The following is a 144,179-nucleotide window of genomic DNA, read 5'->3' as shown; positions in this document are numbered from 1 at the left end:
TGCTCACAGAACCAATATCTGCGCATACAAACCCTTATTTTACAGGTTCAGAGAAATGAAATAAGGGATTGTCTTGGTCAAAAGTATGCCCTATTAAAATGTATTAAATTTTAGTAATTTATATTCATACATAGGATGGAAGTTGTAGCACAAAGCAATTCTGTCAGTGTTTGCTTGAACACAAATGAGAGACTTTTTAGTATTCACTTCTTTCGAGCATTTTGTGACTGAATTTAATGAACATGAATAATCATAGAAAGCCAGTTTTATGCTTTTGTGATCATAGGGATAATATGACTAATGTGACTTAGAGAAAAAGAGTGTACTTATTAAATCCAGTGTTTCCCAAAACCAAAGAATAAATGTGTTTTTCATAGAACAAGAGAACACAGATAATTACAGCCAGACAATGAAGTGGAGTTTCATAGCATCAGGTATAAGGTACAAAATAAACCATCTGAAGTAATGAATACACTAGAGAAACTGGAGATCTTTGTGGAAAAGCTATGTGCAAAGAGACATAAATTGTCAGGTATGATTCACTGTGGACTTTCCTGAGCTGCAGTGCTGAGTTTTTAAATTGTTTACCATTACAGAATTTAAAGTAAGTAATGATACCCTATGAAGAGATCTTTCTTAATGCATATTTATTTAAGTGTACTTTTATATATTTACTTGTATTCCTTGAGCATTCGCTAAAAATTCTGTACGCTCCTAGAGGTGCATTTCTGGAGATAAGTAATGATTTGGTGTGCGCTTCAGGACAGTGCAAAAGGACATTTTTTTTAGATGGTTAAAGCAGCTCTCATATTTTCAGGTTTGAGAATGAGGGTTGTGCAGCTTTTTGTTTAAGACGTTGGACATGTATATACTGAGGACTGTGGCAGAGACCTGTTCAGAAGTAATGTACTGGAAACCATGGAAATGGTAGCCAGGACTACATCTGACTCTTGGGGTATCAGGCTTGTGATGTCTCACCAACTAAAGACATCACAAAGCCAATTCTTAAATCTTATGCTGCTGAGTAGGCTGAGTTGGTTTTACCGTGAACAAGATACTACCCTCTCTATTTACAAAACTGTTTTCAAAATTATCTATTTCATCCTGAAAGAAACATCTCCAATAGGATGAGCTGCTGGATAGTCTTTCTCCTAAGCCCTTTAATTAACTAAGCTATTCTGATTGTTGTCACCCTGCTGCTAGTTAGTTTTTCTAACCTTAGTGCCTAATGGGATATGAGACCTTGAAGACATATGACTTTTCCCAAGACAGAGGCTGGCTGCCTGCCATGGAGAACTGCTACACATTATTTATTCCCAGTGGAAAGCTGAGCTGTCTTGACATGGATGTCATGTGAGGAGAGGCTACAGATCTGTATTGTTTGGGGCTTTAGTACTTCCTCAGCCCTGCTGAAATGGCTCTGAAGGACCAGCCATTATCATGGCTGTTGGGTACTGTCATCACCTGACACAGATGAGGTTCTGAGTTTCTCCAAGATGTAATGGGGCAAACCAGAGGTCTTGTTAGCTCCAGGGCTGAAGGGCTTCTTTTCCCTCCCCTTTTTCTCCACACTGTTTTATGCCTTGTGGGGAAGTGTGAGGCAGGTACTGGGCCAGCTAGACTGGCTCCTCAGGCCTTAGTCATTGTTAGAAAGAAACGGTAGGCGTTCCATTGCCCTCAGAAGCTTTCTGCCATGCCTGAACTTGGCCCAGGCTCTGGGGGAGAAATTCCTCTCCTCGCAGGACTGAATCAACTCTCTTTCTGGTTCAGTTTTAACAAATTCATATCTTTGTAGTGAAATCTACACTCGTGATTCAACTGCAGTGATAATCCCCTAATCATCATTTCTTTTGGCATGCCAGCAAGCATTTACTATATGTGATTTTCAAGGTACTTGGATCTGTAGCTTACTTATGGGAATTAAGAAAAAAGAAACAAAAATCCTCCATCAGTCATACTCAATTCCTGCTATGCAGAAATATTTGACCTTAGTAAAACTTTGTATAATATGCTAAAATACTCCTTACAAGGGAACAAAGCAGAATCCACCATCAAAATTCTTTCCCCAGACTTCTGATTCTGTCTAGATTGGAAAGAGACACAATGGCAGCACATGTAAGGAAAACTTCTCCAGGTTTATGTTTTCACTGAGTGATTCCCAGCATTCATTCATAGTTTGAGAACAGATGGGATATATTGGCTTATTTCAGTGTCTGCAAAGCAATGGCCAAAGCCCTTACCACTTCAGAGAACTGATCCTATGGAGAGATGTTCAGTTCACTGAAGTATTTGTTTTAAAGGCAGCTAGACTGTGGAGACAAACTGGATAGTTTTATTAATGGAAGCATTTTAAATCATAGTGTACACATTTGTGAACATGATTTCCTATCATGCATCACAACAGTTATGAGTGTATTTTAACCAGAGATATGGTCTGTCTGTGAAATATATATATATTATCAATTATGGAAGCAGTTTGTATTCAATTTTAGAGTTGTTTTTTTTTTTTTTTCTTTTTTCCTTTTAACTGATTTTAGAATGGTATTGCAGGCATAAATAAGGTAGATGTGGATTTTTCTGAAATAGTTTCTAGAACCAAATATACAGTATTTGCTGTGTGATGCCTAGTAAAAAATAAACAACTTCTAATAGTATTTGTTACTTTGCATTCCATTCAATTGCAAGCACAAAAATTATCTGGAATATATCAGAGTGAATGTAATCAAAGTAAAGTACACATACAGAGAGGAGGCAGCAAAAAGAGCTTTGTATTTTTGATCTAAATTCAAACTAGCTATCTGCACATCAGTTTTTTTCCTGTAGCTGTGGATTGTAGAGTATGTGGTTGCCTATTTTATTAGTAATGGTCACAACATGATATCTTACATATAAGTAGACCAGCCATTTTGCAGTATCTCTGCTAAAAGTGAATGTGTAAACAAAAAACAGATGTTTCCATTTTGTATAAGCTGATATTTAGTGGGCATAGGTTAACTAACTACTGCCCATCTTTGATCTCACTGTTTGCAGCTGTGATCATAAAATATGTTCCTGCCATTCAGTGAGTAGAAATCTCAAATGCTAACTCAGCTAATTAAAAAGCTTTCTTAAATAAAACTGTAGCGTGTACTTGGATGGATGTGATTTCTCCTGAGTCTGGGTTTTTTGGAGGAGAGCTGAAGACAGTTAGAGGTAAGTTGTCTTCTTATTGTCTAGTTTTGCCTGCTGATAGAGAATTCATTGCAGCTGGATATAGCTCCTGTTTCAGAGTGGATATGCTTGAAGATTCCGAGGAGATCCTGTTACTTTTTCTTACTCAGTTTCTGTGTCCTAGTAACTCAAGGGTATAGTACAGAATGAAAGGTCTCTTTTCAGCTGAAAACAGAACTGGAACAATATGGTCTTTTCAGAAGAAGAGTGGGAACCTCCGTGTTTTTGTTGACATTTTGGTTTACAATTTTTTATTTGCTTTCACAATGAAAACAAATATGATGGTGAGAATTTGGGAGAAGAACAAAGAGTGAATGTGTATGTTCTGCATCTTTTATTCCTTTCTGTTTTCAGTAGTGGGACAGTAGACTGCAAGGCAAACTAACATTTGTAGCCAAATTTCCTCAAACCATTTTGTCAGTGAGTTTCAGTTTGAACAATGAGCGTGATGAAATCTGTGGTCAACAGAAGATCCTGCTCCTTGCCAGTGTGCATTTCCTGAGCCTCATTGGTGTAATTTCTGTGAAGCTTGAGAGAGTTGCTCTGTGAGTTTCTCCACTCTATTTGTAAGAAAGGAATTTATAGTGCAAAAATATGTCAGCTTAATATAACATCAAACAACATTGGTGGTGTTAAACATTGTTCAGTCACATGGAAGAAGTGCAACATCTACCATAAAGAGGTGATTTGGAACAGAGGAGTAACATATACAAGTGAATAGAAAGATTTGTTTATTTATTTGTGACTGTGAAGAAATGAACAGCCCTTGGAGGTGGGAACATGAGGACTATTGCCCCATTGCCTGCCCTTAGTAAATCTGAGCAGAGAGGTGGGGATGGCTCTCTTAGCAACCTCAAATATCTTTTCCTTTATTAAAAAGGTGTGGATTATTATCTAGTCTGAGACACCACAGAATGAAGGAGTTGATTTCTTGTAATGTCTGAGATAGTTTTAGAAAATTTACTTCCTTTTGCCAACAATAATACCCTCATTTCAAAAACCTTTTTTCACTACTAAAACCAAACAAAAGAAAAAACAGACTAGCAAAAAAACCCGGGAGAGTGGGAGAAAAAAACAGGTATTTTCACTTCACTTTATCTTGCATTGTAATCTATTTAAGCTATTTTCTCTATTTTCTTTCTTTGTCCTGCACGCACTCCCCTCCCCCCCCCACCTCGCCACCCTGCCACTCTGTATGTGAAACTCAGGGAAAAGACAAGATGTATTATTCAGCACACCTGCAATAGTTTTTAAGTGGGCATTTTTCACTTCACATTTTTTCTTTAACTATTGAAAAAATCTGCTAAAATGTGAAATCAATGTCTGTTTTGACTTGAAGGAATAAAAAAGATTCAATAGGAAAAGAAGTATTTTACCTACAAGAATATTATTGTGCACAGAGTTATGTCAGAAAGCACCTACCTATAAGAAATGTATGGAGACAAATTAAGAGATTGAAGTGAGCAGCATAATGGAAGAGACAGCTGACTGATGGAAGAATGAGTAGGCAGAAAAAGTTATTTCTTTGTTAGGTATTGAAAGTAACCAACGGTGGTAAACTCAATATTATTAAATGACTGGAAAGATGGAAGAAGTTTGCAGGAGGATTTGAACACTGTGCTTGATATGAAATGTAGGACCTGAAGAAAATATCTGAGTACAAAGGCAAGGGAAATTACAGCTGAGGTTTGGATGTCAGGCAGAACGGAGGGAGTTTTAGTGTCCCAAAGTTGGCTGATTATAGAAAAATGCTTGGCATTTCAGATAGCCCTTATACTGACCTAGCTTGGTAGAGGAAAAAAGGCATTGGTTGACCTCAAATCCAACATGCTGTGCAAAACCCTTGGCTTCAAATCTTGTTCGTTGTTGATCTTTCAGACCTTTTTGTCTGCTGAGTCACAGGTCCTGTCTTGTTAGTTCACTTGTATGAGTGAGTAAATGCAAGGTGGAAGCTCATGTCAGGGCAGAAGTGGGATCTAGGTGAGGTTTGCTTTTGTTATACATTTCAAGGTGATATCATATTGTCAGAGGAGACAAGGTGATGTGAAGCTGAGATAACGGGTTCTCTTTTTTGTGAAAGAACCTAAAGAACAGCACATAGCAATGCCAAGCTGAGTAAGAAGTAGTTATTTTGCTACCTGCATGGCTTTTTTTTTTTTTTTTTTTTTTAAATTTTTTTTTAAACACTGAATCATTACCCCATTGAAGCAGATGGCTTCCAAATGTCTCTTATCTGATGATATCTGATTAAAAATATGTTATCCCTTAGGAGATGCTCCTGAAGAAATCATCAGCAAATTACCTTGTATCAGGGCTTGATCTAGCTGCCTTTCAGTTTCCATGTGACACCCCGAATTCTGCAGTCTGTCTCATCCTAAGGCAGGCCTCTGCTTCCTCATTATCCTCACTTAGGATTCCTGACCTTCCCATCTCACACTTTATATCTGACTATTGCATCATAGTCTGGCCCTGGAAAATAAGTATCAGGTTATTATACTGGTCCTTTTACAACAAGATGGGCATAAGTATGGATAGCTGGTAATGGAAGGTGTTTTCCCTCCTGGATTTTGAAAACTGACAGTGTCTCCTATGGAAAGTGTGTGGAGCCAAGATTCATTGTTGCTTGCATAATATATGGCAGATATTTAGATATCTTATGGATAATCTGTGCCGACTGTCTACAGGCCAGTCCCTCTGGACCTACCCCTTTGTGACCTCATTAAAGTATCATTTAGCTTTCATTAGGGCAGAAAGCAAACACAGAAATGGCTGTCAATCCAAGTCTGTTTTACAATTCCAGGGCCAAATCCTTTTCACCTCATCGGAGCAAGTCATCCCACTGAAACCAGTGAAGTAATTCTCTAAGATTTGCTCCTGATCAAAGTATAGTGACCTGCTACTGCTACTAATTAAGCTTTTCTGTACCAAGCCACAGTGAAGTTTGCCAGATGTGAATCTGTCATCATGCTGAGTGGTAAATTCACCCTACTCCTTGGAGAACCATTTAAATCTCAGATGGACAGGCCTGAAATGATGGCTGAAACTACTGATTCAGTTTGCTTTAAAAGGAATAGGGCATAATTTCTGAAATCAGACTTGATGATCCCTCACTCTCCCAGCTGCCCCCACTGAAACAAAAAGCCTGTCAGCTGGGCCTTGCTAGCTGCCAGAGCTGAGGTGCTGCAGGAGATCACACTGAATTGGAGGCTATTTTACAGCAATGTTCAATATTATAGAGGAAAAAAAAATCTTTTTAGTAGGCTCCTAATGATGGCTGACAGTTACAGGTATCGCAAAAGAGGCAAGTAAAGGAACAACAAGTAAAACAAATGCAAGAGGCACAAGTGTTAGTTGATCTAGAACTGTTCCTTCCTTTTGCTTGCTTAATCTGATGATGAAAATAATTGATTTTATCATAGGACAGTGTTAATAGGAAAATTTTAGCGATGACCCATCATTGTAATACACATCACTGTAAAACACTCAGGCCATTCATAGTAGCTTCTGGCAGCAGACTGTGAAGAATCTCTTTTGTGGGGCATTTGGATGAAATGAAATGTAATGTGTTGTACTGTGTTGGTTTCTTCTGTTCAGAGTGATTATCACAAATGTTCTTCTGTGTGGTAATCAAGTCCCAAACAGGGGTAGCACCCTTCACACCAGGTGCTGTACAGGAACAATATGAAACAGTTCTTCATTCTGAATTGCAATTAGTCAATCCAAGGAGAATTCAACCTTCAGATGTGTCTGTCCTACTGCCTTCAGGGTTTGGAGAGGACTCTAAAGACACTACTGGCACACAACACATCTCTAAGCAAAAAGCTGAAACATAAGTGTAGTTAACAACTTCAATATAAAACAGATGAAAAGAGAGCCAATGATAAAAATATATATTGATGCATGAGAAATGAGAGCAATGTCATCTGTGAAATTCTAAGTCTATTGAAGTTAATGAAAACATCGACACTGACTTAATTGAGACAGAATTTCATCAGTCTCCACTTTCCTTACCAGATAATCTTGTCATTACTGACTGGTAGTTTCTGAAAAGCATAAGCATTAAAATAGTCATTGATGGGGCCAGAGCACAGTACTTTGTACTTTATCTATTGAGGACAACACTAAAAAAGAATGTAAGATAATTGTTAATGTGAGTGGACAAAGAAACAATAGAACTGAGAAAACTTCTCAACATGTTTATGTATTTGGATAGAACTCAGTGACTGATTTGGAAGAAAAACGTGCTTGAAAATATTTATTTTGAATTCCTTTGAAGAAAACACTTCCAATTTGAAACAATCCTGTTTTGAAGATTTGCTCCCATTGTTTTTAAATGTGAAGTAATATGAAAATGAAATTGTGTGTTTAGCTCTATGGTTTTCCTTCCATTTTATTTGGTGACCTATTGCAGTGAGACAGATGTTTTTTGTTTGTTTTTTTTTATACAACTCTGAACATCACTGATGCACTGGGGGAAAGATGGAACAACTGAATATTGTTTTGTATAAAAGCACATGAACAGGTGTAAAAAAACTGGAGAGTGGGAGGCACTGTTCTAATTTTAAAACCTAGTGACAATAGCTTGATTCACAATGCTGTGATTTCATTGCTCTATCAAGAACAAACCTGACAAGTGCAGAGAATTTGGCTGCAATGCAACAATGCATTTAAAATACACGTTTTCATATGTGTGTATCCACACACAATTTTTGAATTGATATACTCAGTTTTATTGCTATTGTAGTCACATGCTTATAGGCCTTAGGCACACAGATCATTTAGCTCAGTGATAAAACATAACCCAAATCATGAATGGGGGCATAGGGTGTTACAAGAACTGCTCACACTACAATGTCACTTCTAGGGAGAGAACATCTGGGTGTTTGGAGCAGACAAGTGAGAATATGGAGCATGTCTCTGCCCCAGCTTTTTCTCTCACTTCCCAAACCAGGTGGTTAGAATGGATTTTTCTGCCCTCTGAGCATTGTTTTAAGTATAAAGCATTTAGAGGTCTTGGGCTGCCTCTCAACAACTCTTTCAGTCTGTGACAAGAGTATCTTTGCTAGAGTGAGATGTTATGACTGTACCAAGAGGAGCATTTGCTTCTCTCACATGCCATTTCTGTCTGCTGTTACCTGTTGTAAGGTACCTTGTTACCTGCAAGACTCCATGTGGTCATAAGAAGCAGCTCATGGTTCGTGTTGGTTAATACTGCCCTGTCCTCTGATAGTGACACTGGTGTAAGTTGCTCCTCCTTTGGGACAGCAATAGAAATTTAGATATGTGAAGAACCCTTTCCTGCACTGCTTTAATCAGCAGTATTTCTTCAGAAGGCTTCATACCTTAGACTGGGAGCTGTTAACCGCTCGCTCCTACTTGTGTGTTGATGTAGTACAGCTTTGTAAATGAAATTTGTTCAGAAGAGATGAATCTACCTTTGAGTTGTACAGCATGAACTTTAATGCTGACAGCTGCTAATAAAATCTCCCAGAATATTTTTTCACTAATGATGCAAATGGGAAATGAACTTTGTTTCTCCTTAGCCTTCCCTCCACTGTTCTATAAAAATGGAATTACTGGTGGGTGGAAAGGGTTGAAAGTCATCACTAGTTTGCAAAAATTGCAATTTGGAAAGCTTGAGAAAAATTCTATAGTTTTTTTTTTTTTTTTTGCTTCTTCTGATACTCAGAAGGACCAATTTCTCAGCAGTATTTCCATGTGACTTCCAGAAATCCTTCAACAGTTTTCTGCCACTGTTGCTTTCAGACCTCAGAAGACCATGTCTGCCTATGTAGTTTGGCCATGTTCCATAGAGCCGGATGCTTGAAGTCTGTTTTGAGATGGACAAGCAATTTATGCAAGGTTGTACTTCTGCCATCCATGTTGCAGCCCTCTACCCAGACTGCTTATAAGCACACAGTGCTGGTTTCCAGGGCTGTCAATCAAGCAGCTTTCACTAGAACTAAATTGACTTGAAAGAATAAAGAGAAAAATACCCTTAATTTTTCCAGAGATTATTTGCAGTGTGAAAACGGATCATTTCAAATTCAGACATTAATCCAAACCTGTAACCTTTAGCAAAAGCACTATTTGCTTGCTCTTTATCGCCTAGATGAATCCACATCTCTCTCTCTCTCTCTCTCTTTTTTTTTTTTATTAGAAATCCAGATGAAGTTCAGATGTTTACTTGGAGCCAGTCATTTCGGATTTAACCATGAAAAGCAGAAATATAATCTCATAGTATACAAAGACTCTCTTTCATTTCCTTTAGTATTTGCAAAAATATTTTATAGTAAGCTGATTTTAAAGTCTGGGTATTAATTTCATAGGGTGCCCTCCTTACCCTTTAAGGACTGTTTCACTGGTCAAACATTTATGAAGTTGAGTAAATGTCTGATGAAAACTGAAGATGTTGTAAATGGATCCTGTGTAATGGGTGAGTTTCACAATAATGAAGTGTAATTGAATAGCAGGCAAGTAATTCCTCCTTTAACTTCCTCAGTTCAGGGTGAGAGCTGTACACACATACCTCCCCAAGACCCTTCCTTACAAGGCGTGGAGCACGGTAAGCCTATCTCACAAAGCACAGTAGATGTCATGAGAAAGTACTCTGGAAAATCTCATTAAGAATCTATTTGCATGGGCATTAAAAGTTGCCCATACATGTAGTTTTAAGTCTGCATGCACAAATGCTTTGGCAGTGGTGGTAGAGAGAAAAGAGACAGCAGCTAGTCCAACAGTCACATACTGCACAGTACAAACTTTATGAGAACCACTGTTCAGTGCAGAGAGCAATTACAGGTGTCCCCTCAGATGCTGCAACTCACGTGAACATCTATGCTGTGTGTTGGAGCAGGTGTAGGAAGGTGAGAAGGGAAGGGAAGGAAAGGTGAGAGAAGGAAGAGAAAATAAGGAACAGGAAGGAAAAAGAGAAGAGAAAGAAAAGAGAAGAAAAGAGAAGGAAAGAAAAGGTTAGACAGACTAAATACTATTACATGTTTATAGAGATATGTTTTGAATGAGGTGGAGGGGAGTTAAACACAAAGACTTCCCAGCTGTCAGTTAATCCAGCAGGCTTGATAGTGCACTGCCTCATGTCAGTGGTGTACATCAGAGATGCAGCCATGAGGGCATATCAGCAGGTTTACTTACGTGCAGCTGCTTAAACCAGGGACATTTGGATTCCTCTCTGAGCACCCTCCCTCAACCCTGGTTAATGTTGTCTGCTCTTTCCCCTCCTTCACTGTGAGGATCAGAGGAAGGCCCCTTCCTCCAGATTTGTCGCTTCTGGCAAATGCTGTGGGAAAAGGCCAAATAAACGCTTTCCTTCAGAAAGGCCATTAACCCCTTTGTGCCCTTGTTGAGTGTTTCCTTTTAATACCACTTCACATGGGAATATATAAAATATTATATAAACACCAAGGGTGTTTATTTTCTGGATGAAGCAATAATGTTCTGCAGTCAAAGACCTACAAGTGTGAAAAAGTAAACGTTAAACAAGGAGGTATTATTAACCCTTTCTCTGCTGGAACTACTGGATTTAAATGTGACAAATTGCTGATATTTTTTTCCCGCTTCTTGCAAAACTTTATTAGTGGGTTATACACTGGGTGGGAAATCCTGTAGAGCAGAAAAAAAACCAATCATTTGCTGAGCAGTCTGAAGAGTGAAAACAAAGTGTAGCATATTCTGTACTAGATCAGCTCAGGGAAAAATAGATTGAGGAGAAGTTAGCAATAAAAATAGAAACAGATTTACCAGACATCTCTGACTTGTTTTTATCTCTCCAGTCGCTATGCAATAAAGGCAATTTTGCATTAACAGAGGCAGATATAAACTGAAAAGCAGAGACTTTGAGCCTTCTCCAAACCTGATGGCTTTGCTAGCTGTGATAGCCATAATGCTATAATTCCAAATTGTTATATGCACAAATAAAATATACCAACCGACCAAGAAACAAACAAACAAAAAACAAGCAAGCATGAATAGTGCCTGACAGTGCATATAATCTAACCCAGATAAATGTCTTCCAAGAGGGAAAATGGTAAGTGGAGCAATAATATTTACATTGTTATATTATATGTGGTATTGCTTTCTAGGACATGCGAAGTGTCCAGTAGGTCTGAGTTTTTCAGTGATCTTTGGTGAGATGTAAACAAAGCTTTATGAATATGCAAAAAAGTCACATATAATAATTTGGCAATGTTTTACAGGAAAGGACTTCCAAGCATTGTCTGCCCTCTTAATTCTCCAGTTTGCAAATCATCCAGGTATTTGGAGAAGTCTTCATCGTCCACGTGCTCCAAACAGGATCTGGTGTACTTATCTTCCTTCTAGAAGACACCTGCTTAACCTGATCTTTATGGTCTTTATAAGTCCCACAGTCCTCCAGGAGCTTTCTCCTTGCCACTCACAAGCTTTTCCTCAAGCTTTCTCACTGTAAGACAAAGCAGTGTCCTCTTTTCCTACCTGCCATCGAAATGGACATCAGGGTACTTTCTTATTCCAACATATATTTGGAGACTTTTTGTCCTATTAGCCTTCTTTTATACTTTGTAGTATAGCCAGCTCTTTCTTAGTCTTTCCTCACTTCTTGTTTACTCAAGTAGACTCTAATCATTCTTACTGTACTTTTCTCAATCTTATCCAACAGGTTCATATTTTCATTTTCTTTTTCTCCATCACAGATGTCACCAAACAGTGCTCTGTCGAGTACTGCAGATATAACCTGACTGGAGTAGAGCAGAAAGAATGACCTCATGTAAAGTATTGACTACATCTCTGTTTATGTTGTTGTGGTGTTAGTATTTTTCGTTTTGTTTTGTTTTGTTTTGTTTTGGCAATAGGAGGCCATTTTTTACTTATATTCAGTTGCTGATTAATAATGACCGAAATCTTTTTCTGCAGAGCAGTATGTATTCTGATATTACTTCCATGCACAGAAGAAAAATTTTATCTCCCAACACAGTGAAGATGCATCACAAGTTTTTGAGGAGTTATGGAGAGGATGATCAAATTATCTTCTGTATGAAAATCAGACTACAGTATTAAGCTTCTGGTAGGATAAGAGTCTTTATATTGAGCATTTAGTAGAAATCTGTCGTGCCACAACATCATAGATGATGAGGGAAAAAGGAAAAGATTTATTTTTTCTCTTTTCCAACATAAGTAGTAAGAGAAATCAAATTATACAGAAATAGTCAGATTCAGAACAACTGGACACGGTTCATTTCACAATACAAAGATAAGATGTTACTATTTCTTGCCATGGGGCGTTTTGAATGCCAGAAAAATATGCTCATTCAAAAAAGCAACCAACCAGTTCATAAAGAAAGAGTATAAAGAGATCATCCTGTGCTCAAACTGTCCCTAAGCCACAACCTGTTTGGATGCAGCAGAGTATTCTGAGGAAGCACTGCTCTTTTTTTTATTTTTTCTTCTGTTCTTCCCTAGGGATTCACCCTTGGCCACCTTTGTAGATGAGACTGAACCACTGGTCCATTGAACTGCTGGTTCCATCATGTCAGTGCCTGCCTGTAGTATTGTGTCTTGTGCACAGAAGCACTGTCAGAGCATGGCTTTCCAGCTATTTTTTCATCTTCCATTTGGAACATGTTGTGTAAAATATTCAAAATCTTAACTAATACAAAAGTCCATGACATCTATTTTTTCTCATTTTCTTGTCTGACCTGTTACTCTTATCAGACAAATAAATGAGATTGGCTTGACAGCTTGCTCCTGATTAATCCACATTGGTTGTTATCCAACTTTGTTTTCGTTTACATGATTGCAATCATTTATTAATTTAGCTGTTCCAGTGTTTTTGAAGAAAATTGGAATGAGTAGATATGTCTGTAGTCCCTTGATGTCTTTTTTCATATATATATTTTTAATTTCCTTGAATGAAGGTAGATGACATGTCTGCCCTATGCTTGGTTTTGGACATCTCACTTTTTTCCGTGACTTTTCAAGAGTAACTGATAATGACTGGAGATTTAATCAACCAGCTCCTTAAAATTCTCTATGATGACATCATGTCAAGACTGGTCAATCTGAAAACATCAGACTTTTGAAAATACTTTTAACCCATTCTTTCCCTACGAAAAATGTGATATGTTTCTTGTCTATCACTAGGGTTTACTCTTTGCATCTTACTTTCATACTTTCTCAGAGCAGTGCCTCAGTAACTTCTGATTTCAGCTGCTTAGTGGTTTATCTTTGCTTTGCTTTTCCTCTTATCTGCAAACATATTTATACATTTGAACCTCAATAGAACATTTCCCATGTTTCTACCTGCTACTCTTGTATCAATACATCCTTAATAAATGGAGGATTCCTCACTTAAACAAGTCAATTCTTTGCAACAATTTACTTCTTTCTCCCAGTGACATAATTTATGTTGAAGCATTTTTCCAGGAACCTCTGCTTTTTAACCTTTCTTCTTCTCATGCTATTTTCTTCTGGCTTTTCTCTTGGCTTTCTTCTTTGACTTTGGAGTTTATCTGTGATCATTCAATTGTGCAAAAATTGCATCTACTTGTGATCAGTTGCTGCAGCAATCAGTCTTTCCAATTATTGGGACTGGTCCTGGAATAAAGGCAGAAATCTTCAGTCACCTGAAAGATAATCTTGTGTTCAAAAAAGGATAAACACTCTTATTCAGTCAGGTACAACTAACTGTGCAGAAAGCTGCAAGAGACTATTTAGATGCCTTAAATTCATTTGGCAATGGTGTCCCTGGCTGATGATGCTTTAATCATGTGTGGGCAAGTGCTGGGCTGAATTCTGTGCCAAGATTTGACCCACAACTATCATGAATGAAATAATCTCAGGATTGGTTTTGATCTTCAATTACTTATTCTGTTTTCTCTTATTTGTTAATCTATCTGTCTGTCAGTATATCTATCTACCTATCTAATCATCTAAACTAAACTGCAACGTGGCAACGTTTCCTGCATTTCTGCCATTTTAAAGTTCTTTCTGGGGTAATTGCAGCAGAGTTGGAAAGACTCTCACTGAGTCTTACAAGACTCTGAGAAACATTTGTGGAAGAAAAACTGCAAGATGGACAAAACAGATTTTCTTTGATTTGATTTTCTACTACTCTTTGTTTTTACAACTCCTTCTTTGCCTTCATGTGCATCCCCTCACTGCTTTTTTGCTGGAGTTGTACTATTCTGCCCATAATATCTGCACAGACTCAGTTACATCTGCATGTGCCAGGGCAACATATTTCAGCAACTACAGGATGTTGGCTGGTCTTTGGTGAGCTTTTGTTAAATATTTTTCAGTCTATTAGAATTGTTTAAAGATATGTTACTTTGCTTCAAAGCCATATACTTCAGAGGATGCACCAGCCATTTCAGAGCTCCCAGCATTCCTCAGCCAGATGTTTCAGAGCAAAATATTTTCTCAGCTGGCTGGGAAATCAAGGAAACTGCAGAAAGCAGTGGTGGGAATAATCAGCCTCAGTGAGATACTTATATTCTGATTTCACATGGGAAAAAATCTGAAATATGAATCTCCATCTTGCTCCTGATTTACCTTAATGACTTCCAGTTCCAGCATTGCAAATGTAGATTGACAAACATGGAATACATGGAGTGCAAAAATATGGGACATATTCAGAAGTCATTACAGTCTATCCTGCTTCCAATCATACATTTGTTCTTCTTCAGTATAACAAATGAGTTTTCAGTGTATGTTTGCAATGACATTTCAGAATGCAAAAATTATTGTTCCTGATGCAAGGACTTCATGGAACTGAGTTACATCAGGCCTGAAATCACAGTAAAGATGTGATTTTAATCGATTTTAAAAGGTACTAAGTAAAAGGAAAAATTCTTTTGTCACATGGGGTGGTTTCTGAGCTGTACCAGTGCAAAAAGCCAGTATTATTTGTTTACATATTCACATACAGATTTTGCATACAGTGTATTTCCATTGATGAATTTCCTGCCTGAAAATGTCATCTGAATTGGTGTCGCATATCTATGGAGTTGCAGAAAGTTGTGAGTTGAAGACTGGAATCATTTAAAAATTCCATAAATTACAAGCAAAATCTTCTGTACAGTGTTCCCCTTGCTCTCTCTGTTTAGATGACAACTTGCCTGAAGCCAACCCTAGCTCAGCAGTCTCCATGCAATAGCTCAAGAGGCAAAGGTAGGCAGCTTTTATAGCTGAGAATGCCTCTAAATTCTGATGTTCTGCTGCTATGATGTGCCACGTCTCCACTGTCAGCATGGCCTCTGATAAAATTCTAAATACAAACACTGATGAGCTTGGAGATTTGTCCCAACTTTTCTCATTCAAAATATGCAGCAGAAAATCCGACTTCATTTGTCTCAGTAAGAGCTCAGGGATTAGTCTTGTCATGTATCTAGGTTACATGCTTAGAGGTAGAAATCAATGTCTTCAGTTCCTCTCCCCCTCTCATATCAAAGAAAGTGAGGCAGAATTAGTTAAAGACTCTGTTTCAACTTTGTTTTTGGAGTTTTACTTCAGATGTTTCAACTCACTGCAGGAAGCACAAGAAATGTAGGCAATCTGTCACAGAGTGCAGAAGTGTTTCATGGGAAATCACCCCACCCTTTACACTCACAGCAGTTTGCAACAGAAAGAGATCACCTGGATTATGTGATCCCTCACTTTTCTCAGGGCTGCAGCCACAGTGCATGATGCTGCACTTGTGGTTATGACCTCTTGGTAGCTGGATGATATTAAAATCCAGTCAGGGGAAGTTGCCTGTTTTACAAGTGACTCCTAGTTACTGACTGAAGACATTCACTGCCATTACACTGCAGTTCTCATCTAATGAATATCTGAGAATACATGCCCATGTCCTCTGATAAAAATTAGAAGCTGTACCAAACTATTTTTTACTGTGGCTCAACACGTTCTGACCATGTTCTTCTAGTGACACCCTCAATGGAAAAAAAGGCACCAGGAATAGGACCCTTGATAGTGTTGAGTCCCCGGGTCCATCTTACTTCCCCTGCCAGTACTTCCATGACCAGGACGTTAATATTGTAATTACCTATTGCTGAGTCATATGGTCCACTGTCTATTGCTGAGCCCTGAGCCTTGTCTATCTTTTCCATTTTCTACAGCTCATGGTGACTCTATTTGTAAGGGTGTTTCTGATCTGGTGTTTTTTATGGATCTGAATTCCAGCTGTATTCTTGCCACTGTTGAGAGCCAAATGCACTTTGTTTATGCTCATGGAGATCTTAGGTCAGTTACTGATGTTTCCAGTTTCTGTAAGTAATGTAACCAGTGTCCCCAGGAGCACTGAGCATTTAGACATGATTGACCTGCTCAGTATTCCCACTTTGGCTTCCTGGTCTTTTGGCCTCTCAGTAAATTCTTTCCTAAGCATTAGACTCAGGATGTCATTTTTTCAGCTCCTTCCTCTTTGTGCCTGTGCAAATCTCTTTCATCACTTCTTCCTTTGGCACTGATCAGTGCTGCTCTCACTCTGGGAAGTCAGAGAGCAGTTCCTGTGCATGCTGTAACCTTTTCCAATGCACTCTGCTTTCTTCTCCCTCCTTTCCCTGCTGCTCCAGCTCCCAAAGCTGCTGGTTCATGGGGGCTGGCAGCCTACTTCCTTCAGTCTTGCTTGGTTGTTTCCAGCTCTGAATTACATTAGAAGAAGTCAAAATCTATTAGCATTTTCCTAACATTACTTTTCTTCACACTTAATTGGTGCCGTTGCCAGAGGGATGTCATGCGATCCCCTTTGGGAAAGAAAGTGATCAGTGCTTTTCCAGTTGGGAGTGGAACAGGAGGGAAATGGGAGCAAATGCATGGCTGGGATTGAGAGGAAGGGAATGAAGGAAGCTGGGCCAGGAGGCAGGCTTCCTGGTGGAGAAGTGGAAGCTGAGCCAGGAGACAGGCTCCCTGGTGGAGAAGGGGAAGTGCATCCTCAGTCTTCCGGTGTCATGTCTTCTTGTGTTGCTGGTGGGGAAAGATACCTTCCACATACTGGAGCACTTGTGAAAGGGAGAAAAAATGAGGGAAAAGCTGTGTGCCTTTCAGTCCAAGCACATAGATGGTCCATCCACATGAGACCCTGGGATGTGACGGTGTGACCATGCAAGCACAGCTGCTGCTCCAGCTGTCCCACACAGCTGGGTCTGGAATTTAATAATATTTCCCCCATTTAAGAGGAAAAAGGCAGATTTCCAATGAATTCACAAAGTGAAAAACATTTGCTCTACTCATCTCTCATTTTTTTCCTATTTAGGAACTGATAAACTTTGCCCTGATTCCTCTCAGCTCTTCAGGGGCAAACACAGTTCAGCTGAAATTTCAAGCCAAGGAAGGTGCCTGTGAATATGCTTGGATCCAAGCCACAGTCACTCATTTCCTACCCTGGTGTTTTAGCTACATCCTTCCTGCAGTACGTCTGTGCCTGAGGTTCCCAGGCATTTGCCAAAGCTTTATTGTAGTTGATTATTGCATATGTAGACAATAAATGCAGGTAAGCACTTTTTACATTTTACTGACTATGGAAGTTGGGAAATAGCTTTTCAGTTCCTTTGTCTGTATTGGCTATTCTTTAACCATTTGCTACATATGATGTGCAGCTTGGCAGCTGAGCAGTAACTGCATCAGCAATGTCTATAAACTATACAGAGCAGAGAAGCGTCCAGCCTTCTCCCTGTAAGTTCTCTGAAAGTTCAGTCTGTTCTTTCTCCAGAAGTCCCCACCAGGCCTGGGCAGGGGGTTTGTGGGTCAAGGGGAAGGATTTCTCCTTTACAGGCCATGGCAGAGCAGCAGGGCTATTTCTGACACGTTTGACAGCCCTGCTATCCCTGTCCAATCCCATGCCCAAGGAGATAAGTTTTCATGGGGTCTCTGATGGGAAAATCAGTAGACAAAATTTGTTGGGAATGAATGGAAAGGGGCTAGGAAGGTGGGATATTGTCTTGTCTTGATGCCTTCTTCCTCAGTCTGTTAAACACTGGCTAAGGTATCAGAAGCGAGTTGTGTCCTGCAGGATTCAAACTCAGTCTGTATTTCCAATCCCTTCCAGCCCTCCCCACCAAAGGCCTATTTAAAAACAAAGTGATCAAGAAAACAAAAATTAATCTCATCAAAGCAGAATGTTCGAAGAATGTTTGAACAACATGTCACACTCCTGTCCCTGAGCAGATGGCAGTGCTGTGTTCAGCACATAGATGTGCATTTCATGGTGGGGATAAGTCAGCAGCATGTGGAACTGGATACCAGCATCCCTGTCACCCTTCGTGGTGGTGGCTGGAAATACAAGAAGTTGACATCTTGTTCCTTTTTTTTTTTTTTTTTTTTTTTTTTCCTGACATGTGCAGGCAGAACAGAGGTTGAAGGATGTTTTGGAGCTGTCCTTTTCTCCTGTCCTCCTGTACCATCCACCATCCAGTCTGGAGCAGAAGCACGGGCCTGCTGCTCCCAAACACTCCAGGCTCCCTCTCCTCTGCAGGCCACCAGTGTCTGGAGCTGCCCCATTGGAGAGGGGCTCCTGCTGGGGGATGCTACACTCTTTCAACCAGTAGCCAGAAAACCATCTATTTAGTGAGCTTAAGAAGGAAATGGAGAAGCAACGAATTCGTGTTTTGGTGACCTGACTAATGTATTTAATCCTTTTTGAAACTGATTCATAAAAGGTTAGAGTCTGAAATGCAAAAAGCAAGTGTTTGAATGAGAAGTACTTCGACCTCCTACACTAACTCTGTCAAAAGTTGTTGGCAGATAAAGCAAATTGGAAGTTCATATCTAACTGCAGAGCAGAAGGGGAGCAGTCTCAGAGATAAACCACCAGTAATAATGAAAGCACAGGCAGCCCAACAGCAGTATTGTGCAAAAGCAAATGCAAAACAACAACAAAGGGGAAGAAACCAACATAGTGCAGAAAATATTTCTGAGGACATCACGGAAAAATATGAGAAAGTAACTATTCATTTGCATGATCCCAAGCAAATTAAGCAAAGCACTGAAGAGAGCTCCTTGCCCAATGCTTGTTATTGCTTGACTTGCCAAAACTAGGAAATTATGCTGCTGATCTTGGTAAGTGCTACTGAATAAATACATTTTATTTCTGCGCATTTGGCATCTCTTCTACTTGTCATCTACTTGTTAAGTAGAGATGTTAGAAAGAAGTTCTGAAGATCAAACCAGTCACGGGATAATATTAAGGAAAGAAATATTCAGGTTTGCAAAGAGCTGCATCAAAATGATTTTTTTTCTGTTGAAGGGACACATGCATGACCTGAGAGATGGGCTGCAACCATATCCTTACCTGTCAGCTTAAAGACTTGGGGAAATAAATTTAAATAGAAATAAGAGAAAATTGTTACAAATTGCCATTCACCATACACCCCTTAACCTCCAATAGGCTGTCACTTGATACAGAAAATACAGCAAAGCCCAGGTAGGTGCCTTGGTAGGTACTACCTTAGGAAGGTAGTAAATCATTTTGAAAGTGTCTAGATTCGTGAACATTCCAAAGCTTTTTGGATGTGCAAAATACCTTCAGTGTGCTACAGAGTCAGAGATGTAACATGGCGAGAGTTACCAGATATGTCATGCATCAGCAATGTTGATGAATACAACTGCAGGGTAAAAGAATAAGTTGAGGCTGTGAATGTCTCTCTGGGGTAGGTCTTTCTTTGATGCTCCTGTGTTTGTGACCAAAAATGGGGGAGGAAAGAGAATTTTAAACAGTACAGGATTTCACAAGGTAATTTAAAATTGAAAAATATTCTTCCTTGTTGTTTTTTTTCTTTTCCCTCATCCTAACTCACAAAGATCCTGGAAAATTAGAGAATAGATATATGTATACAAGAATAAATAATGCAGAAAGAGATGCATGGAGAAAAACAAGCATGTCTCCGTGTCTTCTATAATCAAGATACATTTTGAAAAGTACCTTCTTGGGAAGATATAGATGCAGAAAGATATACCAGTGACCAGATGTGACTACATGACTCCTTTCCTCCTTCTCTCCTTCCTTTCCTCCTTCCTTCCCTTCTTCCCTCCCTCCCTCTTTCCTTACTACCTACCTACCTACCTACCTACCTACTTACCTATCTACAATTATTGCAAATTTATAATGAGATTATGTCTCTGGACTAATACAATTCACTGCTCTGATCTCTAGTGTTGTGTCACTGGTTTAGTCAGCCAGAAGCTGACCCACATCTATCTCCTTATTGAAAAAGCTTTTCTAAGTCTATGATGGATATTATGCTATATTACATCTCCTTACAGCAGGCTCTAATAAGACCTCCCATCACTCATCAGTGATGTGTGTTTTAATAAACTAGCTCTGCATATGCTAACAACCTATCATAAAGAAGATACTTCTTTGTCAAAGCTAAATGGAGAGATACCCTTAAATGTGTCACTCTGCTGATTTTTATTTTTTATTTTTTAGCTTCCAGCAGGTATGAACCATTTTGTTCAATTCAGTGCTGTCTTTGTCTTTCATCCTTTCTGCTGACTTGCAAGAAAACTGATACCAATTGAGGTCTGTTTCTTCGACATTTTTCAACCACTTCTATTTCACTTTATCTGAAGGTTTTTAATGTGCTTTAACTGAAACAGAAACATCTTAAGGAATCTCCAATTGCGGCATCAATTAGCAACTAATTTCAGCAGCAATAAAATACACAGAGATCAAGCTGTAATGAGAAGGCTATGAAGAAGCATTTTATTTCCATAGCTGTTCCAATTGTAAGTCTTATAATTTCCTCATCTGATTGCTGAAAAATGCTCGGGGAGGTGTTGTGTGTGCCCCACTCTATCAGTGCTTCACCTCAGGCTCTCATATTGCAGCAAAGTTAATTATCATGTTCTCAGCAACACAGCGTGATCTCACATGTATTTATTTGGAGGAAATATAAACATGGCTTTCAAAACAAGATCCTCACGTATATATTGTGGCATGAAAAAGCAAGAGATACAGAGGAAGGAGTAAGGAAGAAGGAAAGATTCCCTTTTTACAAGGTTTATAGTTCCTTGGATTGTGTTGTAAGCAGTCAGACAGTTTTCTTCTGTGCACTGTGTGATATTCTGCACTTAGTGAGATGGTGCTACCAGGTGTGCAACGCCAAAGCAAATCCTGTGTTATTGGAAAATGGTCTCAAAAGGATCTTTTAATGCCCTTTTAATAGCGCAATGTATTACATGAGCCTGACCAAATAAAATTTATTTTGGACAGCTGGCACTAAACTCCCTTGATTTTGCTACTGGAAACACTTACTAGCATGTGCAGAAACACTAATGCTCTCACAGTTCACGGCATCCAGAAAGCTTTAATTAATGTTCTCATTTTTATTTATTTAATTTGGGAGCAAGGAGATATCTGATCACAGTGGCAGTCAGGTTGTTTTCTCTGGTGCAGAGGTTTCCTGAGCAGGCTGAATTCAGCAGCCTCAGCTTGTCACACACTTACCCTGGTGGCTCCACCATTCACATGGAACACATGGTTTCATATATCCCACTAGAATTACATCAAACATGCTGTTCTCTAGGAGATAACACACTTACTCTAAAATATACTAGATTATAAATATCTACAGGCACACAGAGGCTTCTTTGACAATTACAGAACAATAACTGCTCAGTCTCAGCAGCTCCTCCTGCACACAAAACTGGACTCCTGGTCTCCCAGCTCTTTGGGAGGAAGCTTCTTTAACGATAAATTATGGATGACAAGATTGAAAGGATAAAGGCACTACTCGGATCCAGCCCCTTACATTGAGGAGGGGAGGACTCTGTGTAGCATAGTTCATTGTGTGCCTCTGACCTTTCCTTAAAGCTACTGAGTGACTGTGCCATATAACTGCCTCATTAGTCAAAATGTTCCACTGACTTTACCGACAAAAAAGTTTTCCTAGAATGTGAGTGAAATGTACCTATTTTTCATCTCTAGTCTGCAGTGTGCTAATCTAGTGAAATCCAGAAAGAGAAGTTATTTTTCTATCTGTACAAATTGTTCTGACTTGGATAATTTGATGAGATCAGAGCAGGATGAATGACTGATAGATGCTCAAAGGAGGTGTCATCAAAAAGGTCACAAGTGAGCTCTGCCCAGCAGTGCTGAACCCTATAAAGGGTCCTCATCTGATCCACTAAAGCCTGATGGCAAAATTTACGACTGTTTCTTTTTCTTTACTTTTCCTCACTCCCATCACAGCATCAGTTTTCCAGTTGAGGAACAGAGAGCATGTCCCATGACCAAATATACACCAACACACCCTCTGGGTTGTTGGCTGATGAACACCCATCCTAGATAGCTGGTGAATGGGTATCTTCCCAGTGTATGACTCCACACGCCATGTTTAAAAATAATCTGTGAATGATTCACAAACTGGGAAGAATCACACAATTCATTGACTTTTCATTTCCCCCAGTGCTGGCATCCTACTTCCTTTTATGAATATTTGTAAGCTTAGTAATTTTAGGCTGACATATGTATTCTATTTCCGATTTATATTTCTTAAAATAAAACTCATACACGCTCTTAGTATAGCAACAATATCTAGCACATCTATGACTTGGAATGATTCATCTAGCAGGTAGAAACACATATGACAATAATTCTGTGATAAAAAATGATTGCAATTTTTATAACCCCATTCCACTCAGTAAACTCTTTTGACTGCTCATACACATTATAAGAAATGTCTGACATTTTTAAGCAGCTCCAGGAACAGGACTTCAGTGGAATCAAAAGATGAGACAGAACTTGGAACAGTTTAATATTCGCACCCGAAAAAGTTGGTGCCACTAGACTTTTCAGTGGGATTTTTTCTTTGTTTCTGCTGCTTTACTCATAGCAAGTCTTTTGAAGGCTGAGGGGAGAGAGACACATTAGAGAATACCTTAGCTCTCTGCTAACTTCTTTCAGTGTTATATTCATTTAAGAATGTGACTATAAGTTGTGTTTGATAAATATCATTGATATATTAAGTGTTCTTTTGTTTGTTTTTGTAAATGGATTGCAGCACCTGCTCAGTTGTTAGGTAACATTTAATCTTTCCCTGTCATTTAGGACACTGAATTCCCTGTGCCACTGACACACAGGAGAGTTTATGGAGGGCTCTGATCTATGGTGTTGGTTTTTCTATCAATGGTGATAAAGAATGTTGGGGGCAGAATCTTAGACAGATACTCATTAGACTGTACAGACCAATGAGCTGTTTATCCGTGGAAAAAAATTCTTTGACAATATTCCATCCTTCATCTGTCATTGTTCCCTCTCTTGTTCTTTGATAACAGTAGCTATGACTGGCACTGGGCTTTTCTTTCACCATAGCTTCATTAAACAACAGTGGGAAGGTGCTTCAAACACAGTATGAGGTCACCAAATTTAGCTACCCCTAAATAGAATTTAAATATCTAAAAGAATCAAACCTGCCAAAATAGGCATTGGTATTTCTTTATAGCATTATAAAAATAAAATAAAAAAATGCCTGTGCCCACTCCATTTTAGTCAGCTAAACAGAAAAAGAAAAATAATCAGTCTGTACTCTCTCAAGCATAAAACATTTTATAGCCAGGAAAAACTAGAAGCCTGACACATTTGGCAATTAAATACACAGAGACATTAATCCAAAGCTCATTCAATCTTTGTCCAATTACCACTATAAAAGGGTGATTTAGGTACATTTGGACAATATATTCCAAACATAACATGAACCTGAGAAATACCACTTGGAAAAGTTTGTGCTCATTGCTTGCAAATTTATTATCCTTTTTTGATGGTGTTTCATTTCTTCTTGACTGAGCTGCCCATCAACTCCCTGTAATTTACAGTGTGATGTCAGACAAAGTAAATATGCCTAAACACTGCCATACAACTCAAAACTGTGCAGAGCTAGGGCAGTTTAAAGGGGGTTTATTTCAGCCTAGATGCTCATCATTTCCCCCCTCCCTCATACAATCCACATCTATATAATGTATGACAGTCAGAAATTCATCCCAAAGTACAGGAAGAACTGCTGCTCTCAGATCATGCAAAATACAGTCATGTTTATGTGCATATAGCTACAGCCCCTGAGTATTCCCCCATAACTCTTCTGAACTCTATCACCTTACTGCTTAGCCTAAAACACCTTTACAAATGTAATATGGAAATAACTGCTTGTCCACCTTAAGCTGAAATGCCTCCACAATCTGAGAAACAGAACTACAATACAGTTGAAAATACATGGTGGTTTTAGGTAGAAAAGCAGGTAACAGCAAGTCTATTTTCTGCAGTGCAAATGGAGGGATAATTCTACCCCAAACTGTGTAGTAATGTGTGGGAATTTGGAGTGGAAAATTTGGACCTCAAGGTAAAGGCATTCAAGAGCTAAGAGATAAATCTCCTGGTAATAGAGAGTTTAAAAGATCAAGTATAAAGGATTTTGAGTTCTGAGACAGACTTGGTAAGAAGTTTAGAAGTTGCTCAACTCTGGAAAAAGCCTGTGTTGACCTTCTATAGTTTCCCCAAAATGCCACTGTGATTCTAGCTGAGAAATTCTATTTTGCAGTGTGTTTGCTGTTTCAAAGCAGATGTGAAAGACACCTGTTTGCAGTCAAGTAAAGATATATTCCCCAAGGAAAAAATAAAGATTTATGCAGATTCAGCATGCTGCAGACTATGTAAGAACCTTTCATTACTTCTGCAGAGTTGATACACAGGAAAGGAAGAGACATTTTGCTGAATTTTATGGGTATACATACCATATATTTAGATACAGAGATAATGTATTTCTTGAATACAGGTTGTATTCTTAGTAGTAAATAACTCCTGCATCATTTCTTGTTTATAATTATAGGATGTCTGTATGCATTTCTAGACCTTTAGGAGCACAATTGAAATGCTTCTGGAATTACAGCTTTTCCAAGGGCATTTTTTTCCACTCTGATCATACAGTGAGAATAGAGGGAGATTTATATCTATCATCTTTCAAAGGTGATCAAATAGTGTGAAGGACATAGGAATGAAGTTGGAAGGGAAGCAATGTAGCTGCAAACCTGCAGTGTAAAATTGTCTTTGAAATTTCAGAATGGATAAAATTGCTGCAGCTGTGTGCAAGAATCCATTTGTATGTTTGTGAAAGTATTGCAGATTAATGATGGGGAAACTTGAAGATAATGGAGAATCTGCAGCTAAACTTAGTATGAAGAAAACAGTCACAAGGAGAATTAGTGTACTGTTCTCTAGAGATGTGGATACACATGCTTGTTCACACTGAGAGACTCTCCAGAAACAATAGTAAAATAGATCCCGAACTCAATCAGAACACACAAAGGACAGTAAAAGTTAGACACCAATACAGAAACCAAATCTGCAAAGTCATTTTGGTCTCTAATCACTGACTTCTGGGAAGTTTTGGTAGGTCTTAGATTGCCAAACACGTGAAAGACCTTATGGATCTGAATTTAGTTTTTTGGTGATCAATCAGTACTTCAGAATAGGAAAATTATTTCTTTTCCATTCCCCTTGATAATTCCAGAGAAAGACTGAAATTTTATATTCCTCATGTTCAAATCAGTAGGGCCTTTTTTCTACAGTTATATTTCACTACAAATTTGTGCAGACACTGAGAATAAACACTGAGGAGCAACTCTTCTTTACCCTCAGAGCACTGCTGAGCTGTGCTTCATTTTACATTAAGATATGTATTGGACACCATAACTGCATGGGAAATCATACTCACTATATAGTGCCTGACGTCTGGAGCCAGAGCCATGCTTGACAGCCCCAGGGCTACTACAGCTCTGCTCTCACCAGGCAAGCCTCTCTCCAGCCTGCTATGTTCCTCTCCTTGTCATCTCCAGGGCTGTCCTGGCTCAGAAATGGTTCTGTAACAGCAGATGGAAAAGAAGATGAAAAGGAGAGTAGAGAGTCAAAAGCAATTGAAAATATTATAGTCCAATGCAGAGAGGTTGTGCTGCTAACGTTAAGAGACAATATAATCTGAGTAACTGAACTTGAACAGTGTTAGCACTGCCTGCAGGGGACTTAATTCTGTCCTTCTCAGATGTGCATAATGCACATGCTTGTTAATTGTTTAATTAGAATTTCTAATCTTTTCTCTCTTGTACTTTATTGAAAGAGCAAGGAATGCTTATAAGGGGTTTTGCTTGTTTGTATGTTGTTTCTCTTAATTTTTTTGTGTGCCTTGCCCCTTTGACCATCCAATAGCTTAACTTTACATCTATTATATATCTTCATGCAACAGCACCTTGTAGGATATTCTGTGTGATGAAATTTATGTTTTAAATTTCTGTGCCTCAGGGCTCAGGTAGCTCTGTAAACTTTGAATCTGCCCCGATATAATATCTTACTATTATCACTATAGTAAGTAATAATAGTCATAAGTTATACAAATTTTATGCTGTTATATGTGTGGTCACCTTCAGCTAATGGAAGCGCTATCGTGTACAGATCCTTTACTTCAGTCTGAAACTAATCAGTCTGAACCTGCTTCATTAGGCCAATATGCAGATACCATCCATGGCATAACAATGCCTCGTTCCACGAAACAGGAGATTCAGTGAAAGCAGATGAGGTCATTTAGATACCACTCTTTTGGCCTTATGATACTTTACACTTTGTAAAGTGACACTGATTTTTGTGCAAGTACTGGGAGTAGGGTGAAAAAATCAAAGGCTTTTTTTCAAATATAGTGGGCAGGATGAGAATTTTGTGAAATATGGGATCCAGAAGTCAGACAGATTTGCCCATGAGCCAAACGACTGTTTGGAGCTTTCATCTAGTATTTTGCAAATCCTCTGCTCTCATAAACTATTTGGTGAATGTTATGCAAAGGAAGAGTTAGTCTTTGCTCATCTGCAGTGGGAGGTCTGTACAGGATGTTGCTGAATTTCCTACAGCAGACAGGTACATGAAAGAAGTCTGGAATGTTAGGTGGGTTTAGATACTTAAATACCTTGAGAGATCTTGGATGAGTAATTTGAGTCAAACTACAGACATGTCACAGGCTCCAACTCCAAATGTGAAGTCTAGAAGTGCTGATTATATGAAGATTTCATCTACTAACTTGACTTTACTGTTCCTGCACTTTCTCAGTCACAGAAACATCTCCAGTGCTGCCTGGCATGAAGCTGAAATAAGAAAAAAAGGAATTCTGTAGTTGTCACTAATTATCGTCTCAGTACACAGAGTTTTCATTCTCCTTTGAGACTATATGGACCAAACAATTGCCATAGTAGTCAATAACCCCCTACCAGCTTGCCTATAGCATCAGCTTTTTTTGTATGTGCTAAACAGGTGTGCTTTTTTAGGAGCCTTGATGAGCAAGGAGCAGCCTCTCTCCTTTTTTTTCTATTCTAGAGTTTGGCAGCTAGTTAACATGACAGAGACTTTATGGTGCCTTGGCTTGCAATCATGGATTGTTTCCCTGTCCACTTCCCTGCCCTATTGTAGCAACATCAATCTGGTGTCCTTGCCATGAATTTGCATTAGTTTTGAAAATGTTTTAAAAATTAAAGAACACATTAAGCACACTTTGGGTGATTGGGCCCATAACAAGTTTGTTATGAGCTACACAAATTCTTCTGTTCCTTAAGAATTCAGATCTTTGTAATTTGATATTTTTTATATCTGTACTCTCAGTGAATAATGTATATACAGAAATGCAGGGAAACTTTAAATATGGCAATGCTTATACTAAAGTCTTAATTTGCTTTTATTTTCTCAGGAAACTTGGCTTTCAGAAGACAATTCTATACATTCTAACAAAGCAAAATGTACTCATACCAGAGCTAACACAAGCCATGTGTCTAAGACCATTCATTGCAATACAGAGAGATGTTATCTCAGCCAAAAGTATAAAATGGCTGTTTCAGTCAACCACTGTGCCTCAACTTATAAGTCATGGTATTCTGTGGGGAAAATTAATTCAGGGGCAGAGCTGCAGTGATGTGGCTAAAATGCCTCAGGAACTGATGACATCTCTTGGGATATTTTGTAGTCTTAGCCTTGGGAGTCTGTACTTTCATCTATTGTGCAGTGTTTTAGAGTGCATAAATAAATAAGTAATCCCAGTGGGAACCAGAAGGTATGTTGTCCAATAGATAATGTTCATGCAGTAATTTTTAAGCGGTCACCTGCTGCAACACCATTTCTCTGTTAGGCATATATCAGTAAACGTTAAGCAGAACAAATCAATACAACTTTACTAATGGAAATTACAAGTTTCTGCAGTTCTAGCAGGGTCATTGCTTTTTGTTTTTCGTTTTACCTGAATATCGCTTTTTATTCAATTAAAGATGAGCAGATGTGGAAGGGGGCAGTTGAGCAGGGATTAGAGGATGTATCTCACCTGATTTTAAAGGTTGGAGGTTTGATCTAAAACACTGCCTTCTGCTTCCTCCATCATCAGTATAGCAATCTTCAGAGAATGGAGTGTGCCAGCTGCAGCAGAACTCTTCTTGAGGGTGAGGTTCATCCCCTGGTGGCACCCTGTTCTCTGCCGTTTTTTTATGGAAAGTAACTTCACTCTAGATGCCTCCCTTTCAGACAATCTAAATTAGGAAAAGAGGAGAGTACTTATTCATTCTCTAGTGTTAGATGCACAGACACAGAGCCCCTATTGCTCCTGCTGGAGGCTGTGGACTGCAGACGTGCACTCAAACCCTTTACTCAGGGGACTGGCTTAAGTCACAGTCTGCTGGCTTACTGATTTTAATACAGGTGCAGCATGCTTTTCTCCTAGGATAAAGCTGCAGCAATTGTTTGTACTAATAGGGTGCTAAATTGTGTGAAGAGGTACAAAATGTGCCTGGGAAAAGGAGATACAGAAATTAAAGAATAATGCAAATATAATTCGCTAAAATGTATTGATTGCTTTTCACTTCTTGTAGTGGTCTTTGCTCCTTGGAAAGAACAACAAAGAATGGGAAATATCCTTTATATTTTACTTCAGTCTACAGTGGCTTTGTGAAATGCTCACTTTAAGATATGCTTCTAGATATATTTTTTATTTATGTTATGGAGACCCATATGGAATGCCTTTCTCTTTTTGATCACAGTGATTCAATAAGAATATCTGCTAGTCAATGGGTGCTTGTAGTTTTTGGCATGTCTGACTTAAACAAAAGTAATTCCATATGGCTCAACACTATTTCTAAAGAGTGACTGTGATGGAGGGAAAAAGATTTCTGTGTGTCCCACAGACAGAGAAGTTTGTGAAAACATCTGGAAACGTGGCTCACCATAAACCTGATACACCACACCTCAGAAAGAGATGTGACACCTCTGATTCATCATTAATTTACCCATTTAAGGGAAAACTGATTCAAATGTTTAAAGAATAGGAAATATACAGAGATTTTTAGAATGCGTTATTGAATTCATCTGTTTCTTTTTACATCAAGCAATGAAAAGCATGCCAGATACTATAGCTTGATGTAATTTGGCTGGGATGTTATCTCATCTGACATTTTAAGCTGAAGTCATTTATTTAGACACTGGGAATTAGCGTCGAGCTAATCTCATTTCCTTAATCCACTGCCCACCAATGCGACCACGATATTATATGGATTGAGGAGCTCTATAGGTAATGTACACACAGGACACATTAGTGACACTGAACAAATTGATGTGAACTATAACTCTACATATCAAATAGCACTCAAGAAATAAACATTGACAATAAATATGTCAATTCCTATAATTCTACAATCTTCTAAAGAGTCATTCAGGCATGTATCTCTGGACGGTGCTTTCATGTTTTGTCAAGTACACTTGTTTATTCTTGAAGCATAATTTTCCTTATATTTCCATATACTTCTTTTGGTCTTGATCAAACATGACAAATGTATAGTTAATAAAAATAAATGTAATTAAAGGATTGTGACCAAAAGCTCTTACAAATATTTGGGAGGTCTCTCTTTTTCTCTCTGGCCAAGTTTCTATTTTCAATGCATTAACTGATAAAAGTTTCTACAGGAAAGTATGCTGGAACAAAATTTTGGAAGACGTTTGCTTTAAGGCTTGTCAGGTTGTGAGGCTTGCTCCCATGTCATGTTCTGACAAACGTAGTATGAAAGCTTTCCAAAACTGAAGTGATGGGGACCATTTCTACACTGGATGTAGCAAGGGGAAAAGAATGGACTTGACATTAAAAAAAGAAGAATTTGTTCAACAATGAATGACAGAATGAAAAGAAGGTTTGAAAGCTAAACCTGTGTTAATGGCAAAGTCCTGGGAAGCCTGACCCAATTCAAAATAAATAATTTTCTTCTAAGATGATAATTAAGCTGATTTTTATAGACAAGATCAATCTTGAACCAAACTGTGCCTCTATTAAGTCAAAAAAGTCTAAATGTATCTTAGTTTTTTTTGAAGGATTGCTTGCCAGACTCTGATAGGATTTCTGGGAAGTCTTAAGAAAAGCACCAACACGGCAATACACCTACAGCAATATGCCCTCAAAGCCCAGAATGCCAACCATATCCTGGGCTGCATCAAAAGAAGCATGGTCAGCAAATTAAGGGAGGTGATCCTTCCCCTCTGCTCCACTTTTATGAGACCACACCTGGAGTACTGCATCCAATTCTGGGGCCCCCAATCAAGAAGGACATAGAACTGTTGGACTGGGTCCAGAGGAAGGCCACATAAATGATCCAACAGATGAAACACCTCCCCTGCAAGGTCAGGCTGAAAGATCTGGGGCTCTTCAGCTTGGAGAAGAGAAGGCTCTGAGGTGACCTAATGGTGGCCTTTCAGTGTCTAAAGGGGAGCTACAGGAAAGAAGAGAACAGACTAGCAGGGTCTGTGGTGACAGAACAAGGGGAAATGGTTTCTAGCTTAACAAGGGTAGATCTAGGCTAGATATAACAAAAATATCTTAAACAATGAGGGTGGTGAGGCACTGGAACAGATTGGCCAGAGAAGTGGTGAAAGCCCCATCCCTAGAATCTTTCTAAGTGAGGCTTAATCAGGCCCTGGATAGCCTGACCTAGGTGTGCATGTCCCTGTTCATTGCAGGCGAGTTGGACTGGTTGACCATTAATGGTCCCTTTCAGTTATAAGGATTCTATGATTCTGTGATTCTAACACTGAAACCAAGAGGTCAGACTGGATGACATGTAAAACATGGAGTAGTTTGCTTTTCTGGACTGGACATGTCCTGCATTTTCTGTGTTTTGGCCATTTCTGGAGATTTCTCTTGCAGTATTTGTACAGTCTGCCCTTGAACTCCTCTTAACTTTGAGCATCCTTGGGGAGAACAATGTGCTGTTCTGCTATTCTTCAGTTTCAGTTTTCACTGATCCTACTAATGTGGTCTGATGATCCCTAGCTCTTGAACTGGCTCTGCCTGCTTGAACTGTAGTTTGAGATGTCCAAAACAGAGCATTACACTCTTCTAGCAGCACTCCAGAGAGCTCTAGGCTGGCAGTGAGCCTTGCTTGTTTCAGTGAGGTCATGGTTATCCCCACCCTGTGCACATGTGGGGTGGGCAGATAGGGCAGGGAGAGGCTGGGAGGGCTGCAAATCTTTACACCGAGGCAGAGATCAAGTCTCTGATCATTCAGTGATGCAGCCCTCTCCTCTGTTCCCACAAAAAATTCTTAAGATGTTTGTTTGGAAGATCAACAGTCTGTTGACCATCATCTCTACTCTTAGCAGACTACCCAAGAAGAATTTAGGAGTGTTACTTCAGTGAAGAAAATACCAAGGTGCATCCCCAAGGTGAAAAAAAACATGGAGGAATGTTCAAGCTTTCTCCTGTTTCCCTTTTGTTCTGTATTTTGTTTTGTTTGTTATCTTCCTTGTGCATCTGCCTCCTTACCTTGCCTGCTGCTTTAGATTTCTGCTCCTTTTGCTTTGGCCATTATCCTCCAGGGAAACCATTCACTCACTAAATCTCCTTCTATTCCAAATTTTCCTTCAATGTTTCTTTTGTTTTCTTAATTTCCTATAAGGGATTACGGTCTACCTCTGAAATTGTGACTGCACGATATGAAAGTCAGCTTTTAAATAAGATCCAAAGGTATTTCTGTTTCTGCAGATGTTCAGTTTGAAGGATGGTCTAGGAAGAAAACAGTTTCCTTTGCACCATGTTAGCATGCAGCCATTTGAACTATTTGCTATATTGATTACTTCCTTATTCCTCGTTAGTGGTACTAAAACGTGAAGTTCCCGCAGGAGCCACCTGCAATGATCAGAGCCTACACGAGGTGGCAGTACCGGTATCCCACAGGTTCGTTTTCTTGGATTAACTGGTTTCCAAAAAATCTCCCTGTAAATTAATTGATTCATGTCAGAAGTGGGCAAGCTTGCAAACAAGTCCATCTGGTAAGCAGCTTACTATATTTCTATATAAATAAAAGAGATCATCCAACTTTTCCAGGGTCACTCCGCCCCTCAGATCACGAGAAAGTCTGTTTTTAATGCAGAAAATTTCAGATCTATACAGAGCTCCAAATGCATAGCTGAGCACATCCTGCCTGGCCAGACAATGATCTGCAACAACTGCGGTGCCTGAAGACTTGGGGCAGGGTGAATCTGGCTTTGCACAAAACAGTACAGATTGTCCAGGCAGTCTCTCTGGTAGGAGTCTTTTTTTAGCTTCATAGAGGTGTGGGCAAGACTTACTCTTGTTAGAGTGAATCTCAGAGAAGAGAGAAATTAATTAGGATGGAAATTAAATGGATTTTAAGCTGTATACCATAAGAAGAAAAAGGCATTTCCTCCTCCCTATGGCCCTACTGCAATGAATGTTTTAGCTATGTACATAAAAAAACTCTCCAGACAAAATTTTTACTATAATCTATAATAAAGTCTGTGGAGAAAAATAAGTGTCCTGGTGCATTTGCTTCTCTCTCTGTTTTTTTTGTTACATGTAGTTGCAGAGATAAGCTGTAGAAGTGGGAGATATAGGTCTCCCTATAGGACATGTACGATGAGATTCAACCGAATGAGACACTGAGACTTTTTGCTCAACTTCCTTTTCCTGAGACTCCCACCTGTGGCTCCATTTTACCTGTTCTTCCCTGGATATTTCGGGTTGGGCACTGATATGGAGAACAGATGCTTCTCGTGGACTATTCAACCCATGTCACCATAGACAGTGCTACCCTGGGAATTAGCAACAGCTGGTAACTTCCAAGATCCCTTTCCAGGGCTGTTTTTCTGCAGCTGCACACCAAGCCAGCCAGCAAGAGCGTCATTCTCAAAGGAGATGCATGGGAAAAAGATATTAGGAAGGACGTGTGGATGGGTTAGGGACAGTGTTGAGGCTCTGTGATTTGAGACATGGTGCATTCTCTGGGATGCCTGTGCTTCCCACATTCTTCACAGACTTCAGGGTTTTTTGCTGTTGTTTCTATCTCCAGAACAGCTCTAGGGTAGGAGTGCACAGATATGAAAGAGGGGCACAGAAAAAACCCTAGAGCCTTGGAGCTATTTTGTCTCTGAATTCCCACTGAAGTCAGTGAGATCTGAACATTAACATCTCATTGATGGTTTGGGCAAAAGGATTTCTACACTGAAGAATTATTATATGAGTTGAAGTAGAATTGGAAACAACAGAAGGCTTTCATAACTGTTTTGAGATATGGTGAGAAAAACAACTTTTTATAAATAATTAGGTGTGATCTTTAGCTTTTAAGGCTTCTCGGTGTGTGCACAGAAAGCACATTAACTCTTTTAACTCACCACAGGATGGGGAAAGTACAGAGCTCAGCAATGGCAAGCACCAATGCCTTTGCCTGAATAGCCGCTGTCATCACAGGAGAGGTTCTTACCAGCCCTCTCTGCACAGAAGGCAAGAAGAAAATAAATATGCCCTTTCATGCCTCTTTATCATATTTCTCTTCTAACACTCAGTCCTTTTCTTGAGCACAGCTAAGTGCTTTAAAATCTTTGCTATGAATTATGACCTAAATTCACTGGATCATAAACCCATACTTTAATTAGAAAGGAAAGACCAGATAGAGAGCCTCGCATACCAGGAGCAGACACTGCTTCCATCCATTATGTTTTTAAAGACTCTGTGACCACAGTGCATTTTGCAGTTATATACTTGACAGTCCCAACCCTTTTGCTAGCCTGAGATGCAAAAAATCCCTGTTTGCAGTACTTGGCACTGAGGCCCTGACTGTGTGGTAAAAGAAAATTATGTCACCCCTCCTCACATCTGCCGTTGTTCTTGGGGAATATCTCATTCAGTGTGATTCAATTCCAAAACTGTGGTTTGCTGAGAAAATATGTAGAAAAAAAATGCTGAAAGGAATAATTAAAAAGCTTACAATCCCTTTTCCCCTGTGCTTTAGTGATCATTTTCTTCCCTTACCAAAGCAAGGATGGGTAAAGAATTGCTTGTTTGGGTTTTCAATTCATATAACAATAATAAAATGCTGAAATGCCAGCCAAAGAAGGGGACAATGCATTTATTTAATCTTCTCTTTATTGCTCAGCCATTGCGGTGATCCAGTGATTCTGCCAAACTATCTGTTTCCAGTACTGTTTTTACAGTAGAAAAATGCTTTGAGTTTGCAGTTACTGGAACAGAAATGAATTCTGCTTGTGGCAAAAAGAGTAGCTGGGAAGCAAAAACTTCCAATCTGTTATCTTTCACTCTGGAAGAGATCTTCCCCTACTTAGAGCAGGCACTTTTGAGGCTGGTTTGGGTAGACACTCTCTGTGAACAGATAATCTCATTCCTAGTTTTCATTTCTGCCATGCCAAACTACAGAGCCGACAAATGATAAATGGAAACATCCCTCTTTGCTAAATTAGTGGCTCATGTAGGACCTCACATGTTGCTGATCCACAAGTGCCACTGAGCTTGTGACTCTTCCTGGTGGGAGATCTGGGCAGGCTTCCAGCTGTGATTCTATCACTTACATTAGCCTACCCAAGTTGTCAACAAGAACGCAACATCTCTCCTCAGCATTTTATCTTCTGAATATAGTATTGTAGTGCTCTTGTATTTATTTTTTCTATATTAATATTTAATTATGCCTATGTTCTTTGACAACATCAGCAGATGAAAATAAGTCAGAAAAAAACATCAGAACTGACCAGTAATACTCTTCCTTGGGCAAAGTAAAAGTTAACAAGAAAATCTGAGCCTGTGGCAATGTTCTGACTCAGCCATGCAAATTAACTAGCCAATATGAAGATTACATTGCTGAATCATGAAATCAAATTCAGCTTAATCACTTGGAAAGTATGTGAATTTTCAAGTTTGCTTTTTGAATAAGTAGTTAAGTGCACTGTCAGTGCCTCTTTTTGACACTAGTATCAAAATTATAGTCCACAGAAAACAAAAGTTGCATTTGCTGAACCAAGAAGACATCTTTGACACATTCCAGAGATGTACCAGTGAGATTATATCAATACAAATCTATGCATCCTTGTTGTTCTGCTTCACAGCTCTGTGGTCAGCCTGGACTGTAGTGCTTTGGGGATTGCTTCCATAGCAAAAACTCCTACAGAAAGCTCTGCATTTCCAGGTGATGCATGGACAGTGTGCCTCTGACCTCTGTTGGTGCATTAACTACTCAAAATGTTATATTGTATATTTGGTAAATGGTCAATATAAAGGTACCAACAACATTAAAGAATACTCTAAACAAAGTGTTTGGGAAACAATAAAAATAAAAACAGGCATCTTACCTGAGGGACAGTAGCAGGATGCAGATGTGAAAGAGCTAGCAATGAACAACTGGGCATGAGAGGATAAATTCAGGTATAAAAATATGATTGCCTTTTACCTACATGTTGTAATAAGGTAAACATAATTCACTCAAAGTGAACTGGTCTTTCACTGGAAAGCATATTGCTAAAAATCTGAAATTGTTTTGCTACCTATAGATATTGCAGACACAGTTTTTGTGTAAACAAGGCAAGTTCCTCTTTCATTGTGTGCTTCCTATGTCCTCGATGGGACAAACCTGACCCAACAGAATGGCACTGGATATCAGGAAAAAGTTCTTTACTAGAAGAAGAGTGGTCAGGCCCTGGCATGGGCTCCCCAGGGCAGTGGTCATGGCCCCAAGCTGTTCAAGGAATGTCTGGTCATTACTCTCAGACATAGGGTTTGAATTTTGAGCCAGGGGTTGGACTTGGTGATACTTATGGGTCCCTTCCAACTTTTGGGATATCTTGTGATTCTGTGATTCTATGATTTTACAACAATTTCAAATTAAAGTTAAGATAGATTTGATACTTCTGTGGCTAAGACTGGGATTCTGCTCAAGGCTGATACTGCAAAGTCTTTGTACAGGTGTTGACACATGCTGGCTGTCTAAGCTTCCTAAACAAACAATGGTGATTTAGTAAATACAGTCAACAGAGTTTCAAGAGCTATTCAGGTGAACAAATGGTGCTCATGCTGAGCTCTGCTGAGCAGCTTTGGAGAATCCATAGACTAGGAGCTGGATTTAGTTGTCTAAACATATGCATCTAATACAATTTGAGACCCCTGAAAATAATCCTCTGTGACCTCCAGAAGGATCAGCCCATGAGGCCATGAATCCCCAAAGATCCCACGCCACATCTGCCCCTGCAGACCTGTGTGGCTGTTTTGGATAGCAGAGGACATATTAGGTCACTATGGCCAGCTGCTTTTAGGCACCTGCCCAAACTCCACTCACTACAATAAGAGCTTCGACACACACCTCACGTTAAATATGCACCCATACATATCAATTCACACATATGCCCTCATGCACACATGTGAATGTAAGCATGTGTGGGCATAAGTGTAGATGTAAATACAGGCATAAGTGAATTTATGTATGCATAGTCTGTTCTATATATTTATATCCTGCTTGCACACCTTGCTCCTAGACAGCCCTTGAAAGCGGGAGCAGTTACAAGCAGTCTTACCTTGGCACAAGTTGGCAGCACTGATGAGCTTGGCAGTGATGTCATTTGCTCTGCTGCTCTCCCAGGACTGCGTAAGAGCACTGTGGAGCAGTATGCTTGAGGTGGACAGACTATTCAGAAGAGATTTCTGTGGAAAAATATAAAATAATTAAAAACATTACTAAGCTTCTCCATGCTGTTTGTGCCCTGGGAATAGCAAGAAGATATGCATGCATCTTGGAGACATTCAGGAGCAGCACTGACTCATACAGCACACAACAGAGCTGGGCTATATGCAGCTCAGTGTCCTCTGCCTGAACTACTCAGGGAAGAGTCTCACTGGAAAGGGAGATAAACTGATTCTCTTGTAGAGAAAGTTCCTTTCAGAGGGAAGAGGACAGGAGTTAGCCCTGAGAAGGAGTAAAGAACAGAAGAAAGGAGAACAGATTTTTGTTTCCAGCAGGAACCCAGAAGACTAATAAACTCTGGCTTCCCTGCCACTGCTAACAGTTAAAAAATCATCAGATCACAAAAATCCCCTCCCTTCTCACTGTACGTAAGGAACCAGTTCAAGGTGAATGCTGGATGGAATGGGCAGGTATCTTCACTTTCTCTCCTGCCACTAACACAAAGTTTAAGGATACCTGTCAGAGCCTTGCTGGAGCTTTGCAGGTGTGTGTTATGACTAGCGAGGGGTATTGGCTAGATAACATGCTTTGGTATGCTATCCATTTTCTGAGACAGTAAATACTTCACTAGAATTACTAGCACTAATAAATATTTCTCAGGTGAATAAGGGCAGCACGAACACAAGTTATTTTCCTGAAAACTATAAAAAGAATACAAGCATTAATATAATGACTCTTTCCAGTGCCAGTTGTCTCCTCTGATAATTTCTGAAGAGAACTGTTCGAGGGAGGGGGCGGGGGGAGGATAATTTGTGCTCATAAACAAGTTTGCATAGAAGAATTAATGAGCTGTGGAAACTGTTGCAGAACTAGTCAAAGACAGATTTTTTTTTTTTTTTTTTTTTTTTTCAGATTATTTAGCATAGCATAGGATGTAAGGCTTTTCTTTTGGTAACTGAAGCAACTCACAAAATAGAGAGGGACTCTATCAGGGAATGCAATAGTAGGACAAGGGCTTGAAAACAAAGATAGGAGGTTTAGATTAGACATTATAAGGTACTGGTACAGACTGCCCAGAGAAACTGTGGTGCTCCATCCCTGGAGGTGCTCAAGGCCAGGTTGGATAGGGCCTGGGCAGCTGAGCTGGAGGGTGGCAGCCCTGCACACAGCAGGGTTTGGGGCTGGGTGGGCTTTAAGGTCTCATCTAACCTAAACTGTTCTGTGATTTTATGATTCTACAAAAAAAAAAAAAAAAAAAAAAAAAAGTGAAAAAATCATCAGTGAAAACTGACCAGAATATGGATGATCTCCAAAAAAACCCACCCTCCTCCTACAGACAGCAACAGCAACAACAGAATCCAAACCAACAGAAATTTTTCTTTCATTTTAATTATTAAGACATGGAAAAAATATCCTGAAAGTTGATTCACAAAGCTTCTGGAAGAAGGCATGTAGCCTCCTCCACGCATCTTGGAAATCTCAGTCATGATGAGAGAGATCTAGGTCCAAATCACATCCTTCAGTCCTTTGCTTGCTGCTATGATTTGACATGACAGTGTGTTTGGTGACAATACTGCACATGTTCCCACACTTTCAATTGTTCCAGCAGTCGAGTTATGCCAGTTTGTGCAGTCACACTGTGATCTGAATCTTGACGAAAAGTGACTGTTTTCTTCCCTCATGGAGGTTGGCTTATTCTAGAGGCTGAGAGCCCACCTATGTGAAACAGAGGGCAAATTGTTGAAACAATAGTTTTTATAGATAATTAAAACTTTACAAAACTGAGACCAATTTAAAGTGCCTGAATCTATAACTCTGAGAGATATGGTATAATCATGGGAGGCATCTGCTGGATATTGATGAGTTTTTGTGAAACAAATATTTGTTGAGAAGAGACTGGCTGAAATGTAAGAGCACCCACCACCTACCTGACACATCTATCAGCCTGGATAAATATTTTTTGTTGTTAGCAGTAGATTCCTTCATGATCAGCTTACTGACACATATCCTTGTCAGATCTCCATGTTACAGTCAGAGTTAATGTGGCATCTGGTTCTTCAAGCCTGTGTGCTTACCCTTGCATATCTGACCAAACGCTTGGTCAGGGCCAATAACTGCAAGCGTACACCAATCTGGTGAGCAGCAAAGGCGTTTATTGTAGCAACACATCTATTCTTATAGTCCCCTAGTACATTCGTCAATCCCCGATTGGTCTGAAATACCGTTTCCTATATGCTGATTGGGGGGCTCAAGCAACACACCACATCAGCAATATCCTTAATGATCTTTCCCCCATTGTTCTATTTCTTGATCAACTCCCCAAAACTTGTTTACTACTTCTTCAAGGTCATACTGACCTTGTTCTAAGCATAGCTTCATATTCAAGCAAGCATATGCATATAGGGGCAATAGGGAGAACTATCCCGTAGGACTAGTAGAGTCCTAGGTACTTTAGCAGTAAGTGGAACAAGCAAAGCCGGTTTTTCCAGTGAGCTGTCTCTGTTAACTATGACAATTTCCAACTCTGCCAGGGACCTTTTAGTAGAGATTTTCCCTCCCACCCCTCTAATCACCCGAGAGGGACCCACTGGCCATTCTTCAGGCCAGTAAGCGCTGTAATCGGAATGGAGTAATGACCTGAAAAGTCAGATGGCAAGCCAAGGTAGGACATGAAAGCCCTGACTAAAGGGCAATCTTGACAGTCTGGGGTTAATGCCTTGGTGGGTGTGTTATGAATTTCAAGGGTGGAGCTGGCATAACCGGTGGGTTGAGTATAGGTGTTGTTGAAGGCCCATTCTGCGGAATGTGGGAGGGGCCTCGTGCCTGTGGCACCCTCCCCTCCATGTTTCCCTGTGGCTGGACTCTGTGGTTTCTGCACTGCCAAGCGCTATGTCCTCCCTTATCACACAGCTGACAAGTAATTTTTTTTCTCTCTCTCCCACTTGTAGCTTTACACTGAACCTTAATGTGACCATACTGGCCACATCGATAACAAGGGCCTTTGGGAGGCTCTATGGATCGCAGTGGTACTGAAGATGCAGCCATCGCATTAGTGATAGCGGCTGCAAGCCCCACATTGGTTAAGGGTGTGGACTTCTGCTTATCCAGAAGCAATATTATTAAGCTTATAATATAAGCTTAATAATTATTATTCTTCATCTCAACAGGGAACGCCTCTACAGATGTCAAAAAGCCCTTGTCTTCCACCTCTTCTCTTATTTTTAACCAATCCGTGATCGGGCCATGCCTGCATCCTCTTCCCCCCCCCCCCCCCCCCCCCCCCCCCCCCCCCCCCCCCCCCCGCACGTCCGGTTGGGGGGGGGGGGGGGGGGGGGGGGGGGGGGGGGGGCGGCAGAAGAACCACCCCTTTCTGGCCTTACTAGATCCACCCCTTTCTCTTCCCCCTCCCCCCCTCTAACAGGGGAGGTAGAGTTACACAATAAAGGATATAATGACTGATGAGGATATGGGGATGGGGATTCAAGCTCTTGCAATGGAATGTTGCCAGCAGATAAAGGTGCTGTTGGTTCAAGCTCATCATCTTGCTCTTTGTCTTCTGTTAGTTGTGTGGGTGTGATTGGGTTGGCCAGCTCCGTCTTAGCAGACTGCTCTTCCCTTGAAGTCCTGCAAGAGAGCCTATCTCCCGGCCGCTCTGACCCCTCTGGATCAGGTCCCATTCCAAGTAACGAGCGTGCCGCCTCATTAAATTTCCCCTCCTCCCTAGCGGCTCTAATTGCTCAAGCCCCAGGTTTTAAGCTCAGTAGCCTTTGGGGCACTCATCGCATGCTCACACAGCCTTGAAGTGAGTGAATCCCAGTGTTGGTGGTCAAGAATATCATGGGGGGACAGGAGTTCACCCTTCTGCTTAAGGCGGGAAAGCACTGAGGCAATCTCCTTCTTAGAAGGAACATTCTTCCTACAGTATTCCTTACAGAACTGAAGCAGTACCTTAATGACGTGTTCCATGGCCTGTGTCTACCCCAGCCGTCCGTCTGGAGAAGTGTGTGCTGCTGTCTACCCCGGCCGTCCACAGTCGTCCTGTGGCAACTTCGTGGGATATGGTACACCGTCTACCCCGGTATAGCACCCACGCAGGGGGATACAACACAATAGGCTTTCCTCACATGGGGCACCACTTGTGGCACCTATTTTTTCAAGCCTGTGTGCTAACCCTTGCGTGTCTGACCAACTGCTTGGTCAGGGCTAATAACTACAGGCGTACACCAATCTGATGAGCAGCAAAAGCCTTTGTTGTAGAAACATGTCTATTCTTATAGTTCCCTAGTACATTCGTCAATCCCTGATTGGTCTGAAATACCGTCTCCTATATGCTGATTGGGGGGCTCAAGCAACACGTCACATCAGCAATCTCCTTAATGATCTTTCCTCCACTGTTCTATTTCTTGATCAGCTCCCCAAAACTTGTTTACTACTTCTTCAAGGTCATACTGACCTTGTTCTAAGCATAGCTCCATATTCAAGCAAGCATATGCATATAGGGGCAATATGGAGAACTATTCCGTACAACCGGGTCCCTGCAATCGCCTATTGCAACAAGTTAACTCTTTTTTTTTTTTTGAGTGGCTAATATTCTGTTTGCCTAAAGAAAACATGCCTGGTTAGGATAATAAATTTGTTTAATTGATTAGTGGAGTAGATTCTGCCGCGACCAGGGAGAAGACTTTTCTCTTTGTTTAGCCTCAGAGAAACAAGAACCAGCCCAGACATGAATTTGACCTGCCTGGTCATGATCCAGCACTTGGGCCAGTGTATGTGGTCCTGACTTAAATAAATGCAAGGAAGGGAAGGGGACTGAAATTGCCCTCTGTCTTTGCAGGTTCATGTTTTGTAGACTACGCTTACACACCTTGCTCTAAAAGAGCAGGCAGTGCTTGGCCAGTGCACAAAGTAGGATTCTTCTTTCTTAAATGCTCATCCCCTTTCTTTAGGAAAATAAAGCATGTGCCTGTGTTACCTCATTATTCTGCCCTTCTCAGCAGCCTTTGTACCTACCTGTCTGGCAAGTGGGAGAGGTATGAGAGGTTCTGTGTAGTCATAAGCAAGTCATCTGACCTGAATGCAGTTATATGGAGCCTTAGTGACAAGAGTAGGAAGAATACAAAAGCTTTTTATTTATTATTTTTCACTCTAAGAGAAGTTCACATAAATGAAAATCATACACTGTCAGACAGAGAGAACCCTACATTCACAACAGGAGTAGTAATTGAAATAACGATTATTACCTACTATTTTCATGCTTACTTACAATTTCAGACCAAATCAGCAGAAACATGGTAGGCCATTATCACGTTAAAGCAGTCTCCTGAATCAGAAGACTCATTTTCTTCAATGTGAACAAATATCTTTAAAGAGAAATCCCACAGACTCCAAGCTGTTGTTGCAGTGGCTCACCTTAATAGCAAAGTGACTTTCTTCATAAGGACTGCTGAGAAGAAACCTGCTTACTTTACCAAAACACACGCTGAGCAATGCTGTCCTGCTCTAATCCCAAAAGGACTCCTATTTCAAATGAAAGATGACAAAGATGAAACTGAAGCTACTGGCTACCCATTTATTTATAACAGCTTAAGGGGGCTGAAGTTTTTGAGAGATTTATGTCAGAAGGGTAAGAAAGAATAAGAAATGCGAATTAAAGATTAAACATATCTTCAATTCTACAGCTGTCCTAAGTTTCTCTTTTGAAATGTGTATTTCTTTGTCTTCTCTAGTATTGTTCTTTTTTTGTTTTGTTTTGTTTTCCAAATGGCCACAGAAAGCTTGAAACTATCTATTTTAATCTCAGGACTAGTTTGATGAGCTTAAGATTTTCACCTTTTAAAAAAAAAACTATTTTATTGTTTTAATCAAAAGCTGGGAATCACTCTTAAGCTCATCTGATGCCCAGGACTGTCATGATTGTAATGTAAAAGGCAAAAGTACAGAATGTGAAGCAGTTAGCATGGAAATGGTATTTATTTTCTTTAGGATAGTCCAAGACATGCTTATCTTAGAGAATTTGCTGTGTCTTTATATATGGCTGTGATTCTATGTGTTTTAATTTGCAGATTTCAAATAATTTTATTTGGGGGAAGTTACAAATGCGCACCCAGGGAAATTTATGCTGCCCATTCTTCTTTTACGCTGGAAGGAAAAGAGGATTTGAACAGGAACTAGTCACAATCAGCAAATTAAATAAAATTAAATTCTATGAAATGTTTTAACACCTAAGCTTTTACGTTATGCTTAGTTGGCATTCCGTTTCATGGCTGATAGGCAAAAAGTGTATATAGAAATGAAAAATGTCCCACATGCACCCTTTGCAGTAACAGGATTAGGGTACATTTCCATGTACTATGCAAAAGACATACATGTAAGAAATCTTTTCATTTGTTTTGTTTATTTTGTTTAATGTATTCCTTGTTTTATTTCTTTCCCACTATTTTTTGTATTTTCTGCTCACATTGAGTTTACATTGTTTTATCCTCAGTGACTTCTTAAGAATTATATCTGAGCTAAATGATTATGATTTATTAGGAATGGAGCCCATTATAGATAATTAACTGTAGTGTATTGTAATAATTCTTTTTTTTATTTAAGAGGAATTTTTCACCTCCTATCCCCAGAGTGTGTTCCATCTGCTCCAGGAACAGAGGTAGAGAGGAAAGCTATTTATTTTTCATGTTTTTAATGACATGTTGAGCATGAAGAATGCTATCTGGGTCCCACTGTTGTGAAATATGTTTCTTTTCTATACATTTTTCATTGATACTGTTTGAATGGCTGGGGCATAATTATTGTGGCCAAGGAGAAAGCTATTCTGGACACCAAGTAGCCATTAAAAAGATGCTGGGGAAGTATGAGGACCGACTAGAGATTTAACTGAAACATGGACATAATTCCCCAAATCTCTATCAAGATAACTGTCTGCTTGCATGTACTGCTCATAAAACATCAGCTCAGCATCTGAATTCCATCTTCCCTTTCTGTGGCAGGAGGGGTCCTCTAAGCAAACTCCCCCTGCCAAGCAGGCGGGTTTTTCAAGGTGAATTGTTCACATGTGTGTGAGTATGTTGAAAAGCATCTTGTCAGTTCCTGTTTCTAAGCAGGGTACCATGTTTCTCAAAAGCCGGCATGGACAACTGGACACAATTCACTGCTGACTTTCTGGCACTGCAAAAATTCAGTGTGCAAGAGCAGCATTCTCAGAGGAGGATGATGCCTTCTGCCTTTGCGGGGATGCTGAGAAAAAGGCAAGGTTTGTTCCTTTGTCTCGATAACAAACAGGTATGTTTTTAAGTGCAGTGGTCAGAACAACAAAAAAAAGGGAAGGCCCTGGAAGCCCAGAGAGATAATTCTGATACATTTTTCATACATCTGGAGCAGATATAAAGCATTCCAAAATATCTCCAGCATATTCGTTTCCTGTGGTTGATTTACAGGCTGTGACAGAAAATCCATTTCTGTTCCTGTAGATGCTAAATTCATTACCTTGCCACAGAATTCAGATTCTCCACTTCTCCTTGAACTTCAGCTTGCTGCTATGGCAACCAGTGCCAGACAATATATTTTTTCCTTCCCACTATTTTCCACTGGCACAGTTGTGTATTACAGTAAAAATAGTATCCTTTTGCAATATTAAAAAAATAATCACTGTGTTTTATTACAATAGTTCCTCCTATATTTTGAATTAGGGCCATATATTATATATGCAGCATAAATCTGATTAATCACAGTACAATCAAAAGCTTCATAATCTATCAGAGCATATTTTCCTTATAGCTGTTCTCAAAAAGTATTTACTTTCTTCTTTCAGACTTCCCCACAGCTGGACATTTTAGGTTAAGGTACAGTGTTTTAGAAATGGCCACAAGGATTACATTTTTGTCAATAACTAACTGGTTATTCTTCTCTGTTTCAGATGTTGCCTCCATTTAGAGATGCCAGAGGTACTCAGGGATTAGCTTGCTGATAAAAATCCATAATGTTTTGAGCAAGCTTCTCTCTAGTCTTGCAGAAGTTCCACAATGTTTTCTGAGTTAGGTGTTTGATCTCTGCTGCAAGAAATCCAAGGTATGTCAGAAGAATAGAAAGAAATCAATCAATCGATTGGTTGCCCTTGCTCTCCTGGATGGTATGGGAGACCAAGAAAACAAGGCTTGGTCCTTATCAAATACAAGCCCTGTTAGGCTGACTGTGAACTCTGCCATGCCACAACATGGGAAGCTGGTCAGTGGATGAATTAGAAGACAATAATTTTCTGATTAGATTTGTCAGCAGTGCCCTGTCCAGAAACAGCATTCGTTAAAAATGATCAGTGGGTATTCAAGAATAATGAAGCTAGGAGTAATTGCTAATTGCTGCATAGCAATGCTTAACATACATTAACTGAAAAGATGCTTTTCCATACTTGCAATGCTTTGTTCGGCCATCCCCATATATATTGCTTATTTAGAGTGAAAGACTTTTGACACCTGAATGTGCTTTGCATGACTCTGGGAACTGCACAGATGGTTACATTGCAAAAAGCTTATAATAAGAGACATGTCAAAGTTGCAAAAGCTCTCAGTAAACAGGAGCATTAATTCCTTTCCTCATTTCACAGAGAATGGAATTCTATTACTCTGCATGTACGTAACCACATGCCTTCCATATGTGCTTAATCTTTCAACTAGCTTTACTGTGCTGTTCTTACTGCAGTGCATAAGAGAGATACAGCTGCTAATAAATTCATTTCTGTGACAGCTCTCTAAGATGAAAGCATACTGGTATCCAGGCTTGTGAGAAGACACCTAAGTGACATAACATTTAAAGCTCAAACAGGATAAGATTAGTCATCCAATCTGAGAAGCCCACGGGCCGATTTATGGTCTTTAGCTGTCATGATGCGCATCCAGGGTACAGACAATCCTTGACTGACACAAGTGCTTGGTAATTCCACAAACTCAGCCCTCTGGCAAAACAAGTGCAGTTCCGAACATTACCCAAAATGTGTTTTAGCTGCGGTAGGAATCTTGTATGAAAACTGCAAGGTGATCATGCAATTAAAATTCATACTAAAATACATTAATACAAAGATTGAATTAATGCCAGTATGTGCTATCTAGCACAAGGATTTCCTAATTTTTGAATACTTAGACATAGAGCTGTAACGTTACTTTAAGGCTTTATAAATGGTTACATCCAGTATTTTTTTAAGAAATAAATCAGTATTACCTACCAGTGCTGACAATTCTCATGTAAATAGTTATGCTATTCCAATTCTTTACTTTGTGCTTTCTGCAGAGATCTTTACCCGATTTTTTTGACATCCTCCTCCCAGGGAATTACTAGGGAAGTTTTCTGTCCCCCCATAATCCTATACCCTGTTATACAGGGTATAGGTGTCCCTGTTAGACACCCACTGGGCTTCTCCCCTGCATATTTTCTCCACACATTGTTTTTTAATATAGTCAACAGCCTTATTCCTTGGAGAGAGGTCAGAATGAGCAAGGAGAGTGTAGAAGAAACACAACGTGGTATTTCCCACCTAATGTTTGGTGGCCGAAAGTTCGACCTCTAAAACTGAAGCATGAACTAAAACATGTACTGGCAGTAAGTGAAATGCTGTCTGTCAAGGTAGCTTTTGCTGAGATCTCAGAAAGGAAGATGAAATCTGTGATTCATCTTTGTTGTTTTTTGCATTTTACTGAAGGCATCACATATTTTTTATCCATGAGGCACCAGAGACTACCTATTTCAGGACAAATTTAATGCCTCACACATTTGGACCCAAATTCTTTCATCTTGGTCCAGTATTACTCTGTACTGATGAAAATGTGATTTTGTCAATTTTGCTCACAGTTGTTGGTGTGAATGTGTACGTACAAAAAGAAAACTGCAAGCTTTCCTGAAAAGAAAGCTTCTTGGGCTTTTCCAGCACTGACATTTCACTATCAGTTCTACTCTCTCTCTTTTTTTTTTCCCCAATAAATATGCTGAAATTCAATGTCCCAGAGCTTGACACTATACAAATAAATGCCTCAGAGAGTAGTACATCTGGTTTCAATAACAACAGCAATAATTTCCAGTATTTGTTTTCATAACAAAGGACCAGAGTCCAACAGCATTATTGGTGAGAAGAGCACTGAAAGTGAGAAGGGTATATAATTTATTACACATACAAAAACTATGTTAAAAGAACATTATTAAGGTTGTAAAGTCAAACACTTGAGACTTAGGAAATGCCAGAATTAAGGTGGTCTGTGCAACTTTAATTTGACCTCATGAATGTATGCCTCAAGACAGTCTTTAGTTACATGGATGTATGCAATTTCTCTCCAAGACACCAACCTCAGACAGTGCACAGAAAGTGTAAGTGGCCCATTTAAGGACCACTATGTATTACTTATTTTCCTTCTTGCATCTGGTGTATGATGCTTCTACTTTGCACCCTACAGACCTTGCTCTGAAGAAAAGACTTTTAGCTTCCTCCCAGGTGGTTCTCTCCTGCTCATCACTGCTGCAGCCAAGCAATTAGCAGCATCAGTTTCACAGAAATCTGTGCCTGTGCTAGTGAGCAGTGAGTCTTTGCATGAAAGAGTGAGTGCTGAGGGCCTGATGCTCACATTGCAGGGCATTGCTGCACCCCAGCAGAACATTTTAAATCTCCAGCTGTGGTTGGGGGGCATTAGATGGTGTGCCTGCAGAACTATACCCATCTCAATTGCTCCCAGAGAAATTCTGGGAAAAATTGTGCCCCACTGGGTCTTGGGAATGCAAACTGGAGTGTGGTGAGTGGGGACAGTGAGGCTTCAAAACAACACCACAGATTGAATTTACAGTGCTGTAGTAGGCACAACCTGCAAGAAAACTGACTGTTTACAGATGGAGAAACAGAAACAACACATGGGGGTTAACTGAATAAGGTTCCACTAATTTTGGGTGCTGAATGTGAGGATGTAGCCATGTTATGACTTCCCACTTCAAGCAGCCCCTGCTTGTATCCCCTCTCTGACAACTCCCTGCTGCACTCATAGATGCTGCAGATCTGATGTTCTCCTGTTTGAGCATTTCATCCTTGTAATTCAAGCTGACCTCTCCCTGTACACTGGAATCAGTAAGTCACATAATCTGCTTCTATATTAGAAAACTACACGAAGCCAGGGCAAGGGTCAGAGCACAGCTTGCTTCCACGTGGCTTAATTTTCTTTCTCCCTCCTTGCCACTAACCCCAGAAAGCCTTGTCCATTCTCTTTACTGGGTACATACTTCTGACCATTTTGTTCTCTGCGTATCTACTCATGATGGAACTGTTTCTCTGTCTTTGGCCTGGTTAATTCCACAGTTTACAAAGAGCAGGGACTGTAACTCTGCTTTCTTCCCTTACCAACATCATATTTCCCATATGGGGAGTATGAGCTCATGTTTTTTTCCATGTCCACAGTGCTTGAAATAAATCCAGCTGTATATAGCCAGGAAATTCCAGCACTTGGTATTTCCATTTCCTTAAAACATTCTATTTGTTTTATCTGCATTTAATTTCAGATGGAGGTTGGGGCTGACAAGTTGCTGATCTGTAAACTTTGCTTGGTTTCATCCCCAGAGCACCACGAACTTTCTGCATGAAGGACTAGTGCACACTGATAAATACCCATGCAGCAGACGCCTTCCCCATCATATAGTGTGGGAGTATGGATTTTCTTGTCCAGCATTCTTACACATATCCCACTGGCACCAATGAAAGTAGTAAAAAATAAATTGCCTTTTAAATTTTTTTTTTAAATCTTAATTAGCATATTTGCTTCTACATTGCTCCAAAATAGTAGCATATCTGATACTGCTTTGAGTTTGGAGTTGAATTCAGCCAGTCTGCCACAAATGTCCAAGATGACATATGCTGATGTTTAACAGGTGGTCACAAACATCTATCCTAAAACAAACAACAAGTAGTACATGTTATTAAATTACATTACTTGAGCTGTACTGAGCTGCTTTTTTAATCATATCATAATGCCAAAATAATGACTAATAGGAGATAGATTGTTAGAAACACTTTCTTGTCCTGAACATGATGGAATATGTTCAAGTAAATGAAAAACTTGTTAGTGTATGAACTGCGGCCATAAACCACTACTATACACATTTTTCATAGTGGATCATAATGCCATATGGGTTTTTAATAAAATATATGACCTAGTCCAAACCTTGGCTATTGCTGCTATCTGTCATTTGTTATAAAGACGCCAGACATGCTTGATTTCCCTAGTTAGATTAAATCTGTTTCTGTCTTAAGATTATTTCTGCTTCACAATGACATCTCCCACATTCCTGAATGGTTTTAATTATCTGTCTTGCTTTCTCTTTCTCAGTACACTTTCTTTTTTCCCCAAGTGTTTTGAGTTGTTTTATGTTGATGGCAAAGTGTCTTGCTGAGGGCACGGTTATTGAAAGTTGCTATTTAAGAGCTAATTATAGGGTAGATTATATTTTTCTTTATAGCAAATGTACTTGACAATTTTCATTTTTCAGCAGAAAGAAATAATTAAAACTATCTTGTACACATACAGTGTATGTGTGTACAAGCTTGGTGAATGAATGCTGAGGTTTGTGACCTTGCATTCATATCCCCTTAGATAAGAAAAAACCTTTAGTTATTGTAGAAGAAAAAGATTGCATATAGGGCAATAGTAGCAAGGAAGTAACAGATTAGTCTGAACTCTTTTGTATGAAGGATTTGTATGGAAGAGTTGAGTTCCCAAACTGATGTGAATCTGTGTGGTGTGACTGACTTAGTCAGTATTTACTAAGATTTACTTTGGGAAATATGACCCAGATGGTATTGTTTCCTCATGTTTCTCTCTGTTATTTGCCTGCTCATTTTTCATCTGATTCTACCGAAGGGCCTTTCCAAGCAGGCAGACCTAGTAGAAAGCAGGCAGAAGGAATAGCAGCACATTAACACCCTAACTGACAGCACCTCAGGTTAAGAGGAAGACATATGGCAAATGCAGACCACTAACACAGGGATTGGAGAAGTGTTAACATCTTGTTTTCTGGCGGTTTTCTCTAAGCCTTGCTTCTTTGACTTCTTCATTATATAAAAAAGAAATCCTTCTATTCTTGCCCAGACTCCTTAGTAAAGAAGATCCAGATCTTCCCTTGCCTGCTATTTAGCACATATTCAGCAGCTGAAGGAGGTCCCAGTGCCACGTAAGCAAAGAGCAGGAAAAGCTCATGGTGAGAGCCTTCTGGAGCTTTGAATGCCAGAGAATTTTTATGCAAAACAAATGTCTGCTACCTTGTACTAAGGGCTTAATTCTATTTTCAACTTTCTCAATTTTATTAAAAGAAAAGTAACATCCCTAGCTTTTTTCTGGCCTGTCTGCTTTTAATTTTCTCATTTATAAGTGTATGGAATGGGGAGGAATTATTACAGAAGGAGTTCTGAAAAAAATACAGAAGCAAGACAGAAACTTGCTTTTTTTCCATAACACTTTTGGCCTTTTAGGACTCAGTTCCGTTGACTTACTTTAGGTACTTGATTCTGATGTCCTAATACATAAAATCATAGAATCACTGAATCACAGAACAGAATATGCTGGGTTGGAATGGTCCTCAAAGCCCAGCCAGCCCAAACCATGGTCAGGTGCCCAGGGCCTGATCCAACCTGGCCTTGAGTGCCTCCAGGGATGGGAGCTGCCAAGGAGGCATTCACCTTGACTTACGGTCAAAGGTAATCAAGATCAGTGTTGGGGCTCAGTAGAGGGAAAGGCAGAATGAGTTCAGAACTGTCCCCAGTGTACATGTTGGGGAGCAACCCATGGGAGGACTCTTAACAGCAGGATACCTGTATCTCTTTGGAGCTCTCGGCACTGAACCAGGGCTGAGTATTGCATGATTCCTGTCAAGCAGGGTGCTGAGTTTCGTGGAAGGAGAGACGTCCACCTGTTGTGCTTATGTTCCTTTTCAGTACCTATGGGTCCTTTCGTGCAATGTTATTCAGTCACCAGAGTGCTTTGGCAGGAACAAGGCATCAGATGGCTTTGACAAGGCTGCCTTTATGTACTCACAGGTGTCTAAGCTGAGGTATGCAAAGAATTTCATAGATCAGCCTGGATCTTGTTTTTAGTCACCTATCAAAATGTTTGCTCTACCTACTTAGCACATATCGCACAAAAAAACATGCCAAACATGAAAGCAATAAAAGTCTGAATAATAGTATGTCACCTTTTAAAAAACATTAATTACGTTTTTAAAAATGAAAATAAGTGGAATTCATTACCCTTAAATATAGCCTTTAATCTTTTAAAAGCTGGCATGTGCCCTAGTCGTAGATTTTAGAATACTTTCTTATGTAGGCTTTCATATAACTGAATTTTAGACCTGTTGGACATTTCAGTATGATCTAATGGCTGATGCACAGAAGCTGTTGTTAGGACTCCTGGGCTCTGTTTTCTCTTTGTGTCAAGATTTATGGCTAATAAGAAGCTATTTTCTGCATTGCTTGGCCAGAGCAAAACTGTGTTTCTTAGGGGTTGTTTTTATGATCTAAGACGTACAGTTTCTAATGATTGCATGCAAAGTAAACCTTTTATTTACTTAACCACCATGGTACACTGCGTGCAACAAAATCAACATGTAATTCTTACAGCAGAAATGTCACTGCTTTATAGCTGCTGTGATTTTTAAGGCTTATATAAAGATGCAAATGCTGTCACCTCCTTTTCTTGTGAGGAGTGAAATCTCTGCAAGCAGTAGTGTAGAGCTGAGTCTCAGTTTCACGAGTAATTTTCTGAGGCTTCAAAGTAGCAGGAGTCTGAAAATGATAAAAGTGGGATGACCTTCATTTTCAGTACTAAAGATCAAAGTGGTCTCTTGTATTCAGGTATGTGGAACTCATTCTGGCTGCTCAGAGGAAGAACAACTATGCTGGATTTGGTTATCAGAATCTGGCCGAGACTAAACAATGTTTCTCATGGCAAGGCCATAAAAAACCCAACAACATATCCAAATTCAGACAATTTACAACAACTCTGAAGTCAGTGATTATTCATAGAAAGACTTAGTGCTGTTTCTGAAATTTAATGATAATTCTGTGAATTCACTTCTTTTTCATTTACACTTGTATGTGTCAGGAAGACTGTAACTTGTAGCTTGGATTTTTAAGCAGTGATTTCAGGTCGTTTGTATGGAAGATGTGGTGCTTGTTAGCTTATTGTTTTGAGCAGGTTTGGCACAAGATAAGATAATATTTCAGTAAACTACTTAAATTGCTCAGGCTGAAATGAAACAGATTTTTTTGTTTGTTTTTAATTCATAGACTGAGCTCATTTGATTTCCACAGTCTTCAGCAGTTTTGGCTTGTGGTCTCAGCTCTAGCATAACATGTTATAGATATTTTGTATGTCTATTCAGGCAGATCAAGAAGTAAAAAAGGTCAAGAAAACCTCTGAGCCACTGTTTTTCTGACACCATATTGATATTGCAATAATATATCAATAGTCAAGATAACAACAGTGTGCACAGTACAATTATTGGAGTGATCAACTATTAACATCTGAAAGTGCTTCACCAATACAGACACTTGAGTATTTTTATTCTAAAGTTCAATCCTCACAGTCTTTTGTTTATTTAGACTGTCCTAAACTTACCTACAGTACTTATCTAAAGTACTGAAGTGTGGTTTTCACATTCTTATGGATTGTGTGTAGGAAGACATTTTCTGGACCTGAATCTTTTTCCACTCCTGCATTTTGGCTTACAGTGCTGTCACACTCTCCTTCATGCTGTAAATACTCATAGTAAGGATTCAGTGGAGCCTTTTTTCATTGTAAGTCTAAAAGATTTGATCTCAACTGTGCTATGAGTTGTTTGGAGACAACCGATATAAGTGATTCAGTTGGTTTTCTACCACAACCCCAGTCTCTTGCTGTGGTTTCTATAAAATCCACCTGGCCAGTATATTTACTTCCTGAGATCCCATATACCTATAAACAACCTTATTCTTCTGTTGAACATGATTTTCCAGAAGGTGTTGAGAATCTGAGAAGAAATATCATTTCATGTACTATACCTGCTACATGCAAATATTTCAATTTTTTTCTCAGTTGAACTCAGGAAGCAACTGCTGTCCTACATGCCTGGCTTTCAGCACATCCCACAGCTGCAGCCGCTCAAACCAGAGCGATCTCTACCAGGTACAGCATGTAGGTGGCTAGCTTTTCTTGATGCACAGAGTATAGTAGGGTGGACATGTATGAGGACATCACAGTTTTATGTTGAATTTTCTGAAGGGCTGGATAGAACATTTAAGACCCTAGCAGAACAGTAGTAGAATCTTCTGAATCTCTACAAAGGAGGAAAATAAGACAAAATTGTATGTATTACTGACAAATTGTAGCTATTGAAGAAAAACAAAGGACTGTAGTGATGCAAATACTGGAACAACTAAATATTCTGCTCATCACTCTTTAGAGAATTAAAGAAATGCATCTGGTCATTGTGCAATCTCTGGTTTTGTGTTTATGTCTTTCTACAAGCTAATACAACACCTCCTTCCAACCAAGGCCAATGTTTGCTCACTGATGTTGAGAAAACAGCTTATCTGACAAAGGTTTATACATCCAGTGAACTTCAGAGAGGTAGTTCATGATGCTAATTACAAACAAACAAACTAAACTAATAAAACTAATTTAGGGAGTGGTTACCCCACTGCAATTTATACAAGTGTTGAAATATACAATCTATTCAAAATCTTTACTCAGGATTAATTTAAGGTGTGTTTACAGTCAAACAAATTATTGCAGTGTAGTGTAATTATTTCTGAGATGACTTTAAGTTAGGTAGGCTGGGGATAAAATAATGAAACTCAACAAGACATTGATTTAAGGGCTTGTTGTGTATTTGGACTTACTACAGAATTCAGGTCTTTGATTGCCCTATAGTTCATTCTCTTAATAGGCTGGCCATCATTTATATTAAAATTATTCACATTGGTCTATCAGTATAAAAGGCATTTTGCAAAGGAAAGAACTTGTGACAGAAGAAAAAAGTCCAGGTTTGCTGGACAGCAAGGAGGGTCCAGGACATGCATTCATGAATGTAGATTAAAGTTCAGCAGCTGGGATCTAAGTTTTTGCAGACGTGGAAAAAAATGTTGGATTGATGACTGTCCATTTCCAGATGTCAAGTGAAATATACATATTTAAGATAGCATGATACCCCAGACTGGGAGCATATGGAAACAGGCCTGCTGAGGCTTCTGGAAAACACTGGAAATCATGTGAGATGGTGAGGATTACTGTTAAAAGTCGGAGCATGATACATTGCTTCCAGTTCTGAAAATAGGGGTGCTACCATCTGAGAGTAGGAGCAAAATAAGTGCATAGAGAATCTTGAGTTCAACTTCTTTGTAATGTTGACTTTTTCATACTTCTAGATTATTTGTACAATTACTGCAGCTTGATGTCTATAGAGCTTAGAACAAAAGTGATAGAGAAACCAGCAGTAGGCTTGTTTCAACCCCTCTGCTATGTGCAGCATCACAACCACTAGACCGGGCTGTCCAGAGCCACATCCAGCCTGGACATGAATGCCTTCAGGGATGGGGCATCCACAACCACCCTGGGCAACCTGTTCCAGTGCGTAACCACCCTCTGCGTGAAAATCTTCCTCCTAATATCTAACCTAAACCTCCTCTGTCTCAGTTTCGAACCATTCCCCCTTGTCCTAACACTATACACATTTGTAAACAGCCATTCCCCCTCCTGTTTATACTCCCCCTTCAAGTACTAGAAGGCTGTAGTGAGGTCTCCTTGAAGCCTTCTCTTCACCAAGCTAAATGAGGCCAGTTCCCTCAACCTTTCCTCATAGGAGAGGTTCTCCAGCCCTCTGATCATCTTAGTGGCCCTCCTCTGGACCCGTTCCAAGAGCTCCATGTCCTTCCTGTACTGGGGGCCCCAGGCCTGGACGCAGTACTGCAGATGGGGCCTCACAAGAGCTGAGTGGAGGGGGACAATCACCTCCTCTGTCTGCTGGCCACCCCTTTTTTAATGTATCCCAGAACACAGTTGGTCTTCTGGGCTGCAAGCTGGCTCATGTCCAGCTTCTTGTCCACCAGGAACCCCAAGTACTTTGATTTTCTCTTTTTTGTTTGTTTGGTTGGCTGGTTTTTGGCTGATGTAGCCAGTGGTGTGATTTCCTGAAGGAGCTATGAGGATGGGTGCATTACAGTTAAATGCATCCTTTGTCTATATCTGACTTCTCTGGGGAGGTCCCTGAGGCATGGTCCTTGCTGGCTATGTGCCTACACCACACCCTGCACGCTGCAAGTGAATAATGATAATAGCAGTTTTCTTACATAGGGAGTGAGGAAGGATGGCCATGTGTCTGGCACAAATAACCCTCATTCTGCCTGACTGGCTGTGGGCAGGCACGGAAGGGGGAGAATGAGAGAAGGGGACAAGTGGGACAGGGAAGTTTTTGTGCCGCTTTCGTCTCTGCAAGTGTCAGTCCCAGATAACGTGCTGCTTCTTTTGAATTGTAGAGGTGCAGCAGTTACTATAGATCCCGTTTGCTTTCTGTAGTCACCTCTTCTTTGCAAAAATCCTCTCTCTCCATACTGCAGAAGGTAATCCTCCAAGCTTTTGAAATTATATTGCACTGTGACGCTCTTGAAATCTATAAGAAAGATACATATTTTTCCAAACCTTTTTCTCATACCAGGCACTGTCAAGATTATTTTGCATTTGTGAGTGCACAAATCAGGCTTCTGAGTGTAACCAGGAACTCTCCCCTCCCCCTGGCTTTATGGATGTGGGATTTCACTTGCAGCAACGGCTCATGCTCTGCATGGGAGCCTCAGTCACGTTTTTTCTCTGTGCCAATCCGTCCCCCTGTGGAGAGAGTTTATAGCAACCAACAATGAATGGAGAAGATTGAGGCAGATGTGAATAAAGGGATAGTGAACATTTTTAGCTCAAAAGAATGAGCCATGATCGCTTGGTTCCTAAGCAGGCGGAACTGCAGTGTCTGGCTGGTATATACTATGTTCTTCTTGTACGACATACTCTGACTAATTCCTGTATTCTTGATCATTGATAATAACATGATGCTTGATTAAATTACCTTAACTGCCAAAAGTAAGAAACCTCACCCACAAATAATATTAGTTGCCTCTTACTTGTCCTTTTGAGTTGCTTTTTATACTGATGTTCTTATTGATAATCTGTGTCAGCTATTTCAGACTCACATTTAATGGTTTGAACATGCACAGATGTATTTAATATATGTAATGCAGTGATGTCCATGTGCGATGCTGTGTACATGATAATGCTTATATTAAGGATTCTGTTAACAGTTTCACATTCTATTTCCATTGTATGAAGATGTATAATTTATTCACACACCAATATCGACATACGTGTGCAAAAGCTAATGTGCACATCATGTACATTTAATGTAGTGGAGAGTGTGCGCAAACATGCGATTTAATTCCAAGTGGGTAGATATTCAAAGATCTTTAATCTTTGCAACATTTTGTTATTGATCACATCACCAATGTGAAACACTTATTCAGCACAAAATGTCTCTGCTTTCTGCAAAAGCTGCCATCTTTTTTTTTTTTTTTCTTTCTTTCTTCAAATCCTCTGACCTCCCTTGGGAAGGCTTTTATGCATGTTCAGTATGCTCACACAACTATTTCTACCAGCACTGTTACCATAGAAACCTAGTGATGGTTTTTTCTTTCCTTTCCTGCCCTGTCAGGGTTTGGACCTGGTGCCAGACCTCTTTGCTGTTAGCAATGATATTTTTTCAATATTTGGACAGCTCTTTTAGGAAAAAAATCTGTTGTTTACATTTTCAAGATGTCGTATTTTATTTCAGGATGCAACTTCTCAGGTATTAACATCAACCAATTGATTTACACATTTCAAGGATCCAGACAGCTTTTCTTTTGCAACATTCAGACCATGACATTTTGTAAGGAAAATGCTAGAATTGTTTATCAATTGTAGATGTCAACTCAGAACCAGATGAAGTCATTTATTTAATAGGTCAGTGGATTGTGGCTCACATTTTAATTTTTTTAATATTCACTTTCAACGTTTCTTTAGTATGCACAGAAATGGCTCAGTCACAGCCAATCATAAAAAAAGATGTGTAATTAATTACTATATAATTTGCAAGTTATTGATTGGCATCATGTGTAGCGCTTACGCTAACAGCTGCCTCATATAAATTTTTAAGTATTTTGATTCTCTGACTACATATCATATTGATTTTTTTAAAGGAATCCTCCCTCAGTTAGATACGGAACATCATTGCTTGTGTTTAGATGGAATAAATTATTTCAATTAACATGACATACAAAATGTAGCTTTTCACTGAATTGTCTGAAATATTTTAAGTATAATTTGACTTAAAGAAAACACATGTATACATTATGTAATATCTATGATACAATATGGATAGTACACGTCTGATAGATTTTAGAAGCTGAATACACTAGCTGATGCAAAATATTATACTGAAATCACATATTTTCCAGAAATTGTGTCTGCTAGTAACAAACACCTCATTTTTCTGGTGAAAATAGCATATTGCACCAAGCAAAATGTGACAGAAGGGAGAGCTAAGATGGTTTGAACTTGGATTTTTGTCTTACTGTTAGGCAAGCACTGGCCTTGTAGTTCTTGTCCAAAACAACGGAGTCTCCTGTAATGTAATTATGAGCAGCAGGGCCACCAAAGAGAGCATCTTCTGGAATATCTGTTTGATGTAAGAGGTAATTACAGTCCTTCAAAGATGAAAATGGATTATATTGCTTTATGGTGTGTTTCACGTGCATTTTTTCTTCAGGGACAGGAGAGGGAGCAGTTCTTCCTTCTCATTATCTGAATGCTATATTTGGCCCCCATCCCCCTCTACGCCCCTTTAGCCAAATGCAAACCTGCCTGGCCATAATCCGGAGGTGGATGAGTTTTACCATGGGGGCACTGGGCTCTGGGACAGGGTGGAGGGGGACTGACCACCCACTTTGTCCCCAAGGAACAAAGGTGAAATTCTTTCTGGGTTGCCACTTTCCCTAAGGATATAGTTAAATATCAGTATCTTTTGTGCTCTACTGTATATTTTTATTCGTAACAATGCTTTTTTTTTTTTTTTTTTTTTTCTTTTTCACTGCCTCATCGTGCTAAAAGAAGAAGCAGTTGTGTGTAGTCAACTGGAGTGAATATGTACATTCTCCAGGCCCGGTCTTGTGAGACTTTGTTCCACTGTTGTTCCCACTCAGAGCTGAGAAGAAACCATGCACGTCTGAATAACGGGGGCCCTTTCTGCCTGTTGTAATCCTGGATTGTTACAGTCTAGGGGCCAGCCATGCTGTCACCGTCACAAATTGATTTAACCATCAATTGCAGTGGTCATTAAAGCTGCTAGAAGTCCCAGCCAAGCTGATGAATTGCAGCTGAATGTGAAATGAGCCTCCAAGACTGTTTCCCACCATCTCATATCAAAGCCTATTGTGTCTCTCCAAAGTAAAGGGTCGGAGGTTCAGCCTGGAGTTCAACAATGGGCTCACTCAGAAGATAGAGCCCCCTTCGCCCCAGCATTCCCAATTACAGTTTTCTTTCCATGCCTTATTGTGCAGTATTTGCATCCAACTAATACGCTGAATTATTGACATACCCCAGTGTCAATGGAGCTTTTGAAAGATTTATCCCCCAAATATATGGAATCCCAAGCATCTGGTGGCTCCCCAGTAGCGACAATGAAACGATTCCCTGGTTTTCCTCCTCTGGCAGCCTATTCAACTGATCTGATCTGAATGGCTATCTTTACTCAGCAGAGATTAGCTGCTTCCAGGCCTCACACACAAAAAACACCAAGTCTGCTTCTGGAAGTCTTTTTCCTTCAGATGTATTGTTCCCTGCACTTGATTTGCTACTCATTTTTATGTAGCACTTAAATCTGCTAGACTGCTTAGTGTCTGTTAGTAGCAGGAGAAAAAGAAAAAAAAATTATCTGATGTACTCCTATTCCTTTCTCTCTCTCTTTTTTTCCCCTGTCTTTTTTTTTTTTGTGTGTGTGTGTGTGTGTCCTGCCATATCTGCATGATTGATATAGTCTTCTTGCATTTTTGGCTTGCTACTAAGCTACACATGGTTCAGGCTACCAGATGAAATTGTATCCCTTGTGCTCAGGGGGAGCATTTGCACTCTGGGCACACACAAGCTGTTTTCCTGCGCAGACTGTCTTGTCAGAGAGTCCCATCCCTGTGGGTGAGGGACTCTGGGGTGCAGAATCTGAAGTAAGACACTGCAACTGTGATTGCATATATAAAAGGTCTGGGAAGGTTCCTGCTGCACACGTGGGCAGAAAAAGAAGTTAGAAAATAAGGGTGGAGCACTCGGTAAAGAGGTCACAGGTCCAGACGATCCCGATGTATTAATAATGAGACAGCAGACAGCTTTAGGTCTGTATTTGCCTAGGCTGTGTTTACCACAGACTGAGTGTCTCCACTAAATCTGTGTGGAGATGCTGTTAGCAGAGGGCTAACTGCTACCACTGGCCTGTGTTCCTCCATGTCTCCCAGGAAGGTCACTGGGTGCCTGTTCTTGAAAGCTTTGCTATCTCAGTGACAGAATGAAACAGATGAATAAATAAATACATACACTTTTTAGTTAAAAGGCTCTTTAAATCTGGTTGCGTCACAGAAGAGCAGTGCTTTTGTCGATCTCTTCCATCTTTCTGAACTCTGGACTATTTCACTGCATGTAGCAGTAAACTTTCCCTAATGGAAAACACTATCACTGCTGCTTTAATTCTATTTTGGTCTTATGTGTTCCAAGAGAAGCATCTGAAAAGTCCATCAATCCATGCTAACGTCAGATTTTGTCTCTGCAAAAAAGCTGAACTGAATAAATAGGAGTTTGAAAAAGAAGAATGGAAGTCTGTCCAATTAATGGCCTGGGCAGTGATTTCATGTCTCATGACAAGTAAAATTATAAAAAACTCAAATAAACAAAACAAATGAACAACAACAACAACAACAACAACAAAACCAACAAAAAAACCCCAAAGCCTACTCTCCACTGTGACAAGCTAAAGAATTTTCACAGGGTTGTTGTTGTTTGTTTGTTTGTGGGGTTTTTTCTCCCAGGTATTTTTTTCAGTCTCTGTTCCTTTCACTAGGCTCGGAAACCAGGTACAAAACTGGGGCAGCACCACCCTGCCACCACCAAGCTGAGTGCCAATAATCAGGGAGAGGACAATGGAAGGTGAAGTTAAAAAATGCCATCTCCTTGTCATGCTACTTTCTGTACATACAGGAAGTATTAAAGTGTCACAGTGCAAAGCCTGAATAATAAGAGGAGTAGAGCACAGACTGTAGTCAATCCACCTATTCTATGCAAACTCCAGTAGTATGGGAAGGTACAAATGAGCCTGCTTATAAATTCAGATATTTTGAAACAAATTCTTCCTCTGAGACTGTTCTTGTTCTTGTTTTGAGCTGAGAAGGACATGTCCTTCTATGTGGTTTCTAATAGAGATGAAATCAGTAATATTGGAGCTACCATCGTGTAATTTTCTCAGTTCATTTGAACCCTGGAATGTGATGGTTGGGGATCACATAAATAATCTTAGCACACTATCACTGCCTAGCTTCAGGGAAGCAAGTCTGCCTCAAGATTTGACTTTAACAGGAATGAAGTTCCCCTCAGCTCTTCTATTGAAATTGTCGTTGCATAAACTCCTGTGCAAATCAAACCTAAGAAAAATGTTGTAATTTCCCAAGACTCAAAGCCTGCCTGCTTTCTTAAAGCCTAGAAAGCTGTCCATTGCATGGTTACTTGCTGAACTGAGTTCTGTGAGGTAGGACCTTTGTGTCTTGGTGGGCAACCGCTTGGCCCCAAGCCGGCAAGTGTGACCTTGTGGTCAAGGCCAGTGATATCCTGGGGATCATTAAAAAGGGAGTGGTTAGAAGGTCATGAAAAGTGATCCTCTCCCTCTCATCTGCCCTGCTGAGGCCACATCTGGAGTACTGTGTCCAGATCTGGGCTCCCTGGTTCAAGAAAGACAGGGAACTTCTAGATAGAGTTCAGCAAAGTGCCATAAAGATTAGCGTCCTGGAACATCTCCATTATGAGGAAAGGCAGAGAAACCTTGAATACTGTTCATCATGGAGAAAAGTGAGAGTGGATATTATCAATTCTTATAAATATCTACAGAGCAGAAATCAAGTGTATGGGGCCAGGTTCTTTTCAACAGTGCTCAGTGACAGAACAAGGGGCAGTGGGCACAAACTAGAACACAGGAAGTTCCATATGAACATGAGGAAAAACTTTACTTTGAGGATGACAGAGCACTGGAACAGGCTGCTCAGAGGTGATATGCATTCTGCTTTCTGGAGACATTCAAAACCTGCCTGGACACTTTCTTGTGTAACCTGCTATATGGAACCTGCTCTAGCAGTGAGTTGGACTAGATGATCTCCATAGATCCCTTATAATCCCTACAGTTCTGTGATTCTATTCTTTCTGTGATTCTTGGTGACTCTGTGAATTCCAAACTTGTAGCAGTTAGAGCATTTCTCGAAAAAATGATTGTTTCTTTGTGGGATGTAGAGACAAAGAGAATCAAGAAAACTTCTTCAGTGAAGAATAAAGATGTTTATGTTACGTAGCCTTATCTTGCAATGACAGAAATCAATCTTGGCCTGGCAAAATTTGTATTCATAAACATACCTATGTATCTTGTCAGTATTGGGTTCCCTGGTAGAATAAGATACGTTTTACCCTACAGAATGGGATCCTCCACATCCACTGATGACACATTTCATTTTTAATATTCAGCTATTGCAATGAACAGATTAAGGTGCCATAGAAAGTGATTTCTTCTTTGAGCTCTGGAGCAGAAGGAATTCTCTTTCCCACAGCCTTAAGTCCTTGGGACCCTAAGTCTCCTTTTCACAGTAAAGTCCAGTGCTTCCCAGTGCCACTTGCCTCTGATGGTACTGCTTCTCAGCACCGAGCCACAGAGAGTGCAGGCAGCCATCTAGACACATCCTGCTTGACTAACATGCACACACTGGCATGTGTTCTCATGGTGACAGCCCTCATTTGGGCCCTCCATTCTCCTGGCTAGGTGCTTTCACAACTCATCCCAAAACCTGAAGACTTCACATTCATATGTGTGGTGTATTAAAAGGTTCAAGTGTGATTAGAAGGCAGGCAGCACACATTTCATGTCATCAACTATATATCTTCTGTTCTAAAGTCAAGCAGGGTAAAAACTCAGGAGACTTTAGCAGAAGAGTTGTTGGGATACAAGAGACTAGTTTTAGAAGTACTGAAATGTAGAGATACTGAATTTGTATTTTGATAATGCTCGATTTTAGTCATATGACACTGAAAACAAGGTACTTTTTTCTCAAGGCAGACAATTATTTTGGAAATTAAACTCAGATTAGTACCTATGTAAGCTATTAACTTGCATATGAGTAATTTACTGACTTCTATAGTATATCTTCTCTGACCTATATTCACTTCATACTCTAGAATGCAGATTCAATTGTACAAAATAATATATTAGTCATCCATGTTTCTGTGATCAACAGATGCAAGTAAGATATTAATAATAGAAATAATGTCATGTTAAAGAATATTATGTAGAAATCTATTTGACGTGTTTTTGAAGGAATAAACATTTAAACCTTACTTTTCAGAAAAATATGATTTTTTTTTTATTTTTTATTTTTTTATTTTTTTTTGAATGCAGCACTGTAAACAAATAGTATTGCAAATCACCTGGAACTAGTAGAGTCCTGTATCAGAAGTGGCATCAGGTATCTAGATACTTGGCAAATACCTGAAGTTTAAATGTTAAAATAAAAAGTGATTTTTTTGCCATTAATTGTAGGTGAAAAAAATCTTTGAATCATTCAGAAGTCAAGTAGTATGCAATAAATGGCAACTGAAGCTACAGATTTTCCTTGTCTTCCATGCCCTGCTGAGTGTAACAATCAGTTGGTGTTATGTGAAGAATTTGCAAGACATTTTCTTTTCTTGTTTTCATTAGTATATTGTTAGGCTTACTCCTGAAACTAAGAGACGGTTCACTAGATTTCAAAAAACTACTTACAATGCAATGTAATGCAAACATAATCACTGTTGCTTAGAGGTGTTGCAAAGCTGTACAGGTTTCATTTAAAAATGCAGGTACCAACACAACTGCTTATGCAGAATATGCACATTCTCTGTGGTCTTCCGACTATCTGAAGGAACCATCTACAGATTTCTGTTGGATGGGCAGAGCAAGCTGCTGAAGCCCTTTTGGCACTTTCTTTTGAAGCACTTATGGCTGTAGAAGCACGTAATTACTTCAAATCAAGCAAAAGACCTGTCTCAGCCAGTGTGGTTCAATGCACAGACTTCTCCAATATCCTGCAGCATACATGTCCCCTGTGGCCACTGACAGCAGAAAGCAACATTTGTTTTATTTCTGCAGAATATGCTATTTCATGTTTGAGGAGACTAGATTCACCTTGCATATAACTCTGACAAAGCGTAAGCAGTTATTTTGTCTTTTTACTTCTTTTTCTTTTCCTTCTTGTGGATGCAAAAACAGAATAAGTATTGCTTCAGTGGAGAAAAAAGAATTTATTATTTCAGTTTGAAATCCAGGAATAAATGAAACTAAGTTGTTGTCAAACCAGTGGAACAATTACATAAGTAAAAGTCAAGGTGAGTGAGGATGTAGTTGTCCATTTGCTACTTATCAAAAGGCATATTTCTGGGACAACAGAAATCTGTTGCTGCTGTATTGAAAGTAGGAATCAGGTAAATAGGGGCCTTTCATGAAGATTAAGTATCCTAGGCTTTGGGGAATGTCAGAAGAAAAGGACCAGTGGGACATGTCGACATTGCTATAGTTACAATACAGCTGGGTCTATAGTTAAGACAATACAGCTGGGTATACATAAGGGAAAGGTAGCCAAAGAAACTGGTTTTGACTGATTGAGTGGAGGAGCTGGGTCAGAGCAACCTGAGGAAGACTTCTGACTTCATCCTAATGACCACCAGAGCGAGTACCCACTATGGACTGTGCACGCGACAGTAGGAGGGACAGCATGTAAATGAGTTCCCAGAAAAACAATGAATATGTTAATGATTTCTTGGAAATTTGATGAATATGTATACGCTTGCTCTATAACTTTCTAACGCTTCTGTCTATTGGTGCGCATGATAGGAGGAGTGATCCCCCATGTGCCCAGCGCTGAATAAACACGTACCTGCTTTATAACCTAATTCTGGTTATAGAGTCTGATTCCACACGTCAGTATATGCTCCAATGAATAGTCTTACTTTCTGAGGCTTCTCTCCAACTTCTAGATTCATTTTATGCTGGACAGAGATTGTAAAAGGCAATCATACCTGAGCTCATGGAAGGAAAATGATATTGACTCCTGTTACTTCCCCAAAATCATAAGAATGTTTAATTACCATTTCGGCCTCTTAGTCAGTTTATCTTCTCCAGATACACAGACAAATTCTGCATCTAGCTTTCTTTCAGAGACTTGTGCTTTCCGTTCACGTTGTGTTTCACATGACTCCTGGGCAGCCATGGAAAGATTTTTCTAAATGTATACTCTCATTATGGATGATATCCAAAGTCTATGGAAAGAAGTGCAGACACTCTCTATGATATTCATGATCCTTGAAGTGGGCCTTGTGCCATCTATTGCATCTGAGGAGACATTAGTGCTCACCACTCAGTGAGGAATGCTGGTGCATGTCCAGGGAATGCTGAAATAACATTTTGCTTATATTAAAAAGCATCAAATCTAAGTGGAATAATGTAGCTAGGCCGCAAAAAAATATAGTACACGAGTGGCTTAAAAGTAGGTGGCAAGTACAAGAAACAGGATTACTCTTTTCCAGTTTTGCTGTGTTGCATTCTTCTCCTGCCTCTTCGTGGAAACCAAAATTAACCTTCAGTATAAGATCTGTTATTAAAATATCATATCAATTGGTTCCTCAATGTATTACTAGCCTAGGAGTACGTTCAGTGATGTGGAAACAGTCATTCTGTCTATTGAATGCAGAGGCTGTATTTGACATTCTTGCTAGCTACTGAACAAGAATTCTTTATTCTTAACTTCAGAAGTTATCCATGTTAGGGGAATTTTAGCTCCTAAGTTACTTGAGTTTTTCTGAAGAAAATCACTCATCTTTCTTTTGGAAGGGAAGAGTCCCCAGGTAAGTTTAATAGAGTACATCTAATTAAATAGCATGGTAATGAAAACAAATAAATAAAAATTAATCCATAGTTATAATAAATACAAATGATGGGATTGAGTTTCTCCCTGGAATAAACCTCTGCTGGTGTCCTTAGGGCAGGAATGAGTCTATCCCATCCTTTTTATTTACCGTACAAAGCCAGGAGAGAAATGTAGAAACACACTATAGCCTACTAATGAGATAAATGTCCCTATGGTCTCCCCTGAGGAGACCAGCTCTTCTCCAGTGGTTGATTCTGAGTGGGTACAGTGGGATCTCGATCTTCCTCTGGAGAATTCTCTTTCTTCCAGTGACTATAAGAAGGGGGCATGGAATTGCCTCACTATCCTCCAAGCTGTCTTTGGAAATGCACAGTGAATGTCCCTGACAAGGATTCAAGTCCAACTGTTTCAAACATGAGCTGTGAAGAGAAATCAAACCACAGGACACCTCCTCTGAACACTGAAATACGGTTGAGAAGTCCAGAACTTTTGGCTGCTTCTCCTGTACCACTCATACTTAGTGGGCCTCTTTATGTTTCCCACTTGCTAAATCAAGTATAAATATTTCCAAAGCAGTAGATTTTCTGCTGGAGATGCTTTTTAAAACTTCCACATTTGTTGGCAGTGAAAGCAGGCAGCATACAGTCTTACAGAAGCTGCTGCTCTATTATCTTAATTCTCCATATCTTCTGAGCTATTATTTACCTTTACGAGTAACCCTTAAGCATTTGCTTTGCCTTTACCTGCTCAGAAGATTCTTCTGTACTTTTTTGGACTTCAGTAGCAGCTGACCTTTTAGTGAAAGGAATAGTATAAATTATATAACCAGGGCTTCCTGGAAACTTGCAGGAGTACAATCCCTTCCATCTGTTTTCCAGAGTTCTACCAAGCTTAGAAAATAAGCTATGAAAATATAATAGTGTGTTAACTGCTACCAAGGCCCCCTTGTGTCTTCTGTTGCATCTCAGTAAGAGGTTCAATTCTGCCATATAATGCCATATAACACAATAGCATGTTTTTCAATTTCAAGCTACGACATCAGTATTCTTACAATCATAAAACCAAATCAAAACCAAATTTGCCTCTTTTGTCATCAAGACATGCACTTCATACATAAGACTGTCTCTTGGAAAGATTTTACAGACAAATATTACAATTCATTCAGCACGTGCTTATGATCTGTAATTTCAAGTGAGGTCCAGTCTGGAAACCTAATTGAGGCACATTTGCACTGATTTTGAGGAAGCTTCACATAGGAGAAGGTTGCCAGCTTTAAACCATATTTGTTTCTGGACTCTTAAAAATTTACATTAAGTGCAGATGGACTTGAACAGAATCCAGATCTAAATTAAATCAAAGTTTGGATTACCTGTTTGCACGTTCTTAGACTTCTTATGGATATAAGAAAAAAATAGTGGATCATGAGGTGAATGTATTTCAGAGATGCTCAGCATTGTCTCAGCTTTTCGCTAGATGCTCATGGGATTCAGTGTTTCTGTACAGGTGACATTATTTTAATCTGATTTGTGCTTAAATTAGTGTGTATAGAAGATAATTCTTTATTTGCTGCCTAGAAAAGTAGATTTAAAAATTCCAAGCTTCTACTTACATATGTAGAGACAGTAGGAGAAAAAGAACAGCCAAATTTGAAACTTCAGACATGGTCAGAATTGAAATACTTCTCTGACAACTCTTTCCTCTTAGGGGGTAGGTGGTTTGAGTACAAAAGGATGTGGTTTAAATTTCTCCATCAACATAAGCGTTTTTCCATTTACTTGTACAAATTTTGAAGGCTCTTGTCTGCTCGACTGAAAACATAACAGCACATTTATCTTACAGAAATGAGGAGTTTTCTGTACAGTTCATGTTGTGCAATGATCTCAGCAACCAAGTTACATTCCAGATTGAAATGAAAAAGAAATAATGAAAACAGAATCAACTGTTTGTGCTTTTTCCAGAAGCCTTCCACTGGCAAATCCAAATCAGAGCTTTTAAAAAAATGGCTCATGAAAAAGTGATACAAGGTCAAGATTTTGATTTCTGCCATTTGATCCATTAAAAAAAAGTAAAAAAACCAACAACAACAACAAAAAAACCTTTCTGTTTTCCTCACTAGAATGTCAGTGTTGCTTCTGGAAATGTGATAACAAGAATGACCTATTTAACTATCTCACATATATTGCTTTTTCTTGGCTGTATTTTTCAACTGTTGGCACCAAATGTTTATTTTAATGACTGGAATTGCAGAAGACTGCGTATCTATGGAGGTCTCTTTTCTTGTTTATGTGGTAGTCATGAATGGCCTACCTCCAACTACACTGTGGTTCATGGGTGCCCTTATAATCAGTGAGTCTTGGATAAATCCTGGAATAAGAAGATAGAAATTCCATGGTTTGGCACAGTTTGCAGTATGTAGTATATGTACTATATGCTCTGTTTTTGCTAATCAGGTTATTTTAGAGCTCTGTTGATAAAAAACTCCAAAACAACCAACAAAGCAACGACAACAAATCACAAGCCAAAACCAGTGCTTCTCTTTCTAAGTATTTCCTGGTAAATATGTTATTGGCATGAAAATAGCTGTGCTGAGTCAGAACTAAAGTTTTTCAAATTCATTGTCCCATGCTAATAATTATCAATAAAATCATTACAGAAAAAGTATCAGAAATTAGGAAAACATAAGCCAAATAGGCTGTTATCCATGGCACCAAACTAATGGAGGAAAAAGCTTCTTATGAAGCATAGTATGATGAGGGGAAGAATTAGGGTTGTGATTGTACAATTCAGGAAGGGACACTTATAAGTGAGGTTGGCAGAAGGGATTTCCTATTACCTTGTGAATCCAGGGCATAATCAAAGGGAGAGAAATAGAAGGAAAGGGCTCCCGTAACTCTGCACAGAGTCCCATGAAATCTCTAATCCTCAAAAATATCCTGAGCTCCCCAGCCTCCTTCCTGAGACAGGAGTCCTCCAGTTTTCCCTTTTTTTTCTAAAACTTCCCATCCCCCAAACTTGTACCACTTCTCTCATCCCTCTCTTCCTTCTTCCTCTATGCACATTCAAAATTCATGTGGATGCCAGTGGGCAAATCTCATGTATGCTTCCCTCTAGGTCCACAGCTTTTGTGTGTATGCTTTTTGATCTTAAATCTGTTGGAATGTCTATGTCATAGACAAATATTCTACTGGAAGAGCTCATACAGATGATTCTTTCCTTAGATGAATAACACCAACATTAATTTTTCTCAGAAATGAGGGAAATCAGTACCATTGAAAAGAGAATATGTGGATACATTTTATTAATATGCTATCCACACCTGAATGAGTAATAACTGTGGAGCTTGTTTCATACTGGAAAGACTTGAGATGCATTATATGTGATGCTATAGGCCATGCAGTTTCTTTAATTCCTCTCTCTAGTAAAATATTATTTTTGATGGAATTGATGTAAGACCTTTTTTTGTGCTTGATTTTTATTTCACCGTTAGTATTGAAACATATGAAATGGAATAGATAACAGAGAAATTCTTCTCATCTTTCCTTTTTGGGTGCATTGATCTCTCTGGCAGCCTTTAGTTTTCACAAGATATTTTACATGAAACATGGGATTTCTACCAATTTTTAAGCTTTAGCTGAAATTAGAAAAGAATATTCTAGGCATGTAGGAGATTCTTTAGTGGACTAATAAAGTGTTTCCCTAATTCTCTTTTCCTCAAATTAAAACAAGCTAAAAAAAGCTTAAAATCAAGCTAAAACATTTCTGTATATTTCTCTCTCTCTCTCCCCCCCCCCCTTTTTTTTTTTTAATTTTTAAATGTTAATTCAGATATCTTAAATCAAAATTATATTAATTTAAATATCTTCAGAACAACAGGATCATTGTGCAAATAGGTCCCAAAATAGGTATTAAGCCCCGGCACGTAAACTGAGCATGCACATGAATAAATCATCAGTGCACGCGTGTTCACACACACGCTCTCTCCTGTTGTCCCTTTCTTTTTAGGATTCATTCTCTTCAGCTCAATTGGTTTATGTTGTTTCAATATTTTAGTTGATTGCTACAGAGAAGGATGTAAATATACACAAATGTCTTGCCAGGTACAAGAATGCATTTTTCTAATGCAGTCAACATTTTCTGTAACATCTCAGTAGCCAAATTACACAGGCCAACAACATTGATGAAAAGCAACGTGCTTTTTACTGCTGCCATTCTGAGGAAAATGTGGGTCCTGCTTATTTATTTAGTTCTTCATTTATTAATACAGTATCTGCAAACCACCTGCAATGGCAGCCCTTTCTGCAGCCTGACTAGCACCCTGGTTTCCATGGCAACAGGAAGAAAGAGTGAAGTGCAATGAAAGCAGTGAATGCCTCATCTTTACTGGTAACCAGGGGAAAAAAAAGAGGCCTCATTTACATTCTGGTGCATAAACCAGCTAAGTGAAGTTTCCTGAATAATTTCTGCTGGCTTGAAGCTGCACACTTATGTGGAGTTTATATATATATTTATTAGGACAATAGCAAAATTTCCCAGGAAATAATTCGTTACAGAAAGGGTAGTTAAACACTGGAATAGGTTCCCCAGGGAGGTGGTTGAGTCACCATCCCTGGATGTGTTTAAGAGCCATTTGGATGTGGTGCTCAAGAGATAAGATTTAGCAGAGGGTTGTTGGAGTTAGGGTACCATGGTTAGGATGCAGTTGGACTTGATGATCTCTGAAGTCTTTTCCAACCTAAGTAATTCTATGATTCTGTGATTTGTGTAAATTTCAGGTGGGGAAAAATGCATATGAACAACTGTCACTTTTAATTAATTGTTCTGTCTGCTCTATAAATGTAAGAAAACGGAATTATAGAATCATAGAATTATGCAACATCCAACCTAAACTTACCTTAATTATGGTGACTTAAGCAAGGTCAGAAACTTTTCTTCATGTGTGACACAAATATGTTGTGGTGGAAAAGACATCTGCTACACTAAGTGACCCATTTCTAAACAAACGGCTGAAGAAAGAAGTCTAAATACAAATGAAACTTCTTTTACTACTGTAGGCAATTCTTTTGACTATAACGCATTCCAAGGAGATGTGTATGTGCTTGAATTGTAAGACTTGGTTTATTACTGCCCTCCGTACAAACATGGCCATTATCCTGAGGCTTTCAGGTGCTACCATGACAGAAGCGGTTAATAATAAATGCATACTTCAAAATTCCTTATAAATATAACTAAAAAATATATTGTACGTAGAACTAATAAAACTTCCCTTCCTGAAGTGATTTGTGGGGAAATAACTTTAAGGAGAATACCTTACTTTTATGATTTATTTATCAATTTGTGAAATGATCTCTTCCCACACTTAAAAAAACAACAACAACAAAACTAATAAGCTTAAAATTCCTTCCTGGCTTTAATTTTATCCTGCCAGTTAGCATGTGCCCCAGTCGTAAGCCCAGGACTGCCTACTAGTCCACACTTCCCAAAACCAAGGCAGGTTAAAGGCAAGAAAGAGAATAAGTTAAGGTGGGCCACAGGGTTCAGTGACCTCACCTCTCCCTTAAACAAAGACTTCATATCACAATAGAAATAGGAACACAGGAACACCTCTGCCAGGACATTTTAATGGTAGACTTTACATACTGATTTTTTCCCATCCAATTCCAGTGATTCCTTTAGAAAACACGCCGATATTTTGTTTATTCAATGTTATAATGAAAGATGGGTTTATCTATATCTAGTGATATCTGAGATGGTTCTGAAGCCTGGTCTGCTGAAACGATAATTATTTGAAAATCCTTGCTTTATTATTATTATTTTTTAAAAAGAAGATTTAATGATGAAAAATATCCAACTTAGATTTTTAATTCCTGAAGCAAAATGTGTTAAGAATCACTTAACTACCAATGTAAATTCATGATTTCATTCAAAAGCTGAAGACCGTCATTGTGAGTTTCTCCCATCATGCTTACCTGCAGGGGATTAAGTTATTAAAGAGTAAGTGGACTGGACTTAAAACTACCATACTTTTTTGTTTGGTTCCTTTTTTCTTTCTTCTTCTTCTTGTTTTGAGAGAGAATTTAGAATTTTGTTTTTCTGTGTGAATGCATGTGAAACATTGAAATATGCATTTATATTTTTTTTCTCAAGGCATGCTTAGTTGATTGCATCACTATTGCATAGTAGCCTGAACGCTGTTGATTTATTTGCAAGAATATCTCCCCTTTTAGGTGAGCAAATGCTCTGATAGATACCAGCAAAGAGCAGATGGCTTCACAAAAGACGTTTGAAAGCTGACTCCCTCCCTCCTGCCAGAAGCTTTTCATACTCTTACTTTGTATGGCTTTAGTGGGATTCTTTGGTGGGTGAGAAAGAGTTCTCTCTGTGCCCTGCAGTTTGCAGGAGTACCATCACATAACCAACTCTGCACTAATTTATGCATCTACTTACCTTTTGTGGCTTGAGTCCTTTAAGGGGCTTACAGCCCTGGATCCAGCTCTGGGGATGTGTTTAAGTGGGATTGGTGTTTAGACTAGATGATGACAGCGCACTAGCTGTATGAATTAGATCTCAGAAAACAGCTGGAGCTTAGTAGTTTCAAGGGAGAAGTCTCAAGCTGCCATCAGTCAAAGAAATGCCTGGAAGATGTTGTGACTACTGATGAAAGTCAATCTCCAGCAGGTCAGCCTAGGTCCAGTCTAGATTCAGTCAGTCCACTTCAAATGAACTGTGGCTGCTGTGCAGTTATTTGAAATGATGAGATCACCCAGTTCTCCTCCAGATCTAAATCTGATCTTCCTTGCTCAGTGAAGCCAGATTTTGAAGTGAAATATCATCCCGTTCTCATCATTTCCTACACTATCCATAAACCACAAGTGCACCATCCTTCTCTGAATCTACAACTTGCTCCAATTTCCTCCCTGGTCCCTCTGTATGCATGCCTTGTGTATAGAAGTGCATAGTGCTAACTTCTTTACGTTTTCACAATATCTTATTTCATATCTTCTTCTGGAGCTGTCTCAATATTCAAGTTATATCATTTACTCTCCCTTCTTGTCTCAGTTGCCAGAATGACTCTTTCCTTATCTGTATGGAGTAAAAGAGAATCACCATTTCTATCTCTTACTAAGTGTATCTCTTGCTGCGTATCTCTCACTGAAAAGTTAACAGAAGCTTGCAGCACTGATAGTGGGTGTATAGGAAATTCCTCACAAATGGGTACCCTCAAAAAAAACTCAGTAAAGTTTATGCCACTTAGTTGAACAGAATATTGGATTCATACTCTTACTCGAATTCATTCATTGCTAGGGAAAAAAATAATCAAATTTTAATATATGTAAGTGAATAGTTCCTCTAGTGGAGAGGAAGGAAGACAGGGAGAATAATTTAATTTTGTCAGCTCTTAAGCTTAAGAACATACATAAAATGTATGACTTACTTAAATTATGTGGTTATTTTATTGTAAATAAACCTCACTTGGAAAATAAGAGATAATTTGGGAAAGTTGTATCTGAAAGTAAAAAGCTGAAACAGTCATGATTGTAATCAGACCTGTCTGTATCTCGCAGTTAGAATCTGTAATTTTTTATCACTCTAGTTGCACAAAAGCTTGTATCTTCTTCCCTCTAACACAGAAAGAAAGCATTATGTTTTATCTTTATCAAAAACAGTGGATTATTTTGGTTCTTAGAGTATAATTTATATCATTTCATAATCTCCGTTATTCAAGGTGTAAATGATACCATTTATCATTTGTCTGATAAAACATAGATGTCCTTTTTGGTTTTAAACAGCAAACTTGAATTAAAAACCCAAGGGATGTAACACAGAGATGTGTTACACATCAGAAAAGTGAAATGGAGATTTCTCTAAGTTTTTTTCTCCACACATCATGTTGCCCTTCAGCTTGTCAGAAATTTATAAAATTCTTGGCAATGGTCTTGAGCCATCTATGTCATTAGCACTTAGCTGACTAGTCAAAGAAAAAACCTAGCAAGAGGCTTAAGAATAAATCGATGCCTTTGTTTCTTCTACTCAATTATCTTTATTACAAATGGAAGACAAGTTCAGCTCCAAATAAGGCCGCAAAGTCTTCTTGAATAAAACTTTCTCTCCAGGATGGGAGAAAATGTGCTTTTTTTTTAAGATTACAAACTAGATTTGCTCTAATTTGCAATCACAGGTGAGCCCTTGAGTAACAGCCTTTGGCTGTTTTATGGGTCAAGTGGCATGAGGCACCATGGTTTCCACATCACAGATTCCACTTTTATTGCCTGGACCCAGAAGCCTCTGCCCAGCAGGCAGAGGATAGAGATGATGATTTCATCAGTTGGGTTGCTTACCTGCTTTGCAGCTGGCAGAAAATCAAGTTTCTTTCTCTCTGCCTTGCTTTCTCTTTCTTCTAAGCTGGTAGGCACACACTCATCATTGCTGGGCAGTCCATTTACTTCACATTCTTGCTGCTTGCTTTGTCCTTTCTCCTCCCAGGGGTGGGTGAAGGCTTCTAGAATACAAGATGCGTCTTGCTATCTACATTTTCAACTTGATTCTCTCTCACATCATGAATCAAATACAGAAGAGGCCCCATTAACACTCTTTTCCTAGCATCTGAAAAATGGCTAACACATTTGAAGTTGTTGGATGACTTTTGCCTTTATATACTTCCTTATGTCTCCTTTATTTTACCTTATTTTATTTTATTTTATTTTATTTTATTTTATTTTATTTTATTTTATTTTATTTTATTTTATTTTATTTTATTTATTTCCAATAAAACTGGAATTATTACCTTACAGTACTCAGGGAACACATTTTTACTTTCATGTGACAGTCTTGATCAACACATCAAAACAAATGAATTTGACAGGATATACACCTCATTTCTTCTTTTTATACTGAACAACTGGACTGAGCATAAGCAAATTAGATAGCATCAAGCTGTAGGGATGAGAAGGCTGCTCTGCCCTGGGGTCTGTGCTGCTTTTGCCAGATACCTGGAAATCCCCCAGTTTCCTGGGGGTGCTGCCTTCTGGGAGCATCAGAGCAGAATCAGTGCACTTTGATTTTTTGTCCTGCTCCTCATAGCATTCATTGTCCAGAACTAACATTTATTTTTTGCTTACAGTACTTGGAAAAGTCTCCTGTGCTCCCTGACAGAAAACAATAGCTGTACCCTATCCCAGACTACTCTCAAAATTCCTAGCTTTGTGTAGCTTTGTGTTAAGTAGGTCAGTACTTTGATTATGTTTGAAAGCATTCTTTTTTTTTTTTTTTTTCATCTGCTTATTCCACATATTTCATTATCCCCCAAACAACCAAGAGAGTTCCCTGTAGCAAAAGCCACAACATTTTTCTGTTAATAATGTGAACTTGAGATGAATACTTAGCTGTCCAAATGTCTGTGATTTTTACAAATTGCAAAACTTGGCAGCAGTATGAAGGTTATTTCTAATTCTGACATTTATATTTATGTGAATGATTTTATATAAACATGCATATATACATACACATATATAAACACAGATATTTAAACATGAGAATGTCAAATGGAGAGAAAGAATACCTTCACAAACAGCTGGGAGTGTGGTAATGTGATCCTTGGGAATAACTGCATTACAGCTTCTTGCAACATTGCATCTGGAGCCAAGCAATAGGCCAGAGATTCTCTTTTCTCCTTCACGCTGATATTAGCTATATGAGATTATATATTCAGAATCTGTTACTAGTAGCCTAAATTGATATTACTGAGTTTATGATGAGGGACAGGAACCAAGAAAATAAGATTTTTAGAGATGTAATTTGAAGTACTATTTGCACAGGGTATATTCTCTTGATCAGAGTATTTCAGAAGCCTTGTATTTACAGGGAGGTGTTGGCCATTTTTTCTGCCTTGCATGCTGTTATGACACATATTAAAACCTCAGTGTAAAGATAGTTAAAGAAAATCCAAACTGTTCTTTTTCTTCTCTTATTTTGATTAAATGCCACTATAATAATGAGTTACACTGGCGATGAGTTAAATTAATTTTAGTTCTATGGACTCTGAGACTTTAGTGAAGTATGTACTTTTAAACCATTGCAACCCAGGAGACTGTGAGCAATTTCAAATACTTTCAGTCCCAGATCAACTTTTATATACTCTCTTCATCAAGGGGTAATGGCAGAATTTCAAAACAAAAACATCCAGGTGAACTGCTAATATACTTCTAATACACCTCTAATTTTGTATAAAAAGGCCTTGCCAGGTTTACCATCCACACAGTCATCTTCCATTCAAATGCCAGAATCTGCAGGGAACTGTGTGGTTATTGAAATGGGTGGACTAAGAATAGTTAACCAGCAAAATATTTCAGGTATTCATTTAGCTGCAAGACTGAGGGGAAGTTCTAATGATGGTTGTGGGTACACTGTGTCAGACTTTGTACTTAAAAGTAGAATTGTGGAATACCATTTTGGATGCATTACCTATCTGCTGGGTTAAATGTATATAACAGTAATAGGGCATATTTCCTGCAATTTCAACTTGGAGAAATCTATAAACTGCACAGAGCACTAAAATAATGAGAAATGCCAGAGATAATTTTATTAGAAAAGGATATGACATATGGTTAGATGCTCTCTTTGCTTTTATCTGCTTCATCAGCTCAGCCAAACAGAGAATCTTAAAGACAGTAATCACAGGCTATAAAAAAGAAGTGTTGTGTATATTTTTTAAAGGATGATTATCCACAGCTTATTAAAAATAAATGATAGTATTTGAGATAAGTCTTTTTGTCAATATAGAGCTAGACTCATTGGTATTTTCCTTCAATAAGATTGGCCTTTTTGAGATATGATACAAGCAATATTTTTCTACCTTGGAGATGGATGGCAAGGTAACTTGGACTACAGATGTCCCTTGTTTAGACAGGTACACTCTACTGTCCTCAAACTGGAATTATCCATTTCATGCACTACTGTCATTTCAAACTCCGTCCCGGCTCTCTTTTATGTAATATTAAATTGGTAGAAGCAATTGTGCTTAAACATCTTAGTACTGGAGGAAAACACTTACCAATGCAGGTGTGTAGACTTGCAAAGAAATTACTCATAAAAATCGACTTTTTAAAAATTAAAGGTGTCAGGGATAAATTTCCTTAGCAATCCAGACTACATGAACACATTCTGTAAGAAATGTAGTCTCTGCAGTGAAGTGTAAGGGAAGTGTGTTACAAAAAGGTCATTTGAAAACTTCATCTCCCTTGCCATTTGAAACATGTGAGCACTGGAATTCCTCCATTTCTCTTCCAGCTCTCTTGAGTCTCAAGAAATAGAGAAGGGTGGAGAAAATATTTTGTTAATAGTAATGTTTCCATTTAAAAAGAAATCAACAGGATCAACCGTGATGACAGTAATTTGAAGTGTAACGTTCTATTCATCCTTGTCTGTATGCAGCAAGAATGCATCTCTTTCCCCACAACTGCCCAGATGCTCCTTACAACACTATGAGCTCTCCACAAATATCTATTGTACTGTAATGAGCATGACAGCTCTCCCACAGAGAAAATTCATCAGATAAGGGTGTGGGAGGACTGTGAATGGTACTATGGCCATAGCTATTTGTACTAGGAACAGGGAGTGATACTGGAACTATTCTGTAGCACATAGAGGCAGCTGTGTGACTGTGATTATGTCACAGACTCCTCAGGGTTTCTAGACATGAAGCTCTTTTTGTAACTTTTTGGAAAGACCCACAAAAAACTATTTAACTGTGGGTCCATTTGGCTTTTTTCAGAAATAGTAGACTGAGGCTTGAATTCATTGTGTAAAGATACTGGATATTGATTTGTAGTGAATTTTTGCTTACTGCATATGAAGAAACTGTGGGTAACAAAGCAGATGTTCTTCCCAGAATGAAGTGGAGTCATCTTGTCTACAGGAGTGATGGGTCTTTGGCTTAGTCAGTCATGAATTTTTTTTTTTTCTAAACTGGTTTTCAGAGAGCAGCAGTACTTGTTTGTTTTCATCTAAAAATGCAACACTTTCTATAATCTAAATGCCAGTTGTATTGTATATCTTTAAGTTTCTGTACCTCAGATTTACTTTCTGTGTCTCCAAGTAGGCTTTTAGGCTCATCTACTTGTCTTTGAAGAGGGAAGACACTGGGCAATTTTCGTTTCAACATAAATAAAAAACATTGTCCAATAGCAACCGTGTCTTCTCAAACTTCCTTACGCTTACTAGTGTTATTGAAATAGCTGTATTTCCTCTGTAGGTGTGTGATTCCACACAGAGGGGGAGTTGCACACATTCTGCTGACCTTGTTGGGTACATACAGGGTCAGGTCGCAATGGGTAAGCATGAGCTTTAATAACTGATTATTTGCTTTTCAGTTCAGTGTACTCAAAATAATGAAATGTGTTGAAACACACCATGATATGTAAGTTTTTTGCAGGCTACTCTTCTCCGGTGACCAGGAAAAGGACCCATGGGAATGGCATGGAGTTTTGTCAGGGGACAGTCATTTTGGGTATTCTTTACCAGAGGAAAAGGTTCTTCACCAGAAGTTGATGGGGCACTGGCACAGACATCCCAGGGCAGTAGTCACAGCCCCAAGCCTGGAGGAGTTCAAGAAGCATTTGAACAATGTTTTCACATGTATGGTTTGAATTCTGGGAACCGAACTTGATAATAATTGTGGATTTTTTCCAATTTGGGGCATTCTATGATTATATGATTTTTTGTCCTGGTGTACCTTGCATGAGGACAATATTGGAGGTAAAAGTGTCTCCAGAAATGTCTTTGGGATTATAATGGACTAAAGCTCCCAAAATAAGACAGTCAGCCCCAATATGTATAGGTTGCTCTAAAAAAATAGTGCTTCCTCTTGATTACCCTAGAAACTACAACACATACAAGAAGCATAATAACACTATTTGATAGAGCAAATTTTCAGCTACAAAACACTCTTTTTCAACACATTCACAACCCTTAGTTTGTATTCTAAGCTAACAAGAGCCTGCATACCATGACTACAAAAATCTGCATGGCTGTCTGGAATGTAGCTTGTCTTTCACCTTGCTGTCACTATTGCTGTAGTGCACCACCCACTGCCTTATTGTGCTCACATCCACTATTTGATCTTCATAAATGTTCAGCAAGTATCAATGAATGTCAATTGCTGCCATTTTTTTCTGCATGGTGTAATTCAGTGCCACGTCTTTGCTCCATACACACTTCCATTTCACATGCCATTTTGTCAGACTGCCCCTTTACTGCTGTTTGTTACACAGTAACAAAATGTAGTGGAATACTGGTGGGAATATTCAGCCCCTACCGCCATACCACCAACATCCACCTCTGTTGTTGTGAGCCAACAGAATATAATACATTGGTCCGTCATATACTTATCTGCCAATGCAATGTAAGTAGAACAGGTGATTTGATTTGTTGTCCAGTAGTCAATATCTGCATGAAAAAGTAGCTGATCTTTTTTAAGCACACAGATGGGACATACTTTTTTGAGCTAGCTAATAAACCTCACAGCTCTGGTCACTTTTCCAAGGTACTAATCTATAGTAAAAACACCACACAACAGAAGTCACACAGCATGAAATAGGATGTTCCACTGTATTGAATCATTTTTCAGTACAGCACCAGTGACATTTAGAATAGTGGAAAGATTTGTATGAGTATAGCAAAAATAAAGATTTGTTGCTCCTTTGGCCTGCATACACCAAGTCTGACAATGTATTTATATCCCTTTCCCTCTGTTGACTTCTGCAGGAAACAGCAACATGTGAAGTACTGACAATTGGCAAGCAAGCAAAAGCAATATTTTTGCGAGTATCTACTCAAAGATAATTCAGTAAGACTAAATCATAGAATCAAATAGAATCATAGTGGTTTGGGTTGGAAGGGACCTTTAAGATAATCTAGTTTCAGCCCCCCTGTTATAGGCAACAGACTAGATGGGGCTTGAGCAACAGCCTGGCCTTGAATGCTTCCAAGGAGGGGGCATTCACAGCTTCATTGGGCAACCTGTTCCAGTGTCTCACCACGCTTACAGTAAAGAATTTCTTCCTAATATTTAGTCTAAATCTACCCTCTTTCAGTTTAAAGCCATTTCCCCTCATCTTGTCGCTACCTACCCTTATAAAAAGTCCCTCTCCAGCTTTCCTGTAGGGTCCCTTCATGTTTGGGATGACCACTATAAGGTCCCCTCAGAGACTTCTCTAGGCCAAAGAGCCCCAATTCCATCAGCCTGTTCCCATAGGAGATGTGCTGCAGCCCTCTGATCATCTTTGTGGCCCTCCTCTGGACCCACTCCAACAGCTCCATGTCCTTCTTGTGTGGGGGGCCACAACACAAGTACTGGAGTACTGGACGCAGTACTCCAGTTCTCACGAGAACAGAGGATCAGAATCACCTCCTCGACCCGCTGGTCACGCTTCTCTTGATGAAACCTGGGATATACTTGGCCTTTCAGGCTACAAGTTCACATTGCTGGCTCACATTAAAATTTTCATCAACAGACACCCCAAATCCTTTTCCTCAGAGGCTGCTTTCAAGACATCCAATTAAATCTTATTCATCAGCACATTTATTTCTCATGCTAAAACTTCAAGCTGCTTTACTGGAAGCACCTGTGAAGAACAGATTTCAGGAACTGATTGGAAGCAGGGTTCAGGCTGTCTGCATATGAACAGTGCTGTGTTGATTACTTAGTGAAGTCTGGTAGATGGTGTCTAATTTCCTGTCTGGATAAGGAGACTAAAGGAAGTTGTGAGGCCTCAAATACAACATATTATATAGAATTATGCTCATTGAATTCATTGCATGGTGATATTGTTGATTAGCTGGTCTCTTAGCTTGGGTGAATGTATGCCAAGCATAGTGAATAGGGCCAGGAGTCAGGTGAAAAGGGCTTTAGCACACACAATATTTATGACTACCTTTATCTGTGGTTTTGTGTAAGTCACTCTACATTTCTTTAATTTATATTATTCACTTCTTTATTCCATCTGTTCTTTGAGGCTAAGTTTGTGTTGGATCCAGGAAAGGACTCAGACACCTGAAAGACTGCCTGTAGACTGGACTGTAGACTGTAGAGGAGCTCCTGGAAGTGTTCTGCCTCTGCTGGACCAGACTCAGACACAGGGATGGAGTAATGCTGTTGGCCTCACTGTTCTGCTCATGCTTCTTGAGTTACAGCTGCTGTAGCAGCAGAGGAACTGACACAACCACCACTGAATCAGGTTCTTGTGATATGTTTGTATGGTAAAGACACACAGGCTCAGGAGAAGCCTTCTGGTGATGTGAGAACACAAACATGGAATAATTTGATGATTTTTTTGAGGGCAATCAGGTGTTGGTATGGCTCTTACATAATTAACTAACAGGGCATGTACTTACTGACTGAAATACTTACACTCTACTTCAAAAAAAAAAAAAAAAAAAGACAGACAACAGTGGAGTAACCCTAATGAAAAATATTAGTACATCAATTTTCATTAGCTGATATTGTTGATGAAGGACGATTTGTTCTGACATTATATTACTCATCATTTTAACAAAGTACATAATAATCAAATACTACTTAGAGTGCAGTGGAAAGGGAAGCCTTTAGATGAAGTATTCGGTGAACGTCTCAGCTACCTGTACTGTTTTGAAAGCACATGGCAGATTTGAAAAACGTGGCTCAGAAATGATCCTGTTCATTCTGAGTAATCAGGATCAGCTTGTAAAGAAATGTGTAGCTTCATAAAAACAGTCTTAATATTTGTGTAACAAGATATATTGATTATACAGATTTATGAAAATTACAGAGAATTGGGCATGTGAGTGTTCAGGAAATAAAGATTTGTGCATAGAAACTGATCTTTGCTTAGCTTTCAGCTTAGCTTTCAGATGATGCAGTGTTGAAATCTGCCTCCATCTCTTTGATTTTATATTGTTAAATAAACCATCACTATTATTTTATACATCTAAGCAATGTCTCTTTATGCCTAACATATTTCAAGCCTTGAGAAAATTTTCTCCTATTGAAAAATTGCATAATGAAGACCTTTGGGTAGTACTTACAGTCTGGCAGTTCTTAGGCATTAAAATAAATCTTTCCAAATGAATGAAGAAAAAAAAGTTTGCTTACTTTGCTTTTAGCTTGCCTGGATGGCCCTAAAAGCTGTTGGTTTTAGTATTTATCAGAAGTTAAGATACTGGAGAAAATAATTCACATATTGATTTAGGCCATTACGTTAGCATGTAAAGATACTAGATACAGACTAGATAGAATACTTGAAAACCCCTGTAAGGAAGTTTTCTGAAGTAGCAAAACAAAACCTCTGGTTTGAGAAAGACGCACAGTCTCTTAGGTGCTGCTCCCACTTAAATTATGCATGTTAGATTTGCAAATGGACAGAGTCCAATGGATGGGGGAGCACAGTTAGGTACATGGGAACTGTGGCCCTGGAAATCACTGGCTCATGTGAAGAGATGACACAGATCTTGGTGACCACTGCACTGATCTTTGTGTTGGGATCCAGGAAGTTGGGATCTCTGCTTTAGCTTTTTTCTTCACAAATTCTGGGAACTGGGGTTGTGTCTTGTCCAGACAAAGGAAGGGTAGAAAAGGAGAGATATGGATTTTACACCCTTGTCTGAGCAGATTCTGACACTACACCTCCCCCTCTCTGTGCAAGAGCTCTGACCACTCAGCTCGTATACTAAAATGAGGGTAAAGGTGGCCATTACTGTCAGTGAGGATAAAGGTGGCCATTACTGTCAGTTAGGACCTCTCTTTAAAGCGCATTTAAAAATGAAAGCAGCTCTCACTGTGCTTGTGAGTTTGATCCTTTTATGTGTTACACAGAAGCTAAGCATGCTTTATTGGATTGATTTCCTCTGTTGGGCTTAGGTATCTGTTTGTTTACTTTCTGGTTCCTAAAGCATTTAGCAGGAACTAAGTGCCTGACAGCTGCTGACCCTGGGCCATTTCTAGTAAAGCAAAAGGCAGAAATGTTTTGGATCACGAGACAGTGTATCTAATGGCTGCAAAACCCTGTAGAGAATATTTCTGGAGTGAGCTTTTATTAGGATCTAGATTTTCCTCCTGGGATCCTGATTTTCAGTTCACCTCAGCTACCTACTAGAGTAACTGTTCTTCACATCTCAGGATTAATTTAAATTTCTGTTTATCTTTGATTTTAATTCTGCATTCCATTTTATCTTAAAGACACTTGTTCATAGCTATAAACCAGATCTTATGTGCTGTGGTTATTCTTCAGTGATTAGTAAGTACTACGATCTGCGAGTAAATGCAAGCAGTAGCAGCTGACCCAGTTGTAGCGGCATATTAAACAATCTCACAGCAAATATTCTCTCTTTCTCTACATTTTTTTAAAGTGTTTTGATTTTTCTTTTTAATTATATTTTTTCCAGGGTCAAATATAATTGAATTGCGAGGTGTGGAAATGGACTCCTTATTATAAGCCTAAAGAACCTTAATGAGCATCCCAGCCATCTTAGTCAGGATGCACAAGCAATTTTAGTGGAGGTCATGGTTGAGATGATGTTTCTGAAGAACTGCAGCGGAGTTACTCGTACAAAAGCTCTGAGCAGCTGTCAGCTGAAATTTGTCATAATGCCTGAATTTCAGCTTTTTCTGTTACATACGAAGCAAACAAGATGGATCTATCCGTGGTTTCCAGTTAACTTCCACCAGTCAGAAAATTTGGGAAATCTGTGTGATCTCCTATTTTCATGATTATCTGTGAACTCTGCTCACATCTCAAGTGGAAAGGGTATCTCTTTCTCTGAAATGAATATGTGCAAAGCTCACCCCTGTTTAGAAAATTATTTAAATGTCTGTCTCAGTGGGAATTGAAAGGAGGCTGCCAAGCTGATTTATGCTGAATAAAAGCAAATGAAAGTGGAAGAAATGTAGAGGATGTAGATATCAAGAGAGAATGCATAGATCTAAGTGCATGTGTGTAAACTGCTTGACTTTGCATATGTGACCTTTAATTTGTTGTAGCACTGATTCAAATAGAGAACTAGATCTAAGCTTTCTTCACGCGGACTTGGTTCACATGGCACACTTGGAATCACCAAGAGTAGTCTCTACAAATAAGTTGGTTTGGCTCTGAAACAAAATAGGAGGCGTTACTTTAAGAGCAGACTTTATAAAAGCTGGCTTGCTTTCATGAATTGAGCACACCTCTTATCAGCTAGACCAGGCAGTCCTGCGCAGCAGCTTTATTAATCTGAATGTTTGATTTGGAATTCTGCATTTTTTCAGGATCTAAATATCATTTTTCCCAATATGAAAGATTTTTACATCTGTTTTTGTGGAGATTTCTTGTAGTATATGGAGCATGGATTTTCAGCTTTCAGTCCATGGCTTATAGTAGAAAAAAACAGAGTGAAGGATGATCCAGTAATTTACTGGGTGTTCTCCAGGGGCTGTCATATCACTTTGCTGCCGCAGCAAGGCTTGTGTAGAAATTAAGTTCCTGTCAAACATCAAATGCTATCCGCACTATCAAATAATTTACACAAGATTTTTCCCACCTGAATACATATACATGTTTTACTCTTTTCTTCAGTGGTTAGATTTAACAGAACTTATCATTTCTTCAATAATTTGATGGTCAGTCAAACCTACCTTGCCTTACATTCTAGAAGTGATAAACTTTCAGGTGTCATTTTATAATGTGAGGAAAAGCACACATATTTTTATTACGAAAATGTCTTAATAAATTGAGACGCTAATAAATATATTAATCAAATAATGTTGAACAAAAATGTTCTCAGTGAAACAGAAGAAGGAAATAAACTGGAAAATATGCCTATTAATGCTCATTAATGAGTGCCAATGACCATGCAAAGCATCTAATTCACTTTGTAGCATCTTCATAAAGAAATTTAAAAACCATCAACACAGAAATGTTAATAAAACAAAAAGAAGTCTGAGAAAAATTCTTTCTTGCCCAGCTGCCCAATTAGCACTTACATCTGCAAGTAGCTCTAAAAGTCTTCTCTACTACGTAGGATGGATTTGCCAGTTGCTACTTTTATTACTGCAGTAAACTGTGACAAAAGAGGTCATACTCTGCTTTATTCAGCTGCCTGGAGTTTCTCTCCCTGATTTTTTTATACCATTTCCAAGTCAGAGGCTCTGACAATAGCTGATAGGGCTTATCTACAGCTACTCTTCCTATTTGAACATCTTGGATTCATGACCAAGTCCTTAATGAATTCTCAGCCAGGGCTTTGCTTCAGAATCTAAGGAAAGGAAAGCAGAACAGAAGACAAATATTAAAGTCTTTAAAGTCCTGCTAGTTACCACCAGGAATTGAAAGCTGAAATGCTCAGAAAATAAAAACCTCACATCCTAGGAGTTTTTACATATGGATCATATTAAAATTTTTGCTCAGCTGACAGCCTCTGGGCCAGGTATGGTGCATGAGACTTTTCTTCCCAGCCTCCTTTGACTGAAGTAGAGATGCTTTTATTGCTGTAGTATTTTTCAACCCCATATTCGTGATTGGGATACAATAGAATGTCTAAAATGGCATTATCTGCCTAGATGTATTAGGACCTGTGTTTAAGTTGCTGTGTAGTGGTCTGTATCTCCAGTCTTCATTAACTGTCTCAGACAAAGTAGGCACTTATACACAGACACCTATATTTCAGAGTCCAAACACAGAGCTTTTTTACTTTTTTTTTTTTTTTTTTTTTTTTTTTTTTTTTTACTTAATATCTCTGTGGTCAAAGAAATCTCAATGTCTCTTCTACAAGGGTGTTAGAGTGAAGACGAATAGATTCCCCTGAGTCAGAGGAACTTTGTGTCACTATTCTTTCAAAGTAAGCATACCTCATCACAGAATCACAAAATCACAAAATGGTTACAATAGGAAGAGTCCTCTGAAGGTCATCTGTTCAACTTGCTCAAGCTCGGACGCCCAGAGCAGGTTGCCTGAGACAATGTCCAGATGGCTTCTGAAACAAGGACTCTCCACAACCTTCCTGGGAAACATGTGCAAGTTCTCTGTCACCCACACAGTAAAGGAGTGCTTTCCTGTGTTCAGAGGGAAACTCTTGTGTTCCAGCTCATTCCCACTGCCTTTTGTGCAGGTACTGGGCAATATCCTGACTTTTTCTTCATTGCATTATCCCTTCAGATATTTATATACATTTTAAGATCCTCCCAGAGCCTCCTCATCTCCAGGATGATCAGCTACAGTTATCTTAGCCTCTCCTCAAAGAGGTGCTCCAGTCTCTTCAGTATCTTGGTTGACCTCTGCTGAACTCTTTCCAGTATGCCCAAGTTTCTCTTGTCCTTGTGGGTGCAGAACTGGACAGAACTGTGGTCCAGGTACTCAGCAATGTTGAACAGAGGGGAAGGAACATCTTCCTAGACCTACTGGCGATACTTTGCCTAATGCAGCCAAGAATACCATTAGCCTTCTTAGTGGCAAAGGCACATTGCTGACTTGTGTTCAAGTTAGTTTCTACCAGGGCTCCAAAGTCCTTTCCTGCCCCCAGACTGTCTGCATGGCTGGGATTTTTCATCCCATCTATCCACGCATCTCTGTATTAAACTACTGGATGTGGTTCACTAGAGCCACAGCTTACATAGCTTTCCTTTGAGAGGAGTTCCACTCATTTTTCCTTAATGACTCTTAGTACTTAAGACACAGACGACTGTAACACAGACGTGACTTACTGGGATCTGATGCTGATTATACATTCTTTTTTTTCTTTTTTCTTCTATGCAGTATTTTATTTTGTGAAAAAAGGGAGTAAATCATAAATCAGTCCTCAGTGAGCAAAAGGTTAATGGACTGATCTGAGGCTATACAATAGTAAACACATAGAATGTCAATAGATATAATATGCATGCCTAGCAGTGAGGGATGTAGAAACTTAGCTGTGTCTGTGATTTGTCATTTGTCTTCCCAAGTTATAAACACAGGTTTCACATTTATATGGATAAAGCCTAAGAACTTTGTCAAATTCTTTACAATCATTTCTCCTATCCCCCAGCTTATTTAGGTATTATTTGAAAGTCCAGAGGATTTTTTTTAAACGTGCACTCCAACACTAATGGAAAGTGCATGGAAAGCATTAATAAATGTAAGTAAGCATGCACTAAATTCTTACCCATGTCTTATTAATTCAACATCTACCTGGATTTCCACAGTTGCAATTCAAATTCATTGAGCTTTGGGGCAGAATGTATGTAAGGACTTTCAGTTAAATGTTCAAAATACTGATAAATCTTAGGGATAAAAAATAGAGTACCTTCCATTTCCTTTTTAGATTATGAGGTCATAAACCCTAATGCAGGGGTTCTGTGTTTTTTTCTTTTTTATTTGTGCTACAACAACAATAATAGTAATAATGAAAATGTAAATACCAATACAAATAATTATAATAATATTTAACAAATAAATGTAAGAATGGTATAATAATATAATACAAATAATATAGTAATTGTTATTTGTCTCCTTGGGAACATTGTGTTTATCCCCAGATGTCTCAAAAGTGGTCTGGTATTTATACAGCTAAATTCTACCCTAGGTTGCTACAAGCTGTAATGGAAGCTTAGATTCTTTGTTCAGCATATATATCTCTACACAGCAGATGCTGACCTAGGGCTCAGTCCCTACTACTGAATTATTACTGTCTGATACCTCTGCACTGTCACACACAGAGATGTGGCATAAGAAGTGGGGATGTACCAGAGGATTTTCTGACCAGCCATTGGGAGTGGCAGGCCAGGCCTGAGGACTGTCTTTTCCCTCTCTTGAGGCTAAAGCAGCATAGGAAATAGATGCATGGTAGAGTGTAAGCTTTTGAAAATAATTAAATAACACAAAAACGGTGATTAAGTCTGTAAATAAAGACCGCAGTGTTGAAAGGAGAAGACAACCACATTAACTGAAAAACTGAAGATAGTCAGGCTGACTGCAGTGCTTTAAAATGGAAATAATCCTCTTCAGATAGACAGACAACCAATGATCTTCATTATTACAATATCTTCTGACTGCAAACATTTAAGTGGGTTAGTCATACCTAGTAAGAAAATGCTCATAAACAGAATGTTAAAAAATGCTGCTGTTTGATACTCTTTTTCCAGTTCTGCACAAAGTAGTCACACAGACTACAGCTAATTACATATGTCAATGTTTTTCTCCTCTAATAAACGGCTTGCAACATCACTGCACTTGGGTGGTAGTTAGAAAAACAACTCAGAACCAATTTACAGTAAAATGGTATTTCTGCACTGAATCTGTAAACAAGATGCCCAGCAATTTAACACCTTCCATCTTCAGCCTCTGCAACTTGAGTGCATCTGAAAAGGCTGAGTGCTAAAAAAAACAAGATTAGGGGTAGGGGTGAAGATTGTCAGTCATGTGCTAGAAAAACAAGTGAAGCTGCATGAAGCACACACTGAATAACTCAGACATGCTCCGGAAAAACTCACAGGTCTGACAGGGTGGAGAAATGCCTGCCTGGAGGCTATCTCACTCTTATCTGCCATTTACCTTGCTGTAGAGCCTCCTGGATCCTCTCTGGCAGGGACCCAGTGTATCATATGCTAGTTGCTGCATCTTAGCAAACTCAAAAATGATGGTAGCCAGAGATACTTAATTCCTCCCAGGGGGAAGTGGCAGAGAAGGAGATTTCCAGTCTCTCCTAAACACTGTCAACCAATCACTTTTGTACTGGTCTAGATCAGTCGGGAATTCTGCATTCCCTGTGGTGGCTTAGCTGTATTTGTTAGCATTTTATTTGGTAGGATTTTTATTGCTCTGCTTGATAACTGCTGGGGATGCTCTTCTAAACAGAAAAGCAGCTGTCAGGTGCTGTTTCTACCCACTCACTTCCTCTTATAGTTACAGGAGGTCACTTCAAAGCTGTTTGAAATGCATATTTTGGCCTCCATATGCCACCCTAGGAGGGTGCATGTCCTATGCCATCTTTGAAGGCTCCATATGGATGTTCTGAATACCCTGTGGTGTCTAAAAAGTCCTGACCTGCAAATATGTGGGCTATTTTGTGTTTTCCAGAGAGACTGTAGCCAGAGTTCCAGCTGGATGTTGGAATGGATGAAAAGTTAACTGATAAAAAAAAATATTCAGTGTTGATTTATCGCTGGTTTGTAAAACCACCAACTTAACATTTTGATAAATCACTCACTGATATATGCCTAAAGAAACACTGAAAGTACTTTAAAGGCTGACTGTACTCTTAGCAAACACATTGCTATGTTTACAGTCACTCTTGGATCCTGGAGGAAAGTGCTTTCTAGCAGGATGACAGACAAAGCTTCAGCTAATACTTTGTGAGTTTCCACAAGCAAGCATTGTGTCAACACTGTCCATGGGCTCCTCTGCAACTTGCACAGATGGAGTTCCCTGTTAGCCTCAAGGAAACATAAAAGTTTGCAAGACAGGACAAAAATGGCTCTTATAGCCAAAGTGAGTCCTAATTTGCACTGTGTGGTGACGTAGTTTGGAGGACAAGGAAATGGTTAATATCATATAAACTTTTTGCCAGTTTGCACATCACTACTTCCCCATCTTCTATCTGGCTCTCCTAATGAATGACAATAACTGTTGCACTGCTGATCATTCACATATCCCAGAATCCCATTACCTGCATTCTCACTGTAACTGCAGAAGCTATTTCCAATGAAGTAATTATTTTATTAATGAAATCCAACATCACTGCAGTATAAAACTTGAGTGTATACCATTTATACCATTATGGTTCATTCACTGGAATAGCAGTGATCATTTTTTAAAAATTGCAGAGAATGATGTGAATTTCAAGTGTAAGGAATCTCAGTAAAAATAGAACATACAAGTTAATGCAGCTAGTTAAGTGACAGGTTATAATATGATTACGGGGAGAAAAGAACATGTTCTTTGGTATGCAGTTTCTTTGCCATTCAAATTGCACTCCTAATAGTGTCTCAGGCAATACACAGAAGACCTTTACCACTCCTCCTTTCATTCTTATAATCACTGCTGTAGATATCCTGTTCTTTCATGTAACATGTTCTAATGCAGTACTTCCTTTTTTTTTTTTTTTTTTTTCTTTTTCCTGTGTTTTTCTAGACAGTGGAAGGAGGAAAGGAGGAAACCTGAAGAAAAACACATTATGTCAATCAAAGTACTTGCACAAATGTGTTTGTTTTCACTGGTCAATTGCTGGAATTTATTATGTGTACAGATGTGTTATTGTCTCACCTAAGGATCATAGCCATACAGCAAAATCATGAAGATGCTCTCTTTTAAGAGAATACTGAATTGTGCAGATGATTAAGAAATGATCCCATTTCACTTCAGTATGTACCACAGCAGTTCATAGATGATGGACTGCAGTAACTGCAAAGTCCCCTGAGAAGCACACAGCCCACATCTTCAGTAGAAGATATGCAACCTACTATAGGTCTGGAATTCCTTGTCCTCGTTTTGCTGCCTCTGGTGGGATGTAACAGAGCTGTCACTACAATCACCAAAGTTGGCAAAAGAGCTGAGATTAGTGCATCTGAAAAATCCATCTCTGTTCAAGTGAAATTGGGAATTAGCAGTAGAAGCCACTCCCTGAACATAAAGGCTGTGCATTTAAGTATAGGTCAATATCTACCAAGTGGCAGTGGTAGTATCCTTCCTCTCTTACTCACAGTTAGGTCTCTTGGGCACAGTGAGGACAACTTGGCTTTCAGACAGTGAAAAAACATCCTTAGGGTCCAGCAAAGATTTGGTTTACTTATAAAAGACACAAAAGTAATAGCTATGGGAGGAAGACTGGTGCTAACTTTAAAAAAAAATAGCATAGTAATTAACAGGAAACATCCAGTTCCACACTAGGATAAAGAACAGATACTTGAAGACAGGCCTCTGTGACAAAATGAACCATTTCTAAGTATTGCTAATGTACTTTACAAAGTTCTGAAGATTAAATGCATATGAAGACATCCACAATAGCAGGCTTCAAAGCTGAACAATCATATTGTCGTACATGAATTCATCTGCTAATTATGCTTAATCAAAGACAGAAAACGCACAGATGCCATTACATGAAAACAAATATATGTAATGCATAAATCAACTCAGAAACAGCCCTGGCTGAAACTTTAGAGCTGGTTATTTTGAAAACAACAAGCTTCAGACTATTGTTGGTGAGTCTGGACTGTGCTAACCAAGCTGGGCTGTCTGTGGGGTGCAGGGCAAGGCTCTTTTCAGCTGTGAAGCTGGGCCAGAGGCAGCAGAGCTGGTATGAGGCTGATGCTGCAGCCCAGCTAATGAGTCTTCCCTGCTCTGGCAGTAGGCCAAGCTTGATGCTGTGCTATTTAGCACAGTGGAGACAAAATTTTATTGGCACTTCGAAGCCAATAGGAAAAAGCTTGTATAAATTAACTAAGTAGGAGACATTCTTGTGTTGTAATTACTTGAAGGGTGTAACTTTTAAGAAGCTGTAATGCAGCCATAACATGAGCAGGGCAAATTAGGATGTCATAAATACTGATATAAGTTACCTGCTGGGCCAGCTTCTGTTTCCATTTATACCCATCAGACTCCACCAAAGTGCAGGTGACCTTCACCCACTCTTTATGTGAGTGGTAAAATAAATTATAACTCAACCAGCTTTGGCTAGAGTGAATCTACACATATAATTAAACTTTACTTTACAAACATAATAGAGGAAAGAGAAAAAAATTCTCTTTAAAAGCCTGGGTTTGTTCTTGATCACACGAGAAATTGATCTAAATGTCATACATTGTGAGTTGTTTGATAACAGCATATGCCTGGAATAACTGCAATGACTTTTGCCAAATTATTTCAGATTTATTTCAAATTAGCTGTGAGTACATATTTCCTTCATTTTGTTTATGTACTGAAGTAAGGTTTATTTTGATGTCCACAAAACTGTCTGCAAAATACATATTGTGTCAGCTGTGTGCTGGGTGGTAAATTAAGATCAATTTTTATTTGTTGTGAAAACCAACCTGCTGCCAGAAATGTTTGCAGTGGTGTTGCAAAAGTAGTTGCTTTTCTATCTGTGTGTGCTTTTAGATGCCTCCTCCAGCTCAGTTTCTTAAGGCTTGGATTATTTTTTCAGTTTCTGAGTTTTCTACCCTTTTGTTTTTAATTGTGTTCTCATCTGTTGAAAATAAAAACTATAAAAACTCCAAGCTCCAAAGTATCTGATTCACTATTGTTTTGTTTTGGTTTGTTTGTTTCTACGAAGTGCATTAGCACATCTTTTTTTGTGCTGTTAGCACCTGGCTTCATTTCTTCAGACTAATTCTAATTCTTCATACTAATGCTAGTCCAAGGGCCAGCATCTCACTGCTACTGGTTCCATAGTCCAGATGAAATCAGAGAGGTCACTGATCTAACACAGAAGTTTAGTGCTGGTGACAAAATGGCAGACAACCTCCAGGCTGTGGGCTAGGAACCTGAGTGCCTACCAAAGTCATTCTGCAGTTTTTGCACTGCTAGTGATTATTCTGTTTCTGTCCTGCTCTGCAGACAATCCTGTATATTTGCTCTGTCTTATAGGCTGTAGAACTTTTCCTTGTACTCTGGACAATGCAGCTGTCTTTGGTATTTGGAAGCATTTCTCAAAGGATTTATGCTTTACTTTCTCATAGAAATGAAAATCATACATCCTGTTGTCTTGATAGGAATCTCATAGATTTTCCAAATTACATAATGGTACCAGAGTTTCCAGCTGCGCTGTGTAAGTACCCACTTATTTATTTATTCATTCATTCATTCATCTATTTATTTATTTATTTATTTATTTATTTATTTATTTTTTTATTTATGTCAGGTGAATATATGTCTCTTTTTAAAAAGAAAACATGCATGAGTTTAGTGTATCAATAACAGCTTCACTTTTGGTAACATTATCCTGAAATAATTTATTCATTAGTTATTACCCTGGAAAAGCTTCCTTGAAAGTTGTGATCCTGAAAGAACTTTTTACTCCCCATCCTTTCCTACTCAGTGTTATAGTAAAAGCAAGTGAGCAAATAAATCCTTTGTGAGCAAATTCAATCACAGCAAATAGCTCCATCTTTATTATCTCATTATTATCTCTCGTGATCAGCTCTGTATACAAAATTAAGGCTTTCTTTTGCAAACTATTTTATACACACAGAGATTCCATAGGAATCAGTCTCTACAAGTCTGTTTTGTTTGTTTTTTTTTTTATTAATTCCCTCTGATTTTGCTATGTTTACACCTTTTAATCACTCTGTTATGAATCACCCAAGCCCAACTGTTCATATCACATTTGAGATACTGCAGACACTTCAAGCCAGGCAGCAGCAGAGTACATTGTGTTTACATATTTGCTGTTTATTAAAAAGGGCTTCAGCAAACAGTGTAGCACTGAATGCAGCCTGAATTCAGGGAATCTTCTTAAAAACAGTTCCCTACAGCAGCACCTGTTCTCTTCTGAGTACTGTAGATGTTGCTAGATAGAGTGTGAATTCTGAAAATAAATAAATAAATAAATTCCAAGAAAGAATGCCAATAAACAAAAGAGAAGAAAAAGTGAGAAGAATTAAATGAAAAGTCTTCAGGTTAAGGTAAGTACCATTCATACTTGTAGAGTTAGACCAATCAACGTGATAGCTAGATTATATAGTACATTTAGAAATTGCTGCATTTATTCCTGGAAAGAAGAATATTTTTCATGGTGTGTGGATCTTCAAGGTTTCTATTACATCACAAGGGAACCAAAGAAGCTATAGTTTTATGTATGAAGGTATTTCCATGTGTTATGATGTAACTTTCATTATGTGATATGATGTAAAATTTTGCTTAAAAGTTTTTACTAGGCAAAGCGCAGTTTCTCTTGGCATAAGAACCCTGCTCTCCTGATACAGGAAGCTGTTCATGGCATCATGTGGTGTAACAACACAGTGAAGAACCATGAGAAACAGATAATACTGACATAGAAAATGCATCTTGATTCTACCATTTCAATTCCTAGATGTTGGTCTGGTAATTAAACTGTAAGTTGAGTTATTAGATATTACTGTTAAAAACAACCACTCATTAGGGAAACGTGATGCTGGTCAGCTCACTCAGTGATAGCTTTGGCGTAGCTGCACATGGAATTAAAACAAGGTCCTATGGCAGTGGTCAAAGTTTTAAGAGACATAATCTCTTACAGAAGGCCTTGAACATATATCTTAGGCTCAGTCATCAGAGTTTGAAAGTGCTAAGACCAGTGCATTTTTATAAGAGAGGGAAATTTTTAATGGGCTTGGGTCAGACCCAAGAAAATGTATGGAAATTGAAACCTTTGGAGTTTTTCTCTCTAGCTTCTCTTGAAACTTTTACTTACAGAACAATCAATATCGTCTAGGGTCTCATTTTTAGAATGAAAAATGGCCACTGATGAGGAGTCTTGTTTATGAGAAGCAGACTGAAACAGTTCAGAGCTCTGAAAAATCCCTCAATTCTATGTCCTTACTTTTAGTAACTGCAGAGATTTCCTTCCACCGATTCACTGACAAAGTGTTTCTTATCATGCACATTTTTATTTTTATTTTTTTCTGAGATAGGCTGTGTTGCTGAAAGTTATGAAGTGAGCTGCTCTGAAGAAAAGGTCTGTCAGTCCCTGAAGTTCCCCAGCATCTTCTTCTCATTCCTGCCCCAGAGGCAGTGGCAGAATTGCTCTGCTATTACTTCTGCACTGAGTTTGGAATTGGTCACTTGTCAGTGGAGAGAGACAGGGAGCATGTTCTCCAAAGCTTTCTATTTTTATATGTTTTAGGAAATATACCCACAGCCTTGTCTAAGTATATGTTTATTTAGATTGCTAAAATACTATGTGACTGGTAACTATTACATTGTATTTCCAGATTTGTATCATGAAAGAAATCAATGGTTCACTGGTTTGTATATATTGTAATTAAATTTAGTATGTGGATGACATCAATGGCTCTGAAAAACTTCTCCATCAGTTACCATAGAAACAAAATTTCCTCAAGTAACGCAGCAGAGTGGCGTGATGTTGAGTGGGGAGTTCTGACATTTAATTTTTAAATTACACTGCACAAATTACCACTAGGAAACAGCACAACCATCAATTTAGTATTAAAATCAGGATGAGTGCTATTTTTCTGTACTCAACATCATCTCAACGATACTTGACCTAGCAGCTAGCAAGTGATATACTGTGAGTTTTTATCCTGCAAAGATGCAGACCAGTAAATACTTTTCATATTTGCTAAAGATCCTATGGAGATACCTGTTGAGAATGTGATCAGCTTCCCTTGTAGCAGTTATCTAGCACTGCATATTTTTATTTGGGCTTATTACAATGTAAAATATTTAATACTCTGGTAACAAAAGAATTTTCAATTAACAGTATATTCTGTATATATATATTCTGTAGTTTTTTATGAAGCTTATCTATAAGTCGACATAAAGGCACATATCATAGGAATGACAATGACGTTCAGGGCAAATGGGAGCTGCTTAGTGGATTACCATGGAAACTGTGGTTATGGTATTTTCTTGACTACAGTGTTGATTTTCTAAAATCCAATGTATGGAACAGTTTGAAGAATCATTGAACAAGTATTTATTCTTTACCGAGGCAAGAAATTTGGATAATTTTGCAACCTTTCTCTGCAGCACTGTGTCATAATTTCGTGCTGTTTCCAAGAGATTACTGAACACATTCCGAGGATCCTTATCTCAACTTATCTTGAGGAATAGAAAAGCAAACATCACAGAATACTTTTGCATTCTCCTTAGTACTTCTAGTGAGTCTATGCTCTTTTATCATATTATTGCTAGATTTGATTAACATAAAAGGATCTGGAGATAATTTTTTTCAGCCCTCTCATTTGTTTCCTTGCAAAGTGAGTGTTCCAAGTGTGTCACTAAATTTAGAACTTGGTCCTACTGTCCTTATTCTTTCCAATAACTGTGATTTGCACTGTCCAGATTTATTTACTTCTGGGTCTTGCATCCATCCTTAAAATGAAACCTGAATAAAAAGGTAACAAGCCATTTGCTATCTCAAATGTTCTGCACAGACTGACTTGTGATCAAATGATGATTTAATATTCTTCTTCCTGCATGAGACATGGATGGAGGTCAACATATTCTCAGGTATAGGCTCACATCAGAATGCAAAATCTGCTCCAAACTGCTCTAATACAGGAAAGTGTAAATAACCACTAAATGAAAATTCAGTTTTCTTCAAACTGTTCAGTATTTCTAAAAAACATTGTAGGTGGAAAGCAAACTGTATTTTAAATAGGGAAGTCTGAAATACAAACACTACCTTATGGGGATATCATCCTTCAGTTCTCTGAAGAGTTTGGGAAGAGTTTATTGGTATGGGAACCAATCCCACAATGAGGGATTGTGGACTCTTTAATTAAAAAGTTGCAGAAAATATATTACTTATTTCTATGATCCCTTCGGTGGTGGTGAAACATTCCTTCCTGGATACCCATTTAATTTTCACATGATTGCATATGTTTTATAAATCCTACTCTTGCAGTCAATCATCCCTTCTTTTTGAAACTCCTAAAGAAGTGTTTGCCTGCACTGAAGCCCCATGTTCCAGGTATGAATCAGCAGCTATCAGGTGTAGGAGCAGGGCCTTCCTATGAGGGAACGTAATCATCTCCCTCTAGCCTACAATCATGAGGCTACATCTGGATATAGTATATGGGTTTGGGCCCCCTCCAGGAAAGATACAAATAAATGGGCAAGAGTTCCTTGGGCCTCTGAGCTTGTTGGGGATGGAGAACTGGGCCTATGATGAAAGGCTGGGGGTATGGAGCTGGGTTGACCTAGAGGAGGTGGTCATGGAGAGAGATCTATGCTTCTCAAAGACAAGAAATTGACAAGTTTTGTACCAGGCACGAGGACAAGGCTTTTCTCCATGGGGATGTTAAGGTAGTGCTGCAGACTACTCAAGGAGTTGGCTTTCCTTGGATGCTTTTCAAACTTGACTGTGCAAAGCCCTGAGCAGCCTGGTCTGGTCTCAGACCTCAGGCTGCAAAGATTTTTGTCTTCAGTACAAAACAGTCCCAATTATTTGGTCTGTGTGCCAAACCTCTGATTTTTATCCAGACTCTCATCTCAGAAATTATTGCATGCTCTTGTACATAGTGTATACAAATTACTGCTTCCTTGGCTGAGCTAAGCATTTGGGTGGTTAGGTTCATCCTAAATGTGTTTAGTATTATTAAATTATGCCTCACACTGTGCTTAAGGGCCATGGCTGGTGGACATGCATGCCCTGACAAGTGCTGCTAAGTTGTGGAGAAGATGTGCTACCCACCTCCACCTCGGTCCTACTGGTCCCAGTGTCTGTCTGGGATGTGGGAGTATCGTTCTTCTTGGTATGTAGCTAGATGCTGAGAAAATGATGAGATAGAGATAAGGAGAATGTACTTGTAATCATACCTTCACCACACACTTCTCAATTACAATAAGTGACTGTGAGGCTAGGAGAAAATATCTTCAAGACATGAGAGAACATGCCACAAAAGTTGGCTGCAAGCACCAGGCAGCATCTGGAATTTAGCCATTATAAAGAAATGGCTGTAACTCTTTGATGTTTGGTAAAAGCCTTGAAACTTCTAATTGGTTTAGGAAAACATAATTGAAAGAGCAATATCCATTTTGCAACTGTATTATCTGACCATTTCTAAGACTAGTTCTAATTTTGACAGGTAGAGGAAAAATGATTTTACAAAAGATTTCACATCCTTCAAATACTTTCAGACAGATCTAATATTACATAAAATTTTTACTTTGAGGAATGACATTTAGTACATCCTCACATGGAGAAGAAACTGCCTAAGATTCAGGATTCCAGAATAAATAAACTTACATACGTGTTCAAACTGAATTATTCTTTCATTTTTAAAAATTTTTTACTTGCAAGTCACTTGTCTAACTCTCCACACTATTTTCCTCAGAGGGATTACAGTGAAGTATTTACCATGCAATTTAATTAGTGGTTGCTGAAAGAAACTGCACAAGTTCTGACAGAGTGCTAGTTCTACATTGTCTGCAATGCTCACTTTTTAAAAGATTTCATTACGGTACAAATCATACTGGAGAAGGTAGATTGCAGGAGTCACTTGACACTGGGACCAGGTGAAGTCAGTACTAGTTTCTCGTTCACAGTTATACTCTTTTTTGGTACTCTGTGCTTCCTGCTATGGGTATTTGATGATTTTCAGCTGGGCTGGCTGCCAACATCATTTAATTTACAAATCTGACCTAACCAAGCTGCCCTTCTGCCTTTCTGATCTCTTTTTTTTGAGTCCTGGAGCAGCTTTGCTGTAGCTCTCCATCTAGCCAGAGAGGTAAAATGCAGATAATGGCAAGTTCAGCCCTGGGAAAATACTCTTCTGTTGTAGTACTGTAGTACTGACCTGATCCAACTGAATATACTGTCCCTGTTGAAAGCCCATAGTGGGCTTCTCAAGAGTAATAAATGACTCAGAGATAGGAAAAAAATTGGCAGGAGTGAAAGCATTAGTTGCCAGATGTGTGCCTCTTGTAGAGGTCAGCAAAGCTGAAGACAGATTAGGAGGGGTGGAGGGAATAGATACACTGGTAAATAGGGAAGGTCTGACTGCTTTGCAAGGGCATTTTTGCCAATTCCCTTTGAAGGCAATCAAAAGCTCCCCAGTACACTCTAGCACATTTAGTATATAAATGAGAGGAAGGAGAACAAAGGAGTGAGTGACTATCTGAACTTCTGACCCTTTGACCATTATACATCATCTGAAGCATTTCAAGCATTTCTTTCACTAATAATGAATGTCTGAAGATATGGACAGTTTACTGAGCAAAGTGGCTGAGAACAGTGCAATGAGTAGTAGGAAATGCAGTAAATCATAAATAAAATTTTTGTCCAACTTTTGAGAAATGTAAGACAAATTTAGTTTTGAAAAAAATGTTTTGCTCTGTTATTTTTGATGTTCTAATGTGCTTTAATGATATTCTTGGCAGACAAATGTATGTAATCATCTTTCAAGATCTGAGAATGGTTGTGTCATCTGATTGTCAGAAATAATAAATAATATCAAATCTATATGAAATCCAATGAATAACAATGTAAAAACTCAGTTCTTGTCCAAACAACAAAGAGTCTATTCTTATTTGTGTATCAATAATCCCTGTTTTGTGCTGCTACACTGTAAAATGTCAAATGTGCATGAATGACTCCATTTACATTACAGGGTTCATCTATTTTAATGCTTTCAAACATGTCTAAATCAAGGTTTTCATCACTTTAAATAGCTTTATATTTCATCATTTATCTGCTTAACCCACTTGTTCTCTCTTTAATAGAAAATGTAGAGCCAACCACAGTGTTCACAAGTTTCTCTCATACCACTCCTCCTTTAGAATGTACAGAGAAGCCTGACCTTCCCACTTTGTATCAACGGACACTGTTTTTTGTATGCTGTAGAGCATTTCTCCTCATAGTAATATTATTAATATATTCTTCAGTTTCTGCAAGCATATCCTGTATTTTCCATCTTCTTTAGAAAAGAAAAATACCTTTCCTCAGCTTTAGCAGTTAAAGCTGTTTGAAATCTAATATAGGCTGTAGAATTAGATATATTTTAAAATATTTATATTATTAAGTACCTTGTTGCACCTTATAAACTGCTTTATTTCTTTTTAATAGGTTACATTATATTTTGGCACTGAATTCTCCTGTAAGATGTGTCTGATCTAGGGTAAGGTCTTTCCATCTCATGCCTGAAGATATCCACTTTCTTAGTTAGCCATCTATAAGTAATATATTTAAGATTCTTATGAGTTAATTTACTTCCCAGAGGCAGCTGTTTTACCAGCTCCTTATACAAAGATCAAAATTTATAGGACTGCAGATAAGATTACAGAGGAACTTTCATTGAAAGTCTCCTTTTTCAATAATGAAGACGAGAATGAGTTTCTATTGCCTCACTCTATGATCTTTTTCATTTCTGTGAAACAAACAAACAAAAAACCCCAACAAAACCCAAACAAAAACCTATCTAGACAATGGCTCACTAGCTTCTAATGGTTAAAAATAATTAACACACTTCCTGCAAAATGACTAAAAATATTTCAAATTAAAAAATTAATTATTTGGGTCTAGTTTTATTGTGGGTCTAGACTGTTATATTAAGGAAGCAAATCTATAAGATAATCTATCTAATTATAAGAGGTTAGGTTCAAAATATTTTTAGCAGAAATATACAGCAGAAGGAATATTTTTAAGCCAAGTGCATGGTAGGTAGCTCATAAAGTGAAGAAGATGCGATAGTCAATAAGAAAATGACTATGAATCACGCAATATGCGTGTCTTTTTAATTTGTGAAAAGAATGTGTCTTTGGAATTGTAATTATTTGTTTGTTTTCAACCCCCACTGAAGTTTCTTCTGCAGAGTCAGAACGAAACTAGCTGAGTAACCTTTTTTAAAAATTACAGTCACCTGTTTTTCTCTTAGCTGTTCAACAAATTTGACCATGTAGCATCCATGTGGATAATGCCAATAAGATTTGATTTTGTCATGAGCAGTAAAAGCCTGAATGCCAACTAACATGCCAGAATAGATTTAGATGTACAATACAGAGTACGAGTAGATAAGCATGTAAAATGCAATATAGGAACAAGGAAAAGCAGTAAAATTTTATGTACGTGAAGAGAGATCTTATCATGAAATCAGAAGCAATAGGTCTCTCCGGGCAGTAATTTTTCCCTATTCTGTTTTAATATTTGGTCTTAACTAATAGTTTTTACCTCCTTTGCATTCAAACTGGAGAATAGGGCCCTTATGAGTGTGACTCATTCCTCCTGTCTTAGATATTAAACAGTATGAAATAACCTACTAATATGTCTGTATCCCAAAACTGTTTATAAAAACCTACCATAAAATTAGCACACTCCTACATGTATACAACTCTAAAATTAAAACTAAAGTCATTTGTACAGCTCTGTCTCCGCATGACTGCTCCTGGAATTGTTTGCTCTATATTGTGAACCTGTCTTTATGTTTTGGAGTACTTTGTTTCGTTGACTAGATGTCGATGTAAGCATTACAGTCTCGGTATTGAGTGGAAATGTGAAATTTTATCTGTGCAATTTTTAACTTCACACATCTAAACAAGGGCTATGAACACAGCAGATGTTAAATCCTATCATCCTCCAAGGTGAATGTCTGTTCCACAGAGAGCTGCCAAAGTGGCTATAGAAATATTTTAATTAAGGACAGTTTTTTATTTATACAACTATCCCACTGCTATTAAGTTTTCTCACAAGCAGCATTTATCCAGTGTGATTTTCCACATAGTTTTGTGGAAACTGAAATAACAAGGCAGGGATCATGGATGACAAAAGCTAATTCAAGCCTTTTAACCAGAAGGAATTTGCAGATTTGTTTTTTCAACACCCTTATATTTCCTTTTGAGATGTGTGCAGCTCTCCAATTTGTGATCATCTCCACTGTGCAACTGAAGATAAGCAGATGTCAGACTAAAAAACAGAATTCTCTTGACAAACATAGGCAAATTAAATTAAAGAAGAAATGTCATCCCAAGTAGTTCTGATCAGTAGAAGAAATTTTAGGTTATGCTAGACTAATATAAAGCTAGTAATCAGGATTATAAGCTGAACTATGTTCTCTGGTTTAACCTGGCAAGAAGCTAAGAAGCACACAACCATTTACTCACCACCATCCTAAAAGTGAGACAGGAGAGAACTTGAAGAGGTTAAAAAAAAATAAAAATAAGGGATCTCATCACTGAAGATGAAGACAGATTAAAAAGAGAAAAGAAAGAGCAAAGAAAACAATTTAAAAAAGCAAGTGACCCACAGTGCTCACTTCCAGCTCACATATGTCTACTCAGCCCCAAAATAACTACAGTCACTATTACCAACTCCTGGTTTTACCATTCGGCCTGACACCACATGGTATGAGATATCCCTTTGGCTGGTTTAGGCAGCATATTTGGCCTTCCAGATCATTGTTACACACCAAGCCTTCTCACTGACAGGGCAGTATGAGCCTGTATGGAAGTTCTGTTCAACAATAACTAAAATATCAGTGTTATCAACGTTATTCTCATCCTAAATTCATAATATGGCATCATACAAGCTACTGGAAAGAAAGTCTGTCCCAGATAGAACCAGGACATATGTCACAGCAGTGAACATGTAAGTTGAAAGGGATAAGTCTTAAGTACGATCTTGCTTATGTATTAAATATTATTGAAAACTAGCACCTATGCTGAAATGAGATGAGCCCTTAATAAGTAAAAAAAAAAAAACACAAAACAAAACCCAACAAACTCACATGGTGATAACATTGCATTCTGATTTATAAGATAAATAATTTGTTATTGTCATAAAAGGAATTGTTTATTCCAACTTACCCTAGACATTTAGGTATTACTTTAAAATGTGCATTTTGGACCCCAGTGTATCTCATCAAAATACTCAAATTTGGTACCAATTTCAGTCATTCATTGCTAACCAAGCTGGTTTGCAGTGCTCTCCAATGCCTCCACAATTTCTGAAGAGCTGTAAACAATATCTGCTAGGTAAATTATTATCATGACTCAGCAGGTTGCACAGATAGGACTACAGTGCTGAACTGTAGCTGACCTACAGCTAAATCCAACGGGCATGTACAATTTTCTTATGTCAGAAGAAAATGTAGCTAAAAATTTCTAGACGATTGAAAACATAGTTCAGTTTCAGGACTGTGAATTTTAGCACTGTGACACTAAAGGACCGTAGCTAGAATTGTAAATACAAAAAACATTTGGGCAAGTACAGAATACATTTCAACATTATTTTTTTCATCTTGCAAGAGTTCTGATTTTGCATGTGTGCCAGTTTGTCCAGGAATGACCACATTACTGCACACAATTATTCTTCTGTCATCTTCAGAATTACAATGACATGTCATTACATCACTTCTTAAATCCAATGTAGGCGTGCTTACTGGATTGCTTATGATCTGTGTCATTGTATAGATTTTATGTGACAAAACACAGTCTGGATCTACATAATTTTCTGCAGAATAATTACCAGTTGGTATACCAGAACAAATGGTGGGAGGCCATCAAACAGCTTGTCCAGGCCTTCCATCCATCTGTCCACTTGCTGTCTGTAGAACAAAAAAATTTTATCTTTAATCATTAAACTGTATTCTGTATATTGGATTTCCAGTTCTCCTGATAAATGCTTGTATGCAGGCAACATTTTGTGTTCATTCAACACTCATATCCCAGTGGAGTAACCTTGTTTCTGGCTTCATTTTTTTAAAAAGCAACGAGAAATACAATATAAATATAGATTTGTCTTGTTTTCTCCTAATTTTGATTTTCCGTGCACTGCCCATTCAAAAAAGTAATTGTGACATATATTTCAGAATCTTTTTTTCTTTAAGGGAAGCAGCTTGCATTAAACACTTTTTAGAGAGTTCTCTTTTGTCAGAAGTGATAATAGTGTACCTGAAGGACAGTAATTGAGTACATCTTTTCAGGTAAAAAAATCTGGAAGTTTATTTCTTCAGTAACAGGTGATTCAAGGATTAGTGCCCAGCAAAAAAAAAAAAAAAAAAAGAAAGAAAAAAAAAATTATGTTTAAACTGTTTACACTTCAACATCTTCTCAGAGAAGGCAACCTGCAAAAAGAGCAGCAGTAGTGCTGTCTCCACATAACCTGGCCAGGCTTCCATCCACCTGGGGAAAATGCATCAGAGAACTTTCTTTATTTCTCTGGTTCATTGCCTTTCCTCACAAGGTGTAACTTTTCTAACTCACCTTGTTAGATGAATGGGGAGACTTCCTGTCTACGGATTATTGGCTTTGTGTACTCCTTTTGACTTTATATAAATAAATGCAACTCGGTTGCATCAGTCTTCAAAATGCACTTCTAAAAATCCATAAGCTTTTCACAGTTTAAATCTTTAGTTAAGAGTGTGTAGAGTTTATTCAGATCATAGGTGTTGGAAACTGAGTTTGCCTAGGGAGGAAGAAAGTGAGAATACAATGCATTTTTCATACCAGACAATAATATGGAATGTAGTCATGCAGAAATCATTCAGCTTCTTCTTAGAGACTTGATTTCAAAGCACCATTAAGTAAAGCTGATTGTTTTGCCCAAACACTATCTTCATTACTTAGATGTAATCTACAAGAGAAATGGATGCTTTCTTCAATTTGCTAAATAATTCAACTTGCCAAAGTGTCAATAAGACAAAGAACATTTAAATCCCAGAAGAGCTTGATCTCAGAATGAAAGACAAGACACTTTTTATTTTATACTGATTTATTTGAGCAAGAATGCCTGAATCGTGAGTAACTTGTCTCTGCTAAAACTTGAATACAAAAATTCAAATTAATTCTAACATTCAGTTCCGATTTCACTGACTATTAAAATACCACCAATAATTGGTCAGATGTAATGAAAAATTAAAGTGAACAGCATGCATAAGTCTATGAAGCTGCGGAATCCCCTGGGATTCAGTCTTAGAGAGTAAAGGGGTCCAAGATGGCTGGTTGCTCTTCAAGAAGGAAGTCTTAAAGGCACAGGAGCAGGCTGTCCCCCTGAGATGCAAAATGAGCTGGCAGGGAAGAAGACTGGTGTGGATGAATAGGGAGATATTCTTGAGGCTCCAGGAGAAAAAGAGAATCTACCTCCTGTGGAAGAAGAGATGGACAACTCAGAAAATATATGGAGAAGTTGTTAAGATGTGTAGAGGATAGGCAAAAGCCCAGCTTGAACTCAACCTGGCTGCTGGGGTAAAGGAACAAGAAACTCTTCTACAAATACATCAACAGTAAGAGGAGGACTAAGGAGAATCTCCATTCTTTGCTGGATGAGGCTGGAAATGTGACCACTGAGGATAAGGAAAAGGCAGAGGTTCTGAATGCTTTATTTACCTTTGTCTTTAAAGGTCAGACCAGTTATTCTCAGGGTACTCCACTCTCTGACTTGGTAGTCTCAGATGAGGAGCAGACTAAACCCCCATGATTCAGGAGGACATGGTCAGAGAACTACTACTCCAACTGGACTGCCACAAGTCCATGGGCCCAGATGAGATTTACCTGAGAGTGCTGAGGGAACTGGTGGAGGTGATAGCTGAGCCGCTTTCCACCATCTATCAGCACTCCCTGTTGACTGGTGAGGTCCCAGAAGACTGAAGGCTTGAAAATATGACTCCCATCTACAGGCCTGTTAGCCTGACCTTGGTGCCAGGGAAGATTATGGAGCAGGTTGTCTTGAGGGAGATCAAGTGGCATGTGCAAGACAACCAGGGTATTAGGCCTGGCCAGCACAGGTTCATGAAGGGCAGGTCCTGCTTGACCAACCTACCAACCTGATCTCCTTCTACGATCTAGTGACCTGTCTGGTGGATGAGGGAAAGGCTGTTGATGTAGTCTACTCAGACTTCAGCGAAGCCTTTGACACTGTCTCCTACAGTATTCTACAGACGCTGGCAGCCCATAGCTTGGACAAGTACACTCCTAGCTGGGTAAGGAACTGGATGGAGTGCTGGGCACAGAGAGTGGTGATGAATGGAGTTAAATCCAGCTGGTGACTGATCACAAGTGGTGCTCCCCAGGGGTTGGTGCTGGGGCCTGTCCTCTTCAATATCTTTATTGATGGCCTGGGCAAAAGCATTGAGTACACCCTCAATAAGTTTGCAGATGACACCAAGTTGGCCGGAAGTGCTGATCTTCCTGGGGATAGCAGGGCCCTACAGAGGGATATGTTCAGTCTCTACATTTGTATTTTTCAGATATGTGTATTAATTTATGTCCCATGAAGGAATAAGTAGGAATTTTAATTTAGTCCTTTTATGTACATTAAGGTCTTAATGGATAATATTAAAAGTTGAAGAAATCTGACCTCTGTTTCCTGTGTGTGGTTGGAATCTTCCTGTAACATAGGATCTTCTAATTATATACTTTGAGTCGGAATGGTTCTAACCTAGACGTCTTTCTTTACTAAGTGATTCAGAAAAGCTTTTTTATCTAAATTTATTATTGTCATATAGTGAATGGCACCGCTAACCTCAGCTTTTGCCTAACTATAGGTAGAATGATGCTGAATACTGGGGAGAAAGAACAGAAACAAAACCTAAAGTAGGAAATAAAGCAGCCATCTGTTGTTAAAAAATTTCATGTGTACTGTTAAGAATTTTCTAATATAGGGTAAAGAAATTATAGGCTCATGAAGATAACTTCCACAAATAGATTCTGATCTACACATACATAACCACATGTAATTATAAAATGTCCAAATGTACAAACTTGCTTATAAAATTGTATTGACTGCATCTGACGAGCTTTTACAATGTGTGAGCAAAGGAATCCTTTAACCTTCTCTGTTATTGTTGTAGTAGCTGTCAAACTGCAATTAAAAGATTATTAGCTACTACTTATCAGTCCATCTGGCTTGTTTAATCCAAGGTTGTGCTGAGCTACTTGTCTACCCCAAAGAGGTTATTTTAGATTAGAGAAATATCCTTGTTGGAGAAATTCTGTTTCCTAAGGGAACAAATTTTAACCCAAATTTATAAAAAACAAACAAACAAACAAACAGCACTTTTCACCACACATATACACAAGATTGCACAAAAATGAGAAGAGGTGAAAGATCATGACATGCTGGAGAGACAGTGGCAGAAACTGAAGAAGGGTAGTACAAGTGTCAGAATTAATTGATTTGCTCTCTCTTACTGTGCAGTTATTTCCTCAAAGATGAAGAAATAATATTCCTATAATAAATATAGGAATATGAGGTATTCCTATATTTAGCTAATAAATAATAATGAGTATTTTAAATTTTCAAGTATGACATTTTTCTTTTTAATGAGTCTCATGGTCAAATGATTAGGTAACACTTTTGTTTCTGACGTTGGAGTGAGAAAAAATCTTATATTTCGTTATATGTAGCCAAGACATAACACAAGGCCACATTGGGTGCTAACTATATTAAATATGTTGTACTCTAACTATGGATCTTAAGGAAGATTGTACTTTTCCAGCATCTTTGCAGGCTTGTTGCTTAATAGACATTGTGTAGGTGGGATTAATTTTGCTTGGTAAAATCTTTGAATCAGTGTTATGCAAAATATTCTGGCTTATATAGAGCAAATGATGAGTTAACTGAAGATCTTTTTTTTTTTTTTTTGATGACTTCTACTCTGTATCCTTTTTTGTTTTCCTACTATGATTACCTGTTTCCTTTCCCTGCAAGTAGATGTACAAACAAAGAGGCCTGATGATCGATACTTTGCATCCCATTATCACCATTAACTTATTAAGATGAGATATTTAATGTATCAGAAAATGGCAAAGTTTTTGGGATACCTAGTGGACTAACTTTTCTCATCAATGTGTATTTCTGGTACACTGAACACATTAATGTCACCTTTTTTGTTATTCTTTTTCATTTGGTAAAGTAATTCATGGTAGTGTTATATATGGATCTCTGAGTGTTTTGAAAACTTGAATATAATTATCTTCTGTAAGTAAGAACAGAATTGTTATCTTCATGCTTCAGAACTATAAGCCAAGCATTTAATTATCAGCCTATTAAAATTAACATGTCCTAAACACTAATAAAAATGCTAATTGAAATTTGTCAAAAACCCAATTGTCTGAATGATTTGCATATAAATTCTGGAGACAGTTGGAAAATAGTTGTATTTATTTTACAAACCTGGCTGGCATCTTAGCTTTTTTACCCTTAAATGGTTTTCCTGCTTTCAAATATTCTTCACAGACTATTTTAAACATGAGTATCCAAACGGGTACTGAACTTTACACTGTAGAAAGGATTTTATCAGTCAATTCAATGAGTTAATTAAATTAAAGATGCTATTTAAAGATGGGAAATGTGTACAGGTGCTTCCAGCATTTTTGTTACTTGGAAAAAAAGCCATGTCCCTTAGTACAAAATCTAAACATTTCTCAAGCACCTCTAGGGATGGTGTCAAAACTTCATCCCTGAACAGCCTGTTCCAGTATCCAACCACTGTTTTGGAGGAGAATTTTTTTCAAATATCCCCCCTGGACCTTCCCTGGCATGAATTGAGACCATTCCCTGATTCAGCTACTGTCTACATTTGGAAGTGTCTAACATCTGATGTATTTCTTGTCACCTTGTTCAACCTATTTGGATTTTTTTTTTTTTCCTTCTCTCTCTCTCTCTCTCTCTCTTTCTTTCTTTTTTCTTTTTTCTTTTTTTTTTTTTTTTCCAATGTAGTTAGTTTTTTGGCATCTTCTAGCCTCCATGCTAACATTTTCGATCTTTGCACGTGCTTAACTTAATCATTATAGTTTAGGAAGAGCTGTATATCTTTCTGATCTCCTTTTGTATCTGCAGGAGTTAAATGAACACTTTTCAAGGATATTTGTGCTTTATTTGGTTTTGTCTGAGTGGATATGGATTTTTCTCCTTAATGTCTCTGTAATACATATATTGCCGAAAAAGTTGAAAAATACATGTGGAGGAAAGTAACACCCCTGTAACTGTATCAGGCCTTGTGACTAATGATGGGCAGCTCTAGCCACTGGTTGAATAGCTATCTGATTTCTTTCTATTTAGGTTTTATTTAGAGAGTGTGATTTTCATGAGGATGCCTAGAGTTCATCTTTATTTTCTTGGGTAAAATATTTCCTGCATTTTTGAAAGAGCTCTTATTCATTGTATCTTGACCTTAGCATGTGCTAGAGTGTGAATACTATACATTTTTCCTAGCTTTTTATATGAGATTTTCCTTTCCAAGATTCCCTACATTACTTTAGTTGACTTGAATAAAAATACATTTGGACTGAAGGATCCAGAGAGAGAAGGAAAATATATCCTCACCAATCAGATGAAGAAATTCCTTGTAAGCTATAAAAGCTGACATTAATCTGAGGTCTTCATTTACTTATGAGCTCAAGAAAGAAGATGCAGATTGTATTTTCAAAAGCTGATCCCATATTTACAAGGGATATCATGTTTTGCTGTTTGTTTTTCTTTTTCAGATTATTATTTTTTTGCTATTTATCATTAACTGTCATCTAAAGAATCAAAGTTTTAACATCACAACAGATGAGCACGAACTGCCATATTTTTGCTTGAGATTTCCACAAAGAAGACTGCTTGTACTTTGTAATGCATGCACTGCATTAAGATTGGTGCATGGCTAATAAGTGTGATACATTCTAAGTCTGCTGGATTTACTGCCCTATCTAGAAGTACAGGTGAAGCAAATCTCATGTATCTGTGTGCAGGAACTAAATATGTAGACATTAACTGGTGGTCATGTGTACAACAACAACAACAACAACAAAACAACAGCAATCAATCGATCAATCAAACAAAAAATCCTTCACTCCGTCTCACTGCATTTGTTTCTCTGTGGCGGAGCACTGATATCTCTCATCAGTGATGATGTTTATCTACGAATTACACACCTTTTTGGATGGATGCTATTTATTTATATCAGAGGAAGTCAGCAGGTGTGTGAAAGGACATTCTACATAATTATGTATCATGTAGTGAGTCTTATAACTGTTTTTGTTTGTTTGTTTGTTTTGTTTTTTTTCTTAATATAATGTTAATTTAGCCACAGAAAATCCATGCCTGTAGGCAATTTACAACTTGTAATTGGAATTGCAATTATCTATAATGTATGAGTAATAGCAAAAGATGTAAATGTCAGGGAAAAAAAAAAAAAAACAACAAAAAAAACAGCATTAGAAGTGGGTGTTCAAAATGTGCAGACTGCTGAAGTGAGCTCTCCTTAGGTCTCTACCTACAGTATACTTGCTGGCTGGGTGTTTAGAAAACTTAGACTTCAAAAGCAGTTCTTGTAAATCAGTCCATGTGGAAATGAATAAGAATGGTATTTCTCCCCAAATCTCTACAATGCCTATATACCTATGAGAGCTATAAGAGCTAGATTACTGAATAGTTTCAGGTGTTTGTTTTGTTTTGTTTTGTTTTGTTTTTTGTTTGTTTTGTTTTGTGGTTTTTTTTTTTGCCAGTGTATGATAGGATGATTTTCAGAAATCTTTGCTTGTGTTCATGCATAGATAGACATTACTACCTACTACAATTAGCAGGTTCCATCATCCACTCTGCTGACTTGTGATCTCTAGCCATTTGAAGAATAATGAATGATGAAGAATTCATTAACAAAATTCTTTCAACTTCCTTGTAACTCTGAGGTAATACTCAGTAAGTTTCAAGTGGAAAGTATCATATAAGACTTAGTTTTCATTAATCAGCATAAAAAGGCATACGTCCCCAGGATGAAAATATTTTAATATTTATTTATTTATTTATTTATGTCAGATTAAAAATAGTGGTTTGGTGCTTGAGTAAGGAATAATGGTTCTAAAAATAATGAGACAGGTGTCCTAGATTGCTGAAGTGTGAGACATTAAAATACTTGTCATTTCTTCAAAAACACTTGGTAGAATGTGCAGACAGTGTTTTAAATGCTTTTTCTTAGCAGTTCCAAATGCTCCTGAAATAATTTAATCAATTAATTCAGTGATGTACAGCATTTGAATAATGATTTTTGGAGAACACAGAAACGAATGAAACTTTCCAGGTTTCAAGCTGCAGTGTAGTCTGAGTATTTCAAAACAAGCAGACTTGCAAATATCCAACTGAAGCACAGATAAAACTGTGATGAAGGCAGAAAATTTACATAACTTCAAACACTGAATTTTGGATCTGCATTATGGAAGGGATTTTTTTTTTTTTTTTAAATTTCTTGTAAGTAAAGAACAAATATTATAAAATTATATTGTAGTCTATATCTCTGAGAGTAGATCACGCCTGCCAGTATCTCTTGAGGTGCGTGTGGCTTTTTGGTGGAAATGTGGTTCTAAGAGCATCAAGAACATGATAAGTAACTGCAGCCCCTGAATTCATTTGGACTAAACTCTGGTGCATGAGTGTAAGGCAATAGCTTTAATCTCTTGCTGCTTCCTGCCATTATCTTGAGTCAAAAAGAAAGCATTAGGCTGATTTTTGTGAACTAGTGGTGAAAAAGAAGAGACTGGTTAATTGGAATGCTATAATAATATGATAATAGACTTACATGATAGAGAATATTTAGGTGGGATATTGTGAAGTGGGACAGGAAGAAATAGAAATAAAAAAGAGACAACAAAAGAAATTTAGTTAGGAAATTTATTTACAACCTGCACTTAAGGGAAAAATATACAACATATCTTTCTTTCAGGTCTACCTTTCTTCTGCCTTTTGACATCTAGTTGAAACTTTGTAAGCTTCCATTTATTTTTTTCAACAATACTGTGATACATTTTGAAACACTTTGCTTCTAAACTAATTATTTTCACATATTATGTTTCCAAATGAAATTAACATATAATTTGAAGTTTATCTTTAGAACAGAAATCTGTTAATGTTGATTTTAATATGTTGAAATCATTTTATGCAAAGAGTATTGTTATTTTAATTGTTGCATTTCATTAAGGTTAGATTAAACTATTAAAGTAAATAAACTACATATTTAAAAATATCACACATAGAGTAAGAACCTTAAAAATGACATCATGCTTTAATGAGACTATTGTGGCATACACAGATGCTATATAGAGTCATTCTGTAGAATATTTGTATAAATAATAAGTTGCTCTGAAGGTAATTTCTCCTATTTATTTCCATGGAAACTACAACAGATACAAAGAACACAATAACACTATTTGATAGAGCAAATTCTCACAACAACACATGATTTTCCAACACAGTCACCACCATTAGCTATAAATTTTCACCAGAGAGGAACAAAACATTGCATGCTATGCTCATAAAATCTGCTCCAGTGGTGGTGACCCACTGTTGTCACTGCTGAAATGCACCACCCACTGACTCACTGTACTCGTGCCAACTAGTTGGTCTCCATGAAAGTTCAGCAAGCATCGATGAATATCAATTGGTGCCTTTTTTTCCTGCATGGTGGAATTAAATTCCACACTCTTCTTATGCATGTCCATACCCGATGCCATTTTGTCAGACTGACCCTCTGCTGCCATCTATTGCATGGCAACAAAATGTAATGGAATACTGGGTGGAAGGTTCAGCCACTACTACCATACCACCAACATCTGCATCTGATCAACAAAATAAAATAGGAGGCATTACTTTCAGAACAGACCTCTCATGTCTAATCTGTATGTGTATCCATATAGATGCGGATGTGGATATGCATGTAGATATATTTATATACCTATACATAAATGGACATGGATATGTTTGCTTGTACATTTATATAGACTTGGCATTATATTGTAAGTTTTATAGTAAAGATTTTAGAACTTTTCTTTCTGGAACAGGACTTCTGAGGGGAAAATAAAATAAAATAAGATAAAATAAAATAAGATAAGATAAAATAAAATAAAATAAAATTGGGTCAGTTTTCATTTTAATTAAATAACTATCAAATTAGAAGCCATATTTCTGATTTTCATTGCAAGTGAGTAGTACACATTAATCTCTGGATAACACAAAAATACAAGTTTTTGCTTTGAACTTGATATTTTTCCAAAATTAAAAGCTTTCTTCAGACTGAATTCAATCAACAATTATGCTCCTGTCTTCCTACCATCAAGAGAAAAAATAATGAAAAAAAAGACATACTCCAAAACAGAAGAACAAAACAGAAGAAGTAAGGCATACTTATCTTAAAATAAAGGAATACTAGCCATTTCAGAGGAAGACAATGTGGGGATCAGCCAATATTGTTAGGCTATGGCAGTTATACACTCTATTTTTGATTTGTTTTTTTAATTCAAAAAAGGCTGGCAGCAGCTATTAGGATTGATGAAGGTATTTTGAGGATCTGGACATTTTTTTCACCTCCAGTAAATCATTGTTGGGCACTCAAATGTCTTTAGTACCTCATAAATCAAAAACTTTATCCCTTAAAGTACTTTAATTTTCAGTTTCAGAGATGATATGTGACAGCAGAGACTTCTTTCACTGTATGTGTTCTTTATTCTGTCTGAATCTATAACTATACTGAAACAGATATTATGGAAAAATGATACATCCAAAAAATACATCCAAAACACATATATTGTCTAAACAAGTTCAAACACAAATCCTTATAAGAATGATATATTTATACACTTAAGTGATTTATATCGACTTGGGATGGCTTTTAGGACAGGATAAAAACTTTGATTTGGGGCCTTAATTTAGATGAGGACAGAAAAAAGCCAAACAACTGGTGTAGGATAGAACTAAAGTTTTATCCCTCACTACAAGAAAGATATCCAGGTCCTGGAATGTGTCCAGAGAAGGGCAATGAAACTGGTGAGGGGTCTGGAGCATAAGACTTATGAAGAGCGGCTCAGGGAGCAGGGATTGTTTAGCCTGGAGAAGAGGAGGCTCAGGGGAGACATCATTGCACACTACAACTTCCTGAAGGGAGGTTGTGATGAAGACAAGCTTGGCTTCTTCTCCCAGGCAACAAATAGGACCCGAAGAAATGGTCACAAGTTGTGCCAGAGGTTTAGATTAGACATACATGAGGAAAAACTTTTTCTCTCAGAGTGGTCAGGCACTGGGATGGCTGCTAGGGAGGTGGTGGAGTTGGCATACATGTGTTCAAGAGGTGTCTGGATGAGGAGCTATGAGATATGGTTTAGTGGCTTGTGCAAGCAATGGTAATGGGAGGACAGTTGGGCTAGATGATCCTGTAGGTCCTTTCCAAATTTATGAATCTATTATTCTATGGCAAAATAGAATATACACCTGGTAGATGATATTTTCTATTTTAATTTCAAGAAATTTCTTCATATTTCTGTAATCAATGATACCTTTCTAATTGGTGTCCAGGAGTGCTCCCTAAACCCATTGCTTGCCGAACATTTTCCATACTTTTCTGATTTGTTAGACTGTTGCATGTTGCCTTGGAAACCCGTGAGGAGCTTTCACATTGCTATGGAAACAAATCAGTATAAATATCCTTACATTTTATTTATAGCCAATGTGGTGTAAAGGCCACAAAACACATGCCTGCATGGGTAGATCATTAAATAATGTGTGGTGGTTTTCTTTGTTGTTGTTGATTTTTTAACTAACAGAAATATTAGTTGATGATGAAATAAGCATCTGTTTTGTCCTGCTGCCGAGGATGAAGTGACTATTTCCATTTCCTGTCATGAGTTTCTTTAATTCACAGTTTTTGCAGTCAGTCTTTCAATGTTTATGACACTAATCTAAAATTAACATTGATTTTGGTATTGCAAATGCCTTAGTTGGTATTGTACTAAACCTAAATTATATTCTCATCTAAATTGCAATAATGTAGTTATGTTTTACTACTATCATTGGAGCGTTATTGTCTAAATCTAAGAACAAAAAGAGCTTTTCAGCCTGCAGTAAACCACAAGCTCATGTGACCTTATTCTTTGCTACTATATTACTTTACCAGAATTGCTACCAAAATGATTTACCCTACTGTCTGACATATGAGAAGTAAAGAAAAACTCCTGGGATTTTAAGGACCTTACTTGATCTATAAGGGTTTAATGTCTGGTTAAGCTGTGTAATAAAAGAACTGCATATTTTCCTTTTCTTTCTTCTTTTTTCTGTATGTAACTGCAGAAACATACTTGAGGACCAGATTTTGGCTTATATCAAGATAATTTACAACAATCCATCTTTTTTTTCAACATTTTCTATTGGTTTCCAAGCAGAATTTTCAATGACTGTAAATAAATAAATAGATAAATCCTTACTCAATATCATGTCATCCCCATTTTAGGAACCTCAACAATGTGGAAATATTGAAATAAAAGGATAATGTGTATCTTTTTCATGACTATGTAATACAGCATTTTTTTAAATTTTTTTTTTTTTTTATTTGGTCTTAAATTTACAACCCCTGGAAGGCTGACAAAGATGTTTAAAGGTTTCAGTAATCATTCCAATGGATTCAACCCTATGGATTATTTTCTGCCTTTGTATCTGCATAGATGTATCCTGGCTAATCAGTGAAGCTATAACTTGAAAAAGTAAAACTAGCAGCCATTGGGGCAGGGTCTTTCCAAGGGAATTTAATGGCAGATACAGTCCAAATAAGTTTTTACATCACCTCAAGGCGAAACTCAATTCATTTTGGTCTGGTTTAAACAAATTGATGTAAGATATAATAGATGATGCTGAGACAGTGATTAATGCCAGCTTGACCTAAGGTAAAATATTTCTTAACTAAACAATTTTCCTATGGCACTATGTTTATGTGAAAACTTACAGTTTTTGTGGTAGTTCATTTTCTGATGGCAGAAAACCGTTCCACATAAAATGCTTTGACCCCATACCATAACTTGTTGAACTGAAGCCTATAGTGAAAGATGAGAACAATATGGATGTGCATAGCCATAAGTATTTTATTACAGGGATTATCATACTTGCCCTTGTAACATCCAGAAGCAAACATGAATTGCATCTGGTAGGAATCTGTCAGCTCTCAGAACATTTGAGAAAAGAAGCACGTGTTGGCAGTATCCATAAATAGGGCATTACAGGAGTAAATAAAATAGCAAATGGTCAAGCAGATGGTACTTCCTACCCTATTAGTCCTGTTAAAGGCCAGAAGTCACAGAAGAGATGACACAAGACTGTTGTCAATGTACCAAACATACATGTAGACAATACCTATACCAGAAGATTCACCTATGGAATTGGAGAAGGAATTAACCTCAAAGCTGGAGAAACAAGGAACAAAGATCACTGAAAACCTTAAATTATGCATAAGTAAAAGGAACCCACACAATGGATAATCCTCAGCAAATTGTTCGGCTTCACCTTCCTACAGTTTGAGTTCCCATTCCCTTTTCACTTCATCTAATTACTTCATTTTCTCAAGTTGTTCACTTTTAGAAACATCAGACTTTTCACCAATGGAAAGGCACAGGTATTTTTCATTGGCATTTACTGATTTACTGGATCAAGGGTACATTGGCTGTAAATAACCTGAATGGAGAAAAATGAAAAGGATTCCTAGCTTCCATATTATATGCATGTGCTTTATTTCAGAAAAATAGGCAACAGTTAAAGTTGCTCAGAAACTTACTTGAACAATTTTAAGAATAGTTTTTACTATTTACTCTGAATGAATCTGAAACTTATTCTTTCTGGAATAAGTATAAAGTTACAAAACTCAAATGAAATTTGAAATTCTGTCATAAATTAGTATTAGTCAAATATTTGTAATTTAATTCATTTATTGTACATTTTCTCTTTTCACAGTTACCTCGGCCTTTGCAAAGGTTCATCTCTCATATGTTCTTGCTGCTGTCTTGTAGAGAGAATTGAAACAATTACTGAAATTACTCCCAGCAAATGTCTACGGTATGAAATGTCATTTGTTGGTCATAAAGTGATAAAAGCTGTGATTGTTAAAACTAAAGCATAACACTCCTGAAAATGTAAGAGACATCTTCCTAAATACTGAAATTCCTCTAATCAGATAAATTCAGTTTAGTGATTATGAAACATTTAATGGCACTGGCTATTATCTGATGGACAAAGACAGAGATGGAAAGAAGCCAGTAATACTTTTAGGACCTGACTTTTTATGATCCCATGATTGCATGTAATTTACTTCGATTTTCAGTCTTGCCTAATTTAATTTGTGTTCATTTTCTGTGTAGTGTGGTTAGTTATGTCTTCATTTGCCTTGGGTGGTCTTATTTATTGGATTGTTTCTTCTTTGATCTTCATCTCATTTAGCTGCCTTTCAAAGTGTGATTTGATATTTATGGCTATGAAGTCTTTGTTGATCAGGTTTTATTTGTTTTTAACTCTCATTTCTTCCTATCTAAGGATTAGGAAATTGTAAAAGATATATCCTGCTACTTGCATTTTCCTAGCAAACAGGATTTCCTTGCAGTATTACTTTTTCTTATTTAAATGTCTAGATACAGTGAAGTTCAATCTCTCAGCCAGCCTGTGAAAGATGCTGGCATGAACCTACACATGATCCTGTATGTTTTCCTACATACTGAATTTGTCTGAAACTTGTGGATCTTCCTAATTGTTTGTGGATTTAGTTCAGTCTGAACTTGAGTACAGACATATACGGAAAACATTTTTTATGGATTATTCTCATGCCTTGCTCATCAGTAGAAAATGACAAGAGTGTTAAACTGCCAGGAGTTCTCCTAGCTGAAATATTAATGTTCCTTGTTAGTTGGTTTCCTGTGGGCAAGGTATGAATAGTTCTACCTGGAAATGAAAAGCCATGTCTTTATCATCACCTTGTTTTTGAGAGAACAAAATGGCTGATGGCTGGTCAAATCCAAATAGCTTTTCATTCAGTAGTCATCAATCAGACAGTTTAAAACATTGCTTTGATATGTGTCCACAACAAAATAACAAAACAGACTATATAAGAAATGGTCACACTGAAACAGAAAATAAAGGGCAAAGCAACACAACAAAATGTTAAATTGTTCTGTTACTGCATAACATACTTGGAAACTTTACATTAATTATAGCAGAAGTAATAAGATTTATGAAGGAGCTGTGATTTTCAAGATGACACTGCGTCTTTAAAAAATAAAGCATTTTACAACCACTTTCTTGTGTCTTGTTTTTTTTCACCAGCTGGAACAATCTGACACTGAATTTTTTCATTAGAACCACTGCTTCAGGTCACATTCTGTGTCCAAATTGATGTGACATGGCACAGTAGGGCTCATATTCAGAACAGCTTGTAGGAGAATTAAACAAGTTAGATCACTTAACAGGTGTCCTGCCCCTTATCTCTTCTCAGTGTATGCTCAAGATTTACCCCATTGTTGGGACATATTTGCAAGCCTAACACAAGCCTTTGAGAAATAAATGATATTTTATGTGGTCTTGCAGGGCAAAGTTTGGGGGTGGGGAGAGAAAAGCAGCAAGTTTCTATTTGTGAAGATCACATGTGAGTTATTTTTGAACTTACTGGTGCTGTACAAAATTAGGTGACACAACTCTCATGTTTGCTAGTAATTCAGCCTGACCCCTGTCTACAGGAGGAAGAAGTAGGACCTGTGAGTCTCGTATGACACCAATGCATTGTACTTATTTTTGCTTGCAGTGACCTCACTGAAGAATGCTTTTTCCACTGTAAGACGAGTCTAAGAATCTGCTGTCTAGTGGCATTGACATAGACAGTAAGCAGATCAGCAACTAAAAAGTACCTTTCAGGAGCTGGAGGAATAGATGAAAAACTTGGACTGGGAGGTAATTGAGACTGAGATCATAGAACAGAAAACAGTAAATTCTGTAAATTCTGGAGAAAATTATGGGAAAATGATCAACAACATTCACCTGAACTAATACAACTCTTGCTGTCTAAGGCAAGAGTGCTCAGCATCAATGGCACCCAAAGAGTTGCTGGCATTCACTGGAGTGTGAGAGCAAGCACTGAAGATCAAAGTATTGGTATTTAATAAATACTATTAAATGTTATTTAATAAATAACAAAACTGGAGAGCCCACTAGAGTGAATAATGCTTTTATTTATTCATTCATTTTTACTGGGGAAAAGGAAAAAAAGAATTTTCATCTCTGATGATTCTGGCTTTTCCCCCTTATTTTCAGAGTTTGACCAATTGCAGTGATGACCCATGCTTTGCTTGATTATCGTTTCTACTCCTGACCCTGCTGCCACCAAAGTGCTTGGGTGCATTCATGAAGATAACAAACTAGCTTAGAAAACGGATGTCTACCATGGTGAAGAAGGTTTGTGCCTCCCTCTCTGTGGAATGACTGAAGCATTTAGAGGATTGTATTTCATGGAAAATAAAGCAGGGCCTCAGCACAGAAATTTTCCTACAGCAGAGCTTCCAGAAAAATTAAGCAAGGGTGGTGAGAGGTCCTTATTTTTAAGCCAAATAAACCACTTATTTCCATCATTTGGCCCCAAGTCAGTGTCTTGTCATATGTGATTATGAAACCTGCAGTACCTGAAACATTTATTTTTCTTTTCCTAAACCACTGAAGCATAATTTTATTCTCATTTCTGTCAGAAAAAATCACATTTGTCATATATTGTTTTGGGAAACTGCCATAATTTTTATTTCATCATGCAAGTTCATGTTATGACTGGACATCTGTTATTGTCCCTGCTGGCCTGAGGGTTATATCACACACAATTAGGTTAAAGAATGTGACTTAAACCCACCTAAAGGGAAAGGTTAAACTCTGTAATTAATACACTGTGTGAGTTACGCCATACAAGTTCACTTGCTACTCTGAAGTTCTTTATATCTCTGAAAGTGCCATGCTAGAGCTCGATTAAATATCACAGCTTAATATCCAGCTGTTAGTTTGTCACCCCAAAACAGTATTATTTTTTTTTTTTTCTTTTGAGGGTGAGGACTATCTCTAATCTCTGTTCTTATTTTGCCATCCTTTGCCCAAAATCTTTTGCCCTGCAGGTTCTTTATACTACTGGATTCTAGGGCCTTAAGTGATAGTGCTTTAATTTCTTCTGTAAGCAAAACAGATCTGGTCCCTGTGGCAGCCTTTCTTACACTGCCTAAGACAGAAGTTCTAACCCCAGCCAGTTCCCTAGCCAGAACAGCTGCAAAAAGAGCTGGGAGACAATTTTTTAAAACAATTTTTACTGAAAAGATCTGGATGTTTACAGCTTTCTAAACACAGAGAGATGTTCATAGTTACAGCTTTTTTGAACTGCTTTCTACCAGGAGTGTTGTCACATCGTAGAAGAAGCTTTTTGATATTTTCTTGAAATTATTTTAGTTCTGTTCAACTGTTGACTGAAAATAGAAGCCCATGTAGATCAAGCAGAAAGGTTAAATAACCCAAAGCCAAATCCCAGCTCCTCTCTCCAGATGTTGCCAGCTGGTCTCCAACATTCCTTCTACATATTCATTACGCTGAAAATCCTTCCTCAAATCCCTCTCCTTTCAACCTGACTGCATAGATCCAAGTAGGATGGAGTAGGCAGCATGTCTTTTATTTTGCATAGAAAAACGTCATAATGTCACTTCTTTAGAGAAAAGGCTGTGTTCTAATAGACTGTTTTCAGTTTTTCTCCTCAAATTTGTTTGATAGCAACCTTCAAACTGGGGTGGAGTTTTGCTGCAGTCAGAGCTGTAGGAATCCAACAAGACTGTCAAAATGAAAACTGCTGTATGCAGGCAGCTCTGTTTTGCTGTTGGTTAAACTTATGCAGCTTGGCTTCTGGTAGGAGCAGCGACAGCGATCAGCTTTCTGCTAGAAATTTTTCCCTTCCCTCGGGGAAGTGTTCGGGGAAATATGCTGGTATGCAGCCATACACTCACCATGTCGCACATCACTGTAAGACAGTGCTTGCTGCTTTGCCTGCTTGTAGCAGCTTTTACCTGGGAAGTTCAGTCTGATCTGTCAGCTAAGGACCTAAGTATGTCCCTGAAACCAATTATTTTCTTTTTGTGTATAAATTTCAACAAAGAATTTCCCCTGTATATGAAAGGTCTGAATCTTCCAGATCCTAAACATGAAAGATCTGAAATTCCACCCTGGAGGTAAACATTCTTCAGACTGGAGGCTGTTGTGAGATGGGTGCAAACTGTGGATTCATATATGAAGTTTGAATGCCGAGTGTTTCTCCGACACTTTTAGAGTCCTTGAGGAGTTGTGCTGTAGTTTGTCAGCTGTCATACTAAAAATGTCCAACCACTAGGGATTTTTGGCAGCAGTGTAAACAACCTTCCCCTCATTTGTGAGGAAAGAAAATATCTTTCCCTTGATCTTCAGTCTGGGCTTGCAGCAGAGGGCACAATCATATTGGAGAACAGTTGCCACATAACGTGTAGTACTAAGGTATTAGCACTGCAGAATAAAAATCTGCCTCACTTTTTGTTCCCATGTACTTCGTTGTGGATCTAAGGAGTTAAAGATCCATGAAATAAAAATGGATCCTGCACTGCTCTGGGGAAAAACAGCAGACGAGAGAAGCTATTTGAAGGTGATAGGATATCTCCCTGCCAGTGGAAAGAAAGCAGAAGAATGGCTCCAGGGCCCATATGAAACCCATTGCTCTAAGTACAGATTTTTGTTTCCAGCAAGGGCATTTAATCATGTCTGAAGTGCCTGTCTAAAGGGATCTGTAGTCCTGAGATTATTTCTCTAAATTCCTGCAATAATAAAAATGGCTCCTATCCAGACCTGTAGGCCCCAGATATAAATCACAGCACAATATGGGATAGTAGTTAATCTACCAGCAAAATAGATCCTTTTCCAAAAGAGGCAACACAAGCCCATTCCTTCTTCACGGAGCTCTAAATATTTCTAAACTCTACCCTCCACCCACCATTATTCAGCACTGAAGAGTAAAATTGTTTTGAATTCACCCTAAACTGGGACTTGTACGATGTAGGATGAATCTCTATCCAAGACAACAATGCCCAAGTGCTATAATGATGCTAGTTATTGAATGAGGGGAGGATCAAACCACTTACTTAATTAACAAAGGTAGATGGATTTAATCAAAATTCATAGTTTCAGAAAGTTAAAGAAGCTTTTCAGTTTGGCTTCCAAAAATACAATTTGACTCTAGATATCGGTTTTGTCTGTTGGTTCTGAAAACTGAGCAGTCTCCTGAATGGGCCATGTGGGACATTTAATCAGACAAGAGGGCTCCAGACAGAAGCAGGAAGGGTTGAACTCCCACAACTTTTTCCATCATCGTTTGATATGAGCTGCCAAGAATGATTTATTTTAAAATGTGTGAAGTATGTTTTCAGCCTGAGAGATGTTGGTTTTCGTAATGTCACCGTGAAAACCGTTGACAGAACTGGCAGAAAGTAATCTGCTTATCCCACAAGATTCAGAAGGAAAAAAAAAAAAAAAAGTCTCACCCACAGTCCACACTCTTCTTGATTGGCATTCAACAGTCCTGATTTGTAGTGGTTATGAGTGTCAGTTAGCCTTGATGTTGCCGCTATTAACAGTCTGGATATTAATCATTTGTACAAATCTTATTAAAATAAGTATGAAATGTATGCAGACAAAATTACTTGTGAATAAAATGCAAAACGTCTGTAATAGAGTGACTAAATGCTGATAAAGGCGTTATGAAATTTTACACTGAAACATCATAATTTAATTATACAAGAACTGAAAGATTTCTTAAACTTGTTTGCTGCTAAATACTGAACATTTCTAAGAGCTATTTTTTATGAAGATCATTTTTAGTTTCTTGTTAGGTTAAATCTGGCTGGTCTTAGGAAAGAGAAGTTGTAATTGTGACACCTTCAGTTATTTGTTTTATACCTTCCCAGTAAAAAGATAAGGAATCACTATGATGAGAGAACTGTATTGGTGTATCTCTGGAATGCTAACATAACATCAGGAATTCGGCACTTCATCTGATTCTTCATTTACATTGCATTTAATGTCATCCTCTGTGATGTTGTGTCTGCAGAACTCAGCAACAGAAAGAGCCATATAGCTGTGTGATGCTGGTGGAGGTAGGGAAGCAAGCCACTGGCGCCCATAATTGGGATCACAGAGTCACAGAATTGCTCAGTTTGGAAAAGACCTTAAATATCATCAAGTCCAACCACAGTCTAACCATGCTACCCTAAATCTAACAACCCTCTGCTAAATCATGTCCCTGAGCACCACATCCAAATGGTTTTAAAATACATCCAGGGATGGTGACTCAACGACCTCTCTAGGGAGCCTATTTCAGTGCTTAACAGCCCTTTCTGTATTTCTCCTGATATCCAGCCTAAACCTCCCCCAGCACAACCTGAGGCCATTTCCGCTAATCCTGTCACCTGTCACCAATGAGAAAAGACCAGTGCCACTCTCTCTGTAATCACCTTTCAGGTATTGGAGGAAAGCAATAAGGTCTCTCCTCAGCTTCCTTTTCCCCAGACTAAACAGCCCTAGTTCCTTCAGTCTCGTCTCGTAGGACATATTCTCCAAGTTCTTCACAAGCCTTGTTGCCCTTCCTTGGACCTGTGTTAGCACCTCAATGTCCTTTCTGTGCTCAAAACTGAACACAGTACTTGAGATGAGGCCTCACTAATGCCAAGTACAGGCACAAGATGTCTTCCCTAGTCCTGCTCACCACACCATTCCTGATACAAGCTAGGATGCCATTGGCCTTCTTGGCCATCTGGGCACACTGCTGGCTCATATTCAGCTGACTGTCCACCAGGACACCAAGGTCCCTTTCCATCAAGCAGCTTTCCAGCCGTGCCTCCACAAGACTGTAGGGTTGCCTGGGGTTGTTGTGACCAAAATGCAGGACCCAGGACTTGGGCCTATTGGAGCTCACAGAGTTTGCCTTGGCCCATCAATCCAGTCTATCCTTGTCCCTTTGTCCCTCTGCCTTTCTTCCCTCTGGCAGATCCCTTCCAACTTGGTGTCATATGCAAACTTACTGAGGGTGCACTCAATCCCCTCATCAAGATCATTAATAAAGATATTAAATAAAAATAGCCCCAGGCCCCATGAGGACACCGCTTGTGATTGGCTGCCAATTGGATTCCTTTGACCACAACTCTTTTGGCCTGGCTATCAAGCCAGTGTTACACGCAGTGGAGTGTATGCCCATCAAAACCGTGGGCAGGCAGATTCTCCTCGAGGATATTGTGGGGGACAGTGTCAAAGGCGTTACTAAAGTCCAGGTAGACCACACCTAGAGCCTCACCTTTATCCACTAAGTGGGTCACCTTATCATAGAATGAAATCAGGTTTGTCAAATAGGATCTACCATTGTAAACCCATGCTGGTTGGGTCTGTACGCAGGATGTAGGCAGGATCTGGGAGCCTGAGACTGAAAAGGTTATTCTGAATACCATTTCTTAATCTTGAAGAAGCCTAAATCTAAATGATTCTTAATACTGTAAGGAAACATCATTTCCTATGTACTCAAACACATGGTGAATGATACCTACCTTTTGTGTAAGCACATAGGGGACACCCAGCGGTGTAGTCGCAGCACTGGATGATGCACTAAGCACAGATCACGTTACATTTTAAAATAGAAGTGTTGGCACATTAGTGGGTAAAAATGAGTTTTAGTTGCATTGCAGGGAATAGCTTTGAATTTGCAATGATTTAAAAATTGATTTAATACCAAAAATAACAGTTTAGTCACTTCCTTCAAGATGTGTATACTGACTGCTAATGTCCAGTTAGATACTGCGGGTGCCACAGTCCTTTTACCTTAGCAATCTGGAGGTCCGACTTCAAACATGGCAGAGGTTTTGTCCAACCTACTTGATATTTTGTGCTTTCTTCTTATAGGTGTAATGAAAACATCATTCAAATTGGAGTTTGCCATATGCAGACCGGGATCAGACTTAAGTATGATGCACTGTAAAGCTGTAGAAAAATAGTCTAACTACATTTCCCTGTGTACATCAAAACCTTTATACATGCAATAAAAATATCAGTCATCAAGTGCCTGTCCATGTATCAGTCTGTTCACACTGTCACCCATACTAGTTACAAACCCTAAATAATATCCCTTGTAAAGAAGGATTTAAACACATTTGGACATTATGTTCTCCTATCTCAATTCTAGACATCAAGCAGGTCTTTCACTCTTTGTTTCAGTACATCTCTTCTATAAATTGGAGAACGTTCCCTCATTTAAGTTTTTCTTCACTAGATGATCACTACAAAAAAAGCCTAATCAGTTTTTAAAATTTCTTAATTAATGGTGAATGAATCCAAACTAGTTAAGTGCTTTCCTTTCTTATTTTTATTTTCTATCTCCAGATATGTAAATGATAACATAGTAACAAGCCCACAAAGCTTAGTTTCAGAGACAAAAAACAATTTTTATGTCAACAAATACTTTTATTTGATTGGCTTAGACTGATTATGAAGTCGGCTTCAACATTTCTATATTCCATCTGATTTGTCTGAATCCTTATCAGCCTGTTTGTTTCTTAACAAGGAATTCAGTTTAACAGAGTATTCAAGGAATGACTGGATGTTGTGTTGAGGGACATGGCTTAGTGGGAGCTATTGATAATAGGTGAACAGTTGGACTGGATGATCTTTTAGGTCTTTTCCAACCTTGGTGATTCTATGATTCTATGACTCTATGATTAACACTGGACCTTGGAGTAGTAGCAGGTATTTAATCCTGAATAATAAAACATTCAATCTATTCTACAGTGGTTTTGCCAGAAGAGAATGACAGTGCTCTGTACAAACTAGAAACTAATTGAAATTTTGCCTAGATTATATGTTTGTGTGCGGTGCATTGTATTAATAAATGCAATGGGGAACGGGAAGAGGTCTCAAATTTCCTGCTTGTTGGAGTCCCAGTTACAGTGATGATTTGATGCAGGTACTACATCTCCTAAATATCAGTGTTTGTATGACTACTTAAACTGCCACTCTGATAGGAGCCATGTCCCGTTCTGTTGTCTGGAAAGTATTAAAGAAATAAAAGCAAATATGAAGACTTTCTTCAACATATGGCAGCATTTTTTTCTGTAAACCACATTCCAGAGTAGGAGCTGTCAGTGTGCAAAGCATTTATGTATCTCTTCTTACCACCAGCTCATCTGTCTTTTAACCCCATGGAGCACTAAATGAAAAATCCCTGTTACAGAAAGGTTAAGGGTGAGCTTTTGTAGTATGAGAGACAGGAAATTCAGAGTTAAGAGTCTATTGTAACTTCATAGAAATTTCTTTCATTATGACCCAAGGACAGCAAGGTATGTAAGCACAAGCTTATATTTAATCTTGAAGTTAAGTGTCTTGCTTAAACATGCTGCTGAAACAGGACCCATGCGATCATCTGGATCAATTAATGTCCTTGTAAAATCACCAGGGAAATATTTATCCTGAAATATTTTTTCACAGGGACTTAATAAAAACAAATCACAAGCATGCATTGCTATTGAGTAGAGGTTGTAAAAGTCTGTTGGATGTTACTCTTAACTGGTGACACATGCAATTACTATCACCTTTTGGATGACTGCTAAGACACAGTCACAGAAATGACAGAGAAAGCCCAGTAGCTGGAAAGCGAGTAGAAAAACAAAACATGTTTGATAAATGAGATTACAGGCAGAGAGAATTGTGGTTGGAATTGGTAGCATTGTACAGCAAGAAGATAACAATTATCTGTGAAGAGTGACATTGGCAGAAATATTGTACAGACCTAAAAGAGAAGGAAATCCAGTAAATATGGCATAAGTTATCTCCACAATGGTAATGCAAACATATTTATTTTTCCTACAGAAGAGAGTACTACAAGGCCCTGGAAAAATTTCTATGTCATCTTCATTGATGTCATGTGTCATAGTAGAAGTGCTTTAATTTAGTTTTATGTTTAGCAGAAATATATATATATATATTTTATAACAACTGTTGTAACTGTAAAAAAAAAAATTGTTTAATTAGAAGGAAAATTCTGCTTTCATATTCCCTCCCTCTATCATTTTTTTTATGGAGCAGGAAAAGCTAGAGATAAATATTATACAATGTTTTTTTTTTTTTTTTTTTCTGCAAGTCAATCAGTCAATATTCCAGGTATCATAAGCTGTATCCTTTAAGAGATGACACTGATGAAATATGTCAGCTATTGCTTGGGTGAAATCCAGTTTATTAACCAGAAATATGTGCAAGTGCCTGTTCCACTCAGCACAGAGAGAAACGTCAGCAACAAGCACTTTTTTTGCCCAAATATCCAACTGATCTGCAGCCAAATGTTTAGATCTTTTAAGGTTCAGTTTCTGGTTTCTCCCAGAACTATTTCTGGACAAAACAGCACTCAGTGCTTGCTGTATTCCTGTCAGGTGCTGTTGTCTTCTCAGCACAAGCACATTTCCAAACTGCAAATTCCTTTGCTTCCCAAGGAAATCACCTACTACCATAGCTTTAGTTTCTGCCCACGTGTCAGTGTGCCCCTGCTGTTTTCTCTATGAAAGTGTACTTGAATCTCATATTTCTGTAGGGTTTTTGTGTTGAAATATACCTTAAGTAAATTTGTCGCACTTTCAGTGAGACAGCCTCTGTACCTCTTATGCTAAAATGATGCCATTCGCCTTCCTGGGCACAAGGGCACACTGCTTGTTCATGGCCAACCTGTTGTCCACCAGTACTGTCCCCTGCTGACCACTGCTAGTTACAAGACTCATTTAGACTGTGCTGCTGATCACCACTCTCTGAGCTCTGCCAATCCATCAGTTCTCAGTTCACTTCACTGTTCACCCATGTGGCCCACACTTTTTAAGCTTACGTACAAGGATGCTAAGGGAGAGTGTCTAAAGCCTTGAAGTACTCTGTTTCACTATATATTTGTTGTACTACTAGTCCAAAGCCACAATTTTACTAATGAGTAATTTGATTGCCTGTTTCTTAATTAATCTAACAGCTTTCCTGTAATCATTTTATACTGTTAGCTAAGGGCCTTGTTTCTAATGATTTTGCCCTTCTAAGAAGTTTTTTGTCCTTCTAAAAGAGTAACAAAGCTATGAAGGTTCTGGAACACAAGTCTTCTCCTCATAAGGAGCAGCAGAGGGAACTGGGGTTCTATAGTCTGGAGAAGTGGAGGCTCAGGGGAGACCTCATTGTTTTCTACAGTTGCTTGAAAGGAAGCTGTGGCCAGATGGGTGTTGGCTTCTTCTTCCAGAGAAGATCAACAGAAGAAGAAAGAATGGCCTCATGTTGCACCATGGGAGGTTCAGGCTGCATATTAGGAAGAATTTATTATCAGAAAGAGTGGTGAGATATTAAAAAAGACTGCCCAGGGAGATTTGAGGGTCACCGTCCCTGGAGGTGTTTAAAGAAAGTGTAGAAGTAATACTTCTGGACATGGTTTAGCGGAAAATATTAGTGGTAGGTGGATGGTTGGGTTGAACTATATGGTATTTAAGCTCTTTTGCAATCTTAGTGATTCTACGATTCTATGATTCTGATTCTAATCAGAAGGCAAAGGAAGGCAAGGAAACCAATGCCTGACTATGACTGCAAACCGGTGCAGAATATTTCTAGCTGACAATGCTTTCTCATCCGTAAGCTTGAAAGTCACCCACCATCATTCTCTATCTACCTCTATTTAATCTTCAGCACATGCAATAAATCCTCTAGATAAAACTATGTGATCTATAAAAGGTGATAGGTCAGCTACTCTGTGGATCTTAAATAGATAGATGGTTGTTAAAAAGGTTTTCTAACAGGCTGTAGAATCAGTGAGTCTCTGGCAACACTCATCTGGACACTGAGTTTAAATTTAAAAAAAAATATGCTAAACAAAGTATCTGTATTTTGAAGAAGCATGAAAAATGTAAAGGCTGTAGTGTAGCACCACAACTTGATTTTCAGTCTGTGGGCTAAACCCCTCCAGGAATTGAGCAACTGAAGCATTTGCTAGTTGGTATATATGGGGTAGTAGACAGGATCACCTCATTATTCAGAGACTCTCTGGTTCAAAATGCAAGTTTTCTTCCCCTTTAAGAAGAAAGTAAATCATGTTTAGTTTAATGAGAAAATGAATGGAAATATATATTTATTTAAATGTGTAATGGTGTTTTTTCAGGTTCTCCAACAATAACAGTCTTCCTTTCCTAACAGAACAAGAAATGTCTGTGTCTGTTGATAACTGATGCCTGTGTGTTAACTAAAGTGCACTTTAATGCTCAGAATTGGATATGACTTTCAATAGACCTACAATGTCACCTTGATATGGATACCAACACAGGAATAATCCACAATTTACTTTTTTTCTATGTTAAAAAGTTTGTATTCAATAAGGGATCTCAGCAGGTTTCAGATGGATCTTGAAGTGCCAACTGTGACCTTAGTAATTAGTTTTTAATAACTTTGTGGCAAAAGGAAAGTGGGTATATGAAATGCAAAAAAGTTAGAAAAGTTACTTTATGACAGACAAGATTTATATTTCCTGGTGTTGTGAAAGTCTTCATTGTTGTATGTCTGATAACACAGTACAGAAAAGGGAACTCACCTTTACACTTTTTTTCCCGCTAAAATGGGGGCCCAAGTCTTCATTAAAATAAATCTGACTCTGACAAGGTAGAGCAATTGGTACACATTTCACAGGAGTAAAGTCACCAGCAGATACAAAGCTTTCTTCACTGACTGTGATGTTCAACAGGGCAAACAAACCTAGTAGAAAGTATACAGACAGATGAGTACAGTAGCACATTTATACCAGCATTCACACTTGTAGATGCCATTAAGCTCTGGGAGCCAGAAATGTTTTTGATGTAGAATGTTATGTTTATGGAAATTAATTGATTTCACTTTCTAGTGAGAGAATAAACAGACAAATTGAACTCTGTGGATACAGTGTCTGTTAGTTATGAATTTCAATGCTCTATTGCCAAAATTATTTTATGAGAAGGCATTGCTTTTCATAGCATTTATTGTCTTGAACTAACCAGAGGAAAATGTTAAAGAGGCACTCCTTACTGTACTGAAGAAGTGTGGGACTGCCAAATTGGTTATACAGCAGTGCCTGGCTGGGCTGAACTAGATGAGCTCTCAGGTGTTTATCTTGCAGATAATTCTACAATGGAAGAGTAAGGCCATCATCAGGGTCATGAGCATTTCAGCCTCTGCCCATTTCTTATTTAGACTGGAAATGCATGCTGCATGCATTTATCCACCACTTCCCTCCACAGATATCTGAGGCATCGAATTATATACTATTTATTGTCTACTCTGTGAGTTTACAATGCACTTAATAACAACTTGACTTCAGGAATTTAGAAACATGCTTGTAAGTTAGGATGTTCAATAGCTGTATCATCTAGCTGCTTTAGATAGAAACTGACTTAAATCACCCCCTAAGGATATTTTGTTTTGAAACTGTTCTGACTCTTCTACTGAATATTAAAGCTAAAATGCTTCTCTTATTCTAAGGCTATTTCTTACTTATTCACAGGACTGTGTGGATGAAGGATGCCATTTTTTTTTTTTTTTTTTTTGTTCCATTTGTGGACACTATTAATATGTTTAGCATGAACACTGTACTATTTTTTTTTTCTGAATATTTAGAAAAATAAATACTTCTCTACTGTATGTTAATGCACCACGCTGAGTGATATGAAAAGTATCTTTGTCAGGAAATTTCAGTTGTATTTTTATGTTTTTGTGTCCACTTACATTTAGTGACCCATTCAGATAAATTATATGCAACCACAGTGAAATATCTACCAGCAACTATGCAAAAAGTCTAAATTTTCTTTCTGGCCTTATGACCTGTGGTTCAGGAACTATAGATCTTGAAGCTAATGGTTTTCTTCTCCTTGGTAGCTCTGGTAACACATCACACTCGCGTATAACATGAGATGAGCATAGAGGATCTGTTATGATGGGAAGAATATCTGAAATGTTACATAGTGTTCTGCTAATAAAACTACTAGTCTTGCTGTCTGTGAGGCTTATTTTTACATGAAAAGTCTATCAGCTAATTCTTACATTTAATAGATAAGAAAACTATCAGTTCATTTTGAGCCCATCATTCTCTGTAAGTGATAATTTTTGCCAGTGTATTTCCATTTGTGTTGATAGAAGCCATCTGTTTTTCTCTGCTTTGCATGTCTTCAAATGAGCTTTTTCGTGCTAAGGAAATATTTCTCCTTCAACCCTTCTTGTGCAGTTGCCATTCTGATAGAAATTATAACACTTTTGCTTAAGAGTTCCTTTTGAACTCCACTATTTCTAAAGTATCTGCTATACTGGGTTGCTTATTTCTAGCTAGGAACATGATGAAATGTTTCATTTTTCACCAAGCTGTGAATATTAAATAATTGATAGTTGGGAACAAATTCCAAACCTGCAATTTAATCACTCAAGCTGCCATTTGTATTGACCAAATTGCTGAAGCACAGTTTTTTATTTACTCAGGGCATAATATGCTACTTCCACAGCAATTGAGATTTTTTTCCTTCTCATGAGACCATTACCCCAAAGGCTTGCCCGGTTAATGGCTGAGATGTAGTAAACATGAGAAAGATCTGCCATAGGCTGACCCTGGAAAGAAGGAAAGCATTTATATTTTTCTGGCTTTCCTGTTTAGGATTCTTTGTCTGACTTAGGCCTTTTGTCGATAAAAGCCCCTCTTTGTGCACAGCAAGCACTCTCTCACCATTCCACAGTTCAGACCTTGCGCATCCCACTAGGGTGGAGTGCTCTGAACTGCAACAGTATGAGGTTGTTGGTTCTCTGTGGGTCACTGTTTTCTTTGGAGGCAGATGATTACTGTGGTTTCCAGTGTAGTGATGGAGTCCATCACTAAACAGCACAACATTGGATGCTGAGATTTCCAAAATATGGTTTAGAAAAACTAATAAAATAAAATAAATATATATTTGTTGCTGATACTGCAGAAAGACACAGGGCGTGTTGTTGAGGAAATGCAATGAAATAACAGCAGGAGAGTTATCACTGGTTACTTCAGAGATCAAAACAAACAATTTTGAACACTTATCTGGTACGATTTATGATTTGTCTAATTTCTCACAAAGACTCCAAGGGTTTTGTGAGAAATTTCTAATGCATCCTGCAGCCAAATGTAAAAAAAAAGTCCTCATATGATTCTATGCAGACTCTAAATTTCTAAAAGTCAAAATTACAGAAATAAACTTCTAAAGTAATTTGTTTTTGTTGTGTGTGCTTAACTTTTTTTTTTTTTTTTTTGTGAGAAGAGAGATATAGCCATCAGTATTCTTGAAAACACTTGCCAAGGAACTTCAGACATTTAGTATGATTTGTGAATTAACCACTGTGCATGTGTGGGCCTCAGTTTGCTGATAGCAAAGTGAGTTGCAGATAATTCACTCTGAGGATCTGCAGAAGGAGCTTTTGCTTCTAAGAAAGGTACTCAACCTATTTCTGCTGACACTAGGAAGTCCAAAAGAGCTTCGAAATAGATCTTTTCAGGAAACTCCATGCACTCGTAAAGCTGTAACAGTAGTATGTTGTAAGCCTAGATATAGATTTGAAACATCAAAACAAGGTAATAATATGAGGACATGAGCTTGAGATACACTGAATTAATTTAAATTTTATCTTCACAGAATATGACTCCCTTTTATTTTCATCTGTTAAACTGTCCTATCCTTAAGATCAACGGAAAAGTTTTCAAAAGATATGCTTCGTGGCTTCTAAATAAAAAGTCAGTCACTGATACAGTATAAGAATCTTTGTGCAAATAGACATATGCCAAGGTCCTTAGTGAACTTGAGCATTTTTTCTTAATTACTTAAGATCCTTGGATCAGTGAAAGGTCTTTCTCAGTTCCTGGTTTAACAAAGGAAAGAGGTAGTTGCTTAAAGGAATGTTCCAAGTACAGCAGGATACTTCTTTACAAGAATATACCTTCTTGCAAAAAAGTCAACCGTCTATATATCCAAGCATCTTGGGGATGGTGGAGAGCCCCTTTCATAGCAGGCTAATTCTGAAAGTAAAAAGACAGATAACTTCTCTTGTCTTAGTAAGGCGACTTTCAAATGCTTCTATACATTTTCCAGGAGGTGGATGTTGTTCCTAGCTGTTGTCATGTGAGGACTTTGCCTAGTATCCTTTATCTTCTGAAGCAGAAGTTCATTGGGTGCTTGTGTTTTCTTGCACCCTTCTCTGGAATAGGACTAGAGATGAAAGTTTAGAGCAGTAGTCAATAAGCAGAGAGAACTATGATTTGAATGGGGAAAAATGTTGCTCCGCTTCTCATTCAACTCAAGAATGTGATTGGAGATGATAGGTACATTTCATCCATGTAAATTTCATTCACGATCCTCATCTATGTAATGTGAGTGGGAAGGAGCAACACATATCTTTTCATTCAGAAAATAAATAAATACATAAATAAATATTTGCATGCATACATACATACATATATATATATATATATTCAGAAGCCCAGCAGCCTTCCTACTCATGCCAGCTCAGACTAATGTTTGATGTGAGACAAGACATCATCTTTCCCTAGGAGGATAGGCTGACTGAAATTTGTGTGCTCTCACAAACCATACTAGCCTCTTTTGTCCACACTCCTTTTACTTTGGCACTAGGAATGATGTTGTTGCACTGGCAGGTGCTGCTGCTGCTGCTGGGAAAACCAACAGCATCCCACTGTGGACTGCAGCTGTTTGCCTCCCTTAGCTCCCCCAGGCATCCTACTTGAACATGTTGGGACAGAGCACAGATTTCTGCCAATACTTTGTCAGATGCTTCAGCATTCTTGGGATGGGAACATTCTGCTGACATGCAAAATGATGTGTTATTTATAAGTTTGCCTTTGTCCCATTAATAAAAGTAATGCTTAGATAATGTGACAGAGGTTTGTACTGTTTGCCAACACACTTGGCTGAAACAAAAAGTATCTACTGGAAAGAACTGAGAACAGAGCCTTGGGAAGGACGTTTCCACTGAGTTTAATTAGCTGAATCCCATAAAATACTTTATTCTAACACTGCTACAAAAATCAAGTATGTGAATTCTATAGAAGCTTTTGATTTTGAGAATAGCTTGCAGAATTCCGCTTCTGCCCATGGCTAACAAAACATATTATGGCCCTGGATGGAAGCAGCTGAGAAGTACAGTTCCTGCCTACAAGAGAAAAATTCTCTTTAACAGTCATGGGGCTATGTTGTAGGAGGCTTCTGTCTTGCACCTCACATATTACTGAGCATCTGTTCCATTGCAGTCTGGTTAAGATATCTGAAAGAACTCCCAGGTAAAAACACAAGTGGAACATGAGAAATAATGGGATGGAGAGGCACCTGGATCCATATAGAATGCATCAGCACTTACTGCATCTTTGTGTACTGCATAACACCGCACATTTATGTTTTGTACAGGATTTCCTAAGTGGACATAAAGAAATTTTACTTAGTGACTAAAGTGCTTATTAAAGACTGTGAGTTTATTCAAATGGTTCAGAATTACTGAGTACGTCTTGTGCCATGAATGTTCTCACAGTCTCACTGACTAAACATCTAGTCCCATGGAGAGAGAAGAATGGAAGATTTTGCCCTCTTCCTGGTCCCTCAGCTGAGATTTTCTTGTCATGTCATTTCTATCCAATACAGTGTTAAATTTGCTCTGTGCAACTTCCATCTACTTAGGAAAGACAAGGAGGGATATGTATATATATTGTCCCTTGTAAAATTCTGCTGAATGTAAAAGCCTTAAAAATCATAGAGAATTTTTATCACCTGCAGAGATTTTGTTTATACACCTTTCAGCACCACAATTCAAAACTGATCTGTATGAAAAGCTTTCAGATTTTGATAAAAAACACCCTTCTTTAGGAAACAGTCTGCCAGCATGCTTCCCAGGTTTCAGAAAGGGCTAACAGACACGTTTGCTCCAGGGCAGCACTGGGGCCTTCTGACAGGTGTCTCCTGGAGCCGTCTCACACACCCACTACCTACTTTATCTCTGGGCTGGGCTTTTAGTCCAGGTGTGGTGCTGATGTTCTGTCTGGGTTTCCTAGCTTGACCTTGGACCTACCTGGCCTGTTGCCTTACCAAGTGTTTCCTGGATAGGGCCCACTGTGGTCACCACCCTTTTCTGCTTGCTTGCATCCAATGCTAGGAGACTGTGCCTGATTGATAAGCTAATTGCCCATCAGGTGCTGTGGCTGCCCTTTGCTCCTGGCCTTTCTGGGGAAATAGCCCCACTCCCAGTGCACCCTAACAATGCTATTCTGTTTGAAAAAAAACTTTATACCAGTGAAACAGTTTAAGAGTTCTGTACCTAAGGGCAACTTTCAGTCTTAACTGAGGGAGACAGTGAACTGGTAACCTCAGGATGTCAGCATGTGTCATTGCCATTTCTCAGAACTATTGCCAGACGTCCAGAAAGTTCTGTTGAGTGGCCAAGTAAAGGCCAGTAAAGGAAAGGGAGAATTTAGAAGTGGGGTCTGTTCATTCTTGCACTCCCAGTGCTGACTGTCATGCGAGACTGCAAAGTACAGAGAGAAGGGAATGTCATGTACTTTTGCACTGATAAGATTTTTTGGTACCTTAAACACTGTGCATCATCTTCTGGGCCTTATCAGGTCTGAAAAGATATTTCCTGGAAATGATACTAGCCTAATGTTTTTAACTGTGCAGAAATGATGGCAGCAGTATTTTAAAGCAAGTAAAATTTGGGGCCTCAGCTGAGTGGCCTTACCACCGCCACATGCATATGGCTTTGATAAAAATAATGGATGCCATATGCTGTTTCTCAGAAATGTCATACAGCTTGAATAGGAGATCCATTTTCTAATCCAAGAAAGCTCATGGGGAGCAGGAAAGTCAACAGAAGGCTCCTTAAGAAAACAGTACCAACTCTTTAACACTAAGACTACACTTACTTTGTATGCTATTGAAAGGTATTTGCAAATGACATTATCTACTGACCAAAAGTCTGAAGCTTCCAGAGTACGATTTCAATTGTATAAAGTCTCCATCTGTTTCTGGTGGTGACTTTTGTATGTCTATTTTCATACATCATTTCTGCAATGTATGTGGATTGGCATATTTTATGGATCCTTGTGACTATTACTATGTTTGCAAATTATTGAAGTATAGCTTCAACAAATATTTAAGCTTACAACTATTAGTTTCAATGTTTGGTTCATAAACATGGCCTGAATGTAGAAACCAGAATTTTCTGTCTCCCTCATGAAGTGATTTTCAGGTAAAGTTAACACTCATTATGAAAACCATTAGTGGTATGGAACCAGATCATATGATTGTAGACATTTTGAACTGACATTTTTGTCCATTCATAACATCAGTGTTGTCAGTACTATCTCAACAATGGATGACTAAAACCTAGTAAATAAAAAGTCACTGCACTTTTTCTAAAATTACTACAGCATTCACAAGCACTTCAGAATGAAATCAATCTTAAAATGTCATTTTTTTCTTCCACAAAATTTTATGTTGTTCAGTCATTATCAAATTCTCTTTTTTTTTTCTGCTGTCAATCCCTAAAAGCTCTTTTCAGCGACATGGATGGTTATTTTCACTGGAATTCCTCAGAAGTTAGGGGTTGGGCAGGAGAGACCATCTTCAGGGTAGAGAAAGCACTGAGGATAAAAAAAGTGATACCAGCAGATACTTTTGGGCTTTCATAGCTATTTTCTCTCAAGTTAGGACATTTACTACTTAAGATCTAGTGTATGTGTGTTTCTGAGCTAATATTTCTGATGGGAATGGGAAAAAATCATTTTATGTGTATTTCTATAGCTGAACAATGAAAATAGAACTACTTGCAGACAAGAAGAAATATTTTCAACTAATTTAGAACAGTGCAGCAGGCATTACTTGCCCAGCTCCCTAATCACATAAATTGTACAAAGAAATGTCATATGTAAGAGAATATAGAAGTAGTTGTGGAGGAAAATAGCTCATTTTCTAGAGTAGGGATGGCATTAAATGTCATATTAAGCCCTTGGTTTGGCTTGCTTTTCATAGATTAGTTTGCCAATTACGTATATATATAGGAACATATGGAAGAGTTACTGACTGGGGCAGATGGGTCATGTTCCCTTGGGATGCTGTGCACACAGTTTGCTCTCAGATCAGCTAAGACTGCAGCAGACAACATGGATATGTTTGAAAAGGTTGTCTCCTCTAGTGCATTTATCTGAGTGATTCTGTTAAGTATGAGATTACAGCTTCATGCTGTTTGCAGGAATTGGGTCATTCTTATTTGATATTCTTGATAACAAATGGCATATGCATATACATTTTTAATGTAAGCCTGATGTAGAGGAGGCATTTTGTTTTTGTACCAGATGGGAGTTGCCTCTGTATGAATCTGTTTCTATATCCAGCTTAATAGTGTATTTTCTAGGCTGTAGTTCCAAAGTAATTGCTGTCTTCACATTACAGAAAAGTAGGTATATATATTCTAAGAGATGTAGTAGATTTGTTCCTTATGTGTCAGGAAAACTTATAAATAATCGGTAAGAGGTGAGACCATGTAATAAATCAGTCTCCCTCCTATTTATGAGCTCTCTTTAAATACTGGAAACAGCGATGAGGTATTCCTGGAAACTTCTCTTGTTTAGTAAGCTAAACACAACCAACTCTCCCAACCTTTCTTCATAGGAGAGGTGCTCCATCCCCCTGATTAATTCCGTGGCCATTCTTTAAACCCACTCCAGCAGCTCCACTTTCCAAGTCCAGAAGCAGTACTCCAAATGAGTCTACAAGAAACACAGAGTAGAGCAAAATGATTATTTCCTTTTCTCTGTTGGCCACACATTTTTTTGAGACAGTCCATAATATTGCTGGCCTTCCAGGCAGCAAGCACACATTCCTGGTTCATGTCCAGCTTTTCATATACAGAGTCCTTCCTCACAGTTTCTTTCAAGTAGTACTTCTCCCAAGCTGCAGACATGCCTGGGATTGTCCAAACCCAGGTGTAACACCTTGCACTTGGCCTTGCTAAATCTCATTAGTTTTACATGTGCCCACTTTTCAAGCCTGTCTAGGTCCCTCTGTAGGGGATCACTTCCTTCTGTTGTGTATCACTCAGATGGATGTTATTAGCAAAGTCTCTGAGAGTATCCTCCATCCCACTGTCTATGTCATTGATTAAGTTGTTAAAAAGCACCAGTCCCAGGAATGACCCCTAGTAGACTACACTCATCACCTGTCTCTACCTGAATATAGAGCCATTGGCCACAATCTTATGGCTGCAACCATCCAACCAACCCCTTTTCCACCAAGTACTCTAGCCATCAAATCCACATCTCTCCAATTTGGAGATGAAGTTGTGGTGTAGGACCATGTTAAAGGCCTTACATGCATCCAGATAGATGACATCAGTTACCCTTCCTTTGTTAATGCTGTCACTCCATCATGGCAGGCAACCAGGTTGGTCACACACATTCTGCCCTTGGTGAAGGCATTCTGGTTGTCTCAGCTTATGTCCTCACCTTGCACATGCCTTAAAATAGCTTCCAGGAGGATCTGCTCCTTGATCTTCCCAGGCACAGATGTGAGGATGTCATACACTGTTTCCATTTAATATTTTAAGTATCTTAGTGGATTTTTAACTAGTTATTTGTTAACTAAAATCTTATTTCTGCCAGTGGAAGCAAGATCTAACATAAGAGGGTTCTTGTTGCATCAAAATATTCTCTTCACACACAAAATACCATCTGAACATGCTGTCTTTATGATCCCCTCATACTTCATATTATTTCCACTAAGAAAATGAGAAGCCAAGGGTTGCCATTAATAGAATGAAATCAGAACTGTACTCCAGTCATTAAGTCATTAGCTATCTCACCAAATTTGTTTTAGAGCTTGGAAATTGCTATTAGATGACATGTTAAAACTATCACCACAACAAAACATTAAAAAAATAAAAAGTTTATGTAAACTGCTAGATTGGCAGCTCAGACATAAAATCTGGCTTTTGTCAAGGGGGAAAACGTTGTCACATGTGCAGCGATGAATGCCATTAAGGTATATATGTCATTCAATGCACCTTGAATCTCACTTTGAGGAAGAAGAAGCAATACTATACCATATACAGAAAAAAGCAGTTAGTGTTGGTGGTGTTTTTTATAATTGAGTAAGAGAGAATTCATTGACTAGGAATCAGTGAATATTTCTTTTTTTTTTTTTTTTCAGTGGATACTGAACTAAGAAAAGAGAAAATTTTTAGATGTAATAGAAATAAATATATTTTAACTGCCTTCAATGTATGGATTTTTTTTTAATGAATATAAAACCTTTTTTTTGCAATTGGTAATAAATGATAGGAATTAAGATCTACATCCAGAACATCTACCATCTCTGCAGCAGATATATGAAGTTAAAAATTAAAGTTATGAATTAGTCAAGTCTGTATTTGTTACTTTAGTATAGAACTCCGCCCTTGGGTTCTCTCCAGCTTCCTCAGGCGGGAAAGAATAGAGGGAGGTTTTAGTCTCTTCTCCCTAGTCACTTACGGCAAGATGCATGGGAAAGATACTAAGCTGTACTGGGGAGATTCAGCATAGGGATTAGAAAGAAAATATTTACCAAAAGGGAGGTAAAACACTGGATCAAGCTCCCTAGGATGGTGGTTGATGCCCCAAGCCTGTAAGTCTTCAAGAAGTATTTGTACAATACCCTCAATGACGTGCTTTAACATTTAGTTAGTCCTGAAGTATTCAGGCAGTTGGACTAGGCGATCCTTGAATACAATTGAACCATTTCATTCTACTCTACTTTATTCTGCTTGCAACTTTTAGCTATTGGTCCTGTAGAATGGAAAAAAATTCCTGTAGAATTATTTCTAGGGCAACAAAAAGGATGATTGCTGACATAATCCTTTAGTGAAACGACAAGTTTCAGTGTCCTAGCCCTTGGTGTACTGGCTGCTTTTAAAATAGTTCCAGGATGCCTGGCTCTTGCCCAGACTGTATTTAACAGACTTAGGCCACCCACTCAAGCTTTATAAATTCCAATCTGTGGAACAAACTTGTGTATCTTTGCTATTTCAACACTGAAATACGCTAAACTCACCTCCTTTCATTAAAATCCTAGCCGCTGTGGTTGCTAAAAAAGGCCTGAAATCATTCTGAAGGTTTAAATATTAAACTAAAAAATGTTGGAGAAATATTATTCTCAGTATTTTTAAGACTACAAGGATTTCTACCTTTCTTATACCTGCCTATCTCTGAGAGGTAGTTTAGAAACATTGAATCATTGAATTGTTAGAGCTGGAAGGGACATCTGAGAGTCATCTAGTTCAGCTCCCCTGCTATGAATGGGGACATTCATAGCTAGATCAACTTGCTCAGGGCCTGATCCAGCCTCATCTTAAAAGTCTCCAGGGATGGGGCATCAATCACATCACTAGGCAGCCTGTTCCAGTGTCTCACCACCCTCACTGTAAAAAACTTCTTCCTTATATCTAATCTAAATCTGCCCTCTTTGAGCTTGAAGCCATCTCTCCACAGACCCCGCTAAAGAGTCTGCCTCAACCCATGTTCAAGCCTTGCACTTGTATTCATTGAACCTGTTGTTTAGGGGTATCTGACAACATTTCAGGATCTCCAGGTCTTCAGAATCAGTAGAGCTCCTCTGTCAAGATTCAGTTGTGTAATGGTTTAGACAGCGCACTATTTACTGCCAGTAACAAGATCCAAGAGTTTTGCTCACTGGATTGCATGGATTGCCTGGGAGACTGACTGACCATACATCAGTTCTAAGTTCTTCCGACCAGTACTAATGGAAACTTTAAGATCTGACACAACTTCATCCCCTTCTAAATTTCTGGCTGCTTTGCACTGGTGTAAGTCACGGCAGGGCTACATAAACAGAAGATGTTATTTTAAACAATTTGGTTGAGTATAACTTACCCTAGGATTTCTGGAGATTGCTATTTTTTCTGGCAGTAGAAACTGATTTTCACAGCTATACTCTTCTTGTAGTTCTGTCTCACCTCTCTTTGTTTAGAAAAAAAAAAAAAAAAAAAAAAAAGAAAGATATCTCTGTTTGAGTTTGGCTAGAATTGCCCCTATTTCCCAACAGTGATCCATCTGTTTTGCCTCCTTTTCTCACTCAGTTTGATTTTCAGTCTACAGAGGAATCTACAGCTGGGTTTGAGTAAAAATGTTCTTATTTTGAATAGGTAATCATAAACCCAGCCCACAAACAGCTGCAGTAGTTTCCAGTGTCATCACTCTTCCAGCTGCTCTTTGGTAGCTTCTTGTTCCAGCAGAACATGGTGGAAGACCCTAACAGTGATTCTCATGCAAAGTCTATAGATCAGCCAGAAATGATTGAGATTTACATGGCTGACTTTACTCTGACAGGAATGAATAAGAATAGCTCTGCTCTGAGGGTGATAACATTTTGCAGGCAGGTAAGATACAGCATCAGACACCAGAAAGATTACAACTTCTTATGGTGTTCCAGCTGTATCCTCAAATCATCTTGACTTTTAAAGTCCTTTTATGTTGCCAAAATACTGTCAAGGGATTTTAGGATTGGTGTGGGGGCAGATACACAGCTGTGCAGAAACTTTACTCGATGTCTGATACATCTTGGGAGCAGAGTCTGTGCAGGGTGTCACCAGGGAATCCAGGTTATGGATTGGCAATGTGCCATGTGTCCCAAGTTTAATTTTGCTTTTGAATGTACTTCTTCTTGGCACAATACCTTACCATTTTCACCAGATGAGAACAGCATAAACAAAACCTCATGCTGACCTCCAGTGCTTTGGGAATCCAGTAGTTGTACAGCACTTGTATATGAAAAGCCTGCAAGTGGATGATTTGTCATAGTTCAGTCTCCCAATCCAAACTTCATTCAGAGTTTGTCTTAAGTTGAAAAAAGAAAGAGAGTTGTAGGGGGCAGGGGAAGAGGTATTTTATGAGAATGAATGCTTATGGTGTTCATTATTTCAATATAAAATTATGTTTATGTTATGTAAATACAAAATTATGTCTATGTTATGTAAACATGTTATGTTTATGTTATGTAAATGAATGCTGTGTTGTTCATTATTTCAGTTTAAAATTATGTTTATATTTTGTAAATGAGAAAACCTAAGATGACAGGGAGTTGTATGTGCTGTTACTGTTCCCTAGGTGAAGTCATGTTGTTCCTCTTGCATTTTCCCAATTTTGTATACAAATATTATTGAAGGTGGGACCAGATAAAAGTGTTAAAGAGAAGTACAGAGATGAGATGGAAAATGTCTAGGTGGGACTAGACAGAATTCTGGTACTTTGTATATGGAAGAGTGACAATGAGCCACCACACTGAAAGTCATTCTGAGCATCATGTACTGTCATTTGTAAGGTGACAAGAATTACACTATTAACAGTCTTAAAGTGACAGATGCATTGTTGTAATGAACATACATCCCAGATGCAGTGAAGATCAAATGGAAGATAAATTGGCTTCTGTTTTGCTAACTCCATTTTCCGGGAAGCACGATCCATTTGAAGTTTGATGTGATCTTTGATGAGAGGGAGGTTTTGTTTCTTCTTCATGGTATGCTGATACATACCATAATGCCTAAGGCATCCATAGAGAAGAAAAGATAAAAAATGATGATTTTCAGTAAGCTTAGACATGATATACTCAGGAGTACTTACCATGTACTAAATTTGCACTTTCTGAAGGGCTTACAACAGAGTGATGTCTTATAGAAATAAGCTTTTGTGAGCACATACAAATGCAGTGTTAACATTCAAGAGCTTCTGGAAATAAAATCCACTATTTCTATGTCTATAGCTGACTAGTTAATTTTATATTCATCAGAAGCTGTTCCATCCTGATAGTTTGTGGGAAGCTGATAGATAAAAGAAATAAAACTTCTTCTGGAGCAAGGATGCTTCTTTGCCTTGCAATATTCTCTACCTGTTTTACAGTTCTGTGCAATATTTGAATTTAATTTTCCTAGTCATATGCAATCTTGTTAACAAAGAGTGCAAGTCATCAAATCAGGTCTAACTTTTAGCGCAGTCACTGGAAAATGTAAGATTCGTAAAATCATCTGTTGCAAGTTGGTGACACTGTAGATGAGATAGAATCATAGAATGGTTTGGGTTGGAAGGGACACTTAAGGTCATGTAGTTTCAACCCCCTGCTATATGCAAGGACACCTCCCTCTAGACCAGGTTGCTCACAGCCCCATTCAGCCTGGCTTTGAATGCTTCCAGGGAGGGGGCATTCATAACCTCACTGAGCAACCTGCTCACAGTTAAAAATTTGTTCCTAATATCTAATCTAAATCTATCCTCTTCCAGTTTTAAATCTTTTCTCCTCACCCTGTTGCTACAGACCTAGCTAAAAAGGAATATCTCTAGATTTCCATGGTTTCTATCTGTCCATTCCAAGGCACAAACTGCAACCATGTAGCTTATCAGAAAGGATGCTTTTGAGACACTCTTGCTACAGCTATCTTGAAAAAATGCTTTCTGATCCTCAGGTATTTTAAACCACTGACAGCAAATGAAAATATTGCTGCTTTTTTGGCTTCATTTTTACAGGAGACATGAACGTATTTAGAATAATGAAATAACAAAGAAATTGATGAGGCACAAGCTGATCTAATTTGTCATTTCTAAACGTGGCAGTTACATGAAAGCTTGTTTTTATCCCTACTATCTGAGCAAAGAAGTGATACGTTCCTCATGACCTCCTTAGCCATGCAATCAAAAAAAGATGCAAATTCATGTACTTGCTTTTTGTTTGTTTGTAGTTTTATTCATATGATTGGCTTTATTGCTTTCAGCTCCTGAAATTAAAAACAAAAAACACATTTAGGGAAGAGAGATCAGAATGTGGTAAGAGATTTCTAAATACTTTATAAAAGTACAAAGAAATATTGCTGCAAAACTAGCAATATTTCCAAAACTTTATATGGTTGCAAGAACAGTTTTGTGCTTCACGTTCAATGCTTAGCTCTGCTAAAATTTTCCTGGATAAACTTTTACAATTCACTTAATCTTTTACTGCCTTAGTTCCCAATCTGCAACATGAAGATAACAGTATTTCCTTCCTCTCAAATTTTATCTGTCTGAAAGCTCCTTGAAGCAATGGACATCTCTGTCTAGTGCCTAGCTACTAATTAGTCAAAAATTTATAAGCAGTAAAGTTGAGAAGAGGAATAAAAGATGAGTTATATTAGGAACTGTGAGGACATCAAAATCTTGTTTTGTGAATACATGAAAATATTTTCATTCTGGAAGCAGGGCATAAAGTTAAAAACAAAATATTTTTATAGGTAAACCGCAAAACCATTAATTTAATTCACCATTATGATGCATTGTAAAGCTACATTGTTGCAAGGATGTTGAATTTTTGATGCCCCCACTTGTAAGGACAGATTGTACATCCCAGGGTAGTTTCATGGCTCCCAGAAGGTAATGTTATGCACTTGTAAGAGAGCCAATTTTGGTGTCATAGGATTTACCTTCTATTGACACTACTGAAACAAAGGGCAGGGTGGAGGGAATCCAGGTTTTAGTTCTTACTGTCAAAGCACTTGTCAAACAGTATCACTAAACAATGGGAATACAGTAGAAAGCTGTAAAAGTCAGTATAAGTCAGCTCCGTTCTGTCTTATGCACTGAGTCAATAAGGTGAGTTTCATGAGCTTGCAACTAAGATAGGTCTAATCTGCTCTCAAATATATATATATATATGTATATATATATAAAATAACTTTTGTGAATAGTGCTGTTCTGTATTTTGATTTGCAAAGTTAAAGGATTTTTCTTCTCCTATTTTCTAGTGTACTGTCTAAGAAAATTTTAATTGGAATCAAACATAAGGAGATTTTTTGACAGTGTCCTTAGTTTCAGCTAAATTCTTTAAATAGCTATGAGCTGCTCTGGTTCAATTTGTTGAAAACAAATTACTTACTTATACATTTTATCTGAGCCAAAAATTTTCTAAACAGAAAGCAAGGTCTTAGTGACTTATTCAGTTTCTTAGAAGTTGCCAACAGTAATTCATCTAATGCAACCCACACTATAGCAAATGTGTACAATCACTTTCCTGCCAAAGCACAGGTGGGAGATCCCTTTTCCCTTTTCCCTTTATCTTCACTAACTTATCTTGGCTAGTAATAGAAGTGACCTACACTTTCAATTGAGAACAGATGCAAAGGACTGAGAAGTATGCATGGCTGGTTGATACTTGTTGAAGATGTACTAAACTTTCAGAGGCTTGCTTAAACTTGACCTTGATATGCTTCAGCTAAGTACTGAAATCTTAATTCCTTCAATTCA

The sequence above is a fragment of the Coturnix japonica genome, chromosome 3, assembly GCF_001577835.2.
Source record: "Coturnix japonica isolate 7356 chromosome 3, Coturnix japonica 2.1, whole genome shotgun sequence".
NCBI classification, from domain to species: domain Eukaryota; kingdom Metazoa; phylum Chordata; class Aves; order Galliformes; family Phasianidae; genus Coturnix; species Coturnix japonica.
This window is presented reverse-complemented; position numbering follows the sequence as displayed.